This window comes from Heterodontus francisci, unplaced genomic scaffold (genome assembly GCF_036365525.1).
Source record: "Heterodontus francisci isolate sHetFra1 unplaced genomic scaffold, sHetFra1.hap1 HAP1_SCAFFOLD_313, whole genome shotgun sequence".
NCBI lineage: Eukaryota > Metazoa > Chordata > Chondrichthyes > Heterodontiformes > Heterodontidae > Heterodontus > Heterodontus francisci.
In genome coordinates this window covers 13,689-152,057 of record NW_027141364.1, presented here as the reverse complement: position 1 = coordinate 152,057, position 138,369 = coordinate 13,689, and positions in this window count along the sequence as shown.

Here is a 138,369-nt window from a genome sequence, read left to right as displayed (position 1 = left end):
TTGAGCGGCTGCATTAGTTTGAGGGGTAGGCTTAGTTTGAGGGGCTGCCTTTGATTGAGTGGCTGCATTAGTTTGAGAGTCTGCCTTTGATTGAGTGGCTGCATTAGTTTGAGGGGCTGACTCAGTTTGAGGGGCTGCCTTAGATTGAGGGGATGCATTAGTTTGAGGGGCTGCCTTAGTTTGAAGGGCTGCCTTAGATTGAGGGGCTGCATTATTTTGTTGGGCTGCTTTAGTTTGAGCGGCTGCCTTAGTTGAGGGGCTTCCTTAGATTGAGGGGCTGCATTAGTTTGAGCGGCTGCCTTAGTTTGAGGGGCTGCCTTAGTTTGAGGGGCTGCTTTTGATTGAACGGCTGACTTATTGTGAGAGGCTGCCTTAGTTTGAGAGTCTGCCCTTGTTTGAGCGGCTGCCTTAGTTTGAGGGGCTGCCTTAGATTGAGTTCTGCATTTGTTCGAGAGTCTGCCTTAGTTTGAGCGGCTGCCTTAGTTTGATGGTCTGCCTTACTTTTAGAAGCTGCCTTAGTTTGAGGAGATGCATTAGTTCGAGCGGCTGTCTTTGTTTGAGGCGCTGCCTTAGTTTGAGCGGCTGCATTAGTTTGAGAGGCTGCCTTAGTTTGAGGGGCTGCCTGAGTTTGAGGGGCGGCCTTAATTTGAGAGGCTGCCTTAGTTTGAGTGGCTGTCTCAGTTTGAGGGGCTGCCTTAGTTTGAGCGGCTGCCTTAGTTTGAGGGCCTGCCTTAGTTTGAGCGGCTGCCTTATTTTGAGGGGCTGCCTTAGTTTGAGCGGCTGCCTTAGTTTGAGGGGCTGCCTTAGATTGAGGGGCTTGATTAGTTTGAGCGGCTGCATTAGTTTGAGCGGCTGCCTTAGTTTGAGGGGCTTCCTTAGTTTGAGCGGCTGCCTTAGTTTGAGGGTCTGCCTTAGTTTGAGAGGCTGCCTTAATTTGAGATGCTACCTTCGTTTGAGAGGCTGCCTTGGTTTGAGCGGCTGCATTAGTTTGAGGTGCTGCCTTTGGTTGAGTCGCTCCCTTAGTTTGAGGGGTGCCTTAGTTTGAGGGGTTGGCTTAGTTTGAGGGGCTGCCTTTCATTGAGTGGCTACATTAGTTTGAGAGTCTGCCTTAGTTTGAGGGGCTGCCTTAGATTGAGGGGCTGCATCAGTTTGAGGGGCTGCATGAGTTTGAGGGGCTGCATTAGTTTGAGGGGATGCCTTAGTTTGAGGGGCTGCCTTAGATTGAGGGGCTGCATCAGTTTGAGGGGCTGCATGAGTTTGAGGGGCTGCATTAGTTTGAGGGGATGCATTAGATTGAGTTCTGCGTTAGTTTGAGAGGCTGCATTAGTTTGAGGGGCTGCCTTAGTTTGAGAGGCTGCCTATGTTTGAGGGGCTGCCTTAGTTTGAGAGTCTGCCATAGTTTGAGGGGCTGCCTTAATTTGAGTGGCTGCCTTAGTTTGAGGGGCTGCATTAGTTTGAGCGGCAGTCTTATTTTGAGGGGCTGCCTTAGTTTGAGCGGCTGCCTTTGTTTGAGAGGCTGCATTAGTTTGAGTGGCTGCCTTCGACTGAGGTGTTGCATTCGTTTGAGCGGCTGTCTCAATTTGAGGGGCTGCCTTAGTTTGAGCGGCTGACTCAGTTTGAGGGGCTGCCTTAGTTTGAGCGGCTGCCTTAGTTTGAGGGGCTTCCTTAGATTGAGGGGCTGCCTTAGATTGAGGGGCTGCATTAGTTTGAGGGGCTGCATTAGTTTGAGGGGCTGCATTAGTTTGAGCGGCTGCCTTAGTTTGAGGGGCTGCCTTAGATTGAGTTCTGCATTAGTTTGAGGGGCTGCATTAGTTTGAGGGGCTGCATTAGTTTGAGCGGCTGTCTTAGTTTGAGCGGCTGTCTTAGTTTGAGCGGCTGTCTTAGTTTGAGGGGCTGCCTTAGTTTGAGCGGCAGCCTTAGTTTGAGAGGCTGCCATGGTTTGAGAGGCTGCCTTAGTTTGAGAGGCAGCCTTAGTTTGAGGGGCTGCCTTCGACTGAGGTGTTGCATAAGTTTGAGAATCTGTCTCAATTTGAGGGTCTGCCTTAGTTTGAGCGGCTGCCTTAGTTTGAGGGGCTGACATGGTTTGAGAGGCTGCCTTAGTTTGAGAGACAGCATTAGTTTGAGGGGCTGCCTTAGTTTGAGGGGCGGCCTTAATATGAGATGCTGCCTTAGTTTGAGCGGCTGCATTAGTTTGAGCGGCTGCCTTAGTTTGAGAGTCTGCCTTAATTTGACAGGCTGCCATAGTTTGAGAGGCTGCCTGAGTTTGAGAGGCTGCCTCAGTTTGAGGGTCTGCCTTACTTTGAGAGGCTGCCTTAGTTTGACAGGCTGCCTTAGTTTGAGAGGCTGCCTGAGTTTGAGCGGCTGCATTAGTTTGAGGGGCTGCCTTTGGTTGGGGCCCTTCCTTAGTTTGAGGGGCTGCCTTACTTTAAGGGGCAGCATTAGTTTGAGCGGCTTCCTTAGTTTGAGGGGCTGCCTTAGTTTGAGGAGCGGCCTTGGATTCAGGGGCTGCATTAGTTTGAGGTGCTGTCTTCGTTTGAGGGGCTGCCTTAGATTGAGGGGCTGCCTTAGTTTGAGGAGCTGCCTTAGTCTGAGAGGCTGCCTTAGTTTGGGGGCTGTCTTCGTTTGAGCGGCTGCCTTAGTTTGACAGGCTGCCTTAGTTTGAGAGGCTGCCTTAGTTTGAGAGGCTGCCTGGGTTTGAGGGGCTGCCATAATTTGAGCGGCTGCATTCGTTTGAGGTGCTGCCTTAGTTTGAGGGGCAGCCTTAATTTGAGCGGCTGGCTTCGTTTGAGAGTCTGCCATAGTTTGAGGGGCTGCCTTAATTTGAGCGGCTGCCTTAGTTTGAGGTGCTGCATTAGTTTGAGCGGCTGCCTTAGATTGAGAGGCTGCCTTAGTTTGAGCGGCTGCCTTAGATTGAGAGACTGCCTGAGTTTGAGGGGCTGCTTTAGACTGAGGGGCTGCATTAGTTTGAGTGGCTGTCTCAGTTTGAGGGTCTGCCTGAGTTTGAGCGGCTGCCTGAGTTTGAGCGGCTGCCTGAGTTTGAGCGGCTGCCTTAGTTTGAGCGGCTGCCTTAGTTTGAGGGGCTGCCTTAGTTTGAGCGGCTGCCTTGGTTTGAGGTGTTGCATTAGTTTGAGAGTCTGCCTTAGTTTGAGGGGATGCCATAGTTTCAGGGGTTGCCTTTGTTTGAGGGGCTGCCTTAGATTGAGTGGCTGCATTAGTTTGAGAGTCTGCCTTAGTTTGATGGGATGCCTTAGTTTGAGGGGGTGCCTAAGATTGAAGGGCTGCATTAGTTTGAGGGGCTGCCTTAGTTTGAGAGGCTGCCTTAGTTTGAGGGGCTGCCTTAGTTTGAGCGGCTGCCTTAATTTGAGAGGCTGTCTTAGTTTGAGCGGCTGCCTCAGTTTGAGAGTCTGCCTTAGTTTGAGCGGCTGCCTTAGTTTGAGGGGATGCCTTAGTTTGACAGTCTGCCTTATTTTGAGCGGCTGCCTTAGTTTGAGGGTCTGCCTTACTTTTTGAGGCTGCCTTAGTTTGACAGGCTGCCTTAGTTTGATAGGCTGCCTTAGTTTGTGGGGCTGCCTTAATTTGAGCGGCTGCATTAGTTTGAGGGGTAGGCTTAGTTTGAGTGGCTGCATTAGTTTGAGAGTCTGCCTTTGATTGAGTGGCTGCATTAGTTTGAGGGGCTGCCTTAGTTTGAGGGGCTGCATTTGTTTGAGGGGCTGCCTTAGATTGAGGTGCTGCATTAGTTTGAGAGGCTGCCCTAGTTTGACATGCTGCCTTAGTTTGAGAGGCTGCCTTACTTTTAGATGCTGCCTTAGTTTGAGGGACTGCATTAGTTTGAGCGGCTGTCTTAGTTTGAGGGGCTGCCTTAGTTTGAGCGGCTGCCTTAGTTTGAGTGTCTGCCTTAGTTTGAGGGGCTGCCTTAGACTGAGGTGCTGCATTAGTTTGAGCGGCTGTCTCAGTTTGAGGGGCTGCCTTAGTTTGAGCGGCTGCCTGAGTTTGAGGGGCTGCCTTAGTTGAGCGGCTGCCTTAGTTTGAGGGGCTGCATTAGTTTGAGGGGTAGGCTTAGTTTGGGGGGCTGCCTTTGATTGAGTGGCTGCATTAGTTTGAGAGTCTGCCTTTGATTGAGTGGCTGCATTAGTTTGAGGGGCACACTCAGTTTGAGGGGCTGCCTTAGATTGAGGGGATGCATTAGTTTGAGGGACTGCCTTAGTTTGAAGGGCTGCCTTAGATTGAGGGGCTGCATTATTTTGATGGGCTGCTTTAGTTTGAGCGGCTGCTTTAGTTGAGGGGCTTCCTTAGATTGAGGGGCTGCATTAGTTTGAGCGGCTGCCTTAGTTTGAGGGGCTGCCTTCGATTGAGGGGCTGCTTTATTTTGAGCGGCTGCATGAGTTTGAGCGGCTGCCTTAGTTTGAGGGGCTTCCTTAGTTTGAGCGGCTGCCTTAATTTGAGGGGCTGCCTTAGTTTGAGAGGCTGCCCTAGTTTGAGATGCTGCCTTAGTTTGAGAGGCTGCCTTACTTTTAGATGCTGCCTTAGTTTGAGGGGCTGCATTAGTTTGAGCGGCTGTCTTAGTTTGAGGGGCTGCCTTAGTTTGAGCGGCTGCCTTAGTTTGAGAGTCTGCCTTAGTTTGAGGGGCTGCCTTAGACTGAGGTGCTGCATTAGTTTGAGCGGCTGTCTCAGTTTGAGGGGCTGCCTTAGTTTGAGCGGCTGCCTGAGTTTGAGGGGCTGCCTTAGTTTGAGCGGCTGCCTTAGTTTGAGGGGCTGCCTTAGTTTGAGGGGCTGCCTTAGTTTGAGCAGCTGCCTTAGTTTGAGTGGCTGCCTTAGTTTGAGAGGCTGCCTTAGTTTGAGAGGCTGCCTTAGTTTGAGAGGCTGCCTTAGATTGAGGGGCGGCCTTAATTTGAGAGGCTGCCTTCGTTTGAGCGGCTGCCTTAGTTTGAGCGGCTGCCTTAGTTTGAGCGGCTGCCTCAGTTTGAGGGGCTGCCTCAGTTTGAGCGGCTGCATTAGTTTGAGGGGTAGGCTTAGTTTGAGGGGCTGCCTTTGATTGAGTGGCTGCATTAGTTTGAGAGTCTGCCTTTGATTGAGTGGCTGCATTAGTTTCAGGGGCTGACTCAGTTTGAGGGGCTGCCTTAGATTGAGGGGATGCATTAGTTTGAGGGGCTGCCTTAGTTTGAAGGGCTGCCTTAGATTGAGGGGCTGCATTATTTTGATGGGCTGCTTTAGTTTGAGCGGCTGCCTTAGTTGAGGGGCTTCCTTAGATTGAGGGGCTGCATTAGTTTGAGTGGCTGCCTTAGTTTGAGGGGCTGCCTTAGTTTGAGGGGCTGCTTTTGATTGAACGGCTGACTTATTGTGAGAGGCTGCCTTAGTTTGAGAGTCTGCCCTTGTTTGAGCGGCTGCCTTAGTTTGAGGGGCTGCCTTAGATTGAGTTCTGCATTTGTTCGAGAGTCTGCCTTAGTTTGAGCGGCTGCCTTAGTTTGATGGTCTGCCTTACTTTTAGATGCTGCCTTAGTTTGAGGGGCTGCATTAGTTTGAGCGGCTGTCTTAGTTTGAGGGGCTGCCTTAGTTTGAGCGGCTGCCTTAGTTTGAGTGTCTGCCTTAGTTTGAGGGGCTGCCTTAGACTGAGGTGCTGCATTAGTTTGAGCGGCTGTCTCAGTTTGAGGGGCTGCCTTAGTTTGAGCGGCTGCCTGAGTTTGAAGGGCTGCCTTAGTTGAGCGGCTGCATTAGTTTGAGGGGCTGCATTAGTTTGAGGGGTAGGCTTAGTTTGGGGGGCTGCCTTTGATTGAGTGGCTGCATTAGTTTGAGAGTCTGCCTTTGATTGAGTGGCTGCATTAGTTTGAGGGGCACACTCAGTTTGAGGGGCTGCCTTAGATTGAGGGGATGCATTAGTTTGAGGGACTGCCTTAGTTTGAAGGGCTGGCTTAGATTGAGGGGCAGCATTATTTTGATGGGCTGCTTTAGTTTGAGCGGCTGCGTTAGTTGAGGGGCTTCCTTAGATTGAGGGGCTGCATTAGTTTGAGCGGCTGCCTTAGTTTGAGCGGCTGCCTTAGTTTGAGGGGCTGCCTTAGATTGAGGGGCGGCCTTAATTTGAGAGGCTGCCTTCGTTTGAGCGGCTGCCTTAGTTTGAGCGGCTGCCTTAGTTTGAGAGGCTGCCTTAGATTGAGGGGCGGCCTTAATTTGAGAGGCTGCCTTCGTTTGAGCGGCTGCCTTAGTTTGAGCGGCTGCCTTAGTTTGAGCGGCTGCCTCAGTTTGAGGGGCTGCCTCAGTTTGAGCGGCTGCATTAGTTTGAGGGGTAGGCTTAGTTTGAGGGGCTGCCTTTGATTGAGTGGCTGCATTAGTTTGAGAGTCTGCCTTTGATTGAGTGGCTGCATTAGTTTCAGGGGCTGACTCAGTTTGAGGGGCTGCCTTAGATTGAGGGGATGCATTAGTTTGAGGGGCTGCCTTAGTTTGAAGGGCTGCCTTAGATTGAGGGGCTGCATTATTTTGATGGGCTGCTTTAGTTTGAGCGGCTGCCTTAGTTGAGGGGCTTCCTTAGATTGAGGGGCTGCATTAGTTTGAGTGGCTGCCTTAGTTTGAGGGGCTGCCTTAGTTTGAGGGGCTGCTTTTGATTGAACGGCTGACTTATTGTGAGAGGCTGCCTTAGTTTGAGAGTCTGCCCTTGTTTGAGCGGCTGCCTTAGTTTGAGGGGCTGCCTTAGATTGAGTTCTGCATTTGTTCGAGAGTCTGCCTTAGTTTGAGCGGCTGCCTTAGTTTGATGGTCTGCCTTACTTTTAGATGCTGCCTTAGTTTGAGGGGCTGCATTAGTTTGAGCGGCTGTCTTAGTTTGAGGGGCTGCCTTAGTTTGAGCGGCTGCCTTAGTTTGAGTGTCTGCCTTAGTTTGAGGGGCTGCCTTAGACTGAGGTGCTGCATTAGTTTGAGCGGCTGTCTCAGTTTGAGGGGCTGCCTTAGTTTGAGCGGCTGCCTGAGTTTGAAGGGCTGCCTTAGTTGAGCGGCTGCATTAGTTTGAGGGGCTGCATTAGTTTGAGGGGTAGGCTTAGTTTGGGGGGCTGCCTTTGATTGAGTGGCTGCATTAGTTTGAGAGTCTGCCTTTGATTGAGTGGCTGCATTAGTTTGAGGGGCACACTCAGTTTGAGGGGCTGCCTTAGATTGAGGGGATGCATTAGTTTGAGGGACTGCCTTAGTTTGAAGGGCTGGCTTAGATTGAGGGGCAGCATTATTTTGATGGGCTGCTTTAGTTTGAGCGGCTGCGTTAGTTGAGGGGCTTCCTTAGATTGAGGGGCTGCATTAGTTTGAGCGGCTGCCTTAGTTTGAGGAGCTGCCTTCGATTGAGGGGCTGCTTTATTTTGAGCGGCTGCCTTAGTTTGAGGGGCTGCCTTAGTTTGAGAGGCTGCCCTAGTTTGAGATGCTGCCTTAGTTTGAGAGGCTGCCTTACTTTTAGATGCTGCCTTAGTTTGAGGGGCTGCATTAGTTTGAGCGGCTGTCTTAGTTTGAGGGGCTGCCTTAGTTTGAGCGGCTGCCTTAGTTTGAGAGTCTGCCTTAGTTTGAGGGGCTGCCTTAGACTGAGGTGCTGCATTAGTTTGAGCGGCTGTCTCAGTTTGAGGGGCTGCCTTAGTTTGAGCGGCTGCCTGAGTTTGAGGGGCTGCCTTAGTTTGAGCGGCTGCCTGAGTTTGAGGGGCTGCCTTACTTTGAGGGGCTGCCTTAGATTGAGGGGCTGCTTTAGTTTGAGCGGCTGCATTATTTTGAGCGGCTGCCTTAGTTTGAGGGGCTGCCTTAGTTTGAGCAGCTGCCTTAGTTTGAGTGGCTGCCTTAGTTTGAGAGGCTGCCTTAGTTTGAGAGGCTGCCTTAGTTTGAGGGGCGGCCTTAATTTGAGAGGCTGCCTTCGTTTGAGCGGCTGCCTTAGTTTGAGCGGCTGCCTTAGTTTGAGCGGCTGCCTCAGTTTGAGGGGCTGCCTCAGTTTGAGCGGCTGCATTAGTTTGAGGGGTAGGCTTAGTTTGAGGGGCTGCCTTTGATTGAGTGGCTGCATTAGTTTGAGAGTCTGCCTTTGATTGAGTGGCTGCATTAGTTTGAGGGGCTGACTCAGTTTGAGGGGCTGCCTTCGATTGAGGGGATGCATTAGTTTGAGGGGCTGCCTTAGTTTGAAGGGCTGCCTTAGATTGAGGGGCTGCATTATTTTGATGGGCTGCTTTAGTTTGAGCGGCTGCCTTAGTTGAGGGGCTTCCTTAGATTGAGGGGCTGCATTAGTTTGAGCGGCTGCCTTAGTTTGAGGGGCTGCCTTAGTTTGAGGGGCTGCTTTTGATTGAACGGCTGACTTATTGTGAGAGGCTGCCTTAGTTTGAGAGTCTGCCCTTGTTTGAGCGGCTGCCTTAGTTTGAGGGGCTGCCTTAGATTGAGTTCTGCATTTGTTCGAGAGTCTGCCTTAGTTTGAGCGGCTGCCTTAGTTTGATGGTCTGCCTTACTTTTAGAAGCTGCCTTAGTTTGAGGAGCTGCCTTAGTTCGAGCGGCTGTCTTTGTTTGAGGCGCTGCCTTAGTTTGAGCGGCTGCATTAGTTTGAGAGGCTGCCTTAGTTTGAGGGGCTGCCTGAGTTTGAGGGGCGGCCTTAATTTGAGAGGCTGCCTTAGTTTGAGCGGTTGTCTCAGTTTGAGGGGCTGCCTTAGTTTGAGCGGCTGCCTTAGTTTGAGGGCCTGCCTTAGTTTGAGCGGCTGCCTTATTTTGAGGGGCTGCCTTAGTTTGAGCGGCTGCCTTAGTTTGAGGGGCTGCCTTAGATTGAGGGGCTTGATTAGTTTGAGCGGCTGCATTAGTTTGAGCGGCTGCCTTAGTTTGAGGGGCTTCCTTAGTTTGAGCGGCTGCCTTAGTTTGAGGGTCTGCCTTAGTTTGAGAGGCTGCCTTAATTTGAGATGCTACCTTCGTTTGAGAGGCTGCCTTGGTTTGAGCGGCTGCATTAGTTTGAGGTGCTGCCTTTGGTTGAGTCGCTCCCTTAGTTTGAGGGGTGCCTTAGTTTGAGGGGTTGGCTTAGTTTGAGGGGCTGCCTTTCATTGAGTGGCTACATTAGTTTGAGAGTCTGCCTTAGTTTGAGGGGCTGCCTTAGATTGAGGGGCTGCATCAGTTTGAGGGGCTGCATGAGTTTGAGGGGCTGCATTAGTTTGAGGGGATGCCTTAGTTTGAGGGGCTGCATTAGATTGAGTTCTGCATTAGTTTGAGAGGCTGCATTAGTTTGAGGGGCTGCCTTAGTTTGAGAGGCTGCCTATGTTTGAGGGGCTGCCTTAGTTTGAGAGTCTGCCATAGTTTGAGGGGCTGCCTTAATTTGAGTGGCTGCCTTAGTTTGAGGGGCTGCATTAGTTTGAGGAGCTGCCTTCGATTGAGGGGCTGCTTTATTTTGAGCGGCTGCATTAGTTTGAGCGGCTGCCTTACTTTGAGGGGCTTCCTTAGTTTGAGCGGCTGCCTTAGTTTGAGGGGCTGCCTTAGTTTGAGAGGCTGCCCTAGTTTGAGATGCTGCCTTAGTTTGAGAGGCTGCCTTACTTTTAGATGCTGCCTTAGTTTGAGGGGCTGCATTAGTTTGAGCGGCTGTCTTAGTTTGAGGGGCTGCCTTAGTTTGAGCGGCTGCCTTAGTTTGAGAGTCTGCCTTAGTTTGAGGGGCTGCCTTAGACTGAGGTGCTGCATTAGTTTGAGCGGCTGTCTCAGTTTGAGGGGCTGCCTTAGTTTGAGCGGCTGCCTGAGTTTGAGGGGCTGCCTTAGTTTGAGCGGCTGCCTGAGTTTGAGGGGCTGCCTTACTTTGAGGGGCTGCCTTAGATTGAGGGGCTGCTTTAGTTTGAGCGGCTGCATTATTTTGAGCGGCTGCCTTAGTTTGAGGGGCTGCCTTAGTTTGAGCAGCTGCCTTAGTTTGAGTGGCTGCCTTAGTTTGAGAGGCTGCCTTAGTTTGAGAGGCTGCCTTAGTTTGAGGGGCGGCCTTAATTTGAGAGGCTGCCTTCGTTTGAGCGGCTGCCTTAGTTTGAGCGGCTGCCTTAGTTTGAGCGGCTGCCTCAGTTTGAGGGGCTGCCTCAGTTTGAGCGGCTGCATTAGTTTGAGGGGTAGGCTTAGTTTGAGGGGCTGCCTTTGATTGAGTGGCTGCATTAGTTTGAGAGTCTGCCTTTGATTGAGTGGCTGCATTAGTTTGAGGGGCTGACTCAGTTTGAGGGGCTGCCTTAGATTGAGGGGATGCATTAGTTTGAGGGGCTGCCTTAGTTTGAAGGGCTGCCTTAGATTGAGGGGCTGCATTATTTTGATGGGCTGCTTTAGTTTGAGCGGCTGCCTTAGTTGAGGGGCTTCCTTAGATTGAGGGGCTGCATTAGTTTGAGAGACAGCATTAGTTTGAGGGGCTGCCTTAGTTTGAGGGGCGGCCTTAATATGAGATGCTGCCTTAGTTTGAGCGGCTGCATTAGTTTGAGCGGCTGCCTTAGTTTGAGAGTCTGCCTTAATTTGACAGGCTGCCATAGTTTGAGAGGCTGCCTGAGTTTGAGAGGCTGCCTCAGTTTGAGGGTCTGCCTTACTTTGAGAGGCTGCCTTAGTTTGACAGGCTGCCTTAGTTTGAGAGGCTGCCTGAGTTTGAGCGGCTGCATTAGTTTGAGGGGCTGCCTTTGGTTGGGGCCCTTCCTTAGTTTGAGGGGCTGCCTTACTTTAAGGGGCAGCATTAGTTTGAGCGGCTGCCTTAGTTTGAGGAGCGGCCTTGGATTCAGGGGCTGCATTAGTCTGAGGTGCTGTCTTCGTTTGAGGGGCTGCCTTAGATTGAGGGGCTGCATTAGTTTGAGGGGGTGCCTTAGTTTGAGAGGCTGCCTTAGTTTGAGGAGCTGCCTTAGTCTGAGAGGCTGCCTTAGTTTGGGGGCTGTCTTCGTTTGAGCGGCTGCCTTAGTTTGACAGGCTGCCTTAGTTTGAGAGGCTGCCTTAGTTTGAGAGGCTGCCTGGGTTTGAGGGGCTGCCATAATTTGAGAGGCTGCATTCGTTTGAGGGGCTGCCTTAGTTTGAGGGGCAGCCTTAATTTGAGCGGCTGGCTTCGTTTGAGAGTCTGCCATAGTTTGAGGGGCTGCCTTAATTTGAGCGGCTGCCTTAGTTTGAGGTGCTGCATTAGTTTGAGCGGCTGCCTTAGATTGAGAGGCTGCCTTAGTTTGAGCGGCTGCCTTAGATTGAGAGACTGCCTGAGTTTGAGGGGCTGCTTTAGACTGAGGGGCTGCATTAGTTTGAGTGGCTGTCTCAGTTTGAGGGTCTGCCTGAATTTGAGCGGCTGCCTGAGTTTGAGCGGCTGCCTGAGTTTGAGCGGCTGCCTTAGTTTGAGCGGCTGCCTTAGTTTGAGGGGCTGCCTTAGTTTGAGCGGCTGCCTTGGTTTGAGGTGCTGCATTAGTTTGAGAGTCTGCCTTAGTTTGAGGGGATGCCATAGTTTCAGGGGTTGCCTTTGTTTGAGGGGCTGCCTTAGATTGAGTGGCTGCATTAGTTTGAGAGTCTGCCTTAGTTTGATGGGATGCCTTAGTTTGAGGGGGTGCCTAAGATTGAAGGGCTGCATTAGTTTGAGGGGCTGCCTTAGTTTGAGAGGCTGCCTTAGTTTGAGGGGCTGCCTTAGTTTGAGCGGCTGCCTTAATTTGAGAGGCTGTCTTAGTTTGAGCGGCTGCCTCAGTTTGAGAGTCTGCCTTAGTTTGAGTGGCTGCCTTAGTTTGAGGGGATGCCTTAGTTTGACAGTCTGCCTTATTTTGAGCGGCTGCCTTAGTTTGAGGGTCTGCCTTACTTTTTGAGGCTGCCTTAGTTTGACAGGCTGCCTTAGTTTGATAGGCTGCCTTAGTTTGTGGGGCTGCCTTAATTTGAGCGGCTGCATTAGTTTGAGGGGTAGGCTTAGTTTGAGGGGCTGCCTTTGATTGAGTGGCTGCATTAGTTTGAGAGTCTGCCTTTGATTGAGTGGCTGCATTAGTTTGAGGGGCTGCCTTAGTTTGAGGGGCTGCATTTGTTTGAGGGGCTGCCTTAGATTGAGGGGCTGCATTAGTTTGAGGGGCTGCCTCAGTTTGAGGGGCTGCCTTAGATTGAGGGGCTGCCTTAGATTGAGTGGCTGCATTAGTTTGAGGGGCTGACTTAGTTTGAGGCGCTGACTTAGTTTGAGGGGCTGCATTTGTTTGAGGGGCTGCCTTCGATAGAGGGGTTGCATTAGTTTGTGGGGCTGCCTTAGTTTGAGAGGCTTCCTTAGATTGAGGGGCTGCATTAGTTTGAGAGTCTGCCTTAGTTAGAGCGGCTGCCTTAGTTTGAGGTTCTGCATTTGTTTGAGAATCTGCCTTCGTTTGAGCGGCTGCCTTCGTTTGAGGGTCTGCCTTACTTTGAGAGGCTGCCTTAGTTTGACAGGCTGCTTTAGTTTGAGAGGCTGCCTTCGTTTGAGAGGCTGCCTGAGTTTGAGGGGCTGCCTTAGTTTGAGAGGATGCCTGAGTTTGAGGGGCTGCCTTAGTTTTGGCGGCTGCATTAGTTTGAGGGGTAGGCTTAGTTTGAGGGGCTGCCTTTCATTGAGTGGCTGCATTAGTTTGAGAGTCTGCCTTTGATTGAGTGGTTGCATTAGTTTGAGGGGCTGACTTACTTTTTGAGGCTGCCTTGGAATGAGGGACTGCCATCGATTGAGGGGCTGCATTCGTTTGAGGGGGTGCCTTAGATTGAGGGTCTGCATTAGTTTGAGGGTGTGCCTTAGTTTGAGAGTCTGCCTTAGTTTGAGGGGCTGCCTTAGTTTGAGCGGCTGCCTTAGTTTGAGTGTCTGCATTAGTTTGAGTGCCTGCCTTAGTTGGAGGGGCTGCCTTAGTTTGAGCGGCTGCATTAGTTTGATGGGCTGCCTTTGGTTGAGGCGCTCGCTTAGTTTGAGGGGCTGCCTTAGTTTGACAGGCTGCCTTAGTTTGAGGGGCAGCCTCAGTTTGAGAGGCTGCCTGAGTTTGAGAGTCTGCCGTAGTTTGAGGGGCTGCCAGAGTTTGAGTGGCTGCATTAGTTTGAGGGGCTGCATTAGATTGAGGGGCTGCATTAGTTTGATCGGCTCTGTCAGTTTGACGGGCAGTTTAGTTTGAGCGGCTGCCCTACTTTGAGGGGCTGCCTTAGTTTGAGTGGCTGCCTTAGTTTGAGGGGCTGCCTTAGTTTGAGCGGCTGCCTTAGTTTGAGGAGCTGCCTACGATTGAGGGTCTGTCTCAGTTTGAGGGGCTGCCTTAGTTTGAGCGGCTGCCTGAGTTTGAGGGGCTTCCTTAGTTTGAGGAGCTTCCTTAGATTGAGGGGCTGCCTTAGATTGAGGGGCTGCATTAGTTTGAGAGGCTGCATTAGTTTGAGGGGCTGCATTAGTTTGAACGGCTGCCTTAGTTTGAGGGGCTGCCTTAGATTGAGTTCTGCATTAGTTTGAGGGGCTGCATTAGTTTGAGGGGCTGCATTAGTTTGAGCGGGAGTCTTAGTTTGAGCGGCTGTCTTAGTTTGAGCGGCTGTCTTAGTTTGAGGGGCTGCCTTAGTTTGAGCGGCTGCCTTAGTTTGAGAGGCTGCCATGGTTTGAGAGGCTGCCTTAGTTTGAGAGGCAGCCTTAGTTTGAGGGGCTGCCTTCGACTGAGGTGTTGCATTAGTTTGAGAATCTGTCTCAATTTGAGGGTCTGCCTTAGTTTGAGCGGCTGCCTTAGTTTGAGGGGCTGACATGGTTTGAGAGGCTGCCTTAGTTTGAGAGACACAATTAGTTTGAGCGGCTGCATTAGTTTGAGCGGCTGCCTTAGTTTGAGAGTCTGCCTTAATTTGACAGGCTGCCATAGTTTGAGAGGCTGCCTGAGTTTGAGAGGCTGCCTCAGTTTGAGGGTCTGCCTTACTTTGAGAGGCTGCCTTAGTTTGACAGGCTGCCTTAGTTTGAGAGGCTGCCTGAGTTTGAGCGGCTGCATTAGTTTGAGGGGCTGCCTTTGGTTGGGGCCCTTCCTTAGTTTGAGGGGCTGCCTTACTTTAAGGGGCAGCATTAGTTTGAGCGGCTTCCTTAGTTTGAGGGGCTGCCTTAGTTTGAGGAGCGGCCTTGGATTCAGGGGCTGCATTAGTTTGAGGTGCTGTCTTCGTTTGAGGGGCTGCCTTAGATTGAGGGGCTGCATTAGTTTGAGGGGGTGCCTTAGTTTGAGAGGCTGCCTTAGTTTGAGGAGCTGCCTTAGTCTGAGAGGCTGCCTTAGTTTGGGGGCTGTCTTCGTTTGAGCGGCTGCCTTAGTTTGACAGGCTGCCTTAGTTTGAGAGGCTGCCTTAGTTTGAGAGGCTGCCTGGGTTTGAGGGGCTGCCATAATTTGAGCGGCTGCATTCGTTTGAGGGGCTGCCTTAGTTTGAGGGGCTGCCTTAATTTGAGCGGCTGCCTTAGTTTGAGGTGCTGCATTAGTTTGAGCGGCTGCCTTAGATTGAGAGGCTGCCTTAGTTTGAGCGGCTGCCTTAGATTGAGAGACTGCCTGAGTTTGAGGGGCTGCTTTAGACTGAGGGGCTGCATTAGTTTGAGTGGCTGTCTCAGTTTGAGGGTCTGCCTGAGTTTGAGCGGCTGCCTGAGTTTGAGCGGCTGCCTGAGTTTGAGCGGCTGCCTTAGTTTGAGCGGCTGCCTTAGTTTGAGGGGCTGCCTTAGTTTGAGCGGCTGCCTTGGTTTGAGGTGCTGCATTAGTTTGAGAGTCTGCCTTAGTTTGAGGGGATGCCATAGTTTCAGGGGTTTTTTTTGTTTGAGGGGCTGCCTTAGATTTAGTGGCTGCATTAGTTTGAGAGTCTGCCTTAGTTTGATGGGATGCCTTAGTTTGAGGGGGTGCCTAAGATTGAAGTGCTGCATTAGTTTGAGGGGCTGCCTTAGTTTGAGAGGCTGCCTTAGTTTGAGGGGCTGCCTTAGTTTGAGCGGCTGCCTTAATTTGAGAGGCTGTCTTAGTTTGAGCGGCTGCCTCAGTTTGAGAGTCTGCCTTAGTTTGAGGGGATGCCTTAGTTTGAGGGGATGCCTTAGTTTGACAGTCTGCCTTATTTTGAGCGGCTGCCTTAGTTTGAGGGTCTGCCTTACTTTTTGAGGCTGCCTTAGTTTGACAGGCTGCCTTAGTTTGATAGGCTGCCTTAGTTTGAGGGGCTGCCTTTGATTGAGTGGCTGCATTAGTTTGAGAGTCTGCCTTTGATTGAGTGGCTGCATTAGTTTGAGGGGCTGCCTTAGTTTGAGGGGCTGCATTTGTTTGAGGGGCTGCCTTAGATTGAGGGGCTGCATTAGTTTGAGGGGCTGCCTCAGTTTGAGGGGCTGCCTTAGATTGAGGGGCTGCCTTAGATTGAGTGGCTGCATTAGTTTGAGGGGCTGACTTAGTTTGAGGCGCTGACTTAGTTTGAGGGGCTGCATTTGTTTGAGGGGCTGCCTTCGATAGAGGGGTTGCATTAGTTTGTGGGGCTGCCTTAGTTTGAGAGGCTTCCTTAGATTGAGGGGCTGCATTAGTTTGAGAGTCTGCCTTAGTTAGAGCGGCTGCCTTAGTTTGAGGTTCTGCATTTGTTTGAGAATCTGCCTTCGTTTGAGCGGCTGCCTTCGTTTGAGGGTCTGCCTTACTTTGAGAGGCTGCCTTAGTTTGACAGGCTGCTTTAGTTTGAGAGGCTGCCTTCGTTTGAGAGGCTGCCTGAGTTTGAGGGGCTGCCTTAGTTTTGGCGGCTGCATTAGTTTGAGGGGTAGGCTTAGTTTGAGGGGCTGCCTTTCATTGAGTGGCTGCATTAGTTTGAGAGTCTGCCTTTGATTGAGTGGTTGCATTAGTTTGAGGGGCTGACTTACTTTTAGAGGCTGCCTTGGAATGAGGGACTGCCATCGATTGAGGGGCTGCATTCGTTTGAGGGGGTGCCTTAGATTGAGGGTCTGCATTAGTTTGAGGGTGTGCCTTAGTTTGAGAGTCTGCCTTAGTTTGAGGGGCTGCCTTAGTTTGAGCGGCTGCCTAAGTTTGAGTGTCTGCATTAGTTTGAGTGCCTGCCTTAGTTGGAGGGGCTGCCTTAGTTTGAGCGGCTGCATTAGTTTGATGGGCTGCCTTTGGTTGAGGCGCTCGCTTAGTTTGAGGGGCTGCCTTAGTTTGACAGGCTGCCTTAGTTTGAGGGGCTGCCTCAGTTTGAGAGGCTGCCTGAGTTTGAGAGTCTGCCGTAGTTTGAGGGGCTGCCAGAGTTTGAGTGGCTGCATTAGTTTGAGGGCCTGCATTAGATTGAGGGGCTGCATTAGTTTGATCGGCTCTGTCAGTTTGACGGGCAGTTTAGTTTGAGCGGCTGCCTTACTTTGAGGGGCTGCCTTAGTTTGAGCGGCTGCCTTAGTTTGAGGGGCTGCCTTAGTTTGAGCGGCTGCCTTAGTTTGAGGAGCTGCCTACGATTGAGGGTCTGCCTCAGTTTGAGGGGCTGCCTTAGTTTGAGCGGCTGCCTGAGTTTGAGGGGCTTCCTTAGTTTGAGCGGCTGCCTTAGTTTGAGGGGCTGCCTTAGTTTGAGAGGCTGCCCTAGTTTGAGATGCTGCCTTAGATTGAGAGGCTGCCTTACTTTTAGATGCTGCCTTAGTTTGAGGTGCTGCATTAGTTTGAGCGGCTGTCTTAGTTTGAGGGGCTGCCTTAGTTTGAGCGGCTGCCTTAGTTTGAGTGGCTGCCTTAGTTTGAGAGGCTGCCTTAGTTTGAGAGGCTGCCTTAGTTTGAGAGGCTGCCTTAGTTTGAGGGGCGGCCTTAATTTGAGAGGCTGCCTTCGTTTGAGCGGCTGCCTTAGTTTGAGCGGCTGCCTTAGTTTGAGCGGCTGCCTCAGTTTGAGGGGCTGCCTCAGTTTGAGCGGCTGCATTAGTTTGAGGGGTAGGCTTAGTTTGAGGGGCTGCCTTTGATTGAGTGGCTGCATTAGTTTGAGAGTCTGCCTTTGATTGAGTGGCTGCATTAGTTTGAGGGGCTGACTCAGTTTGAGGGGCTGCCTTAGATTGAGGGGATGCATTAGTTTGAGGGGCTGCCTTAGTTTGAAGGGCTGCCTTAGATTGAGGGGCTGCATTATTTTGATGGGCTGCTTTAGTTTGAGCGGCTGCCTTAATTGAGGGGCTTCCTTAGATTGAGGGGCTGCATTAGTTTGAGCGGCTGCCTTAGTTTGAGGGGCTGCCTTAGTTTGAGGGGCTGCTTTTGATTGAACGGCTGACTTATTGTGAGAGGCTGCCTTAGTTTGAGAGTCTGCCCTTGTTTGAGCGGCTGCCTTAGTTTGAGGGGCTGCCTTAGATTGAGTTCTGCATTTGTTCGAGAGTCTGCCTTAGTTTGAGCGGCTGCCTTAGTTTGATGGTCTGCCTTACTTTTAGATGCTGCCTTAGTTTGAGGGGCTGCATTAGTTTGAGCGGCTGCCTTACTTTGAGGGGCTGCCTTAGTTTGAGCTCGCTGCCTTAGTTTGAGGGGCAGCCTTAGTTTGAGCGGCTGCCTTCGTTTGAGGGGCTGCCTTAGAGTGAGGGGCTTGTTTAGTTTAGCGGCTTCGTTAGTTTGAGCGGCTCCCTTCGTTTGAGGCGCTGCCTTAGTTTGAGAGGCTGCCTTAGTTTGAGAGGCTGCCTTAGTTTGAGGGGCTGCCTTAGTTTGAGGGGCGGCCTTAATTTGAGAGGCTGCCTTAGTTTGAGCGGCTGTCTCAGTTTGAGGGGCTGCCTTACTTTGAGTGGCTGAATTAATTTGAGGGGTGGGCTTCGTTTGAGGGGCTGCCTTTGATTGAGTGGCTGCAGTAGTTTGAGAGACTGCCTTTGATTGAGTGACTGCATTAGTTTGAGGGGCTGCCTGAGACTGAGGGGCAGCATTAGTTTGAGGGGCTGCCTTAGTTCGAGGGGCTGCCTTAGATTGAGGGGCTGCATTAGTTTGATGGGCTGCTTTAGTTTGAGCGGCTGCCTTAGTTGAGGGGCTGCCTTAGATTGACGGGCTGCATTAGTTTGAGCGGCTGACTTAGTGTGAGAGGCTGCCTGAGTTTGAGAGTCTGCCTTAGTTTGAGCGGCTGCCTTAGTTTGAGGGTCTGCCTTACTTTGAGAGGCTGCCTTAGTTTGCCAGGCTGCCTCAGTTTGAGAGGCTGCCTGAGTTTGAGCGGCTGCATTAGTTTGAGGGGCTGCCTTTGGTTGAGGCTCTCCCTTAGTTTTAGGGGATGCCTTACTTTAAGGGGCTGCCTTAGTTTGAGAGTCTGCCTTAGTTTGAGCGGCTGTATTAATTTGAGAGTCTGCCTTAGTTTGAGTGACTGCCTTAGACTGAGGGGCTGCATTAGTTTGAGTGGCTGTCTCAGTTTGAGGGGCTGCCTTAGTTTGAGCGGCTGCCTTACTTTGAGGGGCTGCCTTAGTTTGAGCTCGCTGCCTTAGTTTGAGGGGCAGCCTTAGTTTGAGCGGCTGCCTTAGTTTGAGGGGCTGCCTTAGAGTGAGGGGCTGGTTTAGTTTAGCGGCTTCGTTAGTTTGAGCGGCTGCCTTCGTTTGAGGGGCTGCCTTAGTTTGAGAGGCTGCCTAAGTTTGAGATGCTGCCTTAGTTTGAGAGGCTGCCTTAGTTTGAGGGGCTGTCTCAGTTTGAGGGGCTGCCTTAGTTTGAGCGGCTGCCTTAGTTTGAGGGCCTGCCTTAGTTTGAGCGGCTTTCTCAGTTTGAGGGGCTGCCTTAGTTTGAGCGGCTGCCTTAGTTTGAGGGGCTTCCTTAGATTGAGGGGCTTCCTTAGATTGAGGGGCTGCCTTAGATTGAGAGGCTGCATTAGTTTGAGGGGCTGCATTAGTTTGAGGGGCTGCATTAGTTTGAGCGGCTGCCTTAGTTTGAGGGGCTGCCTTAGATTGAGTTCTGCATTAGTTTGAGGGGCTGCATTAGTTTGAGGGGCCGCATTAGTTTGAGCGGCTGTCTTAGTTTGAGCGGCTGTCTTAGTTTGAGCGGCTGTCATAGTTTGAGGGGCTGCCTTAGTTTGAGCGGCTCCCTTAGTTTGAGAGGCTGCCTTAGTTTGAGAGGCAGCCTTAGTTTGAGGGGCTGCCTTCGACTGAGGTGTTGCATTAGTTTGAGCATCTGTCTCAATTTGAGGGTCTGCCTTAGTTTGAGCGGCTGCCTTAGTTTGAGGGGCTGCCATGGTTTGAGAGGCTGCCTTAGTTTGAGAGGCAGCCTTAGTTTGAGGGGCTGCCTTAGTTTGTGGGGAGGCCTTAATTTGAGATGCTGCCTTAGTTTGAGCGGCTGCCTTAGTTTGAGAGTCTGCCTTCGTTCGAGTGGAAGCCTTGGTTTGAGGGGCTGCCTTAGTTTGAGTGTCTGCCTTAATTTGACAGGCTGCCATAGTTTGAGAGGCTGCCTCAGTTTGAGAGGCTGCCTGAGTTTGAGGGGCTGCCTTAGTCTGAGCGGCTGCATTAGTTTGAGGTGCTGCCTTTGGTTGAGGCGCTCCCTTAGTTTGAGGTGCTGCCTTACTTTAAGGGGCTGCATTAGTTTGAGAGTCTGCCTTAGTTTGAGGGGCTGCCTTCGTTTGAGGGGTTGGCATAGTTTGAGGGGCTGCCTTAGATTGAGGAGTTGCCATAGATTGAGGGGCTGCATTAGTTTGAGGGTGTGCCTTATATTGAGGGGCTGCATTTGTTTGAGGGGGTGCCTTAGTTTGAGAGGCTGCCTTAGTTTGAGGGGCTGCCTTAGTTTGAGAGGCTGCCTTAGTTTGAGGGGCTGCCTTAGTTTGAGACGGCTTCCTTAGTTTGAGGGGCTGCCTTAGTTTGAGGGGCTGCTTTAGATTAAGGGTCTGCCTTAGATTGAGGGGCTGCATTAGTTTCTGAGTCTACCTTAGTTTGAGGGGCTGCCTTAATTTGAGGGACTGGCTTAGTTTGAGGGGCTGCCTTAGATTGAGGGGATGCATTAGTTTGATCGCCTGCCTTAGTTTGAGAGGCTGCCTTAGTTTGAGGGGCGGCCTTGGATTCAGGGGATGCATAAGTTTGAGGGGCTGTCTTCATTTGAGGGGCTGCCTTAGATTGAGGGGCTGCATTAGTTTGAGTGGCTGCCTTAGTTTGAGGGGCTGCCTTTGTTTGAGGGGCTGCCTTAGTTTGAGCGGCTGCCTTAGTTTGAGGGGCTGCCTTAGATTGAGGGGCTGCATTAGTTTGAGCGGCTGCCTTAGTTTGAGGGGCTTCCTTAGATTGAGCGTTGCCTTAGTTTGAGGGTCTGCCTTACTTTTAGAGGCTGCCTCGGTTTGACAGGCTGCCTTAGTTTGAGAGGCTGCCTTAGTTTGAGAGGCTGCCTGAGTTTGAGGTGCTACCTTAGTTTGAGGGTCTGCCTTAATTTGAGAGACTGTCTTAGTTTGAGCGGCTGCCTTAGTTTGAGCGGCTGCCTTAGTTTGAGCGGCTGCCTTAGTTTGAGCGGGTGCCTTAGTTTGAGGGTCTGCCTTACTTTTAGAGGCTGCCTCAGTTTGACAGGCTGCCTTAGTTTGAGAGGCTGCCTTAGTTTGAGAGGCTGCCTGAGTTTGAGGGGCTGCCTTAGTTTGAGCGGCTGCATTAGTTTGAGGGATAGGCTTAGTTTGAGGTTCAGCCTTTGATTGAGTGGCTGCATTAGTTTGAGAGTCTGCCTTTGATTGAGTGGCCGCATTATTTTGAGGGGCTGACTTAGTTTGAGGGGCTGCCTTAGATTGAGGGGCTGCATTAGTTTTATGGGCTGCTTTAGTTTGAGCGGCTGCCTTAGATTGAGGGGCGGCATTAGTTTGAGCGGCTGCCTTAGTTTGAGGGGCTGCCTTAGTTTGAGGGGCTGCCTTTGATTGAGCGGCTGACTTAGTGTGAGAGGCTGCCTTAGTTTGAATGTCTGCCTTAGTTTGAGCGGCTGCCTTAGTTTGAGGGGCTGCCTTAGTTTGAGAGACTGCCTTAGTTTGAGAGGCTGCCTTAGTTTGAGGGTCTACCTTACTTTGAGAGGCTGCCTTAGTTTGACAGGCTGCCTTAGTTTGAGAGGCTGCCTGAGTTTGAGGGGCTGCCTTTAGTTGAGGACCTTCCTTAGTTTGAGGGGCTGCCTTACTTTAAGGGGCAGCATTAGTTTGAGCGGCTGCCTTAGTTTGAGGAGCGGCCTTGGATTCAGGGGCTGCATTAATTAGAGGGGCTGTCTTCGTTTGAGGGGCTGCCTTAGATTGAGGGGCTGCATTAGTTTGAGGGGGTGCCTTAGTTTGAGAGGCTGCCATGGTTTGAGAGGCTGCCTTAGTTTGAGAGGCAGCCTTAGTTTGAGGGGCTGCCTTCGACTGAGGTGTTGCATTAGTTTGAGAATCTGTCTCAATTTGAGGGCCTGCCTTAGTTTGAGCGGCTGCCTTAGTTTGAGGGGCTGACATGGTTTGAGAGGCTGCCTTAGTTTGAGAGACAGCATTAGTTTGAGGGGCTGCCTTAGTTTGAGGGGCGGCCTTAATATGAGATGCTGCCTTAGTTTGAGCGGCTGCATTAGTTTGAGCGGCTGCCTTAGTTTGAGAGTCTGCCTTAATTTGACAGGCTGCCATAGTTTGAGAGGCTGCCTGAGTTTGAGAGGCTGCCTCAGTTTGAGGGTCTGCCTTACTTTGAGAGGCTGCCTTAGTTTGACAGGCTGCCTTAGTTTGAGAGGCTGCCTGAGTTTGAGCGGCTGCATTAGTTTGAGGGGCTGCCTTTGGTTGGGGCCCTTCCTTAGTTTGAGGGGCTGCCTTACTTTAAGGGGCAGCATTAGTTTGAGCGGCTGCCTTAGTTTGAGGGGCTGCCTTAGTTTGAGGAGCGGCCTTGGATTCAGGGGCTGCATTAGTTTGAGGTGCTGTCTTCGTTTGAGGGGCTGCCTTAGATTGAGGGGCTGCATTAGTTTGAGGGGGTGCCTTAGTTTGAGAGGCTGCCTTAGTTTGAGGAGCTGCCTTAGTCTGAGAGGCTGCCTTAGTTTGGGGGCTGTCTTCGTTTGAGCGGCTGCCTTAGTTTGACAGGCTGCCTTAGTTTGAGAGGCTGCCTTAGTTTGAGAGGCTGCCTGGGTTTGAGGGGCTGCCATAATTTGAGCGGCTGCATTCGTTTGAGGGGCTGCCTTAGTTTGAGAATCTGCCTTAGTTTGAGCGCCTGCCTTAGTTTGAGCGGCTGCCTTAGTTTGAGGGTCTGCCTTACTTTTAGAGGCTGCCTCAATTTGACAGGCTGCCTTAGTTTGAGAGGCTGCCTTAGTTTGAGAGGCTGCCTCAGTGTAAGGGGCTGCCTTAATTTGAGCGGTTGCATTAGTTTGAGGGGCTGCCTTTTGTTGAGGCGCTCCCTTAATTTGAGGGTCTGCCTTACTTTGAGAGTCTGCCTTAGTTTGACAGGCTGCCTTAGTTTGAGAGGCTGTCTTAGTTTGAGAGGCTGCCTGAGTTTGAGGGGCTGCCTTAGTTTGAGCGGCTGCATTAGTTTGAGGGATAGGCTTAGTTTGAGGTTCAGCCTTTGATTGAGCGGCTGCATTAGTTTGAGAGTCTGCCTTTGATTGAGTGGCCGCATTAGTTTGAGGGGCTGACTTAGTTTGAGGGGCTGCCTTAGATTGAGGGGCTGCATTAGTTTGAGTGGCTGCCTTAGTTTGAGGGGCTGCCTTAGTTTGAGGGGCAGCCTTTGATTGAGCGGCTGCCTTAGTTTGAGGGGCTGCCTTAGTTTGAGGGGCTGGCTTAGTTTGAGGGGCTGCCTTTGATTGAGCGGCTGCCTTAGTTTGAGGGGCTGCCTTAGTTTGAGAGACTGCCTTAGTTTGAGAGGCTGCCTTAGTTTGAGGGTCTGCCTTACTTTGAGAGGCTGCCTTAGTTTGACAGGCTGCCTTAGTTTGAGAGGCTGCCTGAGTTTGAGCGGCCAAATTAGTTTGAGGGGCTGCCTTTGGTTGGGGCCCTTCCTTAGTTTGAGGGGCTGCCTTACTTTAAGGGGCAGCATTAGTTTGAGCGGCTGCCTTAGTTTGAGGGGCTGCCTAATTTTGAGGAGCGGCCTTGGATTCAGGGGCTGCATTAGTCTGAGGTGCTGTCTTCGTTTGAGGGGCTGCCTTAGATTGAGGGGCTGCATTAGTTTGAGGGGGTGCCTTAGTTTGAGAGGCTGCCTTAGTTTGAGGAGCTGCCTTAGTCTGAGAGGCTGCCTTAGTTTGGGGGCTGTCTTCGTTTGAGCGGCTGCCTTAGTTTGAGGGGCTGCCTTAGTTTGAGGAGCTGCCTTAGTTTTGAGCGGCTGCCTTAGTTTGAGGGTCTGCCTTACTTTTAGAGGCTGCCTCAGTTTGACAGGCTGCCTTAGTTTGACAGGCTGCCTTAGCTTGAGAGGCTGCCTTAGATTGAGAGGCTGCCTGGGTTTGAGGGGCTGCCTTAATTTGAGGGGTGGGCTTCGTTTGAGGGGCTGCCTTTGATTGAGTGGCTGCAGTAGTTTGAGAGTCTGCCTTTGATTGAGTGACTGCATTAGTTTGAGGGGCTAACTTAGTTTGAGGGGCTGCCTTAGATTGAGGGGCTGCATTAGTTTGATGGGCTGCTTTAGATTGAGCGGCTGCCTTCGTTGAGGGGCTGTCTTAGATTGACGGGCTGCATTAGTTTGAGCGGCTGCCTTAGTTTGAGGGAGTGCCTTAGTTTGAGAGACTGCCTTAGTTTGACCGGCTGCATTAGTTTGAGGGTCTGCCTTACTTTGAGAGGCTGCCTTAGTTTGCCAGGCTGCCTCAGTTTGAGAGGCTGCCTGAGTTTGAGCGGCTGCATTAGTTTGAGGGGCTGCCTTTGGTTGAGGCCCTCCCTTAGTTTTAGGGGCTGCCTTACTTTAAGGGGCTGCCTTAGTTTGAGAGTCTGCCTTAGTTTGAGCGGCTGCATTAATTTGAGAGGCTGCCTTAGTTTGAGGGACTGCCTTAGACTGAGGGGCTGCATTAGTTTGAGTGGCTGTCTCAGTTTGAGGGGCTGCCTTAGTTTGAGCGGCTGCCTTACTTTGAGGGGCTGCCTTAGTTTGAGCTCGCTGCCTTAGTTTGAGGGGCAGCCTTAGTTTGAGCGGCTGCCTTCGTTTGAGGGGCTGCCTTAGAGTGAGGGGCTTGTTTAGTTTAGCGGCTTCGTTAGTTTGAGCGGCTCCCTTCGTTTGAGGCGCTGCCTTAGTTTGAGAGGCTGCCTTAGTTTGAGAGGCTGCCTTAGTTTGAGGGGCTGCCTTAGTTTGAGGGGCGGCCTTAATTTGAGAGGCTGCCTTAGTTTGAGCGGCTGTCTCAGTTTGAGGGGCTGCCTTACTTTGAGTGGCTGCATTAATTTGAGGGGTGGGCTTCGTTTGAGGGGCTGCCTTTGATTGAGTGGCTGCAGTAGTTTGAGAGACTGCCTTTGATTGAGTGACTGCATTAGTTTGAGGGGCTGCCTGAGACTGAGGGGCAGCATTAGTTTGAGGGGCTGCCTTAGTTCGAGGGGCTGCCTTAGATTGAGGGGCTGCATTAGTTTGATGGGCTGCTTTAGTTTGAGCGGCTGCCTTAGTTGAGGGGCTGCCTTAGATTGACGGGCTGCATTAGTTTGAGCGGCTGACTTAGTGTGAGAGGCTGCCTTAGTTTGAGAGACTGCCTTAGTTTGAGCGGCTGCCTTAGTTTGAGGGTCTGCCTTACTTTGAGAGGCTGCCTTAGTTTGCCAGGCTGCCTCAGTTTGAGAGGCTGCCTGAGTTTGAGCGGCTGCATTAGTTTGAGGGGCTGCCTTTGGTTGAGGCTCTCCCTTAGTTTTAGGGGCTGCCTTACTTTAAGGGGCTGCCTTAGTTTGAGAGTCTGCCTTAGTTTGAGCGGCTGTATTAATTTGAGAGTCTGCCTTAGTTTGAGTGACTGCCTTAGACTGAGGGGCTGCATTAGTTTGAGTGGCTGTCTCAGTTTGAGGGGCTGCCTTAGTTTGAGCGGCTGCCTTACTTTGAGGGGCTGCCTTAGTTTGAGCTCGCTGCCTTAGTTTGAGGGGCAGCCTTAGTTTGAGCGGCTGCCTTAGTTTGAGGGGCTGCCTTAGAGTGAGGGGCTGGTTTAGTTTAGCGGCTTCGTTAGTTTGAGCGGCTGCCTTCGTTTGAGGGGCTGCCTTAGTTTGAGAGGCTGCCTAAGTTTGAGATGCTGCCTTAGTTTGAGAGGCTGCCTTAGTTTGAGGGGCTGTCTCAGTTTGAGGGGCTGCCTTAGTTTGAGCGGCTGCCTTAGTTTGAGGGCCTGCCTTAGTTTGAGCGGCTTTCTCAGTTTGAGGGGCTGCCTTAGTTTGAGCGGCTGCCTTAGTTTGAGGGGCTTCCTTAGATTGAGGGGCTTCCTTAGATTGAGGGGCTGCCTTAGATTGAGAGGCTGCATTAGTTTGAGGGGCTGCATTAGTTTGAGGGGCTGCATTAGTTTGAGCGGCTGCCTTAGTTTGAGGGGCTGCCTTAGATTGAGTTCTGCATTAGTTTGAGGGGCTGCATTAGTTTGAGGGGCCGCATTAGTTTGAGCGGCTGTCTTAGTTTGAGCGGCTGTCTTAGTTTGAGCGGCTGTCATAGTTTGAGGGGCTGCCTTAGTTTGAGCGGCTCCCTTAGTTTGAGAGGCTGCCTTAGTTTGAGAGGCAGCCTTAGTTTGAGGGGCTGCCTTCGACTGAGGTGTTGCATTAGTTTGAGCATCTGTCTCAATTTGAGGGTCTGCCTTAGTTTGAGCGGCTGCCTTAGTTTGAGGGGCTGCCATGGTTTGAGAGGCTGCCTTAGTTTGAGAGGCAGCCTTAGTTTGAGGGGCTGCCTTAGTTTGAGAGGCTGCCTTAGTTTGACAGGCTGCCTTAGTTTGAGAGGCTGCCTGAGTTTGAGCGGCTGACTTAGTGTGAGAGGCTGCCTTAGTTTGAATGTCTGCCTTAGTTTGAGCGGCTGCCTTAGTTTGAGGGGCTGCCTTAGTTTGAGAGACTGCCTTAGTTTGAGAGGCTGCCTTAGTTTGAGGGTCTACCTTACTTTGAGAGGCTGCCTTAGTTTGACAGGCTGCCTTAGTTTGAGAGGCTGCCTGAGTTTGAGCGGCTGCATTAGTTTGAGGGGCTGCCTTTAGTTGAGGACCTTCCTTAGTTTGAGGGGCTGCCTTACTTTAAGGGGCAGCATTAGTTTGAGCGGCTGCCTTAGTTTGAGGAGCGGCCTTGGATTCAGGGGCTGCATTACTTAGAGGGGCTGTCTTCGTTTGAGGGGCTGCCTTAGATTGAGGGGCTGCATTAGTTTGAGGGGGTGCCTTAGTTTGAGAGGCTGCCATGGTTTGAGAGGCTGCCTTAGTTTGAGAGGCAGCCTTAGTTTGAGGGGCTGCCTTCGACTGAGGTGTTGCATTAGTTTGAGAATCTGTCTCAATTTGAGGGTCTGCCTTAGTTTGAGCGGCTGCCTTAGTTTGAGGGGCTGACATGGTTTGAGAGGCTGCCTTAGTTTGAGAGACAGCATTAGTTTGAGGGGCTGCCTTAGTTTGAGGGGCGGCCTTAATATGAGATGCTGCCTTAGTTTGAGCGGCTGCATTAGTTTGAGCGGCTGCCTTAGTTTGAGAGTCTGCCTTAATTTGACAGGCTGCCATAGTTTGAGAGGCTGCCTGAGTTTGAGAGGCTGCCTCAGTTTGAGGGTCTGCCTTACTTTGAGAGGCTGCCTTAGTTTGACAGGCTGCCTTAGTTTGAGAGGCTGCCTGAGTTTGAGCGGCTGCATTAGTTTGAGGGGCTGCCTTTGGTTGGGGCCCTTCCTTAGTTTGAGGGGCTGCCTTACTTTAAGGGGCAGCATTAGTTTGAGCGGCTGCCTTAGTTTGAGGGGCTGCCTTAGTTTGAGGAGCGGCCTTGGATTCAGGGGCTGCATTAGTTTGAGGTGCTGTCTTCGTTTGAGGGGCTGCCTTAGATTGAGGGGCTGCATTAGTTTGAGGGGGTGCCTTAGTTTGAGAGGCTGCCTTAGTTTGAGGAGCTGCCTTAGTCTGAGAGGCTGCCTTAGTTTGGGGGCTGTCTTCGTTTGAGCGGCTGCCTTAGTTTGACAGGCTGCCTTAGTTTGAGAGGCTGCCTTAGTTTGAGAGGCTGCCTGGGTTTGAGGGGCTGCCATAATTTGAGCGGCTGCATTCGTTTGAGGGGCTGCCTTAGTTTGAGAATCTGCCTTAGTTTGAGCGGCTGCCTTAGTTTGAGCGGCTGCCTTAGTTTGAGGGTCTGCCTTACTTTTAGAGGCTGCCTCAATTTGACAGGCTGCCTTAGTTTGAGAGGCTGCCTTAGTTTGAGAGGCTGCCTCAGTGTAAGGGGCTGCCTTAATTTGAGCGGTTGCATTAGTTTGAGGGGCTGCCTTTTGTTGAGGCGCTCCCTTAATTTGAGGGTCTGCCTTACTTTGAGAGGCTGCCTTAGTTTGACAGGCTGCCTTAGTTTGAGAGGCTGTCTTAGTTTGAGAGGCTGCCTGAGTTTGAGGGGCTGCCTTAGTTTGAGCGGCTGCATTAGTTTGAGGGATAGGCTTAGTTTGAGGTTCAGCCTTTGATTGAGCGGCTGCATTAGTTTGAGAGTCTGCCTTTGATTGAGTGGCCGCATTAGTTTGAGGGGCTGACTTAGTTTGAGGGGCTGCCTTAGATTGAGGGGCTGCATTAGTTTGAGTGGCTGCCTTAGTTTGAGGGGCTGCCTTAGTTTGAGGGGCAGCCTTTGATTGAGCGGCTGCCTTAGTTTGAGAGGCTGCCTTAGTTTGAGGGGCTGCCTTAGTTTGAGAGACTGCCTTAGTTTGAGAGGCTGCCTTAGTTTGAGGGTCTGCCTTACTTTGAGAGGCTGCCTTAGTTTGACAGGCTGCCTTAGTTTGAGAGGCTGCCTGAGTTTGAGCGGCCAAATTAGTTTGAGGGGCTGCCTTTGGTTGGGGCCCTTCCTTAGTTTGAGGGGCTGCCTTACTTTAAGGGGCAGCATTAGTTTGAGCGGCTGCCTTAGTTTGAGGGGCTGCCTAATTTTGAGGAGCGGCCTTGGATTCAGGGGCTGCATTAGATTGAGGTGCTGTCTTCGTTTGAGGGGCTGCCTTAGATTGAGGGGCTGCATTAGTTTGAGGAGCTGCCTTAGTCTGAGAGGCTGCCTTAGTTTGGGGGCTGTCTTCGTTTGAGCGGCTGCCTTAGTTTGAGGGGCTGCCTTAGTTTGAGGAGCTGCCTTAGTTTGAGGGTCTGCCTTACTTTTAGAGGCTGCCTCAGTTTGACAGGCTGCCTTAGTTTGACAGGCTGCCTTAGTTTGAGAGGCTGCCTTAGATTGAGAGGCTGCCTGGGTTTGAGGGGCTGCCTTAATTTGAGGGGTGGGCTTCGTTTGAGGGGCTGCCTTTGATTGAGTGGCTGCAGTAGTTTGAGAGTCTGCCTTTGATTGAGTGACTGCATTAGTTTGAGGGGCTGACTTAGTTTGAGGGGCTGCCTTAGATTGAGGGGCTGCATTAGTTTGATGGGCTGCTTTAGATTGAGCGGCTGCCTTCGTTGAGGGGCTGTCTTAGATTGACGGGCTGCATTAGTTTGAGCGGCTGCCTTAGTTTGAGGGAGTGCCTTAGTTTGAGAGACTGCCTTAGTTTGACCGGCTGCATTAGTTTGAGGGTCTGCCTTACTTTGAGAGGCTGCCTTAGTTTGCCAGGCTGCCTCAGTTTGAGAGGCTGCCTGAGTTTGAGCGGCTGCATTAGTTTGAGGGGCTGCCTTTGGTTGAGGCCCTCCCTTAGTTTTAGGGGCTGCCTTACTTTAAGGGGCTGCCTTAGTTTGAGAGTCTGCCTTAGTTTGAGCGGCTGCATTAATTTGAGAGGCTGCCTTAGTTTGAGGGACTGCCTTAGACTGAGGGGCTGCATTAGTTTGAGTGGCTGTCTCAGTTTGAGGGGCTGCCTTAGTTTGAGCGGCTGCCTTACTTTGAGGGGCTGCCTTAGTTTGAGCTCGCTGCCTTAGTTTGAGGGGCAGCCTTAGTTTGAGCGGCTGCCTTCGTTTGAGGGGCTGCCTTAGAGTGAGGGGCTTGTTTAGTTTAGCGGCTTCGTTAGTTTGAGCGGCTCCCTTCGTTTGAGGCGCTGCCTTAGTTTGAGAGGCTGCCTTAGTTTGAGAGGCTGCCTTAGTTTGAGGGGCTGCCTTAGTTTGAGGGGCGGCCTTAATTTGAGAGGCTGCCTTAGTTTGAGCGGCTGTCTCAGTTTGAGGGGCTGCCTTACTTTGAGTGGCTGCATTAATTTGAGGGGTGGGCTTCGTTTGAGGGGCTGCCTTTGATTGAGTGGCTGCAGTAGTTTGAGAGACTGCCTTTGATTGAGTGACTGCATTAGTTTGAGGGGCTGCCTGAGACTGAGGGGCAGCATTAGTTTGAGGGGCTGCCTTAGTTCGAGGGGCTGCCTTAGATTGAGGGGCTGCATTAGTTTGATGGGCTGCTTTAGTTTGAGCGGCTGCCTTAGTTGAGGGGCTGCCTTAGATTGACGGGCTGCATTAGTTTGAGCGGCTGACTTAGTGTGAGAGGCTGCCTTAGTTTGAGAGTCTGCCTTAGTTTGAGCGGCTGCCTTAGTTTGAGGGTCTGCCTTACTTTGAGAGGCTGCCTTAGTTTGCCAGGCTGCCTCAGTTTGAGAGGCTGCCTGAGTTTGAGCGGCTGCATTAGTTTGAGGGGCTGCCTTTGGTTGAGGCTCTCCCTTAGTTTTAGGGGATGCCTTACTTTAAGGGGCTGCCTTAGTTTGAGAGTCTGCCTTAGTTTGAGCGGCTGTATTAATTTGAGAGTCTGCCTTAGTTTGAGTGACTGCCTTAGACTGAGGGGCTGCATTAGTTTGAGTGGCTGTCTCAGTTTGAGGGGCTGCCTTAGTTTGAGCGGCTGCCTTACTTTGAGGGGCTGCCTTAGTTTGAGCTCGCTGCCTTAGTTTGAGGGGCAGCCTTAGTTTGAGCGGCTGCCTTAGTTTGAGGGGCTGCCTTAGAGTGAGGGGCTGGTTTAGTTTAGCGGCTTCGTTAGTTTGAGCGGCTGCCTTCGTTTGAGGGGCTGCCTTAGTTTGAGAGGCTGCCTAAGTTTGAGATGCTGCCTTAGTTTGAGAGGCTGCCTTAGTTTGAGGGGCTGTCTCAGTTTGAGGGGCTGCCTTAGTTTGAGCGGCTGCCTTAGTTTGAGGGCCTGCCTTAGTTTGAGCGGCTTTCTCAGTTTGAGGGGCTGCCTTAGTTTGAGCGGCTGCCTTAGTTTGAGGGGCTTCCTTAGATTGAGGGGCTTCCTTAGATTGAGGGGCTGCCTTAGATTGAGAGGCTGCATTAGTTTGAGGGGCTGCATTAGTTTGAGGGGCTGCATTAGTTTGAGCGGCTGCCTTAGTTTGAGGGGCTGCCTTAGATTGAGTTCTGCATTAGTTTGAGGGGCTGCATTAGTTTGAGGGGCCGCATTAGTTTGAGCGGCTGTCTTAGTTTGAGCGGCTGTCTTAGTTTGAGCGGCTGTCATAGTTTGAGGGGCTGCCTTAGTTTGAGCGGCTCCCTTAGTTTGAGAGGCTGCCTTAGTTTGAGAGGCAGCCTTAGTTTGAGGGGCTGCCTTCGACTGAGGTGTTGCATTAGTTTGAGCATCTGTCTCAATTTGAGGGTCTGCCTTAGTTTGAGCGGCTGCCTTAGTTTGAGGGGCTGCCATGGTTTGAGAGGCTGCCTTAGTTTGAGAGGCAGCCTTAGTTTGAGGGGCTGCCTTAGTTTGTGGGGAGGCCTTAATTTGAGATGCTGCCTTAGTTTGAGCGGCTGCCTTAGTTTGAGAGTCTGCCTTCGTTCGAGTGGAAGCCTTGGTTTGAGGGGCTGCCTTAGTTTGAGTGTCTGCCTTAATTTGACAGGCTGCCATAGTTTGAGAGGCTGCCTCAGTTTGAGAGGCTGCCTGAGTTTGAGGGGCTGCCTTAGTCTGAGCGGCTGCATTAGTTTGAGGTGCTGCCTTTGGTTGAGGCGCTCCCTTAGTTTGAGGTGCTGCCTTACTTTAAGGGGCTGCATTAGTTTGAGAGTCTGCCTTAGTTTGAGGGGCTGCCTTCGTTTGAGGGGTTGGCATAGTTTGAGGGGCTGCCTTAGATTGAGGAGTTGCCATAGATTGAGGGGCTGCATTAGTTTGAGGGTGTGCCTTATATTGAGGGGCTGCATTTGTTTGAGGGGGTGCCTGAGTTTGAGAGGCTGCCTTAGTTTGAGGGGCTGCCTTAGTTTGAGAGGCTGCCTTAGTTTGAGGGGCTGCCTTAGTTTGAGACGGCTTCCTTAGTTTGAGGGGCTGCCTTAGTTTGAGGGGCTGCTTTAGATTAAGGGTCTGCCTTAGATTGAGGGGCTGCATTAGTTTCTGAGTCTACCTTAGTTTGAGGGGCTGCCTTAATTTGAGGGACTGGCTTAGTTTGAGGGGCTGCCTTAGATTGAGGGGATGCATTAGTTTGATCGCCTGCCTTAGTTTGAGAGGCTGCCTTAGTTTGAGGGGCGGCCTTGGATTCAGGGGATGCATAAGTTTGAGGGGCTGTCTTCATTTGAGGGCCTGCCTTAGATTGAGGGGCTGCATTAGTTTGAGTGGCTGCCTTAGTTTGAGGGGCTGCCTTAGTTTGAGGGGCTGCCTTAGTTTGAGCGGCTGCCTTAGTTTGAGGGGCTGCCTTAGATTGAGGGGCTGCATTAGTTTGAGCGGCTGCCTTAGTTTGAGGGGCTTCCTTAGATTGAGCGTTGCCTTAGTTTGAGGGGCTGCCTTAGTTTGAGAGGCTGCCTGAGTTTGAGATGCTGCCTCAGTTTGAGAGGCTGCCTTAGTTTGAGGGGCTGCCTTAGTTTGAGGGGCTGCCTTAGTTTGAGGGGCTTCCTTAGATTGAGCGTTGCCTTAGTTTGAGGGGCTGCCTTAGTTTGAGAGGCTGCCTGAGTTTGAGATGCTGCCTCAGTTTGAGAGGCTGCCTTAGTTTGAGGGGCTGCCTTAGTTTGAGGTGCTACCTTAGTTTGAGGGTCTGCCTTAATTTGAGAGACTGTCTTAGTTTGAGCGGCTGCCTTAGTTTGAGCGGCTGCCTTAGTTTGAGGGTCTGCCTTACTTTTAGAGGCTGCCTCAGTTTGACAGGCTGCCTTAGTTTGAGAGGCTGCCTTAGTTTGAGAGGCTGCCTGAGTTTGAGGGGCTGCCTTAGTTTGAGCGGCTGCATTAGTTTGAGGGATAGGCTTAGTTTGAGGTTCAGCCTTTGATTGAGTGGCCGCATTAGTTTGAGGGGCTGACTTAGTTTGAGGGGCTGCCTTAGATTGAGGGGCTGCATTAGTTTTATGGGCTGCTTTAGTTTGAGCGGCTGCCTTAGATTGAGGGGCGGCATTAGTTTGAGCGGCTGCCTTAGTTTGAGGGGCTGCCTTAGTTTGAGGGGCTGCCTTTGATTGAGCGGCTGACTTAGTGTGAGAGGCTGCCTTAGTTTGAATGTCTGCCTTAGTTTGAGCGGCTGCCTTAGTTTGAGGGGCTGCCTTAGTTTGAGAGACTGCCTTAGTTTGAGAGGCTGCCTTAGTTTGAGGGTCTACCTTACTTTGAGAGGCTGCCTTAGTTTGACAGGCTGCCTTAGTTTGAGAGGCTGCCTGAGTTTGAGCGGCTGCATTAGTTTGAGGGGCTGCCTTTAGTTGAGGACCTTCCTTAGTTTGAGGGGCTGCCTTACTTTAAGGGGCAGCATTAGTTTGAGCGGCTGCCTTAGTTTGAGGAGCGGCCTTGGATTCAGGGGCTGCATTACTTAGAGGGGCTGTCTTCGTTTGAGGGGCTGCCTTAGATTGAGGGGCTGCATTAGTTTGAGGGGGTGCCTTAGTTTGAGAGTCTGCCTTAGTTTGAGAGGCTGCTTGAGTTTGAGGGGCTGCCTTAGTTTGAGCGGCTGCATTAATTTGAGGGGTGGGCTTAGTTTGAGGGGCTGCCTTTGATTGAGGGGCAGCATTAGTTTGAGAGTCTGCCTTTGATTGAGTGGCTGCATTAGTTTGAGGGGCTAACTTAGTTTGAGGGGCTGCCTTAGACTGAGGGGCAGCATTAGTTTGAGGGGCTGCCTTAGTTAGAGGGGCTGCCTTAGATTGAGGGGCTGCATTAGTTTGATGGGCTGCTTTAGTTTGAGCGGCTGCCTTAGTTGAGGGGCTGCCTTAGATTGACGGGCTGCATTAGTTTGAGCGGCTGACTTAGTGTGAAAGGCTGCCTTGGTTTGAGAGTCTGCCTTAGTATGAGCGGCTGCCTTCCTTTGAGGGACTGCCTTAGTTTGAGAGACTGCCTTAGTTTGACCGGCTGCCTTAGTTTGAGGGTCTGCCTTACTTTGAGAGGCTGCCTTAGTTTGACAGGCTGCCTCAGTTTGAGAAACTGCCTGAGTTTGAGCGGCTGCATTAGTTTGAGGGGCTGCCTTTGGTTGAGGCCCTCCCTTAGTTTTAGTGGCTGCCTTAATTTAAGGGGCTGCATGAGTTTGAGAGTCTGCCTTAGTTTGAGCGGCTGCATTAGTTTGAGGGGCTGCCTCAGTTTGAGGGGCTGCCTTTGATTGAGCGGCTGACTTAGTGTGAGAGGCTGCCTTAGTTTGAATGTCTGCCTTAGTTTGAGCGGCTGCCTTAGTTTGAGGGGCTGCCTTAGTTTGAGAGACTGCCTTAGTTTGAGAGGCTGCCTTAGTTTGAGGGTCTACCTTACTTTGAGAGGCTGCCTTAGTTTGACAGGCTGCCTTAGTTTGAGAGGCTGCCTGAGTTTGAGCGGCTGCATTAGTTTGAGGGGCTGCCTTTAGTTGAGGACCTTCCTTAGTTTGAGGGGCTGCCTTACTTTAAGGGGCAGCATTAGTTTGAGCGGCTGCCTTAGTTTGAGGGGCTGCCTTAGTTTGAGGAGCGGCCTTGGATTCAGGGGCTGCATTACTTAGAGGGGCTGTCTTCTTTTGAGGTGCTGCCTTAGATTGAGGGGCTGCATTAGTTTGAGGGGGTGCCTTAGTTTGAGAGTCTGCCTTAGTTTGAGAGGCTGCTTGAGTTTGAGGGGCTGCCTTAGTTTGAGCGGCTGCATTAATTTGAGGGGTGGGCTTAGTTTGAGGGGCTGCCTTTGATTGAGTGGCTGCAGTAGTTTGAGAGTCTGCCTTAGATTGAGTGGCTGCATTAGTTTGAGGGGCTAACTTAGTTTGAGGGGCTGCCTTAGACTGAGGGGCAGCATTAGTTTGAGGGGCAGCATTAGTTTGAGGGGCTGCCTTAGTTAGAGGGGCTGCCTTAGATTGAGGGGCTGCATTAGTTTGATGGGCTGCTTTAGTTTGAGCGGCTGCCTTAGTTGAGGGGCTGCCTTAGATTGACAGGCTGCATTAGTTTGAGCGGCTGACTTAGTGTGAGAGGCTGCCTTGGTTTGAGAGTCTGCCTTAGATTGAGCGGCTGCCTTAGTTTGAGGGACTGCCTTAGTTTGAGAGACTGCCTTAGTTTGACCGGCTGCCTTAGTTTGAGGGTCTGCCTTACTTTGAGAGGCTGCCTTAGTTTGACAGGCTGCCTCAGTTTGAGAGGCTGCCTGAGTTTGAGCGGCTGCATTAGTTTGAGGGGCTGCCTTTGGTTGAGGCTCTCCCTTAGTTTTAGGGGATGCCTTACTTTAAGGGGCTGCCTTAGTTTGAGAGTCTGCCTTAGTTTGAGCGGCTGTATTAATTTGAGAGTCTGCCTTAGTTTGAGTGACTGCCTTAGACTGAGGGGCTGCATTAGTTTGAGTGGCTGTCTCAGTTTGAGGGGCTGCCTTAGTTTGAGCGGCTGCCTTACTTTGAGGGGCTGCCTTAGTTTGAGCTCGCTGCCTTAGTTTGAGGGGCAGCCTTAGTTTGAGCGGCTGCCTTAGTTTGAGGGGCTGCCTTAGAGTGAGGGGCTGGTTTAGTTTAGCGGCTTCGTTAGTTTGAGCGGCTGCCTTCGTTTGAGGGGCTGCCTTAGTTTGAGAGGCTGCCTAAGTTTGAGATGCTGCCTTAGTTTGAGAGGCTGCCTTAGTTTGAGGGGCTGTCTCAGTTTGAGGGGCTGCCTTAGTTTGAGCGGCTGCCTTAGTTTGAGGGCCTGCCTTAGTTTGAGCGGCTTTCTCAGTTTGAGGGGCTGCCTTAGTTTGAGCGGCTGCCTTAGTTTGAGGGGCTTCCTTAGATTGAGGGGCTTCCTTAGATTGAGGGGCTGCCTTAGATTGAGAGGCTGCATTAGTTTGAGGGGCTGCATTAGTTTGAGGGGCTGCATTAGTTTGAGCGGCTGCCTTAGTTTGAGGGGCTGCCTTAGATTGAGTTCTGCATTAGTTTGAGGGGCTGCATTAGTTTGAGGGGCCGCATTAGTTTGAGCGGCTGTCTTAGTTTGAGCGGCTGTCTTAGTTTGAGCGGCTGTCATAGTTTGAGGGGCTGCCTTAGTTTGAGCGGCTCCCTTAGTTTGAGAGGCTGCCTTAGTTTGAGAGGCAGCCTTAGTTTGAGGGGCTGCCTTCGACTGAGGTGTTGCATTAGTTTGAGCATCTGTCTCAATTTGAGGGTCTGCCTTAGTTTGAGCGGCTGCCTTAGTTTGAGGGGCTGCCATGGTTTGAGAGGCTGCCTTAGTTTGAGAGGCAGCCTTAGTTTGAGGGGCTGCCTTAGTTTGTGGGGAGGCCTTAATTTGAGATGCTGCCTTAGTTTGAGCGGCTGCCTTAGTTTGAGAGTCTGCCTTCGTTCGAGTGGAAGCCTTGGTTTGAGGGGCTGCCTTAGTTTGAGTGTCTGCCTTAATTTGACAGGCTGCCATAGTTTGAGAGGCTGCCTCAGTTTGAGAGGCTGCCTGAGTTTGAGGGGCTGCCTTAGTCTGAGCGGCTGCATTAGTTTGAGGTGCTGCCTTTGGTTGAGGCGCTCCCTTAGTTTGAGGTGCTGCCTTACTTTAAGGGGCTGCATTAGTTTGAGAGTCTGCCTTAGTTTGAGGGGCTGCCTTCGTTTGAGGGGTTGGCATAGTTTGAGGGGCTGCCTTAGATTGAGGAGTTGCCATAGATTGAGGGGCTGCATTAGTTTGAGGGTGTGCCTTATATTGAGGGGCTGCATTTGTTTGAGGGGGTGCCTGAGTTTGAGAGGCTGCCTTAGTTTGAGGGGCTGCCTTAGTTTGAGAGGCTGCCTTAGTTTGAGGGGCTGCCTTAGTTTGAGACGGCTTCCTTAGTTTGAGGGGCTGCCTTAGTTTGAGGGGCTGCTTTAGATTAAGGGTCTGCCTTAGATTGAGGGGCTGCATTAGTTTCTGAGTCTACCTTAGTTTGAGGGGCTGCCTTAATTTGAGGGACTGGCTTAGTTTGAGGGGCTGCCTTAGATTGAGGGGATGCATTAGTTTGATCGCCTGCCTTAGTTTGAGAGGCTGCCTTAGTTTGAGGGGCGGCCTTGGATTCAGGGGATGCATAAGTTTGAGGGGCTGTCTTCATTTGAGGGCCTGCCTTAGATTGAGGGGCTGCATTAGTTTGAGTGGCTGCCTTAGTTTGAGGGGCTGCCTTAGTTTGAGGGGCTGCCTTAGTTTGAGCGGCTGCCTTAGTTTGAGGGGCTGCCTTAGATTGAGGGGCTGCATTAGTTTGAGCGGCTGCCTTAGTTTGAGGGGCTTCCTTAGATTGAGCGTTGCCTTAGTTTGAGGGGCTGCCTTAGTTTGAGAGGCTGCCTGAGTTTGAGATGCTGCCTCAGTTTGAGAGGCTGCCTTAGTTTGAGGGGCTGCCTTAGTTTGAGGGGCTGCCTTAGTTTGAGGGGCTTCCTTAGACTGAGCGTTGCCTTAGTTTGAGGGGCTGCCTTAGTTTGAGAGGCTGCCTGAGTTTGAGATGCTGCCTCAGTTTGAGAGGCTGCCTTAGTTTGAGGGGCTGCCTTAGTTTGAGGTGCTACCTTAGTTTGAGGGTCTGCCTTAATTTGAGAGACTGTCTTAGTTTGAGCGGCTGCCTTAGTTTGAGCGGCTGCCTTAGTTTGAGGGTCTGCCTTACTTTTAGAGGCTGCCTCAGTTTGACAGGCTGCCTTAGTTTGAGAGGCTGCCTTAGTTTGAGAGGCTGCCTGAGTTTGAGGGGCTGCCTTAGTTTGAGCGGCTGCATTAGTTTGAGGGATAGGCTTAGTTTGAGGTTCAGCCTTTGATTGAGTGGCCGCATTAGTTTGAGGGGCTGACTTAGTTTGAGGGGCTGCCTTAGATTGAGGGGCTGCATTAGTTTTATGGGCTGCTTTAGTTTGAGCGGCTGCCTTAGATTGAGGGGCGGCATTAGTTTGAGCGGCTGCCTTAGTTTGAGGGGCTGCCTTAGTTTGAGGGGCTGCCTTTGATTGAGCGGCTGACTTAGTGTGAGAGGCTGCCTTAGTTTGAATGTCTGCCTTAGTTTGAGCGGCTGCCTTAGTTTGAGGGGCTGCCTTAGTTTGAGAGACTGCCTTAGTTTGAGAGGCTGCCTTAGTTTGAGGGTCTACCTTACTTTGAGAGGCTGCCTTAGTTTGACAGGCTGCCTTAGTTTGAGAGGCTGCCTGAGTTTGAGCGGCTGCATTAGTTTGAGGGGCTGCCTTTAGTTGAGGACCTTCCTTAGTTTGAGGGGCTGCCTTACTTTAAGGGGCAGCATTAGTTTGAGCGGCTGCCTTAGTTTGAGGAGCGGCCTTGGATTCAGGGGCTGCATTACTTAGAGGGGCTGTCTTCGTTTGAGGGGCTGCCTTAGATTGAGGGGCTGCATTAGTTTGAGGGGGTGCCTTAGTTTGAGAGTCTGCCTTAGTTTGAGAGGCTGCTTGAGTTTGAGGGGCTGCCTTAGTTTGAGCGGCTGCATTAATTTGAGGGGTGGGCTTAGTTTGAGGGGCTGCCTTTGATTGAGGGGCAGCATTAGTTTGAGAGTCTGCCTTTGATTGAGTGGCTGCATTAGTTTGAGGGGCTAACTTAGTTTGAGGGGCTGCCTTAGACTGAGGGGCAGCATTAGTTTGAGGGGCTGCCTTAGTTAGAGGGGCTGCCTTAGATTGAGGGGCTGCATTAGTTTGATGGGCTGCTTTAGTTTGAGCGGCTGCCTTAGTTGAGGGGCTGCCTTAGATTGACGGGCTGCATTAGTTTGAGCGGCTGACTTAGTGTGAAAGGCTGCCTTGGTTTGAGAGTCTGCCTTAGTATGAGCGGCTGCCTTCCTTTGAGGGACTGCCTTAGTTTGAGAGACTGCCTTAGTTTGACCGGCTGCCTTAGTTTGAGGGTCTGCCTTACTTTGAGAGGCTGCCTTAGTTTGACAGGCTGCCTCAGTTTGAGAAACTGCCTGAGTTTGAGCGGCTGCATTAGTTTGAGGGGCTGCCTTTGGTTGAGGCCCTCCCTTAGTTTTAGTGGCTGCCTTAATTTAAGGGGCTGCATGAGTTTGAGAGTCTGCCTTAGTTTGAGCGGCTGCATTAGTTTGAGGGGCTGCCTCAGTTTGAGGGGCTGCCTTTGATTGAGCGGCTGACTTAGTGTGAGAGGCTGCCTTAGTTTGAATGTCTGCCTTAGTTTGAGCGGCTGCCTTAGTTTGAGGGGCTGCCTTAGTTTGAGAGACTGCCTTAGTTTGAGAGGCTGCCTTAGTTTGAGGGTCTACCTTACTTTGAGAGGCTGCCTTAGTTTGACAGGCTGCCTTAGTTTGAGAGGCTGCCTGAGTTTGAGCGGCTGCATTAGTTTGAGGGGCTGCCTTTAGTTGAGGACCTTCCTTAGTTTGAGGGGCTGCCTTACTTTAAGGGGCAGCATTAGTTTGAGCGGCTGCCTTAGTTTGAGGGGCTGCCTTAGTTTGAGGAGCGGCCTTGGATTCAGGGGCTGCATTACTTAGAGGGGCTGTCTTCTTTTGAGGTGCTGCCTTAGATTGAGGGGCTGCATTAGTTTGAGGGGGTGCCTTAGTTTGAGAGTCTGCCTTAGTTTGAGAGGCTGCTTGAGTTTGAGGGGCTGCCTTAGTTTGAGCGGCTGCATTAATTTGAGGGGTGGGCTTAGTTTGAGGGGCTGCCTTTGATTGAGTGGCTGCAGTAGTTTGAGAGTCTGCCTTAGATTGAGTGGCTGCATTAGTTTGAGGGGCTAACTTAGTTTGAGGGGCTGCCTTAGACTGAGGGGCAGCATTAGTTTGAGGGGCAGCATTAGTTTGAGGGGCTGCCTTAGTTAGAGGGGCTGCCTTAGATTGAGGGGCTGCATTAGTTTGATGGGCTGCTTTAGTTTGAGCGGCTGCCTTAGTTGAGGGGCTGCCTTAGATTGACAGGCTGCATTAGTTTGAGCGGCTGACTTAGTGTGAGAGGCTGCCTTGGTTTGAGAGTCTGCCTTAGATTGAGCGGCTGCCTTAGTTTGAGGGACTGCCTTAGTTTGAGAGACTGCCTTAGTTTGACCGGCTGCCTTAGTTTGAGGGTCTGCCTTACTTTGAGAGGCTGCCTTAGTTTGACAGGCTGCCTCAGTTTGAGAGGCTGCCTGAGTTTGAGCGGCTGCATTAGTTTGAGGGGCTGCCTTTGGTTGAGGCCCTCCCTTACTTTTAGGGGCTGCCTTAATTTAAGGGGCTGCATGAGTTTGAGAGTCTGCCTTAGTTTGAGCGGCTGCATTAGTTTGAGAGGCTGCCTTAGTTTGAGGGACTGCCTTAGACTGAGGGGCTGCATTAGTTTGTGTGGCTGTCTCAGTTTGAGGGGCTGCCTTAGTTTGAGCGGCTGCCTTACTTTGATGGGCTGCCTTAGTTTGAGCGGCTGCCTTAGTTTGAGGGGCAGCCTTAGTTTGAGCGGCTGCCATAGTTTGAGGGGCTGCCTTAGAGTGAGGGGCTGCTTTAGTTTAGCGGCTTCGTTAGTTTGAGTGGCTGCCTTCGTTTGAGGGGCTGCCTTAGTTTGAGAGGCTGCCTTAGTTTGAGATGCTGCCTTAGTTTGAGAGGCTGCCTCAGTTTGAGAAACTGCCTGAGTTTGAGCGGCTGCATTAGTTTGAGGGGCTGCCTTAGTTTGAGGGTCTGCCTTACTTTGAGAGGCTGCCTTAGTTTGACAGGCTGCCTCAGTTTGAGAAACTGCCTGAGTTTGAGCGGCTGCATTAGTTTGAGGGGCTGCCTTTGGTTGAGGCCCTCCCTTAGTTTTAGGGGCTGCCTTAATTTAAGGGGCTGCATGAGTTTGAGAGTCTGCCTTAGTTTGAGCGGCTGCATTAGTTTGAGGGGCTGCCTTAGTTTGAGGGGCTGCCTTTGATTGAGCGGCTGACTTAGTGTGAGAGGCTGCCTTAGTTTGAATGTCTGCCTTAGTTTGAGCGGCTGCCTTAGTTTGAGGGGCTGCCTTACTTTGAGAGGCTGCCTTAGTTTGACAGGCTGCCTTAGTTTGAGAGGCTGCCTGAGTTTGAGCGGCTGCATTAGTTTGAGGGGCTGCCTTTAGTTGAGGACCTTCCTTAGTTTGTCGGGCTGCCTTACTTTAAGGGGCAGCATTAGTTTGAGCGGCTGCCTTAGTTTGAGGGGCTGCCTTAGTTTGAGGAGCGGTCTTGGATTCAGGGGCTGCATTACTTTGAGGGGCTGTCTTCGTTTGAGGGGCTGCCTTAGATTGAGGGGCTGCATTAGTTTGAGGGGTTGCCTTAGTTTGAGGAGCGGCCTTGGATTCAGGGGCTGCATTACTTTTAGAAGCTGCCTTGGTTTGAGAGTCTGCCTTAGATTGAGCGGCTGCCTTAGTTTGAGGGACTGCCTTAGTTTGAGAGACTGCCTTAGTTTGACCGGCTGCCTTAGTTTGAGGGTCTGCCTTACTTTGAGAGGCTGCCTTAGTTTGTCAGGCTGCCTCAGTTTGAGAGGCTGCCTGAGTTTGAGCGGCTGCATTAGTTTGAGGGCCTGCCTTTGGTTGAGGCCCTCCCTTAGTTTTAGGGGCTGCCTTAATTTAAGGGGCTGCATGAGTTTGAGAGTCTGCCTTAGTTTGAGCGGCTGCATTAGTTTGAGAGGCTGCCTTAGTTTGAGGGACTGCCTTAGACTGAGGGGCTGCATTAGTTTGAGTGGCTGTCTCAGTTTGAGGGGCTGCCTTAGTTTGAGCGGCTGCCTTACTTTGATGGGCTGCCTTAGTTTGAGCGGCTGCCTTAGTTTGAGGGGCAGCCTTAGTTTGAGGGGCTGCATTAGTTTGAGGGGGTGCCTTAGTTTGAGAGGCTGCCTTAGTTTGGGGGCTGTCTTCGTTTGAGCGGCTGCCTTAGTTTGAGGGGCTGCCTTAGTTTGAGGAGCGGCCTTGGATTCAGGGGCTGCATTACTTTGAGGGGCTGTCTTCGTTTGAGAGGCTGCCTTAGATTGAGGGGCTGCATTAGTTTGAGGGGCTGCCTTAGTTTGAGGAGCGGCCTTGGATTCAGGGGCTGCATTACTTTTAGAAGCTGCCTTGGTTTGAGAGTCTGCCTTAGATTGAGCGGCTGCCTTAGTTTGAGGGACTGCCTTAGTTTGAGAGACTGCCTTAGTTTGACCGGCTGCCTTAGTTTGAGGGTCTGCCTTACTTTGAGAGGCTGCCTTAGTTTGACAGGCTGCCTCAGTTTGAGAGGCTGCCTGAGTTTGAGCGGCTGCATTAGTTTGAGGGCCTGCCTTTGGTTGAGGCCCTCCCTTAGTTTTAGGGGCTGCCTTAATTTAAGGGGCTGCATGAGTTTGAGAGTCTGCCTTTGTTTGAGCGGCTGCATTAGTTTGAGAGGCTGCCTTAGTTTGAGGGTCTGCCTTACTTTGAGAGGCTGCCTTAGTTTGACAGGCTGCCTCAGTTTGAGAGGCTGCCTGAGTTTGAGCGGCTGCATTAGTTTGAGGGCCTGCCTTTGGTTGAGGCCCTCCCTTAGTTTTAGGGGCTGCCTTAATTTAAGGGGCTGCATGAGTTTGAGAGTCTGCCTTAGTTTGAGCGGCTGCATTAGTTTGAGTGGCTGTCTCAGTTTGAGGGTCTGCCTTAGTTTGAGCGGCTGCCTTACTTTGATGGGCTGCCTTAGTTTGAGCTGCTGCCTTAGTTTGAGGGGCAGCCTTAGTTTGAGGGGCTGCATTAGTTTGAGGGGGTGCCTTAGTTTGAGAGGCTGCCTTAGTTTGGGGGCTGTCTTCGTTTGAGCGGCTGCCTTAGTTTGAGGGGCTGCCTTAGTTTGAGGAGCGGCCTTGGATTCAGGGGCTGCATTACTTTGAGGGGCTGTCTTCGTTTGAGAGGCTGCCTTAGATTGAGGGGCTGCATTAGTTTGAGGAGCTGCCTTAGTTTGAGGAGCGGCCTTGGATTCAGGGGCTGCATTACTTTTAGAAGCTGCCTTGGTTTGAGAGTCTGCCTTAGATTGAGCGGCTGCCTTAGTTTGAGGGACTGCCTTAGTTTGAGAGACTGCCTTAGTTTGACCGGCTGCCTTAGTTTGAGAGGCTGCCTGAGTTTGAGCGGCTGCATTAGTTTGAGGGCCTGCCTTTGGTTGAGGCCCTCCCTTAGTTTTAGGGGCTGCCTTAATTTAAGGGGCTGCATGAGTTTGAGAGTCTGCCTCAGTTTGAGCGGCTGCATTAGTTTGAGAGGCTGCCTTAGTTTGAGGGACTGCCTTAGACTGAGGGGCTGCATTAGTTTGAGTGGCTGTCTCAGTTTGAGGGGCTGCCTTAGTTTGAGCGGCTGCCTTACTTTGATGGGCTGCCTTAGTTTGAGCGGCTGCCTTAGTTTGAGGGGCAGCCTTAGTTTGAGCGGCTGCCTTAGTTTGAGATGCTGCCTTAGTTTGAGAGGCTGCCTTAGTTTGAGGGGCCGCCTTAGTTTGAGGGGCGGCCTTAATTTGAGAGGCTGCCTTAGTTTGAGCTGCTGTCTCAGTTTGATTGGCTGCCTTAGTTTGAGCGGCTGCCTTAGTTTGAGGGCCTGCCTTAGTTTGAGCGGCTGCCTTAGTTTGAGGGGCTGCCTTAGTTTGAGCGGCTGCCTTAGTTTGAGGGGATGCCTTAAATTGAGGGGCTGCTTTAGTTTGAGCGGCTGCATTAGTTTCAGCGGCTGCCTTAGCTTCAGAGGCTGCCTTAATTTGAGATACTGCCTTCGTTTGAGAGGCTGCCTTAGTTTGAGGGGCTGCCTTAGTTTGAGGTGCGGCCTCAATTTGAGAGGCTGCCTCAGTTTGAGTGGCTGCCTTAGTTTGAGCGGCTGCCTTAGTTTGAGAGGCTGCATGAGTTTGAGGGGCTGCCTTAGTTTGAGGGGCTGCCTTAGTTTGAGCGGCTGCCTTAGTTTGAGGGTCTGCCTTACTTTTAGATGCTGTCTTAGTTTGAGGGCCTGCCTTAGTTTGAGCGTCTGCCTTTGTTTGAGAGGCTGCCTTAGTTTGAGGGGCTGCCTGAGACTGGGCTGCATTAGTTTGATCGGCTGTCTCAGTTTGAGGGGCAGTTTAGTTTGAGCGGCTGCCTTAGTTTGAGGGGCTGCCTTAGTTTGAGCGGCTGCCTTAGTTTGAGGGGCTGCCTTAGTTTGAGCGGCTGCCTTAGTTTGAGGGGCTGCCTTAGATTGAGGGGCTGCTTTATTTTGAGCGGCTGCATTAGTTTGAGCGGCTGCCTTAGTTTGAGGGGCTTCCTTAGTTTGAGCGGCTGCCTTAGTTTGAGGGGCTGCCTTCGTTTGAGAGGCTGCCCTCGTTTGAGATGCTGCCTTAGTTTGAGAGGCTGCCTTACTTTTAGATGCTGCCTTAGTTTGAGGTGCTGCATTACTTTGAGCGGCTGTCTTAGATTGAGGGGTTGCCTTAGTTTGAGCGGCTGCCTTAGTTTGAGAGTCTGCCTTAGTTTGAGGGGCTGCCTTAGACTGAGGTGCTGCATTAGTTTGAGCGGTTGTCTCAGTTTGAGGGGCTGCCTTAGTTTGAGCGGCTGCCTTAGTTTGAGGGGCTCTCTTAGTGTGAGCGGCTGCCTTAGTTTGAGGGGCTGCCTTAGTTTGAGGGGCTGCCTTAGATTGAGGGGCTGCTTTAGTTTGAGTGGCTGCATTATTTTGAGCGGCTGCCTTAGTTTGAGGGGCTGCCTTAGTTTGAGCGGCTGCCTTAGTTTGAGTGGCTGCCTTAGTTTGAGAGGCTGCCTTAGTTTGAGATGCTGCCTTAGTTTGAGAGGCTGCCTTCGTTTGAGAGGCTGCCTTAGTTTGAGGGGAGGCCTTAATTTGAGAGGCTGCCTTAGTTTGAGCGGCTGCCTTAGTTTGAGCGTCTGCCTGAGTTTGAGGGGCTGCCTTAGTTTGAGCGGCTGCATTAGTTTGAGGGGTAGGCTTCGTTTGAGGGGCTGCCTTTGATTGAGTGGCTGCATTAGTTTGAGAGTCTGCCTTTGATTGAGTGGCTGCATTAGTTTGAGGGGCTGACTTAGTTTGAGGGGCTTCCTTCGATTGAGGGGCTGCATTAGTTTGTGCGGCTGCCTTAGTTTGAGTGGCTGCCTTAGTTTCAGGGGCTGCTTTTGATTGAACGGCTGACTTAGTGTGAGAGGCTGCCTCAGTTTGAGAGTCTGCCTTTGTTTGAGCGGCTGCCTTAGTTTGAGGGGCTGCCTTAGATTGAGTTCTGCATTTGTTTGAGAGTCTGCCTTAGTTTGAGCGGCTGCCTTAGTTTGATGGTCTGCCTTACTTTTAGAAGCTGCCTTAGTTTGAGGGGCTGCATCAGTTAGAGCAGCTGTCTTAGTTTGAGGCGCTCCCTTAGTTTGAGCGGCTGCATTAGTTTGAGAGGCTGCCTTAGTTTGAGGGACTGCCTGAGACTGAGGGGCTGCATTAGTTTGAGCGGCTGTCTCAGTTTGAGGGGCTGCCTTAGTTTGAGAGGCTGCCTTAGTTTGAGGGGCTGCCTTAGTTTGAGCGGCTGCCTTAGTTTGAGGGGCAGCCTTAGTTTGAGCGGCTGCCTTAGTTTGACAAGCGGCCTTCGAGTGAGGGGCTGCTTTAGTTTAGCGGCTTCGTTAGTTTGAGCGGCTGCCTTCGTTTGAGGGTCTGCCCTAGTTTGAGAGGCTGCTTGAGATTGAGATGCTGCCTTAGTTTGAGAGGCTGCCTTAGTTTGAGTGGCTGCCTTAGTTTGAGGGGCGGCCTTAGATTGAGAGGTTGCCTTAGTTTGAGCGGATGTCTCAGTTTGAGGGGCTGCCTTAGTTTGAGCGGCTGCCTTAGTTTGAGGGCCTGCATTAGTTTGAGCGGCTGCCTTAGTTTGAGGAGCTGCCTTAGTTTGAGGGACTGCCTTAGATTCAGGGGCTGCTTTAGTTTGAGCGGCTGCATTATTTTGAGCGGCTGCCTTAGTTTGAGGGACTGCCTTAGTTTGAGCGACTGCCTTAGTTTGAATGGCTGCCTTAGTTTGAGAGGCTGCCTTAGTTTGAGATGCTGCCTTAGTTTGAGAGGCTGCATGAGTTTGAGGGGCTGCCTTAGTTTGAGGGGCTGCCTTAGTTTGAGGGGCTGCATTAGTTTGAGGGGCTGCCTTAGTTTGAGCGGCTGCCTTAGTTTGAGGGTCTGCCTTACTTTTAGATGCTGTCTTAGTTTGAGGGGCTGCCTTAGTATGAGCGGCTGCCTTTGTTTGAGAGGCTGCCTTAGTTTGAGGGGCTGCCTTAGACTGGGCTGCATTAGTTTGATCGGCTGTCTCAGTTTGAGGGGCAGTTTAGTTTGAGCGGCTGCCTTAGTTTGAGGGGCTGCCTTAGTTTGAGCGGCTGCCTTAGTTTGAGCGTCTGCCTGAGTTTGAGGGGCTGCCTTAGTTTGAGCGGCTGCATTAGTTTGAGGGGTAGGCTTCGTTTGAGGGGCTACCTTTGATTGAGTGGCTGCATTAGTTTGAGAGTCTGCCTTTGATTGAGTGGCTGCATTAGTTTGAGGGGCTGACTTAGTTTGAGGGGCTTCCTTCGATTGAGGGGCTGCATTAGTTTGTGCGGCTGCCTTAGTTTGAGTGGCTGCCTTAGTTTCAGGGGCTGCTTTTGATTGAACGGCTGACTTAGTGTGAGAGGCTGCCTCAGTTTGAGAGTCTGCCTTTGTTTGAGCGGCTGCCTTAGTTTGAGGGGCTGCCTTAGATTGAGTTCTGCATTTGTTTGAGAGTCTGCCTTAGTTTGAGCGGCTGCCTTAGTTTGATGGTCTGCCTTACTTTTAGAAGCTGCCTTAGTTTGAGGGGCTGCATCAGTTAGAGCAGCTGTCTTAGTTTGAGGCGCTGCCTTAGTTTGAGCGGCTGCATTAGTTTGAGAGGCTGCCTTAGTTTGAGGGACTGCCTGAGACTGAGGGGCTGCATTAGTTTGAGCGGCTGTCTCAGTTTGAGGGGCTGCCTTAGTTTGAGAGGCTGCCTTAGTTTGAGGGGCTGCCTTAGTTTGAGCGGCTGCCTTAGTTTGAGGGGCAGCCTTAGTTTGAGCGGCTGCCTTAGTTTGACAAGCGGCCTTCGAGTGAGGGGCTGCTTTAGTTTAGCGGCTTCATTAGTTTGAGCGGCTGCCTTCGTTTGAGGGGCTGCCCTAGTTTGAGAGGCTGCTTGAGATTGAGATGCTGCCTTAGTTTGAGAGGCTGCCTTAGTTTGAGTGGCTGCCTTAGTTTGAGGGGCGGCCTTAGATTGAGAGGTTGCCTTAGTTTGAGCGGATGTCTCAGTTTGAGGGGCTGCCTTAGTTTGAGCGGCTGCCTTAGTTTGAGGGCCTGCATTAGTTTGAGCGGCTGCCTTAGTTTGAGGAGCTGCCTTAGTTTGAGGGACTGCCTTAGATTCAGGGGCTGCTTTAGTTTGAGCGGCTGCATTATTTTGAGCGGCTGCCTTAGTTTGAGGGGCTGCCTTAGTTTGAGCGACTGCCTTAGTTTGAATGGCTGCCTTAGTTTGAGAGGCTGCCTTAGTTTGAGATGCTGCCTTAGTTTGAGAGGCTGCATGAGTTTGAGGGGCTGCCTTAGTTTGAGGGGCTGCCTTAGTTTGAGGGGCTGCATTAGTTTGAGGGGCTGCCTTAGTTTGAGCGGCTGCCTTAGTTTGAGGGTCTGCCTTACTTTTAGATGCTGTCTTAGTTTGAGGGGCTGCCTTAGTTTGAGCGGCTGCCTTTGTTTGAGAGGCTGCCTTAGTTTGAGGGGCTGCCTTAGACTGGGCTGCATTAGTTTGATCGGCTGTCTCAGTTTGAGGGGCAGTTTAGTTTGAGCGGCTGCCTTAGTTTGAGGGGCTGCCTTAGTTTGAGCGGCTGCCTTAGTTTGAGGGGCTGCCTTAGTTTGAGCGGCTGCCTTAGTTTGAGGGGCTGCCTTAGATTGAGGGGCTGCTTTATTTTGAGCGGCTGCATTAGTTTGAGCGGCTGCCTTAGTTTGAGGGGCTTCCTTAGTTTGAGCGGCTGCCTTAGTTTGAGGGGCTGCCTTCGTTTGAGAGGCTGCCCTCGTTTGAGATGCTGCCTTAGTTTGAGAGGCTGCCTTACTTTTAGATGCTGCCTTAGTTTGAGGTGCTGCATTACTTTGAGCGGCTGTCTTAGATTGAGGGGCTGCCTTAGTTTGAGCGGCTGCCTGAGTTTGAGAGTCTGCCTTAGTTTGAGGGGCTGCCTTAGACTGAGGTGCTGCATTAGTTTGAGCGGCTGTCTCAGTTTGAGGGGCTGCCTTAGTTTGAGCGGCTGCCTTAGTTTGAGGGGCTCTCTTAGTTTGAGCGGCTGCCTTAGTTTGAGGGGCTGCCTTAGTTTGAGGGGCTGCCTTAGATTGAGGGGCTGCTTTAGTTTGAGCGGCTGCATTATTTTGAGCGGCTGCCTTAGTTTGAGGGGCTGCCTTAGTTTGAGCGGTTGCCTTAGTTTGAGTGGCTGCCTTAGTTTGAGAGGCTGCCTTAGTTTGAGATGCTGCCTCAGTTTGAGAGGCTGCCTTCGTTTGAGAGGCTGCCTTAGTTTGAGGGGAGGCCTTAATTTGAGAGGCTGCCTTAGTTTGAGCGGCTGCCTTAGTTTGAGCGGCTGCCTTAGTTTGAGCGGCTGCCTGAGTTTGAGGGGCTGCCTTAGTTTGAGCGGCTGCATTAGTTTGAGGGGTAGGCTTAGTTTGAGGGGCTGCCTTTGATTGAGTGGCTGCATTAGTTTGAGAGTCTGCCTTTGATTGAGTGGCTGCATTAGTTTGAGGGGCTGACTTAGTTTGAGGGGCTGACTTAGTTTCAGGGGCTGCTTTTGATTGAACGGCTGACTTAGTGTGAGAGGCTGCCTCAGTTTGAGAGTCTACCTTTGTTTGAGCGGCTGCCTTAGTTTGAAGGGCTGCCTTAGATTGAGTTCTGCATTTGTTTGAGAGTCTGCCTTAGTTTGAGCGGCTGCCTTAGTTTGATGATCTGCCTTACTTTTAGAAGCTGCCTTAGTTTGAGGGGCTGCATTAGTTTGAGCGGCTGCATTAGTTTGAGAGGCTGCCTTAGTTTGAGGGACTGCCTGAGACTGAGGGGCTGCATTAGTTTGAGCGGCTGCCTTAGATTGAGTTCTGCATTTGTTTGAGAGTCTGCCTTAGTTTGAGCGGCTGCCTTAGTTTGATGATCTGCCTTACTTTTAGAAGCTGCCTTAGTTTGAGGGGCTGCATTAGTTTGAGCGGCTGCATTAGTTTGAGGGGCAGCCTTAGTTTGAGCTGCTGCCTTAGTTTGAGAAGCTGCCTTAGAGTGAGGGGCTGCTTTAGTTTAGCGGCTTCGTTAGTTTGAGGGGCTGCCTTAGTTTGAGAGGCTGCCTTAGTTTGAGGGGCTGCCTTAGTTTGAGGGGCGGCCTTAGTTTGAGAGGCTGCCTTAGTTTGAGCGGCTGTCTCAGTTTGAGGGGCTGCCTTAGATTGAGGGCCTGCATTAGTTTGAGCGGCTGCCTTATTTTGAGCGGCTGCCTTAGTTTGAGCGGCTGCCTTAGTTTGAGGGCCTGCATTAGTTTGAGCGGCTGCCTTATTTTGAGCGGCTGCCTTAGTTTGAGTGGCTGCCTTAGTTTGAGGGAATGCCTTAGATTGAGGGGCTGCTTTAGTTTGAGCGGCTGCATTAGTTTGAGCGGCTGCCTCAGTTTGAGGGGCTTCCTTAGTTTGAGCGGCTGCCTTAGATTGAGGGGCTGCCTTAGTTTGAGAGGCTTCCTTAGATTGAGGGGCTGCCTTAGTTTGAGAGGCTGCCTTAGTTTGAGGGACTGCCTTAGTTTGAGGGTCTGCCTTACTTTTAGATGCTGTCTTAGTTTGAGCGGCTGCCTCAGTTTGAGCGGCTGCCTTTGTTTGAGAGGCTGCCTTAGTTTGAGGGGCTGCCTTAGACAGGGCTGCATTAGTTTGATCGGCTGTCTCAGTTTGAGGGGCAGTTTAGTTTGAGCGGCTGCCTTAGTTTGAGGGCTGCCTTAGTTTGAGCGGCTGCCTTAGTTTGAGAGTCTGCCTTAGTTTGAGGGGCTGTCTTAGATTGAGGGGCTGCTTTAGTTTGAGTGTCTGCCTTTGATTGAGTGGCTGCATTAGTTTGAGGGGCTGACTTAGTTTGAGGGGCTGCCTTAGATTGAGGGACTGCCTGAGACTGAGGGGCTGCATTAGTTTGAGCGGCTGTCTCAGTTTGAGGGGCTGCCTTAGTTTGAGCGGCTGCCTTACTTTGAGGGGCTGCCTTAGTTTGAGCGGATGCCTTAGTTTGAGCGGCTGTCTCAGTTTGAGGGGCTGCCTTAGTTTGAGCGGCTGCCTTAGTTTGAGGGCCTGCATTAGTTTGAGCGGCTGCCTTATTTTGAGCGGCTGCCTTAGTTTGAGTGGCTGCCTTAGTTTGAGGGGATGCCTTAGATTGAGGGGCTGCTTTAGTTTGAGCGGCTGCATTAGTTTGAGCGGCTGCCTCAGTTTGAGAGGCTTCCTTAGTTTGAGCGGCTGCCTTAGATTGAGGGGCTGCCTTAGTTTGAGAGGCTGCCTTAATTTGAGATGCTGCCTTAGTTTGAGAGGCTGCCTTAGTTTGAGGGTCTGCCTTAGTTTGAGGGTCTGCCTTACTTTTAGATGCTGTCTTAGTTTGAGCGGCTGCCTCAGTTTGAGCGGCTGCCTTTGTTTGAGAGGCTGCCTTAGTTTGAGGGGCTGCCTTAGACAGGGCTGCATTAGTTTGATCGGCTGTCTCAGTTTGAGGGGCATTTTAGTTTGAGCGGCTGCCTTAGTTTGAGGGGCTTCCTTAGTTTGAGCGGCTGCCTTAGTTTGAGAGTCTGCCTTAGTTTGAGGGGCTGTCTTAGATTGAGGGGCTGCCTTAGTTTGAGCGGCTGCCTTAGTTTGAGTGGCTGCCTTAGTTTGAGAGGCTGCCTTAGTTTGAGATGCTGCCTTAGTTTGAGAGGCTGCCTTAGTTTGAGAGGCTGCCTTAGTTTGAGGGGCTGCCTTAATTTGAGAGGCTGTCTTAGTTTGAGCGGCTGTCTTAGTTTGAGCGGCTGACTGAGTTTGAGGGGCTGCCTTAGTTTGAGCGGCTGCATTAGTTTGAGGGGTAGGCTTAGTTTGAGGGGCTGCCTTAGTTTGAGGGGCTGCCTTAGATTGAGGGGCTGCATTATTTTGATGGGCTGCTTTAGTTTTAGCGGCTGCCTTAGTTGAGGGTCTTCCTTAGATTGAGGGGCTGCATTGGTTTGAGCGGCTGCCTTAGTTTGAGGGGCTGCCTTAGTTTGAGGGGCTGCTTTTGATTGAACGGCTGACTTAGTGTGAGAGGCTGCCTTAGTTTGAGAGTCTGCCTTTGTTTGAGCGGCTGCCTTAGTTTGAGGGGATGCCTTAGATTGAGTTCTGCATTTGTTTGAGAGTCTGCCTTAGTTTGAGCGGCTGCCTTAGTTTGATGGTCAGCCTTACTTTTAGAAGCTGCATTAGTTTGAGGGGCTGCATTAGTTACATCGGCTGTCTTAGTTTGAGGCGCTGCCTTAGTTTGAGCGGCTGCATTAGTTTGAGAGGCTGCCTTAGTTTGAGGGACTGCCTGAGACTGAGGGGCTGCATTAGTTTGAGCGGCTGTCTCAGTTTGAAGGGCTGCCTTAGTTTGAGCGGCTGCCTTCGTTTGAGGGGCTGCCTTAGTTTGAGATGCTGCCTTAGTTTGAGAGGCTGCATTAGTTTGAGCGGCTGTCTCAGTTAGAGCGGCTGCCTTAGTTTGAGCGGCTGCCTTAGTTTGAGAGGCTGCCTTAGTTTGAGGGGCTGCCTTAGTTTCAGCGGCTGCCTTAGTTGGAGGGGCTGACTTAGTTTGAGGGGCATCCTTACTTTAAGCGGCTGCCTTAGTTTGAGGGGCTGCTTTAGTTTGAGCGGCTGCATTAGATCGAGTGGCTGACTTAGTTTGAGGGGCATCCTTACTTTAAGCGGCTGCCTTAGTTTGAGGGGCTGCCTTAGTTTGAGAGGCTGCCTTCGTTTGAGATGCTGCCTTAGTTTGAGGCGCTGCCTTAGTTTGAGGGGCTGCCTTAGTTTGAGATGCGGCCTTAATTTGAGAGGCTGCCTCAGTTTGATTGGCTGCCTTAGTTTGAGCGGCTGCCTTAGTTTGAGGGGCGGCCTGAGTTTGAGGGACTGCCTTAGTTTGAGCTGCTGCCTTAGTTTGAGAGGCTGCCTTTGTTTGAGCTGCTGCCTTAGTTTGAGCGGCTGCCTTAGTTTGAGGGGCTGCCTTAGTTTGAGGGGCGGCCTTAATTTGAGAGGCTGCCTCAGTTTGAGTGGCTTTTAAGTTTGAGCGGCTGCCTTAGTTTGAGAGGCTGCCTGAGTTTGAGGGACTGCCTTAGTTTCAGGGGGTGCATTAGTTTGAGAGTCTGCCTTAATTTAAGGGGCTGCCTTCGTTTGAGGGGCTGCATTAGTTTGAGCGGCTGTCTCAGTTTGAGGGGCTGCCTTAGTTTGAGCGGCTGCCTTAGATTGAGGGGCTGCATTAGTTTGTGGGGCTGCCTTAGTTTGAGGGGCTGCCTTAGATTGAGGGGCTGCATTATTTTGATGGGCTGCTTTAGCTTGAGCTGCTGCCTTAGTTGAGGGTCTTCCTTAGTTTGAGGGGCTGCATTAGTTACATCGGCTGTCTTAGTTTGAGGCGCTGCCCCAGTTTGAGCGGCTGCATGAGTTTGAGAGGCTGCCTTAGTTTGAGGGACTGCCTTAGACTGAGGGGCTGCATTAGTTTGAGCGGCTGTTTCAGTTTGAGGGGCTGCCTTTGTTTGAGCGGCTGCCTTAGTTTGAGGGGCAGCCTTAGTTTGAGCGGATGCCTTAGTTTAAGGGGTTGCCTTAGAGTGAGGGGCTGCTTTAGTTTAGCGGATTCGTTAGTTTGAGCGGCTGCCTTCGTTTGAGGGGCTGCCTTCGTTTGAAGGGCTGCCTTAGTTTGAGAGGCTGCCTTCGTTTGAGATGCTGCCTTAGTTTGAGAGGCTGCCTTGGTTTGAGGGGCTGCCTTAGTTTGAGGGGCTGCCTTAGTTTGAGCAGCTGCCTTAGTTTGAGGGGCGGCCTAATTTGAGAGGCTGCCTTAGTTTGAGAGGCTGCTTTTGTTTGAGCGGCTGCCTGAGTTTGAGCGGCTGCCTTAGTTTGAGGGGCTGCCTTACTTTGAGGGGCGGCCTTAATTTGAGAGGCTGCCTCAGTTTGAGCGGCTGCCTTATTTTGAGCGGCTGCCTTAGTTTGAGAGTCTGCCTGAGAGTGAGGGGCTGCTTTAGTTTAGCGGCTTCGTTAGTTTGAGCGGCTGCCTTCGTTTGAGGGGCTGCCTTAGACTGAGGTGCTGCATTAGTTTGAGCGGCTGTCTCAGTTTGAGGGGCTGCCTTAGTTTGAGCGGCTGCCTTAGATTGAGGGGCTGCATTAGTTTGTGGGGCTGCCTTAGTTTGAGGGGCTGCCTTAGATTGAGAGGCTGCATTATTTTGATGGGCTGATTTAGTTTGAGCGGCTGCCTTAGTTGAGGGTCTTCCTTAGATTGAGGGGCTGCATTAGTTTGAGGGGCTGCTTTTGATTGAACGGCTGCATTATTTTGATGGGCTGACTTAGTGTGAGAGGCTGCCTTAGTTTGAGAGTCTGCCTTTGTTTGAGCGACTGCCTTAGTTTGAGGGGCTGCCTTACTTTTAGAAGCTGCCTTAGTTTGAGCGGATGCCTTAGTTTAAGGGGTTGCCTTAGAGTGAGGGGCTGCTTTAGTTTAGCGGCTTCGTTAGTTTGAGCGGCTGCCTTCGTTTGAGGGGCTGCCTTAGTTTGAGAGGCTGCCTTGGTTTGAGGGGCTGCCTTAGTTTGAGAGGCTGCCTCAGTTTGAGTGGCTGCCTTAGTTTGAGAGGCTGCCTTCGTTTGAGATGCTGCCTTAGTTTGAGAGGCTGCCTTGGTTTGAGGGGCTGCCTTAGTTTGAGGGGCTGCCTTAGTTTGAGGGGCGGCCTTAATTTGAGAGGCTGCCTCAGTTTGAGTGGCTGCCTTAGTTTGAGCGGCTGCCTTAGTTTGAGGGGCGGCCTAATTTGAGAGGCTGCCTTAGTTTGAGAGGCTGCTTTTGTTTGAGCGGCTGCCTGAGTTTGAGCGGCTGCCTTAGTTTGAGGGGCTGCCTTATTTTGAGGGGCGGCCTTAATTTGAGAGGCTGCCTCAGTTTGAGCGGCTGCCTTATTTTGAGCGGCTGCCTTAGTTTGAGAGGCTGCCTGAGTTTGAGGGACTGCCTTAGTTTCAGGGGTTGCATTAGTTTGAGAGTCTGCCTTAATTTGAGGGGCTGCCTTAGACTGAGGTGCTGCATTAGTTTGAGCGGCTGTCTCAGTTTGAGGGGCTGCCTTAGTTTGAGCGGCTGCCTTAGTTTGAGAGGCTGCCTGAGTTTGAGGGACTGCCTTAGTTTCAGGGGTTGCATTAGTTTGAGAGTCTGCCTTAATTTGAGCGGCTGCCTTAGACTGAGGTGCTGCATTAGTTTGAGGGGCTGCATTATTTTGAGCGGCTGCCTTAGTTTGAGGGGCTGCCTTAGTTTGAGCGGCTGCCTTAGTTTGAGTGGCTGCCTTGGTTTGAGAGGCTGCCTTAGTTTGAGTTGCTGCCTTATTTTGAGAGGCTGCCTTAGTTTGAGAGGTTGCCTTAGTTTGAGGGGCGGCCTTAATTTGAGCGGCTGCCTTAGTTTGAGGGGCTGCCTTAGTTTGAGCGGCTGCCTTAGTTTGAGTGGCTGCCTTGGTTTGAGAGGCTGCCTTATTTTGAGAGGCTGCCTTAGTTTGAGAGGTTGCCTTAATTTGAGAGGCTGCCTTAGTTTGAGCGGCTGCCTTTTTTTTTTCAAATTAAAATGCCATTCTCGGCGTAGACAATGCACTCCAGTCCCTGCGGTGCCCACCGGTCGCGGAAGGCCTCAAGCGTACCGACGGACACCGCATGCTCCTTTTCCAGGGACACCCGGGCGCGAACGTAACCGCGGAAGAGGGGCCGGCAATCGGGGAGGACGGACCCCCCGACGGCCCGCAACCTGGACCTGTGAATTGCCACCTTGGCCAGGCCCAGGAGCAGACCGACGAGGAGATCCTCCTCCCGGCCCAAGCCCCTCCGCACCGGGTGCCCAAAGATCAGGAGCGTGGGACTGAAGTGCAGCCAGAATTTGAGGAGCAGCCCCTTCAGATACTCAAATAGGGGCTGCAACCTCGCACACTCCGTATAAATGTGGAACACGGACTCGTCCAGGCCGCAGAAAGTACAGCTGGCCTGGGAGTCCGTGAACCTACTTAAAAGCCTATTGCACGGGACTGCTCTGTGCAGCACCCTCCACCCCAGGCCCCCGATGTAAAGGGGGAAGACTCCCGCGTAGAGAGACCTCCATCGGGGTTTCCCTTCGCCGCCAGATGGCAACGCGGACCGCCAGGGCGTGTCGGGCCGGCTGACGAGGGCGAGGAAGTGGAGAGTGTGCAGGAGCAGCCCGTACAGGAAACCCCTCCGCGCCGATTGGAATGGCACGGAGGGCATTTCCGAGAGGCGGCTCGGGTTGTGCGGGACCGGCTCCCGAGGAGGGTTTCGGGGCCTGGGTCCGATGAGCAGTTCCGGCCGAGCGGAGGTCAGCTCGGCCGGGATCGCTCCGCACTCCCGAGCCCCCTCGCCACCCGCAGTGAGGGGCGTCCCGGGGGTTTCGGCTACTCCTCCGCCCGCCGGACCGTCCCCAGAGTCGGCCGCCCGGACAGCCGAGGCGCTCTCCTCCGCCGGCGGGGGAGCGCCCTGACTGAAGGCGACCATGTCCCAGACTCGTAAAAGATCCCGGTAAAAGACAGGCAACTCCCTCAGAGAGGCTCGGCTAACGGACTCCACCGGGAGCTGCGTGTCGTCTTGAAGGCAGTGGCACTGGCAGAAAAAATACGTCGCCAGCGCACACCATCTGGGAGGACGCTCGACGTACAGGTATCTCTGCAGGGTCCGAAGGCGGAGAGTCGCAGCCTGGGTGCGGACGCACACCAGCGACTGACCGCCCTCCTCGATCGGGAGACTCAAGACCGCGGCAGAGACCCAGTGTTTCCTCTTGCCCCAGAAGAAATCGATGAGTTTCTTCTGGATCTTGGTGGCAAATACAGGGGGCGGGGCCAAAGTGACCAACCGGTACCACAGCATGGAGGCCACCAGTTGGTTTATGACCAACGCTCGGCCCCTGTAGGAAAGCACTCGGAGCAGTCCTGTCCAGCGCCCCAGCCGAGCGGTGACTTTCGCCTCCAACTCCTGCCAGTTTGCCGGCCAGGCTTCCTCAGCGGGGCTAAGGTGGACTCCCAGATAGAGGAGGTGCGTGGTGCTCCACGCAAAAGGTGTCATCTCCTCCGGCAGGGAGTCCACCCGCCACTGACCAACCAGGAGTCCGGAACATTTCTCCCAATTGATCCTCGCGGAGGACGCGGCAGAAAAGGTCTGCTGGCAGTCGCGCATCCTCCGCAAGTCAACGGGATCTGTGATTGCGAGGAACACGTCGTCGGCGTAAGCCGAGAGGACGACCTGCATGGCCGGCTCGCGCAGAGCCAATCCCGTCAACCTCCTGCGAAGCAGGCACAGGAAGGGCTCCACGCAGATGGTATACAATTGGCCGGACATGGGGCACCCCTGACGCACTCCTCTCCCAAATCGAAGGGGCGCCGTCAAGGACCAGTTAACTTTGACTAGACACTCTGCGGCGGCGTATAAAAGTCGGACCCGGGCCACGAAATGCGGCCCGAGTCCAAAAGCGCGCAGAGTCCCGAAAAGGTAATCGTGATCCACCCTGTCGAACGCCTTCTCCTGATCGAGGGAGAGAAAGGCGACCGACTGACCAGTCCTCTGGGAAAGATGGATCAGGTCCCGGACCAGGTGGATGTTGTCCTGGATGGACCGGCCCGGGACCATGTAGGACTGGTCGGGGTGGATCATGTGGGCCAGCACGGAGCCCAGGCGGGCTGGCAGTATTGGAGGGAGCAGGGAGCTGGCAGTATTGGAGGGCGCAGGAAGCAGGTAGTGTTGTAGGGAGCAAGGAGCTGGCAGTATTGGATGGAGCAGGGAGCTGGCAGTATTGGAGGGAGATGGGATATGGCAGTATTGGATGGAGCAGGGAGCAGGTAATGTTGTGGGGAGCAGGGAGCTGGCATTATTGGAGGAAGCAGGAAGCTGGCAGTATTGCGGTGTCCAGAAATCTGGCTGTATTGGAGGGAGCAGGGAGCTGGCATTACTGGAGGGAGCAGGGAGCTGGCAGCGTTGAGGATTCCAGAAATCTGCTTGTATTGGAGGGGGAATGGAGTCGTAGTGTTGGAGGGAGCAGGGAGCTGGCATTACTGGAGGGAGCAGGGAGCTGGCAGTATTGGGGAGTACAGAGATCTGGCAGTATAGGAGGGAGCAGGGAGCTGGCAGTATTGGGGAGTACAGAGATCTGACAGTATGGGAGGGAGCAGGGAGCTGGCAGTATTGGGAGTAAAGAGATCTGGCAGTATTGTAGGGAGCAGGGAACTGGCAGTATTGGGGAATACAGAGATGTGGCAATATTGGAGCGAGCAGGGAGCTGGCATTATAGCGGAGTACAGAGATTGGCAATATTGGAGGGAGCAGTGATCCGGCAGTATTGGAGGGAGAAATGAGCTGACAGCATTGGAGGGAGCAGGGAGCTGGCAGTATTGGAGGGAGGAGTGAGCTGACAGTATTGGAGGGAGCAGGGAGCTGGTAGTATTGGAGGGAGCAGGGAGCTTGCAGTATTGGGGAGTACAGAGACCTGGCATGATTGGAGGGAGCACAGAGCTGGCAGTATTTGATGGAGTAGGGAGCTGGCAGTATTGGGCAGTACAGAGACCTGGCAGTGTTGGAGGAAGCAGCGAGCTGACAGTATTGGAGGGAGCAGGGAGCTGGCAGCATTGGAGGGAGCAGGGAGCTGGCAGTATTGGGGAGTACAGAGACCTGGCATTATTGGAGGAACAGGTAGCTGGCAGTATTTGATGGAGCAGGGAGCTGGCAGTATTGTGGAGTACAGAGACCTGGCAGTATTGGAGGGAGCAGGGAGCTGACAGTATCGGGGAGTACATAGATCTGGCAGTATTCGAGGGAACATGGAGCTGGCAGTTTTGGAGGGAGGTGGGAGCTGGCAGTATTTGAGCGAACAGGAAGCTGGCAGTATTGGAGGCTGCGGGGAGTTGGCAGTATTGGGGAGTACAGAGATCTGGCAGTATTGGAGGGAGCAGGGATCTGCAGTATTGGGGAGTAGAGAAATCTGGCAGTATTTGATGGAGCAGGGATCTGGCATTATTGGAGGCAGCAGGGAGATGTCAGTATTGGAGGGAGCAGGGAGCAGGTAGTGCTGTAGGGAGCAGGCAGCTGGCAGTATTGGAGGGAGCAGGGAGCTGGCAGTATTGGAGGGAGCTGGGATTTGGCAGTATTGGAGGGAGCAGGGAGCAGGTAGTGTTGTGGGCAGCAGGGAGCTGGCATTATTGGAGGGAGCAGGGAGCTGGCAGTATTGCAGAGTCCAGAAATCTGGATGTATTGGAGGGAGCAGGAAGCTGGCAGTATTGGATGGAGCATTGGGTCGTAGTGTTGGAGGGAGCAGGGAGCTGGCATTACTGGAGGGAGCAGGGTGCTGGCACTGTTGCGGAGTCCAGAAATCTGGTTGTATTGGAGGGACAATGGAGTCGTAGTGTTGGAGGGAGCAGGGAGCTGGCAGTATTGGGAGAAGAGTGATCTGGCAGTATTGGAGGGAGCATGGAGCTGGCAGTATTGGGGAGTACAGAGATCTGGCAGTATAGGATGGAGAATGGATCTGGCAGTATTGGGGAGCACAGAGATCTGGCAGTATTGGAGGGAGAAGTGAGCTGGCAGTATTGGAGGGAGCAGTGAGCTCCAGTATTGGAACGAGCAGGGAGCTGGCATTATTGGGGAGTACAGAGATGTGGCAATATTGGAGCGAGCAGGGAGCTGGTATTCTCGCGGAGTAAAGAGATTGGCAATATTGGAGGGAGCAGTGATCTGGCAGTACTGGAGGGAGAAGTGAGCTGACAACATTGGAGGGAGCAGGGAGCTGGCAGTATTGGAGGGAGGAGTGAGCTGACAGTATTGGAGGGAACAGGGAGCTGGCAGTATTGGAGGGAGCAGGGAGCTTGCAGTATTGGGGAGTACAGAGACCTGGCATGATTGGAGGGAGCACGGAGCTGGCAGTATTTGATGGAGCAGGGAGCTGGCGGAATTGGGCAGTGCAGAGACCTGGCAGTATTGGAGGGAGCAGCGAGCTGACAGTATTGGAGGGAGCAGGGAGCTGGCAGTATTGGAGGGAGCAGGGAGCTGGCATTATTGGGGAGTACAGAGACCTGGCATTATTGGAGGAACAGGGAGCTGGCAGTATTTGATGGAGCAGGGAGCTGGCAGTATTGTGGAACACAGAGACCTGGCAGTATTGGAGGGAGCAGGGAGCTGACAGTATCGGGGAGTACATAGATCTGGCAGTATTCAAGGGAACATGGAGCTGGCAGTATTGGAGGGAGGTGGGAGCTGGCAGTATTTGAGCGAACAGGAAGCTGGCAGTTTTGGAGGCTGCAGGGAGTTGGCAGTATTGGGGAGTACAGAGATCTGGCAGTATTGGAGGGAGCAGGGAGCTGGCAGTATTGGGGTGTATAGAGATCTGGCAGTATTTGATGGAGCAGGGAGTTGTCAGTATTGGGGAGTACAGAGATCTGGTAGTATTGGAAGGAGCAGGGAGCTGGCAGTATTGGGGAGTACAGAGATCTGGTAGTATTGGAAGGAGCAGGGAGCTGGCAGTATTGGGGAGTACAGAGATCTGGCAGTATTGGAAGGAGCAGAGAGCTGGCACTATTGGGGAGTACAGAGATCTGGCAGTATTGGAGGGAGCAGGGAGTTGGCAGTATTGGGGTGTATAGAGATCTGGCAGTATTTGATGGAGCAGGGAGTTGTCAGTATTGGGGAGTACAGAGATCTGGTAGTATTGGAAGGAGCAGGGAGCTGGCAGTATTGGGGAGTACAGAGATCTGGCAGTATTGGAAGGAGCAGGGAGCTGGCACTATTGGGGAGTACAGAGATCTGGCAGTATTGGAGGGAGCAGGGAGTTGGCAGTATTGGAGGGAGCTGGGAACTGTCAGTATTGGATGGAGCAGGGAGCTGGTCGTGTTGTGGGCAGCAGGGAGCTGGCATTATTGGAGGGAGCAGGGAGCTGGCAGTATTGCGGAGTCCTGAAATCTGGCAGTATTGGAGGGAGCAGGGAGCTGGCAGTATTGGATGGAGCATTGGGTCGTAGTGTTGGAGGGAGCAGGGAGCTGGCATTACTGGAGGGAGCAGGGAGCTGGCAGTGTTGTGGAGTCCAGAAATCTGGTTGTATTGGAGGGAGAATGGAGTCGTCGTGTTGGAGGGAGGAGGGAGCTGGCAGTATTGGAGGGGGCAGGGAGCTGGCAGTATTGGGGAGTACAGAGATCTGGCAGTATTGGAGGGAGCAGGGAGCTGGCATTATTGGGGAGTGCAGAGAACTGGCAGGATTGGAGGGAGCAGGGAGCTGGCAGTATTGGGAGTATAGAGATCTGGCAGTATTGTAGGGAGCAGGGAACAGGCAGTATTGGAGGGTGCAGGGAGCTGGCAGCATTGGGGGGAGCAGGAAGCTGGCAGTATGGGAGGGAGCTGGCATTATTGGAAGGTGCAGGGAACTGGTATTATTGGAGTGTACAGGGAGCTGGCAGTCCTGGTGGGAGCAGAGAACTGGTAGTATTGGAGGGAGCAGGGAGCTGGCAGTAGTGGGAGAACAGAGATCTGGCAGTATTGGATGGAGCAGGGAGCTGGCAGTATTGGGGAGAACAGAGATTGGCAGTATTGGAGGGAGAAGTGAGCTGGCAGTATTGGAGGGAGCAGTGACCTCCAGTATTGGAGTTAGAAGTGAGCTGGCATTATTGGAGGGAGCAGTGAGCTCCAGTATTGGAGCGAGCAGGGAGCTGGTAGTATTGGGGTGCACAGAGATGTGGCAATATTGGAGCCAGCAGGGAGCTGGCATTATAGCGGAGTACAGAGATTGGCAATATTGGAGGGAGCAGTGATCTGGCAGTATTTGAGGGAGAAGTGAGCGGGCAGCATTGGAGTGGGCAGGGAGCTGACATTATTGGAGGGAGGAGTGAGCTAACAGTATTGGAGGGAGCAGGGAGCTGGCAGTATTGGAGGGAGCAGGGAGCTGACAGTATTGGAGGGAGGGGTGAGCTGACAGTATTGGAGGGAGCAGGGAGCTGGCAGTATTTGATGGAGCAGGGAGCTGGCAGTATTGGGCAGTGCAGAGACCTGGCAGTATTGGAGGGAGCAGGGAGCTGGCAGTATTGGAGGGAGCAGGGAGCTGGCAGTATTGGAAGGAGCAGGCAGCTGGCAGTATTGGGGAGTACAGAGACCAGGCATTGTTGGAGGGAGCATGGAGCTGGCAGTATTTGATGGAGCAGGGAGCTGGCAGTTTTGCGGAGTACAGAGACCTGGCAGTATTGGAGGGAGCAGGGAGATGACAGCATTGCGGGGCGCAGGAAGCTGGCAGAATGGGAGGGAGCTGGCAGTATTGGAAGGTGCAGGGAACTGGTGGTATTGGAGGGTGCAGGGAACTGGCAGTACTGGAGGGTGCAGAGAACTGGAATTATTGGAGGGAGCAGGGAGCAGGCAGTATTGGGAGAACAGAGATCTGGCAGTATTGGAGGGAGCATTGAGCTGGCAGTATTGGGGAGTACAGAGATCTGGCAGTATTGCAGGGAGCAGGGAGCTGTCAGTATTGGGGAGTGCAGAGATCTGACAGTATGGGAGAGAGCAGGGAGCTGGCAGTATTGTGAGTAAAGAGATCTGGCAGTATTGTAGGGAGCAGGGAACTGGCAGTATTGGAGGGAGCAGGGAGCTGGCATTACTGGAGGGAGCAGGGAGCTGGCAGTATTGGGGAGTACAGAGACCTGGCAGTATGGGAGGGAGCAGCGAGCTGACAGTCTTGGAGGGCGAAGGGAGCTGGCATTATTGGAGGGAGCAAGGAGCTGGCAGTATTGGGGAGTACAGAGACCTGGCAGTATTGGAGGGAGCAGGGAGCTGGCACCATTGGGGAGTACAGAGACTTGGCAGTATTGGAGGGAGCAGCGAGCTGACAGTATTGGAGGGAGCAGGGATCTGGCAGTATTGGATTGAGCAGTGAGCTGTCAGTATCGGGGAGTGCAGAGACCTGGCAGTATTGGAGAGAGCAGGGAGCTGTCAGTATCGGGGAGTGCAGAGACCTGGCAGTATTCGAGGGAACATGGAGCTGGCAGTCTTGGAGTGTAGTGTGATCTGGCAGTATTGGAGGGTGCAGGGAGTTGGCAGTATTTGAGCGAACAGGAAGCTGGCAGTATTGGAGGGAGGAGGGAGCTGGCAGTATTGGAGGGATGTGGGAGCTGGCAGCATTGGACGGTGCAGGGAGTTGGCATTATTTGAGCGAACAGGGGGCTGGCAGTTTTGGGGAGTACAGAGACCTGGCATTATTGGAGGGGGCAGGGAGCTGGCAGTGTTGGGAGTGCAGAGACCTGGCAGTATTGGAGGGGGCAGGGAGCTGACAGTATTGGGGAGTACAGAGACCTGGCAGTATTTGATGGAGCAGGGAGTTGGCAGTATTGGGGAGTACAGAGACCTGGCAGTATTTGATGGAGCAGGGAGTTGGCAGTATTGGGGAGTACAGAGATCTGGCAGTATTGGAGGGAGCAGGGATCTGGCATTATTGGAGGCGGCAGGGAGCTGTCAGCATTGGGGAGTACAGACTTCTGGAAGTATTGGAAGGAGCAGGGGGCTGGCAGTATTGGAGGGAGCAGGGAGCTGGCAGTATTGGAGGGCGCAGGGAGCATGTAGTGTTGTAGGGAGCAAGGAGCTGGCACTATTGGATGAAGCAGGGAGCTGGCAGTATTGGAGGGAGCTGGGATTTGGCAGTATTGGAGGGAATAGGGAGCTGGCAGTATTGGGGAGTAGAGAGACCTGGAAGTATTGGAGGTAGCTGGAATCTGGCATTATTGGAGGCAGCAGGGAGCTGTCAGTATTGGAGGGAGCAGGGAGCAGTTAGTGTTGTCGGGAGCAGGGAGCTGGCAGTATTGGAGGGAGCAGGGAGCTGGCAGTATTGGAGGGAGCTGGGATTTGGCAGTATTGGATGGAGCAGGGAGCAGGTAGTGGTGTGGGCAGCAGGGAGCTGGCATTATTGGAGGGAGCAGGGAGCTGGCAGTATTGCGGAGTCCAGAAATCGGGCTGCATTGGAGGGAGCAGGGAGCTGGCAGTATTGGATGGAGCATTGGGTCGTAGTGTTGGAGGGAGCAGGGAGCTGGCAGCATTGGGAGAACAGAGATCTGGCAGTATGGGTGGGAGCAGTGAGCTGGCCGTATTGGGAGAACTGAGATATGTCAGTATGGTAGGGAGCAGGGAACTGGCAGTATTGAGGAGTACAGAGATCTTGCATTATTGGAGGGGGCGGGGAGTTGTCACTATTGCAAGGAGGAGGGAGATGGCAGTATTCGGAGAACAGATATCTGACAGTATTGGAGGGAGCATGGAGCTGGCAGTATTGGGGAGTACAGAGATCTGGCAGTATTGGAGGGAGCAGGGAGCTGGCAGTATTGGGGAAAACAGAGATCTGACATTATGGGAGGGAGCAGGGAGCTGGCAGTATTGGGAGTAAAGAGATCTGACAGTATTGGAGGGAGCATGGAGCTGGCAGTATTGGGAGAACAGAGATCTGACAGTATTGGAGGGAGCATGGAGCTGGCAGTATTGGGGAGTACAGAGATCTGGCAGTATTGGAGGGAGCAGGGAGCTGGCAGTATTGGGGAAAACAGAGATCTGACATTATGGGAGGGAGCAGGGAGCTGGCAGTATTGGGAGTAAAGAGATCTGGCAGTATTGTAGGGAGCAGGGAACTGGCAGTATTGGAGGGAGCAGGGAGCTGGCATTAGTGGAGGGAGCAGGGAGCTGGCAGTATTGGGGAGTACAGAGACCTGGCAGTATTGGAGGGAGCAGCGAGCTGACAGTATTGGAGGGAGAAGGGAGCTGGAAGTATTGGAGGGAGCAGGGAGCTGGCCTTATTGGGGAGTACAGAGACCTGGCAGAACGGGAGGGAGCAGGGAGCAGGCAGCATTGGGGAGTACAGAGACTTGGCAGTATTGGAGGGAGCAGCGAGCTGACAGTATCGGAGGGAGCTGGGAGCTTGCAGTATTGGAGGGAGCAGGGAGCTGGCAGTATTGGGTAGTAGAGAGACCTGGCAGTATTGGAGAGAGCAGGGAGCTGGCAGTATTGGAGGAAGCAGGAATCTGGCAGTATTGCAGGGAGCAGGGAGCTGGCAGTATTGGGGAGTCGAGAGACCTGGCAGTATTGGAGAGAGCAGGGAGCTGACAGTATCGGGGAGTGCAGAGATCTGGCAGTATTGGAGTGAGCAGGGAACTGGCAGTATCGGGGAGTACAGAGAACTGGCAATATTCGGGGGAACATGGAGCTGGCAGTATTGGAGGGAGGTGGGAGCTGGCAGTATTGGAGGGTGCAGGGAGTTGGCAGTATTTGAGCGAACAGGAAGCTGGCAGTATTGGAGGGAGCAGGGAGCTGGCAGTATTGGAGGGATGTGGGAGCTGGCAGTATTGGAGGGTGCAGGGAGTTGGCATTATTTGAGCGATCAGGGGGCTGGCAGTATTGGGGAGTACAGAGACCTGGCAGTATTGGAGGGGGCAGTCAGCTGACAGTATTGGGGAGTACAGAGACCCGGCAGTATTTGATGGAGCAGGGAGCTGTCAGTATTGGAGGGAGCAGGGAGCAGTTAGTGTTGTCGGGAGCAGGGAGCTGGCAGTATTGGAGGGAGCAGGGAGCTGGCAGTATTGGAGGGAGCTGGGATTTGGCAGTATTGGATGGAGCAGGGAGCAGGTAGTGTTGTGGGCAGCAGGGAGCTGGCATTATTGGAGGGAGCAGGGAGCTGGCAGTATTGCGGAGTCCAGAAATCGGCCTGTATTGGAGGGAGCAGGGAGCTGGCAGTATTGGATGGAGCATTGGGTCGTCGTATTGGAGGGAGCAGGGAGCTGGCATTACTGGAGGGAGCAGGGAGCTGGCAGTATTGGGAGAACAGAGATCTGGCAGTATGGGAGGGAGCAGTGAGCTGGCCGTATTGGGAGAACTGAGATCTTGCATTATTTGATGGAGCAGGGAGTTGGCAGTATTGGGGAGTCCAGAGATCTGGCAGTGTTTTCGGGAGCAGGGAACTGGCAGTATTGGAGGGTGCAGGGAACGAGTAGTATTGGAAGGCGCAGGGTGAAGGCAGTATTGAACGGTGCAGCGAGAGTGCAGTCTTGGATGGAACATGGAGCTGGCAGCATTGCCAGGCGCAGGAAGCTGGCAGTATCGGGGTGTACAGAGATCTGGCAGTTTTCGAGGTAGCATGAGCTGGCAGTATTGGAGGGAGGTGGGAGTTGGCAGTATTTAAGCGAACAGGAAGGTGGCAGTATTGGAGGCTGCAGTGAGTTGGCAGTATTGGGGAGTACAGAGATGTGGCAGTATTGGAGGGAGCAGGGAGCTGGCAGTATTGGGGAGTAGAGAGATCTGGCAGTATTGTAGGGAGCAAGGAGCTGGCAGTATTGGGGAGTAGAGAGATCTGGCAGTATTTGATGGAGCAGGGACTTGGCAGCATTGGGGAGTACAGAGATCTGGCAGTATTGGAAGGAGCAGGGAGCTGGCAGTATTGGGGAGTACAGAGATCTGGCAGTATTGGAGGTAGCAGGGATCTGGAATTATTGGGAAGTACAGAGATGTGGCGGTAATGGAAGGAGCAGGGAGCTGGCAGTATTGGGGAGTACAGTGATCTAGCAGTATTGGAGGGAGCAGGAATCTGGCATTATTGGAGGCGGCAGGGAGCTGTCAGTATTAGGGAGTACAGAGTTCTGGCAGTATTGGAAGGAGCAGAGGGCTGGCAGTATTGGAGGGAGCTGGGAGTATTGTAGGGCGCAGCGAGCATGTAGTGTTGTAGGGAGCAAGGAGCAGGTAATGTTGTGGGGTGCAGGGAGCTGGCAGTATTGCGGTGTACAGAAATCTGGCTGTATTGGAGGGAGCAGGGAGCTGGCATTACTGGAGGAAGCAGGGTGCTGGCAGTGTTGCGGAGTCCAGAAATCTGGTTGGATTGGAGGGGGAATGGAGTCGTAGTGTTGGAGGGAGCAGGGAGCTGGCATTACTGGAGTGAGCAGGGAGCTGGCAGTGTTGGGGAGTACAGATATCTGGCAGTATTGGAGGAAGCAGGGAGCTGGCTGTATTGGGGTGCACAGAGATCTTGCATTATTGGAGGGGGCAGTGAGTTGTCACTATTGGAAGGAGGAGGGAGATGGCAGTATTGGAGGGTGCTGGAAGCAGGTAGAACTGGAGGGTGCAGGAAGTTGGCAGTATTGGAGGGAGCGGGGAGCTGGCAGTTTTGGAGGGACCTGGGAGCTGGCAGTATTGGAGGGGGCAGGGAGCTGACACTATTGGAGGGAGCAGGGCGATGACAGTATTGGAGGGGTCAGGGAGCTGGCAGTATTGGGGAGTACAGAGATCTGGCAGTATTGGAGGGAGCAGGGAGCTGGCAGTATTGGGGAGTACAGAGATCTGACAGTATGGGAGGGAGCAGGGAGCTGGCAGTATTGGGAGTAAAGAGATCTGGCATTATTGTAGGGAGCAGGGAACTGGCAGTATTGGAGGGTGCAGGGAACGAGTAGTATTGGAGGGTGCAGGGAGAAGGCAGTATTGAACGGTGCAGCGCGTTTGCATTATTGGATGGAACATGGAGATGGCAGTATTGGGGGGAGCATGAAGCTGGCAGAATGGGAGGGAGCTGGCAGTATTGGAAGGTGCAGGGAACTGGTAGTATTGGAGGGAGCAGGGAACTGGCAGTACTGGAGGGTGCAGAGAACTGGTAGTATTGGAGGGAGCAGGGAGCAGGCAGTATTGGGAGAACAGAGATCTGGCAGTATTGGAGGGAGCATGGAGCTGGCAGTATTGGGGAGTACAGAGATGTGGCAGTATTGGAGGGAGCAGCGAGCTGACAGTATTGGAGGGAGCAGGGATCTGGCAGTATTGGAGGGAGCAGGGAGCTGGCAGTATTGCAGGGAGCAGGGAGCTGGCAGTATTGGGGAGTCGAGAGGTCTGGTAGTATTGGAGAGAGCAGGGAGCTGACAGTATCGGGGAGTGCAGAGATCTGTCAGTATTGGAGTGAGCAGGGAACTGGCAGTATCGGGGAGTATAGAGAACTGGCATATTCGAGGGAACATGGAGCTGGCATTATTGGAGGCAGCAGGGAGCTGTCAGTATTGGAGGGAGCAGGGAGCAGTTAGTGTTGTCGGGAGCAGGGAGCTGGCAGTATTGGAGGGAGCAGGGAGCTGGCAGTATTGGAGGGAGCTGGGATTTGGCAGTATTGGATGGAGCAGGGAGCAGGTAGTGTTGTGGGCAGCAGGGAGCTGGCATTATTGGAGGGAGCAGGGAGCTGGCAGTATTGCGGAGTCCAGAAATCGGCCTGTATTGGAGGGAGCAGGGAGCTGGCAGTATTGGATGGAGCATTGGGTCGTCGTATTGGAGGGAGCAGGTAGCTGGCATTACTGGAGGGAGCAGGGTGCTGGCAGTATTGGGAGAACAGAGATCTGGCAGTATGGGAGGGAGCAGTGAGCTGGCCGTATTGGGAGAACTGAGATATGTCAGTATGGTAGGGAGCAGGGAACTGGCAGTATTGAGGAGTACAGAGATCTTGCATTATTGGAGGGGGCGGGGAGTTGTAACGATTGCAAGGAGGAGGGAGATGGCAGTATTGGGAGAACAGAGATCTGGCAGTATTGGAGGGAGCATGGAGCTGGCAGTATTGGGGAGTACAGAGATCTGGCAGTATTGGAGGGAGCAGGGAGCTGGCAGTATTGGGGAGTACAGAGATCTGACATTATGGGAGGGAGCAGCAAGCTGGCAGTATTGGGAGTAAAGTGATCTGGCAGTATTGTAGGGAGCAGGGAACTGGCAGTATTGGAGGGAGCAGGGAGCTGGCATTACTGGAGGGAGCAGGGAGCTGGCAGTATTGGGGAGTACAGAGACCTGGCAGTATTGGAGGGAGCAGCGAGCTGACAGTATTGGAGGGAGAAGGGAGCTGGCAGTATTGGAGGGAGCAGGCAGCTGGCCTTATTGGGGAGTACAGAGGCCTGGCAGTACTGGAGGGAGCAGGGAGCTGGCAGCATTGGGGAGTACAGAGACTTGGCAGTATTGGAGGGAGCAGCGAGCTGACAGTATTGGAGGGAGCAGGGAGCTGGCAGTATTGGAGGGAGCAGGGAGCTGGCAGTATTGGGTAGGAGAGAGACCCGGCAGTATTGGAGAGAGCAGGGAGCTGGCAGTATTGGAGGGAGCAGGGATCTGGCAGTATTGGAGGGAGCAGGGAGCTGGCAGTATTGGGGAGTCGAGAGACCTGGCAGTATTGGAGAGAGCAGGGAGCTGACAGTATCGGGGAGTGCAGAGATCTGGCAGTATTGGAGTGAGCAGGGAACTGGCAGTATCGGGGAGTACAGAGAACTGGCAATATTCGAGGGAACATGGTGCTGGCAGTATTGGAGGGAGGTGGGAGCTGGCAGTATTGGAGGGTGCAGGGAGTTGGCAGTATTTGAGCGAACAGGAAGCTGGCAGTATTGGAGGGAGGAGGGAGCTGGCAGTATTGGAGGGATGTGGGAGCTGGCAGTATTGGAGGGTGCAGGGAGTTGGCATTATTTGAGCGATCAGGGGGCTGGCAGTATTGGGGAGTACAGAGACCTGGCAGTATTGGAGGGGGCAGTCAGCTGACAGTATTGGGGAGTACAGAGACCTGGCAGTATTTGATGGAGCAGGGAGTTGGCAGTATTGGGGAGTCCAGAGATCTGGCAGTATTGTAGGGAGCAGGGAACTGGCAGTATTGGAGGGTGCAGGGAACGAGTAGTATTGGAAGGCGCAGGGTGAAGGCAGTATTGAACGGTGCAGCGAGAGTGCAGTATTGGATGGAACATGGAGCTGGCAGCATTGCCGAAGCGCAGGAAGCTGGCAGTATTGGGGTGTCCAGAGATCTGGCAGTATTCGTGGTAGCATGAGCTGGCAGTATTGGAGGGAGGTGGGAGTTGGCAGTATTTGAGCGAACAGGAAGCTGGCAGTATTGGAGGCTGCAGTGAGTTGGCAGTATTGGGGAGTACAGGGATGTGGAAGTATTGGAGGGAGCAGGGAGCTGGCAGTATTGGGAAGTAGAGAGATCTGGCAGTATTTGATGGAGCAGGGACTTGGCAGCATTGGGGAGTACAGAGATCTGGCAGTATTGGAAGGAGCAGGGAGCTGGCAGTATTGGGGAGTACAGAGATCTGGCAGTATTGGAGGTAGCAGGGATCTGGAAGTATTGGGAAGTACAGAGATGTGGCGGTAATGGAAGGAGCAGGGAGCTGGCAGTAATGGGGAGTACAGTGATCTAGCAGTATTGGAGGGAGCAGGAATCTGGCATTATTGGAGGCGGCAGGGAGCTGTCAGTATTAGGGAGTACAGAGTTCTGGCAGTATTGGAAGGAGCAGAGGGCTGGCAGTATTGGAGGGAGCTGGGAGTATTGTAAGGCGCAGCGAGCATGTAGTGTTGTAGGGAGCAAGGAGCAGGTAATGTTGTGGGGAGCAGGGAGCTGGCAGTATTGCGGTGTCCAGAAATCTGGCTGTATTGGAGGGAGCAGGGAGCTGGCATTACTGGAGGAAGCAGGGTGCTGGCAGTGTTGCGGAGTCCAGAAATCTGGTTGGATTGGAGGGGGAATGGAGTCTTAGTGTTGGAGGGAGCAGGGAGCTGGCATTACTGGAGTGAGCAGGGAGCTGGCAGTGTTGGGGAGTACAGAGATCTGGCAGTATTGGAGGAAGCAGGGAGCTGGCTGTATTGGGGTGCACAGAGATCTTGCATTATTGGAGGGGGCAGTGAGTTGTCACTATTGGAAGGAGGAGGGAGATGGCAGTATTGGAGGGTGCTGGAAGCAGGTAGAACTGGAGGGTGCAGGAAGTTGGCAGTATTGGAGGGAGCGGGGAGCTGGCAGTTTTGGAGGGACCTGGGAGCTGGCAGTATTGGAGGGGGCAGGGAGCTGACACTATTGGAGGGAGCAGGGAGATGACAGTATTGGAGGGGTCAGGGAGCTGGCAGTATTGGGGAGTACAGAGATCTGGCAGTATTGGAGGGAGCAGGGAGCTGGCAGTATTGGGGAGTACAGAGATCTGACAGTATGGGAGGGAGCAGGGAGCTGGCAGTATTAGGAGTAAAGAGATCTGGCATTATTGTAGGGAGCAGGGAACTGGCAGTATTGGAGGGTGCAGGGACAGAGTAGTATTGGAGGGTGCAGGGAGAAGGCAGTATTGAACGGTGCAGCGCGTTTGCATTATTGGATGGAACATGGAGATGGCAGTATTGGGGGGAGCATGAAGCTGGCAGAATGGGAGGGAGCTGGCAGTATTGGAAGGTGCAGGGAACTGGTAGTATTGGAGGGAGCAGGGAACTGGCAGTACTGGAGGGTGCAGAGAACTGGTAGTATGGAGGGAGCAGGGAGCAGGTAGTATTGGGAGAACAGAGATCTGGCAGTATTGGAGGGAGCATGGAGCTGGCAGTATTGGGGAGTACAGAGATGTGGCAGTATTGGAGGGAGCAGCGAACTGACAGTATTGGAGGGAGCAGGGAGCTGGCAGTATTGGAGGGAGCAGGGAGCTGGCAGTATTGGGTAGTAGAGAGACCTGGCAGTATTGGAGAGAGCAGGGAGCTGGCAGTATTGGAGGGAGCAGGGATCTGGCAGTATTGCAGGGAGCAGGGAGCTGGCAGTATTGGGGAGTCGAGAGACCTGGCAGTATTGGAGAGAGCAGGGAGCTGACAGTATCGGGGAGTGCAGAGATCTGTCAGTATTGGAGTGAGCAGGGAACTGGCAGCATCGGGGAGTACAGAGAACTGGCAATATTCGAGGGAACATGGAGCTGGCAGTATTGGAGGGAGGTGGGAACTGGCAGTTTTGGAGGGTGCAGGGAGTTGGCAGCATTTGAGCGAACAGGAAGCTGGCAGTATTGGAGGGAGGAGGGAGCTGTCAGTATTGGAGGGATGTGGGAGCTGGCAGTATTGGAGGGTGCAGGGAGTTGGCATTATTTGAGCGATCAGGGGGCTGGCAGTATTGGGGAGTACAGAGACCTGGCAGTATTGGAGGGGGCAGTCAGCTGACAGTATTGGGGAGCACAGAGACCCGGCAGTATTTGATGGAGCAGGGAGTTGGCAGTATTGGGGAGAACAGAGATCTGGCAGTATTGGAGGTAGCTGGAATCTGGCATTATTGGAGGCAGCAGGGAGCTGTCAGTATTGGAGGGAGCAGGGAGCAGTTAGTGTTGTCGGGAGCAGGGAGCTGGCAGTATTGGAGGGAGCAGGGAGCTGGCAGTATTGGAGGGAGCTGGGATTTGGCAGTATTGGATGGAGCAGGGAGCAGGTAGTGTTGTGGGCAGCAGGGAGCTGGCATTATTGGAGGGAGCAGGGAGCTGGCAGTATTGCGGAGTCCAGAAATCGGCCTGTATTGGAGGGAGCAGGGAGCTGAAAGTATTGGATGGAGCATTGGGTCGTCGTGTTGGAGGGAGCAGGGAGCTGGCATAACTGGAGGGAGCAGGGAGCTGGCAGTATTGGGAGAACAGAGATCTGGCAGTATGGGAGGGAGCAGTGAGCTGGCCGTATTGGGAGAACTGAGATATGTCAGTATGGTAGGGAGCAGGGAACTGGCAGTATTGAGGAGCACAGAGATCTTGCATTATTGGAGGGGGCGGGGAGTTGTCACGATTGCAAGGAGGAGGGAGATGGCAGTATTCGGAGAACAGATATCTGGCAGTATTGGAGGGAGCATGGAGCTGGCAGTATTGGGGAGTACAGAGATCTGGCAGTATTGGAGGGAGCAGGGAGCTGGCATTATTGGGGAGTACAGAGATCTGACATTATGGGAGGGAGCAGGGAGCTGGCAGTATTGGGAGTAAAGTGATCTGGCAGTATTGTAGGGAGCAGGGAACTGGCAGTATTGGAGGGAGCAGGGAGCTGGCATTACTGGAGGGAGCAGGGAGCTGGCAGTATTGGGGTGTACAGAGACCTGGCAGTATTGGAGGGAGCAGCGAGCTGACAGTATTGGAGGGAGAAGGGAGCTGGCAGTATTGGAGGGAGCAGGGAGCTGGCCTTATTGGGGAGTACAGAGACCTGGCAGTACTGGAGGGAGCAGGGAGCTGGCAGCATTGGGGAGTACAGAGACTTGGCAGTATTGGAGGGAGCAGCGAGCTGACAGTATTGGAGGGAGCAGGGAGTGGCAGTATTGGAGGGAGCAGGGAGCTGGCAGGATTGGGTAGTAGAGAGACCCGGCAGTATTGGAGAGAGCAGGGAGCTGTCAGTATTGGAGGGAGCAGGGATCTGGCAGTATTGGAGGGAGCAGGGAGCTGGCAGTATTGGGGAGTCGAGAGACCTGGCAGTATTGGAGAGAGCAGGGAGCTGACAGTATCGGGGAGTGCAGAGATCTGGCAGTATTGGAGTGAGCAGGGAACTGGCAGTATCGGGGAGTACAGAGAACTGGCAATATTCGAGGGAACCTGGAGCTGGCAGTATTGGAGGGAGGTGGGATCTGGCAGTATTGGAGGGTGCAGGGAGTTGGCAGTATTTGAGCGAACAGGAAGCTGGCAGTATTGGAGGGAGCAGGGAGCTGGCAGTATTGGAGGGATGTGGGAGCTGGCAGTATTGGAGGGTGCAGGGAGTTGGCATTATTTGAGCGATCAGGGGGCTGGCAGTATTGGGGAGTACAGAGACCTGGCAGTATTGGAGGGGGCAGTCAGCTGACAGTATTGGGGAGTACAGAGACCTGGCAGTATTTGATGGAGCAGGGAGTTGGCAGTATTGGGGAGTCCAGAGATCTGGCAGTATTGTAGGGAGCAGGGAACTGGCAGTATTGGAGGGTGCAGGGAACGAGTAGTATTGGAAGGCGCAGGGTGAAGGCAGTATTGAACGGTGCAGCGAGAGTGCAGTATTGGATGGAACATGGAGCTGGCAGCATTGCCGGGCGCAGGAAGCTGGCAGTATCGGGGTGTACAGAGATCTGGCAGTATTCGAGGTAGCATGAGCTGGCAGTATTGGAGGGAGGTGGGAGTTGGCAGTATTTGAGCGAACAGGAAGCTGGCAGTATTGGAGGCTGCAGTGAGTTGGCAGTATTGGGGAGTACAGAGATGTGGCAGTATTGGAGGGAGCAGGGAGCTGGCAGGATTGGGGAGTAGAGAGATCTGGCAGTATTTGATGGAGCAGGGACTTGGCAGCATTGGGGAGTACAGAGATCTGGCAGTATTGGAAGGAGCAGGGAGCTGGCAGTATTGGGGAGTACAGAGATCTGGCAGTATTGGAGGGAGCAGGGATCTGGAAGTATTGGGAAGTACAGAGATGTGGCGGTAATGGAAGGAGCAGGGAGCTGGCAGTATTGGGGAGTACAGTGATTTAGCAGTATTGGAGGGAGCAGGAATCTGGCATTATTGGAGGCGGCAGGGAGCTGTCAGTATTAGGGAGTACAGAGTTCTGGCAGTATTGGAAGGAGCAGAGGGCTGGCAGTATTGGAGGGAGCAGGGAGCTGGGAGTATTGTAGGTCGCAGCGAGCATGTAGTGTTGTAGGGAGCAAGGAGCAGGTAATGTTGTATGGAGCAGGGAGCTGGCAGTATTGGAGGGAGCAGGGAGCTGGCAGTATTGCGGTGTCCAGAAATCTGGCTGTATTGGAGGGAGCAGGGAGCTGGCATCACTGGAGGGAGCAGGGTGCTGGCAGTGTTGCGGAGTCCAGAAATCTGGTTGGATTGGAGGGGGAATGGAGTCGTAGTGTTGGAGGGAGCAGGGAGCTGGCATTACTGGAGTGAGCAGGGAGCTGGCAGTGTTGGGGAGTACAGAGATCTGGCAGTATTGGAGGAAGCAGGGAGCTGGCTGTATTGGGGTGCACAGAGATCTTGCATTATTGGAGGGGGCAGTGAGTTGTCACTATTGGAAGGAGGAGGGAGATGGCAGTATTGGAGGGTGCTGGTAGCAGGTAGAACTGGAGGGTGCAGGAAGTTGGCAGTATTGGAGGGAGCGGGGAGCTGGCAGTTTTGGAGGGACCTGGGAGCTGGCAGTATTGGAGGGGGCAGGGAGCTGACACTATTGGAGGGAGCAGGGAGATGACAGTATTGGAGGGGTCAGGGAGCTGGCAGTATTGGGGAGTACAGAGATCTGGCAGTATTGGAGGGAGCAGGGAGCTGGCAGTATTGGGGAGTACAGAGATCTGACAGTATGGGAGGGAGCAGGGAGCTGGCAGTATTGGAGGGTGCAGGGAACGAGTAGTATTGGAGGGTGCAGGGAGAAGGCAGTATTGAACGGTGCAGCGCGTTTGCATTATTGGATGGAACATGGAGATGGCAGTATTGGGGGGAGCAGGAAGCTGGCAGTATGGGAGGGAGATGGCAGTATTGGAAGGTGCAGGGAACTGGTAGTATTGGAGGGAGCAGGGAACTGGCAGTACTGGAGGGTGCAGAGAACTGGTAGTATTGGAGGGAGCAGGGAGCTGGCAGTATTGGGAGAACAGAGATCTGGCAGTATTGGAGGGAGCATGGAGCTGGCAGTATTGGGGAGTACAGAGATGTGGCAGTATTGGATGGAGCATGGAGCTGGCAGTATTGGGGAGTACAGATATCTGGGAGTTTTGGAAGGAGCAGGGAGCTGACAGCATTGCGGGGCGCAGGAATCTGGCAGTATGGGAGGGAGCTGGCAGTATTGGAAGGTGCAGGGAACTGGTGGTATTGGAGGGTGCTGGGAACTGGCAGCACTGGAGGGTGCAGAGAACTGGTAGTATTGGAGGAAGCAGGGAGCTGGCAGTATTGGGAGAACAGAGATCTGGCAGTATTTGAGGGAGCATGGAGCTGGCGGTATTGGGGAGTACAGAGATCTGGCAGTATTGGAGGGAGCAGGGAGCTGGCAATATTGGGGAGTACAGAGATCTGACAGTATTGGAGGGAGCAGGGAGCTGGCATTACTGGAGGGAGCAGGGAGCTGGCAGCATTGGGGAGTACAGAGACCTGGCAGTGTTGGAGGGAGCAGCTAGCTGACAGTATTGGAGGGAGAAGAGAGCTGGAAGTATTGGAGGGAGCAGAGTGCTGGCAGTATTGGGGAGTACAGAGACCTGGCAGTACTGGAGGGAGCAAGGAGCTGGCACCATTGGGGAGTACAGAGACTTGGCAGTATTGGAGGGAGCAGCGAGCTGACAGTATTGGAGGGAGCAGGGAGCTGGCTGTATTGGAGGGAGCAGGGAGCTGGCAGTATTGGGCAGTCGAGAGATCTGGCAGTATTGGAGAGAGCAGGGAGCTGGCAGTATTGGAGGGAGCAGGGATCTGGCAGTATTGGAGGGAGCAGGGAGCTGGCAGTATTGGGGAGTAGAGAGACCTGGCAGTATTGGAGAGAGCAGGGAACTGACAGTATCGGGGAGTGCAGAGATCTGGCAGTATTGGAGTGAGCAGGGAACTGGCAGTATCGGGGAGTACAGAGAACTGGCAATATTCGAGGGAACATGGAGCTGGCATTATTGGAGGGAGGTGGGAGCTGGCAGTATTGGAGGGTGCAGGGAGTTGGCAGCATTTGAGCGTACAGGAATCTGGCAGTATTGGAGGGAGGAGGGAGCTGGCAGTATTGGAGGGATGTGGGAGCTGGCAGTATTGGAGGGTGCAGGGAGTTGGCATTATTTGAGCGATCAGGGGGCTGGCAGCATTGGGGAGTACAGAGAACTGGCAGTATTGGAGGGGGCAGTCAGCTGACAGTATTGGGGAGTACAGAGACCCGGCAGTATTTGATGGAGCAGGGAGTTGGCAGTATTGGGGAGTCCAGAGATCTGGCAGTATTGGAGGGAGCAGAGAGCTGGAAGTATTGGGAAGTACAGAGATGTGGCGGTAATGGAAGGAGCAGGGAGCTGGCAGTATTGGGGAACACAGTGATCTAGCAGTATTGGAGGGAGCAGGGATCTGGCATTATTGGAGGCGGCAGGGAGCTGTCAGTATTAGGTCGTACAGAGTTCTGGCAGTATTGGAAGGAGCAGAGGGCTGGCAGTATTGGAGGGAGCATGGAGCTGGGAGTATTGTAGGGCGCAGCGAGCATGTAGTTTTGCAGGGAGCAAGGAGCAGGTAATGTTGTGGGGAGCAGGGAGCTGGCAGTATTGGAGGGAGCAGGGAGCTGGCAGTATTGCGGTGTCCAGGAATCTGGCTGTATTGGAGGGAGCAGGGAGCTGGCATTACTGGAGGGAGCAGGGTGCTGGCAGTGTTGCGGAGTCCAGAAATCTGGTTGTATTGGAGGGGGAATGGAGTCGTAGTGTTGGAGGGAGCAGGGAGCTGGCATTACTGGAGTGAGCAGGGAGCTGGCAGTGTGGGGGAGTACAGAGATCTGGCAGTATTGGAGGAAGCAGGGAGCTGGCTGTATTGGGGTGCACAGAGATCTTGCATTATTGGAGGGGGCAGTGAGTTGTCACTATTGGAAGGAGGAGGGAGATGGCAGTATTGGAGGGTGCTGAAAACAGGTAGAACTGGAGGGTGCAGGAAGTTGGCAGTATTGGAGGGAGCGGGGAGCTGGCAGTTTTGGAGGGATCTGGGAGCTGGCAGGATTGGAGGGCGCAGGGAGCTGACACTATTGGAGGGAGCAGGGAGATGACAGTATTGGAGGGGGCAGGGAGCTGGCAGTATTGGTGAGTACCGAGATCTGGCAGTATGGGAGGGAGCAGGGAGCTGGCAGTATTGGGAGTAAAGAGATCTGGCAGTATTGTCGGGAGCAGGGAACTGGCAGTATTGGAGGGTGCAGGGAACGAGTAGTATTGGACGGTGCAGGGAGAAGGCAGTATTGAACAGTGCAGCGTGTTTGCATTATTGGATGGAACATGGAGATGGCAGTATTGGGGGGAGCAGGAAGCTGGCAGTATGGGAGGGAGCTGGCAGTATTGGAAGGTGCAGGGAACTGGTAGTATTGGAGGGTGCAGGGAACTGTCAGTACTGGAGGGTGCAGAGAACTGGTAGTATTGGGGAGTACAGATATCTGGCAGTTTTGGAGGGAGCAGGGAGCTGACAGCATTGCGGGGCGCAGGAATCTGGCAGTATGGGAGGGAGCTGGCAGTATTGGAAGGTGCAGGGAACTGGTGATATTGGAGGGTGCAGGGAACTGGCAGCACTGGAGGGTGCAGAGAACTGGTAGTATTGGAGGAAGCAGGGAGCTGGAAGTATTGGGAGAAAAGAGATCTGGCAGTATTGGAGGGAGCATGGAGCTGGCAGTATTGGGGAGTACAGAGATCTGGCAGTGTTGGAGGGAGCAGGGAGCTGGCAGTATTGGGGAGTACAGAGATCTGACAGTATGGGAGGGAGCAGGGAGCTGGCAGTATTGGTAGGAAAGAGATCTGGCAGTATTGTAGGGAGCAGGGAACTGGCAGTATTGGAGGGTGCAGGGAACGAGTAGTATTGGAAGGTGCATTGTGAAGGCAGTATTGAATGGTGCAGCGAGTGTGCAGTATTGGATGGAACATGAAGCTGTCAGCATTGCCGGGCGCAGGAAGCTGGCAGTATCGGGGTGTACAGAGATCTGGCAGTATTGGAGGGAGCAGGGAGCTGGCAGTATTGGGGAGTAGAGAGATCTGGCAGTATTGGAGGGAGCAGGGAGCTGGCAGTATTGGGGAGTAGAGAGATCTGGCAGTATTTGATGGAGCAGGGACTTGGCAGCATTGGGGAGTACAGAGATCTGGCAGTATTGGAAGGAGCAGGGAGCTGGCAGTATTGGGGAGTACAGAGATCTGGCAGTATTGGAGTTAGCAGGGATCTGGAAGTATTGGGAAGTACAGAGATGTGGCGGTAATGGAAGGAGCAGGGAGCTGGCAGTATTGGGGAGCACAGTGATCTAGCAGTATTGGAGGGAGCAGGGATCTGGCATTATTGGAGGCGGCAGGGAGCTGTCAGTATTAGGTCGTACAGAGTTCTGGCAGTATTGGAAGGAGCAGAGGGCTGGCAGTATTGGAGGGAGCATGGAGCTGGGAGTATTGTAGGGCGCAGCGAGCATGTAGTTTTGCAGGGAGCAAGGAGCAGGTAATGTTGTGGGGAGCAGGGAGCTGGCAGTATTGGAGGGAGCAGGGAGCTGGCAGTATTGCGGTGTCCAGGAATCTGGCTGTATTGGAGGGAGCAGGGAGCTGGCATTACTGGAGGGAGCAGGGTGCTGGCAGTGTTGCGGAGTCCAGAAATCTGGTTGTATTGGAGGGGGAATGGAGTCGTAGTGTTGGAGGGAGCAGGGAGCTGGCATTACTGGAGTGAGCAGGGAGCTGGCAGTGTGGGGGAGTACAGAGATCTGGCAGTATTGGAGGAAGCAGGGAGCTGGCTGTATTGGGGTGCACAGAGATCTTGCATTATTGGAGGGGGCAGTGAGTTGTCACTATTGGAAGGAGGAGGGAGATGGCAGTATTGGAGGGTGCTGAAAACAGGTAGAACTGGAGGGTGCAGGAAGTTGGCAGTATTGGAGGGAGCGGGGAGCTGGCAGTTTTGGAGGGATCTGGGAGCTGGCAGGATTGGAGGGCGCAGGGAGCTGACACTATTGTAGGGAGCAGGGAGATGACAGTATTGGAGGGGGCAGGGAGCTGGCAGTATTGGTGAGTACCGAGATCTGGCAGTATGGGAGGGAGCAGGGAGCTGGCAGTATTGGGAGTAAAGAGATCTGGCAGTATTGTCGGGAGCAGGGAACTGGCAGTATTGGAGGGTGCAGGGAACGAGTAGTATTGGACGGTGCAGGGAGAAGGCAGTATTGAACAGTGCAGCGTGTTTGCATTATTGGATGGAACATGGAGATGGCAGTATTGGGGGGAGCAGGAAGCTGGCAGTATGGGAGGGAGCTGGCAGTATTGGAAGGTGCAGGGAACTGGTAGTATTGGAGGGTGCAGGGAACTGTCAGTACTGGAGGGTGCAGAGAACTGGTAGTATTGGGGAGTACAGATATCTGGCAGTTTTGGAGGGAGCAGGGAGCTGACAGCATTGCGGGGCGCAGGAATCTGGCAGTATGGGAGGGAGCTGGCAGTATTGGAAGGTGCAGGGAACTGGTGATATTGGAGGGTGCAGGGAACTGGCAGCACTGGAGGGTGCAGAGAACTGGTAGTATTGGAGGAAGCAGGGAGCTGGAAGTATTGGGAGAAAAGAGATCTGGCAGTATTGGAGGGAGCATGGAGCTGGCAGTATTGGGGAGTACAGAGATCTGGCAGTGTTGGAGGGAGCAGGGAGCTGGCAGTATTGGGGAGTACAGAGATCTGACAGTATGGGAGGGAGCAGGGAGCTGGCAGTATTGGTAGGAAAGAGATCTGGCAGTATTGTAGGGAGCAGGGAACTGGCAGTATTGGAGGGTGCAGGGAACGAGTAGTATTGGAAGGTGCATTGTGAAGGCAGTATTGAATGGTGCAGCGAGTGTGCAGTATTGGATGGAACATGAAGCTGTCAGCATTGCCGGGCGCAGGAAGCTGGCAGTATCGGGGTGTACAGAGATCTGGCAGTATTGGAGGGAGCAGGGAGCTGGCAGTATTGGGGAGTAGAGAGATCTGGCAGTATTGGAGGGAGCAGGGAGCTGGCAGTATTGGGGAGTAGAGAGATCTGGCAGTATTTGATGGAGCAGGGACTTGGCAGCATTGGGGAGTACAGAGATCTGGCAGTATTGGAAGGAGCAGGGAGCTGGCAGTATTGGGGAGTACAGAGATCTGGCAGTATTGGAGTTAGCAGGGACCTGGAAGTATTGGGAAGTACAGAGATGTGGCGGTAATGGAAGGAGCAGGGAGCTGGCAGTATTGGGGAGCACAGTGATCTAGCAGTATTGGAGGGAGCAGGGATCTGGCATTATTGGAGGCGGCAGGGAGCTGTCAGTATTAGGGAGTACAGAGTTCTGGCAGTATTGGAAGGAGCAGAGGGCTGGCAGTATTGGAGGGAGCAGTGAGCTGGGAGTATTGTAGGGCGCAGCGAGCATGTCGTGTTGTAGGGAGCAAGGAGCAGGTAATGTTGTGGGGAGCAGGGAGCTGGCAGTATTGGAGGAAGCAGGGAGCTGGCAGTATTGCGGTGTCCAGAAATCTGGCTGTATTGGAGGGAGCAGGGATCTGGCATTACTGGAGGGAGCAGGGTGCTGGCAGTGTTGCGGAGTCCAGAAATCTGGTTGTATTAGAGTGGGAATGGAGTCGTAGTGTTGGAGGGAGCAGGGAGCTGGCATTACTGGAGTGAGCAGGGAGCTGGCAGTGTTGGGGAGTACAGAGATCTGGCAGTATTTGAGGGGGCAGTGAGTTGTCACTATTGGAAGGAGGAGGGAGATGGCAGTATTGGAGGGTGCTGAAAGCAGGTAGAACTGGAGGGTGCAGGAAGTTGACAGTATTGGAGGGAGCGGGGAGCTGGCAGTTTGGGAGGGATCTGGGAGCTGGCAGTATTGGAGGGGGCAGGGAGCTGACACTATTGGAGGGAGCAGGGAGATGACAGTATTGAAGGGGGCAGGGAGCTGGCAGTATGGGTGAGTACAGAGATCTGGCAGTATGGGAGGGAGCAGGGAGCTGGCAGTATTGGGAGGAAAGAGATCTGGCAGTATTGTCGGGAGCAGGGAACTGGCAGTATTGGAGGGTGCAGGGAACGAGTAGTTTTGGAGGGTGCAGGGAGAAGGCAGTATTGAACGGTGCAGCGCGTTTGCATTATTGGATGGAACATGGAGATGGCAGTATTGGGGGGAGCAGGAAGCTGGCAGTATGGGAGGGAGCTGGCAGTATTGGAAGGTGCAGGGAACTGGTAGCATTGGAGGGTGCAGGGAACTGTCAGTACTGGAGGGTGCAGAGAACTGGTAGTATTGGAGGAAACAGGGAGCTGGCAGTATCGGGGTGTACAGAGATCTGGCAGTATTGGAGGGAGCAGGGAGCTGGCAGTATTGGGGAGTAGAGAGATCTGGCAGTATTGGAGGGAGCAGGGAGCTGGCAGTATTGGGGAGTAGAGAGATCTGGCAGTATTTGATGGAGCAGGAACTTGGCAGCATTGGGGAGTACAGAGATCTGGCAGTATTGGAAGGAGCAGGGAGCTGGCAGTATTGGGGAGTACAGAGATCTGGCAGTATTGGAGTTAGCAGGGATCTGGAAGTATTGGGAAGTACAGAGATGTGGCGGTAATGGAAGGAGCAGGGAGCTGGCTTTATTGGGAAGGACAGTGATCTAGCAGTATTGGAGGGAGCAGGGATCTGGCATTATTGGAGGCGGCAGGGAGCTGTCAGTATTAGGGAGTACAGAGTTCTGGCAGTATTGGAAGGAGCAGCGGGCTGGCAGTATTGGAGGGAGCAGTGAGCTGGGAGTATTGTAGGGCGCAGCGAGCATGTCGTGTTGTAGGGAGCAAGGAGCAGGTAATGTTGTGGGGAGCAGGGAGCTGGCAGTATTGGAGGAAGCAGGGAGCTGGCAGTATTGCGGTGTCCAGAAATCTGGCTGTATTGGAGGGAGCAGGGATCTGGCATTACTGGAGGGAGCAGGGTGCTGGCAGTGTTGCGGAGTCCAGAAATCTGGTTGTATTAGAGTGGGAATGGAGTCGTAGTGTTGGAGGGAGCAGGGAGCTGGCATTACTGGAGTGAGCAGGGAGCTGGCAGTGTTGGGGAGTACAGAGATCTGGCAGTATTGGAGGAAGCAGGGAGCTGGCTGTATTGGGGTGCACAGAGATCTTGCATTATTGGAGGGGGCAGTGAGTTGTCACTATTGGAAGGAGGAGGGAGATGGCAGTATTGGAGGGTGCTGAAAACAGGTAGAACTGGAGGGTGCAGGAAGTTGGCAGTATTGGAGGGAGCGGGGAGCTGGCAGTTTTGGAGGGATCTGGGAGCTGGCAGGATTGGAGGGCGCAGGGAGCTGACACTATTGGAGGGAGCAGGGAGATGACAGTATTGGAGGGGGCAGGGAGCTGGCAGTATTGGTGAGTACCGAGATCTGGCAGTATGGGAGGGAGCAGGGAGCTGGCAGTATTGGGAGTAAAGAGATCTGGCAGTATTGCGGGAGCAGGGAACTGGCAGTATTGGAGGGTGCAGGGAGCGAGTAGTATTGGAGGGTGCAGGGAGAAGGCAGTATTGAACGGTGCAGCGCGTTTGCATTATTGGATGGAACATGGAGATGGCAGTATTGGGGGGAGCAGGAAGCTGGCAGTATGGGAGGGAGCTGGCAGTATTGGAAGGTGCAGGGAACTGGTAGTATTGGAGGGTGCAGGGAACTGTCAGTACTGGAGGGTGCAGAGAAATGGTAGTATTGGAGGGAGCAGGGAGCTGGCAGTATTGGGGAGTACAGAGATGTGGCAGTATTGGAGGGAGCATGGAGCTGGCAGTATTGGGGAGTACAGAGATGTGGCAGTATTGGATGGAGCATGGAGCTGGCAGTATTGGGGAGTACAGATATCTGGCAGTTTTGGAGGGAGCAGGGAGCTGACAGCATTGCGGGGCGCAGGAATCTGGCAGTATGGGAGCGAGCTGGCAGTATTGGAAGGTGCAGGGAACTGGTGATATTGGAGGGTGCAGGGAACTGGCAGCACTGGAGGGTGCAGAGAACTGGTAGTATTGGAGGAAGCAGGGAGCTGGAAGTATTGGGAGAAAAGAGATCTGGCAGTATTGGAGGGAGCATGGAGCTGGCAGTATTGGGGAGTACAGAGATCTGGCAGTGTTGGAGGGAGCAGGGAGCTGGCAGTATTGGGGAGTACAGAGATCTGACAGTATGGGAGGGAGCAGGGAGCTGGCAGTATTGGTAGGAAAGAGATCTGGCAGTATTGTAGGGAGCAGGGAACTGGCAGTATTGGAGGGTGCAGGGAACGAGTAGTATTGGAAGGTGCAGGGTGAAGGCAGTATTGAATGGTGCAGCGAGTGTGCAGTATTGGATGGAACATGAAGCTGTCAGCATTGCCGGGCGCAGGAAGCTGGCAGTATCGGGGTGTACAGAGATCTGGCAGTATTGGAGGGAGCAGGGAGCTGGCAGTATTGGGGAGTAGAGAGATCTGGCAGTATTGGAGGGAGCAGGGAGCTGGCAGTATTGGGGAGTAGAGAGATCTGGCAGTATTTGATGGAGCAGGGACTTGGCAGCATTGGGGAGTACAGAGATCTGGCAGTATTGGAAGGAGCAGGGAGCTGGCAGTATTGGGGAGTACAGAGATCTGGCAGTATTGGAGTTAGCAGGGATCTGGAAGTATTGGGAAGTACAGAGATGTGGCGGTAATGGAAGGAGCAGGGAGCTGGCTTTATTGGGGAGGACAGTGATCTAGCAGTATTGGAGGGAGCAGGGATCTGGCATTATTGGAGGCGGCAGGGAGCTGTCAGTATTAGGGAGTACAGAGTTCTGGCAGTATTGGAAGGAGCAGAGGGCTGGAAGTATTGGAGGGAGCAGGGAGCTGGGAGTATTGTAGGGCGCAGCGAGCATGTAGTGTTGTAGGGAGCAAGGAGCAGGTAATGTTGTGGGGAGCAGGGAGCTGGCAGTATTGGAGGAAGCAGGGAGCTGGCAGTATTGCGGTGTCCAGAAATCTGGCTGCATTGGAGGGAGCAGGGATCTGGCATTACTGGAGGGAGCAGGGTGCTGGCAGTGTTGCGGAGTCCAGAAATCTGGTTGTATTAGAGTGGGAATGGAGTCGTAGTGTTGGAGGGAGCAGGGAGCTGGCATTACTGGAGTGAGCAGGGAGATGGCAGTGTTGGGGAGTACAGAGATCTGGCAGTATTGGAGGAAGCAGGGAGCTGGCTGTATTGGGGTGCACAGAGATCTTGCATTATTTGAGGGGGCAGTGAGTTGTCACTATTGGTAGGAGGAGGGAGATGGCAGTATTGGAGGGTGCTGAAAGCAGGTAGAACTGGAGGGTGCAGGAAGTTGGCAGTATTGGAGGGAGCGGGGAGCTGGCAGTTTGGGAGGGAGCTTGCAGTATTGGAAGGTGCAGGGAACTGGTAGTATTGGAGGGTGCAGGAAACTGGCAGTACTGGAGGGTGCAGAGAACTGGTCGTATTGGAGGGAGCAGGGAGCTGGCAGTATTGGGGAGTACAGACATCTGGCAGTTTTGGAGGGAGCAGGGAGCTGACAGCATTGCGGGGCGCAGGAATCTGGCAGTATGGGAGGGAGCTGGCAGTATTGGAAGGTGCAGGGAACTGGTGGTATTGGAAGGTGCAGGGAACTGGCAGCACTGGAGGGTGCAGAGAACTGGTAGTATTGGAGGAAGCAGGGAGCTGGAAGTATTGGGAGAACAGAGATCTGGCAGTATTGGAGGGAGCATGGAGCTGGCAGTATTGGGGAGTACAGAGATCTGGCAGTATTGGAGGGAGCAGGGAGCTGGCAGTATTGGGGAGTACAGAGATCTGACAGTATTGGAGGGAGCAGGGAGCTGGCAGTATTGGGGAGTACAGAGATCTGACAGTATGGGAGGGAGCAGGGAGCTGGCAGTATTGGTAGGAAAGAGATCTGGCAGTATTGTAGGGAGCAGGGAACGAGTAGTATTGGAAGGTGCAGGGTGAAGGCAGTATTGAACGGTGCAGCGAGTGTGCAGTATTGGATGGAACAAGGAGCTGGCAGCAATGCCGGGCGCAGGAAGCTGGCAGTATCGGGGTGTACAGAGATCTGGCAGTATTCGAGGTAGCATGAGCTGGCAGTATTGGAGGGAGGTGGGAGTTGGCAGTATTTGAGCGATCAGGGGGCTGGCAGTATTGGGGAGTACAGAGAACTGGCAGTATTGGAGGGGGCAGTCAGCTGACAGTATTGGGGAGTACAGAGACCCGGCAGTATTTGATGGAGCAGGGAGATGGCAGTATTGGGGTCCAGAGATCTGGCAGTATTGGAGGGAGCAGAGAGCTGGAAGTATTGGGAAGTACAGAGATGTGGCGGTAATGGAAGGAGCAGGGAGCTGGCAGTATTGGGGAGCACAGTGATCTAGCAGTATTGGAGGGAGCAGGGATCTGGCATTATTGGAGGCGGCAGGGAGCTGTCAGTATTAGGTCGTACAGAGTTCTGGCAGTATTGGAAGGAGCAGAGGGCTGGCAGTTTTGGAGGGAGCATGGAGCTGGGAGTATTGTAGGGCGCAGCGAGCATGTAGTGTTGCAGGGAGCAAGGAGCAGGTAATGTTGTGGGGAGCAGGGAGCTGGCAGTATTGGAGGGAGCAGGGAGCTGGCAGTATTGCGGTGTCCAGGAATCTGGCTGTATTGGAGGGAGCAGGGAGCTGGCATTACTGGAGGGAGCAGGGTGCTGGCAGTGTTGCGGAGTCCAGAAATCTGGTTGTATTGGAGGGGGAATGGAGTCGTAGTGTTGGAGGGAGCAGGGAGCTGGCATTACTGGAGTGAGCAGGGAGCTGGCAGTGTTGGGGAGTACAGAGATCTGGCAGTATTGGAGGAAGCAGGGAGCTGGCTGTATTGGGGTGCACAGAGATCTTGCATTATTGGAGGGGGCAGTGAGTTGTCACTATTGGAAGGAGGAGGGAGATGGCAGTATTGGAGGGTGCTGAAAACAGGTAGAACTGGAGGGTGCAGGAAGTTGGCAGTATTGGAGGGAGCGGGGAGCTGGCATTTTTGAGGGATCTGGGAGCTGGCAGTATTGGAGGGGGCAGGGAGCTGACACTATTGGAGGGAGCAGGGAGATGACAGTATTGGAGGGGGCAGGGAGCTGGCAGTATTGGTGAGTACAGAGATCTGGCAGTATGGGAGGGAGCAGGGAGCTGGCAGTATTGGGAGTAAAGAGATCTGGCAGTATTGTCGGGAGCAGGGAACTGGCAGTATTGGAGGGTGCAGGGAACGAGTAGTTTTGGACGGTGCAGGGAGAAGGCAGTATTGAACGGTGCAGCGCGTTTGCATTATTGGATGGAACATGGAGATGGCAGTATTGGGGGGAGCAGGAAGCTGGCAGTATGGGAGGGAGATGGCAGTATTGGAAGGTGCAGGGGACTGGTAGTATTGGAGGGTGCAGGGAACTGTCAGTACTGGAGGGTGCAGAGAACTGGTAGTATTGGAGGGAGCAGGGAACTGGCAGTATTGGGGAGTACAGAGATGTGGCAGTATTGGATGGAGCATGGAGCTGGCAGTATTGGGGAGTACAGATATCTGGCAGTTTTGGAGGGAGCAGGGAGCTGACAGCATTGCGGGGCGCAGGAATCTGGCAGTATGGGAGCGAGCTGGCAGTATTGGAAGGTGCAGGGAACTGGTGATATTGGAGGGTGCAGGGAACTGGCAGCACAGGAGGGTGCACAGAACTGGCAGTATTGGAGGAAGCAGGGAGCTGGAAGTATTGGGAGAACAGCGATCTGGCAGTATTGGAGGGAGCATGGAGCTGGCAGTATTGGGGAGCACAGAGATCTGGCAGTGTTGGAGGGAGCAGGGAGCTGGCAGTATTGGGGAGTACAGAGATCTGACAGTATGGGAGGGAGCAGGGAGCTGGCAGTATTGGTAGTAAAGAGATCTGGCAGTATTGCAGGGAGCAGGGAACTGGCAGTATTGGAGGGTGCAGGGAACGATTAGTATTGGAAGGTGCAGGGGGAAGGCAGTATTGAACGGTGCAGCGAGTGTGCAGTATTGGATGGAACATGAAGCTGTCAGCATTGCCGGGCGCAGGAAGCTGGCAGTATCGGGGTGTACAGAGAGCTGGCAGTATTGGAGGGAGCAGGGAGCTGGCAGTATTGGGGAGTAGAGAGATCTGGCAGTATTGGAGGGAGCAGGGAGCTGGCAGTATTGGGGAGTAGAGAGATCTGGCAGTATTTGATGGAGCAGGGAGCTGGCAGTATTGGGGAGTACAGAGATCTGGCAGTATTGGAGTTAGCAGGGATCTGGAAGTATTGGGAAGTACAGAGATGTGGCGGTAATGGAAGGAGCAGGGAGCTGGCTTTATTGGGGAGGACAGTGATCTAGCAGTATTGGAGGGAGCAGGGATCTGGCATTATTGGAGGCGGCAGGGAGCTGTCGGTATTAGGGAGTACAGAGTTCTGGCAGTATTGGAAGGAGCAGAGGGCTGGAAGTATTGGAGGGAGCAGGGAGCTGGGAGTATTGTAGGGCGCAGCGAGCATGTAGTGTTGTAGGGAGCAAGGAGCAGGTAATGTTGTGGGGAGCAGGGAGCTGGCAGTATTGGAGGAAGCAGGGAGCTGGCAGTATTGCGGTGTCCAGAAATCTGGCTGTATTGGAGGGAGCAGGGATCTGGCATTACTGGAGGGAGCAGGGTGCTGGCAGTGTTGCGGAATCCAGAAATCTGGTTGTATTAGAGTGGGAATGGAGTCGTAGTGTTGGAGGGAGCAGGGAGCTGGCATTACTGGAGTGAGCAGGGAGCTGGCAGTGTTGGGGAGTACAGAGATCTGGCAGTATTGGAGGAAGCAGGGAGCTGGCTGGATTGGGGTGCACAGAGATCTTGCATTATTTGAGGGGGCAGTGAGTTGTCACTATTGGAAGGAGGAGGGAGATGGCAGTATTGGAGGGTGCTGAAAGCAGGTAGAACTGGAGGGTGCAGGAAGTTGGCAGTATTGGAGGGAGCGGGGAGCTGGCAGTTTGGGAGGGAGCTGGCAGTATTGGAAGGTGCAGGGAACTGGTAGTATTGGAGGGTGCAGGGAACTGGCAGTACTGGAGGGTGCAGAGAACTGGTCGTATTGGAGGGAGCAGGGAGCTGGCAGTATTGGGGAGTACAGACATCTGGCAGTTTTGGAGGGAGCAGGGTGCTGACAGCATTGCGGGGCGCAGGAATCTTGCAGTATGGGAGGGAGCTGGCAGTCTTGGAAGGTGCAGGGAACTGGTGGTATTGGAAGGTGCAGGGAACTGGCAGCACTGGAGGGTGCAGAGAACTGGTAGTATTGGAGGAAGCAGGGAGCTGGAAGTATTGGGAGAACAGAGATCTGGCAGTATTGGAGGGAGCATGGAGCTGGCAGTATTGGGGAGTACAGAGATCTGGCACTATTGGAGGGAGCAGGGAGCTGGCAGTATTGGGGAGTACAGAGATCTGACAGTATGGGAGGGAGCAGGGAGCTGGCAGTATTGGTAGGAAAGAGATCTGGCAGTATTGTAGGGAGCAGGGAACGAGTAGTATTGGAAGGTGCAGGGTGAAGGCAGTATTGAACGGTGCAGCGAGTGTGCAGGATTGGATGGAACATGGAGCTGGCAGCAATGCCGGGCGCAGGAAGCTGGCAGTATCGGGGTGTACAGAGATCTGGCAGTATTCGAGGTAGCATGAGCTGGCAGTATTGGAGGGAGGTGGGAGTTGGCAGTATTTGAGCGAACAGGAACTGGCAGTATTGGAGGTTGCAGTGAGTTGGCAGTATTGGGGAGGACAGAGATCTGGCAGTATTGGAGGGAGCAGGCAGCTGGCAGTATTGGGGAGTAGAGAGATCTGGCAATATTTGATGGAGCAGTGACTTGGCAGCATTGGGGAGTACAGAGATCTGGCAGTATTGGAAGGAGCAGGGAGCTGGCAGTATTGGGGAGTACAGAGATCTGGCAGTATTGGAGGTAGCAGGTATCTGGCATTATTGGAGGCAGTAGGGAGCTGTCAGTATTGGAGGGAGCAGAGAGCAGGTAGTGTTGAAGGGAGCAGGGAGCTGGCAGTGTTGGAGGGAGCAGGGAGCTGACAGTATTGGACGGAGCTGGGATTTGGCAGTATTGGATGGAGCAGGGAGCAGGTAGTGTTGTGGGCAGCAGGGAGCTGGCATTATTGGAGGAAGCAGGGAGCTGGCAGTATTGCGGAGTCCAGAAATCTGGCTGTATTGCAGGGAGCAGGGAGCTGGCAGTATTGGATGGAGCATTGGGTCGTAGTGTTGGAGGGAGCAGGGAGCTGGCATTACTGGAGGGAGCAGCGAGCTGGCAGTGTTGCGGACTCCAGAAATCTGGATGTATTGGAGGGAGAATGGAGTCGTAGTGTTGGAGGGAGCAGGGAGCTGGCAGTATTGGGAGAACAGACATCTGGCAATATGGGTGGGAGCAGTGAGCTGGCCGTATTTGGAGAACTGAGATATGTCAGTATGGTAGGGAGCAGGGAACTGGCAGTATTGAGGAGGACAGAGATCTTGCATTATTGGAGGGAGCAGGGAGTTGTCACTATTGGAAGGAGGAGGGAGATGGCAGTATTGGAGGGTTTTGGGAGCTGGTAGTACTGGAGGGCGCAGGAGGTTGGCAGTGTTGGAGGGAGCGGGCAGCTGGCAGTTTTGGAGGGACCTGGGAGCTGGCAGTATTGGAGGGAGCGGGGAGCTGTATGTTTTGGAGGGACCTGGGAGCTGGCAGTATTGGAGGGGGCAGGGAGCTGACACTATTGGAGGGAGCAGGGAGATGGCAGTATTGGAGGGGGCAGGGAGCTGGCAGTATTCCGGAGTACAGAGATCTGGCAGTATTGGAGGGAGCAGGGAGCTGGCAGTATTGGGGAGTACAGAGATCTGGCAGTATTGGAGGGAGCAGGGAGCTGGCAGTATTGGGAGTAAAGAGATCTGGCAGAATTGTAGGGAGCAGGGAACCGGCAGTATAGGAGGGTGCAGGGAACGAGTAGTATTGGATGGAACATGGAGATGGCAGTATTGGGGGGAGCAGGGAGCTGGCAGCATTGGGGGGAGCAGAAAGCTGGCAGTATGGGAGGGAGCTGGCATTATGGAAGGTGCAGGGAACTGGTAGTATTGGAGTGTACAGAGAGCTGGCAGTCCTCGTGGGAGCAGAGAACTGGTAGTGTTGGGGGAGCAGGGAGCTGGCAGCATTGAGGGGAGCAGGGAGATGGCAGCATTGGGGGGAGCAGGGAACTGGTAGTATTGGAGTGTGCAGGGAACTGGCAGTACTGGAGGGTGCAGAAAAGTGGTACTATTGGAGGGAGCAGGGAGCTGGCAGTATTGGGAGAAAAGAGATCTGGCAGTATTGGATGGAGCAGGGAGCTGGCAGTTTTGGGGAGTACAGAGATTGGCAGTAATAGAGGGAGCAGTGAGCTGGCAGTATTGGAGGTAGAAGTGACCTCCAGTATTGGAGGGAGAAGTGAGCTGGCAGTATTGGAGGGAGCAGTGAGCTCCAGTATTGGAGCAAGCAGGGAGCTGGCAGTATTGGGGAGTACAGAGATTGGCAGTATTGTAGGGAGAAGTGAGCTGGCAGTATTGCAGGGAGCAGTGACCTCCAGTATTGGAGGGAGATGAGCTGGCAGTATTGGAGGGTGCAGTGAGCTCCAGTATTGGAGCGAGCAGGGAGCTGGTAGTATTGGGGAGCACAGAGATGTGGCAATATTGGAGCCAGCAGGGAGCTGGCATTATATCGGAGTACAGAGATTGGCAATATTGGAGGGAGCAGTGATCTGGCAGTATTTGAGGGAGAAGTGAGCTGACAGTATTGGAGGGAGCAGGGAGCTGGCCGTATTGGAGGGAGGAGTGAGCTGACAGTATTGGAGGGAGCAGGGAGCTGGCAGTATTGGAGGGAGCAGGGAGCTGGCAGTATTGGAGGGAGGAGTGAGCTGACAGTATTGGAGGGAGGAGTGCGCTGACAGTATTGGAGGGAGCAGGGAGCTGGCAGTATTTGATGGAGCAGGGAGCTGGCAGTATTGGGCAGTACAGAGACCTGGCAGTATTGGAGCGAGCAGCGAGCTGACAGTAGTGGAGGGAGCAGGGAGCTGGCATTATTGGAGGGAGCAGGGAGCTGGCAGTATTTGATGGAGCAGGGAGCTGGCAGCATTGCGGAGTACAGAGACCTGGCAATATTGGACGAAGCAGGGAGCTGGCAGTATTGGAGGGAGCAGGGAGCTGGCAGCGTTGGGGAGTACAGAGACCTGGCATTATTTGTGGGAGCAGGGAGCTGGCAGTATTTATTGGATCAGAGAGCTGGCAGTATTGCGGAGTACAGAGACCTGGCAATATTGGAGGGAGCAGGGAGCTGGCAGTGTTGGAGGGAGCAGTGAGCTTCAGAATTGGAGGGAGCAGCGAGCTGGCAGTAGTGGAGAATACAGAGATGTGGCATTATTGGTGTGTCCAGGGAGCTGGCATTATTGGGGAGTGCAGAGATCTGGCAGTATTTGAGGGAGCACGGAGCTGGCAGCATTGGGGAGTACAGAGATCTGGAAATATTGGAGCAAGCAGGGAGCAGGCAATATTTGGGAGTAAGGAGATCAGGCAGTATTGGAGGGAGAAGTGAGCTGGCAGTATTGGAGGGAGCAGGGAGCTGGCTGTATTGGGAGAGCAGAGATCTGGCAGTATTGGAGGGAGCAGGGAGCTGGCAGTATTCGGGAGTACAGAAATCTGGCAGTATTGGAGGGAGCAGTGAGCTGGCTGTATTGCAGGGAGCAGAGATTTTGCAATATTTTAGGGTGCACGGAGTTGGCAGCATTGGGGAGTACAGAGATCTGGCAGTATTGGAGGGAGTAGGGAGCTGGTAGTATTAGGGAGTACAGAGATCTGGCAGTATTGGAGGGAGCAGGGATCTGGCAGTATTGGAGGGAGCAGGGATCTGGCAGTATTGGAGGGAGCAGTGAGCTGGTAGTATTGGAGGGAGCAGAGAGCTCCAGTATTGGTGGGAGGAGGGAGCTGGCAGTATTGGAGAGTACAGAGATCTGGCTGTATTGGAGGGAGAAGGGAGCTGGCAGTATTGGAGGGAGCAGGGATCTGGCAGTATTGGAGGGAGTAGTGAGCTGGCAGTATTGGAGGGAGCAGAGAGCTCCAGTATTGGAGGGAGGAGTGAGCTGGCAGTATGGGAGATTCCAGAGATCTGGCTGTATTGGAGGGAGAAGGGATCTGGCAGTATTGGAGGCAGCAGGGATCTGGCAGTATTGGAGGGAGCCATGAGCTGGTAGTATTAGGGAGTACAGAGATCTGGCAGTATTGGAGGGAGCAGGGATCTAGCAGTATTGGAGGGAGCAGGGATCTGGCAGTATTGGAGGGAGCAGTGAGCTGGTAGTATTGGAGGGAGCAGAGAGCTCCAGTATTGGTGGGAGGAGGGAGCTGGCAGTATTGGAGAGTACAGAGATCTGGCTGTATTGGAGGGAGAAGGGAGCTGGCAGTATTGGAGGAGCAGGGATCTGGCAGTATTGGAGGGAGTAGTGAGCTGGCAGTATTGGAGGGAGCAGAGAGCTCCAGTATTGGAGGGAGGAGTGAGCTGGCAGTATTGGAGATTCCAGAGATCTGGCTGTATTGGAGGGAGAAGGGATCTGGCAGTATTGGAGGGAGCAGGGATCTGGCAGCATTGGAGGGAGCAGGGATCTGGCAGTATTGGTGGGAGCAGTGAGCTGGCAGTATTGGAGGGAGCAGAGAGCTCCAGTATTGGAGGGAGGAGGAAGCTGGCAGTATTGGAGAGTACAGAGATCTGGCTGTATTGGAGGGAGAAGGGAGCTGGCAGTATTGGGGGGAGCAGGGATCTGGCAGTATTGGAGGGAGCAGTAATCTGGCAGTATTGGAGGGAACAGTGAGCTGGCAGTATTGGAGGGAGCAGAGAGTTCCAGTATTGCAGTGAGCAGGGAACTGGCAGTTTTGGTGAGTACAGAGATCCGGCAATATTGCAGGGAGCAGGTGGCTGGCAGTGTTGGGGGGAGCATGGAGCTGGCATTATTGGGGAGTACAGAGATCTTGCTGTTTTGGAGGGTGCAGGGAGCTGGCAGTATTGGGGTGTACAGAGATCTGGCAGTATTGGTGGGAGCAGGGAGCTGTCACTTTTGGGGTGTACAGAGATCTGGCAGTAATGCGGGGAGCAGGGAGCTGGCAGTATTGGAGGGAGGCAGGTGCTGGACAATATTGGGGGTACAGAGATCTGGCAGTATTGGAGGGAGCAGGGAGCTGGCAGTAATGGGGAGTACAGAAATCCGGCAGTATTTGAGTGAACAGGGTGCTGGCAGTATTGTGGAGCACAGAGATCTGGCAGTATTGGAGGGAGCAGGGAGCTGGCAGTATTGGTGGGAGCAGGGAGCACGCAGTTGGTATTATTGGAGGGAGCAGGCAGCTGGCAGTATTGGGGAGTACTGAGATCTGGCAGTTTTGGAGGGAGCAGGGAGCTGGCAATATTGGGGAGTACAGAGATCTGGCAGTATTGAAGTGAGCAGGGAGCTGGCAATATTGGGGAGTGCAGAGATCTGGCAGTATTGGAGGGAGCAGGGAGCTGGCAGCCTTGGGGAGTACAGAGATCTGGCAGTATTGTGGGGAGTAGGTAGCTGGCAGTATTGGTGAGGACAGAGTTCTGGCAGTATTGGAGGGAGCACACAGTGGGCATTATTGGATGGAGCAGGGAGCTGGCAGCCTTGGGGAGTACAGAGATCTGGCAATATTGTAGGGAGCAGAGAACTGGCAGAATTGGGGAGTTCAGAGATCTGGCAGTATTGGAGGGAGCACACAGTGGGCATTGTTGGATGGAGCAGGGAGCTCGCAGTATTGGGGAGCACAGAGACCAGGAAGTATTGGAGGGAGCAGGGAGCTGGCAGTTTTGGAGAGTACAGATATCTGGTAGTATTGGAGGGAGCAAGGAGCTGGCAGAATTGGGGAGTACAGAGATCTGGCAGTATTGGAGGGAGCACGCAGTGGGCATTATTGGAGGGTGCAGGGAGCTGGCAGTATTGGGCAGTATAGAGACCAGGAAGTATTGGAGGGAGCAGGGAGCTGGCAGTATTGGAGAGTACAGGTATCTGGTAGTATTGGCGGGAGCAGGGACTTGGCAGAATTGGGGAGTACAGAGATCTGGCAGTTTTGCAGGGAGAAGGGAGCTCCCTGTATTGGGGAGTACAGAGTTCTGGCGGTATTGTAGGGTGCAGGGAGCTCCCTGAATTGGGGAGTACAGAGATCTGGCAGTATTGGGGAGTACCGAGTTCTGGCAGTATTGGAGGGAGCTGGGAGCTGGCAGTATTGGGGAGCACAGAGATCTGGCAGTATTGGAGTGAGCAGGGAGATGGCCTTATTGGAGGGAGCAGGGATATGGCAGTATTGGAGGGAGGAGAGATCCGGCAGTATTGGAGTGAGCAGGGAGCAGGCAGTTTTGAGGGAGCAGGGAGCTGTCAGTATTGGAGGGAGCAGGGAGCTGGCAGTATTGGTGAGTACAGAGATCCGGCAGTATTGGAGTGAGCAAGGTGCTGGCAGTATTGGGGAGCACAGTTATCTGGCAGTATTGGTGGGAGCAGGGAGCTGGCATTATTGGAGGGAGCAGGGATATGGCAGTATTGGAGGGAGGAGGGAGCTGGCGGTATTGGAGGGAGCAGGGAGCTGGCATTATTGGAGGCAGCAGGGAGCTGGCATTATTGGAGGCAGCAGGGATATGGCAGTATTGGAGGGAGAAGGGAGCTGGCAGTATTGGAGGGAGCAGGGAGCTGGCAATATTGGGGAGTACAGAGACCTGGCAGTATTGGAGTGAGCAGGGAGCTTGCAATATTGGGTAGTGCAGAGATTTGGCAGTATTGGAGGGCGCGCAGGGAGCTGGCAGTATTGGAGGGCGCAGGGAGCTGGCGAATATCGGAGAGTACAGAGATCTGGCAGTATTGGATGGAGCAGGGAGCTAACAGTATTGGAGGGAGCAGGGAGCACGCAGTTGGCATTATTAGAGGGGGCAGGCAGCTGACAGTTTTGGGGAGCACAGAGATCTGGCTGTACTGGAGGGAGCAGGGAGCAGGCAGGATAAGAGGGTGTAGCGACCTGACAGTATAGGAGGGAGCAGGGATCTGGCAGCCTTGGGGAGTGCAGAGATCTGGCAATATTGGAGTGTACAGAGCTCTGGCAGTGTTGGAGGTATCAGGGTTCTGGCAGTATTGGAGGAAGCAGGGAGCTGGCACCCTGGGGGAGTTCAGAGATCTGGCAGTTTTGGAGGGAGCAGGGAGCTGTCAGTATTGGAGGGAGCAGGGAGCTGGCAGTATTGGTGAGTACAGAGATCCGGCAGTATTGGAGTGAGCAAGGTGCTGGCAGTATTGCGGAGCAAAGATATCTGGCAGTATTGGAGGGAGCAGGGAGCTGGCATTATTGGAGGGAGCAGGTATATGGCAGTATTGGAGGGAGGAGGGAGCTGGCGGTATTGGAGGGAGCAGGGAGCTGGCATTATTGGAGGCAGCAGGGAGCTGGCATTATTGGAGGCAGCAGGGATATGGCAGTATTGGAGGGAGGAGGGAGCTGTCAGTATTGGAGGGAGCAGGGAGCTGGCAGTATTGGGGAGTATAGAGACCTGGCAGTATTGGAGTGAGCAGGGAGCTTGCAATATTGGGTAGTGCAGAGATTTGGCAGTATTGGAGGGCGCGCAGGGAGCTGGCAGTATTGGAGGGCGCAGGGAGCTGGCGAGTATCGGAGAGTACAGAGATCTGGCAGTATTGGATGTAGCAGGGAGCTAACAGTATTGGAGGAAGCAGGGAGCTGGCACCCTTGGGGAGTTCAGAGATCTGGCAGTATTGGAGGAAGCAGGGAGCTGGCACCCTTGGGGAGTTCAGAGATCTGGCAGTATTGGGGGGAGCAGGTAGCTGGCAGTATTGGGGAGTACAGAGCTCTGGCCGTGTTGGAGAGAGTAGGGTTCTGGCAGTATTGGAGGAAGCAGGCATCTGGCAGCCTTGGGGAGTGCTGAGATATGGCAGTATTGGAGGGTGCAGGGAGCTACCTGCGTTGGGGAGTACAGAGATCTGGCAGTATTGAAGGGAGCAGGGAGCTGGCAGCATTAGGCAGGACAGAGGTCTGGCAGTCCTGGAGGGAGCAGGGAGCAAGCAGTATTGGAGGGAGCAGGGAGATGGCAGCATTCGGGAGGACAGAGATCTGGCAGTCCTGGAGGGAGCAGGGAGCTGGCAGTATTGGAGGGAGCGGAGAGCACGCAGTAGGCATTATTGGAGGGAGCAGGGAGCTGGCAGTATTGGGGAGTACAGAGATCTGTGAGTATCGATGGGAGCAGGGAGCTGGCAATATTGGAGGGGGCACGGAGATGGCATTATTGGAGGGAGCTCGGAGCTGCCAGTATTGGAGGGAGCAGGGATATGGAAGTATTGGTGGGAGCAGGGAGCTGGCAGTATTGGAGGGAGCACGGAAATGGCAGTTTTGGAGGGAGCAGGGAGATGGCAGTATTGGAGGGAGCAGGGTGCTCGCAGTATTGGAGGGAGCAGGGAGCACGCAGTTGGCATTCTTGGAGGGAGCTCGGAGCTGGCAGTATTGGAGGGAGCAGGGATATGGAAATATTGGTGGGAGCAGGGAGCTGGCAGTATTGGGGAGTACAGAGACCTGTCAGTATCGGTGGGAGCAGGGAGCTGGCAGTATTGGAGGGAGCAGGGAGATGGCAGTATTGGAGGGAGCACGGAAATGGCATGTTTGGAGGGAGCAGGGAGATGTCAGTATTGGAGGAAGCACGCAGTTGGTATTGTTGGAAGGAGCAGGGAGCCGGCAGTATTGGGGAGAAAAATGAACAGGCAGTGTTCGAGGGAGCAGGGAGTTGGCAGTATTGGAGGGAGCACGGAGCTGGCAGTTTTTGAGGGAGCAGGGAGCACGCAGTTGTCATTACTGGAGGGAGCAGGGAGCTGGCAGTATTGGGGAGTAAAATGATCAGGCCTTATTAGAGGGAGCAGGGAGTTGGCAGTATTGGAGGGAGCACGGAGCTGGCATTATTTTAGGGAGCAGCGGCCTGGCAGTTTTGGAGGGAGCAGGGAGATGGCAGTATTGGAGGGAGCAGGGAGCTCGCAGTATTGGAGGAAGCAGGGAGCACGCAGTTGGCATTACAGGAGGGAGCAGGGAGCAGGCAGTATTGGGGAGTACAGAGTCCAGGAACTATTGGAGGGAGCAGGGAGCTGGCTGTTTTGGAGAGAACAGATATCTGGTAGTACTGGAGGGAGCAGGGAGCAGGCAGCATTGGCGGGAGCAGGGAGCTGGCAGTATTGGAGGGAGCAGGGAGCATGCAGTGGGCATTATTGGAGGGGGCAGGGAGCAGGCAGTATTGGGGAGTACAGAGACCAGGAACTATTGGAGGGAACAGGGAGCTGGCAGTAATGGAGGGAGCAGGTAGATGGCAGTATTGGAGAGTACAGAGATCAGGCAGTATTGGAGGGAGCAGGCATCTGGCAGCCTTGGGGAGTACAGAGATCTGGCAGCATTAGGGGGAGCAGGGATCTGGCATATTGGGGCGTGCAGAGATCTGGCATTATTGGGGGTAGCAGGTAGAAAATTACAGCGCAGTACAGGCCCTTCGGCCGTCGATGTTGCGCCGACCTGTGAAACCATCTGACCTATACTATTCCATTTTCATCCATATATCTATCCAATGACCATTTAAATGCCCTTAAAGTTGGCGAGTCTACTACTGTTGCAGGCAGGGCGTTCCACGCCCCTACTACTCTCTGAGTAAAGAAACTACCTCTAACATCTGTCCTATATCTATCACCCCTCAACTTAAAGCTATGTCCCCTCGTGTTTGCCATCACCATCCGAGGAAAAAGACGCTCACTATCCACCCTATCTAACCCTCTGATTATCTTATATGTCTCTATTAAGTCACCTCTCCTTCTCCATCTCTCAACGAAAACAACCTCAAGTCCCTCAGCCTTTCCTCGTAAGACCTTCCCTCCATACCAGGCAACATCCTACTAAATCACCTATGCACCCTTTCCAAAGCTTCCACATCCTTCCTATAATGCGGTGACCAGAACTGCACGCAATACTCCAGGTGCGGTCTCACCAGAGTTTTGTACAGCTGCAGCATGACCTCGTGGCACCGAAACTCGATCCCCCAACAAATAAAAGCGAACACACCATATGCCTTTTTCACAGCCCTATTAACCTGGGTAGCAACTTTCAGGGATTTATGCACCTGGACACCAAGATCTCTCTGTTCATCTACACTACCAAGAATCTTCCCATTAGCCCAGTACTCTGCATTCCTGTTACTCCTTCCAAAGTGAATCACCTCACATTTTTCCGCATTAAACTCCATTTGCCATCTCTCAGCCCAGCTCTGCAGCCTATCTATGTCCCTCTGTACCCTACAACATCCTTTGGCACTATCCACAACTCCACCGACCTTCGTGTCATCCGCAAATTTACTAACCCACCCTTCTACACCCTCATCCAGGTCGTTTATAAAAATGACAAACAGCAGTGGCACCATAACAGATCCTTGCGGTACACCACTAGTAACTAAACTCCAGGTGAACATTTGCCATCAACCACCACCCTCTGTCTTCTTTCAGCTCGCCAATTTCTCATCCAAAGCTCTAAATCACCTTCAACCCCATAGTTCCGTGTGTTCTGCAAAAGCCTACCATGGGGAACCTTATCAAACGCCTTACTGAAATCCATATACACCACATCCACTGCTTTACCCTCATCCGCCTGTTTGGTCACCTTCTCGTAAAACTCACTAAGATTTGTGAGGCACGACCTACCCTTCACAAAACCGTGCTGACCATCGCTAATGAACTTATTATTTTCAAGATGATTATAAATCCTATCTCTTATAACCTTTTCCAACATTTTACCCACAACCGAAGTAAGGCTCACAGGTCTATAATTACCAGGGCTGTCTCTACTCTGCTTCTTGAACAAGGGGACAATATTTGCTATCCTCCAGTCTTCCGACACTATTCCTGTCGACAATGACGACATAAAGATCAAGGACAAAGGCTCTGCAATCTCCTCCCTGGCTTCCCAGAGAATCCTGGGGTAAATCCCATCTGGCCCAGGGGACTTATCTATGTTCACACTTTCCAAAATTGATAACACCTCCTCCTTGTGAACCTTAATCCCATCTAGCCTAGTAGCCTGAATCTCAGTATTCTCCTCAACAACATTTTCTTTCTCTACTGTAAATACTGACGCAAAATATTCATTTAACACTTCCCCTATCTCCTCTGATTCCACACACAACTTCCCACTGCTATCCTTGATTGGCCCTAATCTAACTCTAGTCATTCTGTTATTCCTGATATGCTGATAGAAAGCCTTAGGGTTTTTCCTGATCCTATCCGCCAATGACTTCTCGTGTCTTCTTCTTGCTCTTCTTAGCTCTCCCTTTAGATCCTTCCTTGCAAGCTTGCAGCTCTCAAGCGCCCTAACTGAGCCTTCACGTCTCATCCTAACATAAGCCTTCTTCTTCCTCTTGACAAGCGCTTCAACATCCTTAGTAAACCACGGCTCCCTGGCTCGACAACTTCCTCCCTGCCTCACAGGTACATATTTATCTAGGACACGCAGTAGCTGCTCCTTGAATAAGCTCCACATTTCGATTGTTCCCATCCCCTGCAATTTCCTTCCCCATCCTACCCATCCTAAATCTTGCATAATCGCATCATAATTTCCTTTCCCCCAGCTATAATTCTTGCCCTGCGGTGTATACCTGTCCCTGTCCATCGCTAAGGTAAACCTAACCGAATTGTGATCACTATCACCAAAGTGCTCACCTCCATCTAAATGTCACACCTGGCCGGGTTCATTACCCAGTACCAAATCCAATGTGGCATCGCCCCTGGTTGGCCTGTCTACATACTGTGTCAGAAAACCCTCCTGCACACACTGGACAAAAACTGACTCATCGAAAGTACTCGAACTATAGTATTTCCAGTCGATATTTGGAAAGTTAAAGTCCCCCATAACAACTACCCTGTTACTCTCGCCCCTGTCGAGAATCATCTTCGCTATCCTTTCCTCTACATCTCTGGAACTATTTGGAGGTCTATAAAAGACTCCCACAGGGTAACCTCACCTCTCCTGTTTCTAACCTCGGCCCATACTCCCTCAAACGTCCTTTCTGTCGCTGTAATACTTCTCCTTGATTAACAATGCCACACCTCCCCCTCTTTTACCATCTTCTCTGTTCTTACTGAAACATTAAATCCCAGAACCTGCAACATCCATTCCTGCCCCTGCTCTGCCCATGTCGACGAAATGGCAACTACATCGAAATCCCAGGTACCAACCCATGCTGCAAGAACACCCACCTTATTCTGGATGCTCCTGGCGTTGAATTAGACACACTTTAAACCAGGTTCTTGCTTGCCAGTGCCCTCTTGCGTCCTTGTAACCATATCCCTGACCTCACTACTCTCAACATTCTGCACACTGGCACGACAATTTAGGTTCCCATTCCCCTGCTGAATTAGTTTAACCCCCCCCCCCCCCGAAGAGCACTAACAAATCTCCCGCCCAGTATATTGGTACACCTCTGGTTCAGGTGAAGACCATCCTGTTTGTAGAGGTCCCACCTACCCCAGAAAGAGCCCCAATTATCCAGGAAACCAAAACCCTCCCTCCTGCACCTTCCCTGCAGCCACGTGTTCAACTCCTCTCTCTCCCTATTCCTCGCTTCGCTATCACGTGGCACGGGCAACAACCCAGACATAACAACTCTGTTTGTTCTCACTCTTAGCTTCCACCCTAGCTCCGTGAATTTATGTCTTAAATCCCCATCTCTCTTCCAACCTATGTCGTTGGTGCCTATGTGGACCAGGACTTGGGGCTGCTCCCCCTCCCCCTTAAGGATCCCAAAAACACGATCCGAGACATCACGAACCCTGGCACCTGGGAGGCAACATACCAACCGTGAGTCTCTCTCGTTCCCACAGAACCTCCTATCTGTTCCCCTAACTATGAAGTCCCCAATGACTAATGTCCTGCTCCTCTTCCCCCTTCCCTTCTGAGCAACAGGGACAGACTCTGTGCCAGATACCTGTACCCCATTGCTTACCCCTGGTAAGTCGTTCCCCGCAACAGTATCCAAAACGGTATACCTGTTGTTGAGGGAAACGGCCACAGGGGATCCCTGCACTGCCTGCTGGTTCCCTCTCCTTCCCCTGACGGTAACCCATCTACCTACTTCTTTTACCTGAGGTGATACTACCTCCCCATAACTCCTCTCAATAACCTCCTCCACCTCCCGAATGATCTGAAGTTCATCCAGCTCCAGCTCCAGTTCCCTAACGCGGTTCTCGAGGAGCTGGAGTTGGGTGCACTTCCCGAAGATGAAGTCAGCAGGGACACTCTTGGCGACCCCTGCCTCCCACATTCTGCAGGAGGTACATACAACTGCCTTAACTTCCATTCCCACTATTCCAAATTCCCAACAAATCTACTGAAAAACCAAAAACAAAAAGTCAAAACTTGTTAGGTTAGCCATCCAACGGACAGAACTTCTTAAATAAAAAGCTTACCTTATCAACACACCAGAGTCATTCATTTTGGTTAGAGGAGGAGGGTGGCTGGGAGACACTACACATGTAGTGTCTCGGGTACAGCCACAACCCAAATATATAGTTCTTACTTACCCAGCAGTCCCCTGGTCCTCCTAAAACAAAAGGGAATTCACTTTTAAACTTCCACTCAAATTGACTTCGCAGCTGTAAGCCCGCTCCCGCACCTCCGTTACTATCAAAGCTGCAGCCACCGAAACTAAAAGAAAGAGATTTTAAACAACCCAAATATATAGTTTTTACTTACCCAGCAGTCCCCTGGTCCTCCGAAAACAAAAGAGAATTCACTTTTAAACAGACACTGAAATTGACTTCGCAGCGGTCATCCCGCTCCCGCACCTCCGTTACTATCAAATCTGCAGTCACCGAAACCCTAATAGATGGTCAGTATTGAGGGAGTGCGATACTGTCGGAGGGTCAGTACTTAGGGAGTGACATACTGTCGGATGGTCAGTACTGGTGGAGTGCCAGACTGATAGAGGGTCAGTACCGAGGGAGTGCCCTATTGTTGGAGAGTCAGTACTGAGCGAGCGCTGCCCTGTCGGAGGATCAGTACTGAGGGATGCTGCACTGACAGGATGTTGGTGCTGATGGAGTGCTGCACTGTCTGAAGATCAGTACTGAGGGAATGCAGCACTCTGCGACGGTCAGTACTGAGGGAGTGATGCACTGTTGTTGAGTCAGTAATGAGGGAGCGCTGCACTCTCAGAGTGTCACTACTGTGGGAGTGCTGCACTGTCAGAAGGTCAGTACTGAGGGAGTGCTGCACCCTCAGAGTGTCAGTACAAAGAACAAAGAACAAAAATAATTACAGCACAGGAACAGGCCCTTCGGCCCTCCAAGCCTGCGCCGATCCAGATCCTCTCTCCAAACATGTCGCCTATTTTCTAAGGTTCTGTATCTCTTTTCTTCCTGCCCATTCATGTATCTGTCTAGATACATCTTAAAAGACTCCATCGTGCCTGCATCTACCACCTCCGCTGGCAATGCGATCCAGGTGCCCACCACCCTCTGAGTAAAGAACTTTCCACGCATATCCCCCCTAAACTTTTCCCCTTTCACTTTGAACTCGTGTCCTCTAGTAATTGAAACCCCACTCTGGGAAAAAGCCTCTTGCTATCCACCCTGTCTTTACCTCTCATGATTTTGTACACCTCAATCAGGTCCCCCCTCAACCTCCGTCTTTCTAAAGAAAATAATCCTAATCTGCTCAACCTCTCTTCATAGCTAGCGCCCTCCATACCAGGCAACATCCTGGTGAACCTCCTCTGCGCCCTCTCCAAAGCATCCACATCCTTTTGATAATGTGGCGACCAGAACTGTACGCAGTATTCCAAATGTGGCCGAACCAAAGTCCTACACAACTGTAACATGACCTGCCAACTCTTATACTCAATGCCCCGTCCGATGAAGGAAAGCATGCCGTATGCCTTCTTGACCACTCTATTTGCCTGCGTTGCCACCTTCAGGGAACAGTGGACCTGAACACCCAAATCTCTCTGGACATCAATTTTCCCCAGGACTTTTCCATTTACTGTATAGTTCACTCTTGAATTGGATCTTCCAAAATGCATCACCTCGCATTTGCCATGATTGAACTCCATCTGCCATTTCTCTGCCCAACTCTCCAATCTATCTATATTCTGCTGTATTCTCTGACAGTCCCCTTCACTATCTGCTACTCCACCAATCTTAGTGTCGTCTGCAAATTTGCTAATCAGTCCACCGATACTTTCCTCCAAATCATTAATGTATATCACAAACAACAGTGGTCCCAGCACGGATCCCTGTGGAACACCACTGGTCACACGTCTCCATTTTGAGAAACTCCCTTCTACTGCTACTCTCTGTCTCCTGTTGCCCAGCCAGTTCTTTATCCATCTAGCGAGTACACCTTGGACCCCAAGCGCCTTCACTTTCTCCATCAGCCTGCCATGGGGAACCTTATCAAACGCCTTACTGAAGTCCATGTGTATGACATCGACAGCCCTTCCCTCATCAATCAACTTTGTCACTTCCTCAAAGAATTCTATTAAGTTGGTAAGACATGACCTTCCCTGCACAAAACCATGTTGCCTATCACTGATGAGCCCATTTTCTTCCAAATGGGAAGAGATCTTATCCCTCAGTATCTTCTCCAGGGGCTTCCCTACCACTGACGTCAGGCTCACCGGTCTATAATTACCTGGATTATCCCTGCTACCCTTCTTAAACAAGGGGACAACATTAGCAATTCTCCAGTCCTCCGGGACCTCACCCGTGTTTAAGGATGCTGCAAAGATATCTGTTAAGGCCCCAGCTATTTCCTCTCTCGCTTCCCTCAGTAACCTGGGATAGATCCCATCCGGACCTGGGGACTTGTCCACCTTAATGCCCTTTAGAATACCCAACACTTCCTCCCTCCTTATGCCGACTTGACCTAGAGTAATCAAACATCTGTTCCTAACCTCAACATCCGTCATGTCCCTCTCCTCGGTGAATACCGATGCAAAGTACTCGTTTAGAATCTCACCCATTTTCTCTGAGTCCAAGCATAACATTCCTCCTTTGTCCTTTAGTGGGCCAATCCTTTCTCTAGTTACCCTCTTTCTCCTTATATATGAATAAAAGGCTTTGGGATTTTCCTTAACCCTGTTTGCTAAAGATATTTCATGACCCCTTTTAGCCCTCTTAATTCCTCGTTTCAGATTGGTCCTACATTCCCGATATTCTTTCAAAGCTTCGTCTTTCATCAGCCGCCTAGACCTTATGTATGCTTCCTTTTTCCTCTTAGCTAGTCTCACAATTTCACCTGTCATCCATGGTTCCCTAATCTTGCCATTTCTATCCCTCATTTTCACAGGAACATGTCTCTCCTGCACGCTAATCAACCTCTCTTTAAAAGCCTCCCACATATCACATGTGGATTTACCTTCAAACAGCTGCTCCCAATCTACATTTCCCAGCTCCTGCCGAATTTTGGTATAGTTGGCCTTCCCCCAATTTAGCACTCTTCCTTTAGGACCACTCTCGTCTTTGTCCATGAGTATTTTAAAGCTTACAGAATTGTGATCACTATTCCCAAAGTAGTCCCCTACTGAAACTTCAACAACCTGGCCGGGCTCATTCCCCAACACCAGGTCCAGTATGGCCCCTTCCCGAGTTGGACTATTTACATACTGCTCTAGAAAACCCTCCTGGATGCTCCTTACAAATTCTGCTCCATCTGGACCTCTAACACTAAGCGAATCCCAGTCAATGTTGGGAAAATTAAAATCTCCTATCACCACCACCCTGTTTCTCCTACATCTTTCCATAATCTGTTTACATATTTGTACCTCTATCTCACGCTCGCTGTTGGGAGGCCTGTAGTACAGCCCCAACATTGTTACCGCACCCTTCCTATTTCTGAGTTCTGTCCATATTGCGTCACTGCTCGAGTCCTCCATAGTGCCCGCCTTCAGCACAGCTGTGATATCCTCTTTGACCAGTAATGCAACTCCTCCACCTCTTTTACCTCCCTCTCTATCCCGCCTGAAGCATCGATATCCTGGGATATTTAGTTGCCAATCATGCCCTTCCCTCAACCAAGTCTCAGTAATAGCAATAACATCATACTCCCAGGTACTAATCCAAGCCCTAAATTCATCTGCCTTACCTACTACACTTCTTGCATTAAAACAAATGCTCCTCAGACCACCAGTCCCTTTATATTCATATTCTGCTCCCTGCCTGCTCTTCCCCTTAGTCACACTGACTTCATTATCTAGTTCCTTACAGGCTTTTGTTACTACCTCCTTACTGTCAACTGACCTCAATTGGTTCCCATCACCCTGCCACATTAGTTTAAACCCTCCCCAACAGCGTTAGCAAAAGCACCTCCAAGGACATTGGTTCCAGTCCGGCCCAGGTGTAGACCGTCCAATTTGTAATAGTCCCACCTCCCCCAGAACCGGTCCCAATGTCCCAAAAATCTGAACCCCTCCTTCCTGCACCATCTCTCAAGCCACGCATTCATCCTGACTATTCTTTCATTTTTACTCTGACTATCACGTGGCACTGGTAGTAATCCTGAGATTACTACCTCTGAGGTCCTACTTTTTAACTTGGCTCCTAACTCCCTAAACTCTGCTTGTAGGACCTCATCCGGTTTTTTTACCCATATCATTAGTGCCTATGTGCACAATGACAACTGGCTGTTCACCCTCCCCCTTTAGAATGTTCTGCAGCCGATCTGAGACGTCCCTGACCCGTGCACCTGGGAGGCAACATACCATTCGGGAGCCTCGTTTTCGACCACAGAACCGCCTATCTACTCCCCTTACAATCGAATCCCCTACGACTCTCGCCCTTCCACTCTTTTTCCCGCCCTTCTGAACAGCAGAGCCAGCCATGGTGCCATGGACCTGGCTACTGCTGCCTTCCCCTGGTGAGCCATCTCCCTCAACAGTATCCAAAACGGTATACTTGTTTTGGAGGGAGATGACCGCAGGGGACTCCAGCGCTGCCTTCCTGCTCTTTCTCTGCCTTTTGGTCACCCATTCCCTTTCTCCCTCAGCAATCCTAATCTGCGGTGTGACCAATTCACTAAACGTGCTATCCACGACCTCCTCAGCATCGCGCATGCTCCAAAGTGAGTCCATCCGCAGCTCGAGAGCCGTCATGCGGTCTAACAAGAGCTGCAGCTGGACACACTTCCTGCACGTGAAGGAGTCAGGGTCATCAGCCATGTCCCTGAGCTCCCACATTGAGCAAGAAGAACATGATACGGGTCTGAGATCTCCTGCCATTTTTAATCTTAAGTTTAAACTTAGTTAAATGAAAAAGGAACGAAAGGTTTTTACCAATCACAATAAAACCAGAGAAATCGAAAAAGCCTTACCTTATAAACACCCCACCGAGTCCTTTTTTTTGGTTAGAGGAGGAGGGCAGGTGGGAGACACTACAAGTGTGGTGTCTCGGGTTCAGAAACCGCCCAAATATATAGTGTTTTACTTACCCAGCAGCCCCCTGGCCTCCGCCGAAAAACAAAAGGAAATTAAATTTACTTTCAAACTGACCTTCCCAGCTGCTCACTCGCTCACACTCTGCTCCCGAAAAAGCTGCTGCAATGAAAGGAAAGTTATTTTAAACCGCCCAAATATATAGTGTTTTACTTACCCAGCAGCCCCCTGGCCTCCGCCGAAAAACAAAAGGAAATTAAGTTTACTTTCAAACTGACCTTCCCAGCTGCTCACTCGCTCACACTCTGCTCCCGAAAAAGCTGCTGAACTGAAAGCTGAGGGACTGTTGCATTGTTGTTGATTCAGTACTGAGGGAGTGCTGCACTGTCAGAGGGTCAGTACAAAGTGTGTGCTGCATTGTTCTTGAGTCAGTACGGGAGGAATGCTGAACTCTCAGAGTGTCAGTTCTGAGGGAAAGTTGCATTCTCAGACTGTCAGTACTGTGGGAAAGCTGCATTGTTGCAGAGTCATTTCTGAGGGAGCTCTGCACTCTCAGTGTCAGTACAGAGGCATTGCTGCACTGTTGGATGGTAAGTTCTGAAGGAGAGCTGCATTGTTGTTGAGTCAGTACTGAGGGAATGCTGCACTCTCAGAGTGTCAGCAGTGAGAGAGTGCTGCATGGTTTTTGAGTCAGTAATGAGCAGGCGCTGCACTCTTGGAGTGTAACTGTTGATGATTGCTGCACTGTCAGATTGACAGTACTGAGAGAGTACCATACTGTTGGAGAGTCAGTACTGAGGGAGTGCTGCACTATTGGAGGGTCAGTACTTAGGGAGTGTTGGATGGTCAATACTGAGGGAGAGCGATACTGTTGGAGGATCAGTACTGATGGAAAGCCATACTGCTGGAGGGTTAGAAATGAGGGCGTGCCGTACTGTTGGAGGGTCAGTACTGAGGGAGTGCTGCACTGTCGGATGATCAGTACTGAGGGACTGCTGCACTATTAGAGAGTCAGTGCTGACGGAGTGTTGCACTGTCAGAAAGTCGTTACTAAGTGAAAGCTGCACTGCCAGAGGGTCTGTATTGAGGGAGTGCTGCACTGTCAGAAACTTGGTGATGCGGGATTGCCTTCCGTTAGAGGATCAGTGCTGAGGGAGCGCTGCATTGTTGATGAGTCAGTACTGAGGGAGCACTGCACTCAGTATTGACGGATGCTGCACCATCAGATGGTCAGCACCGAGGGAGTGCCATACTGTTGGAGGGTCAGTACTGAGGGAGTACCTTACTGTTGGAGGGTCAGTACTATTGGTTGGCCATACAGGTGGAGGGTCAGCACTGAGGGACTGCTGGACAGTGGGAGGAACAGTACTGAGGGTGTGCCGCACTGTCGGAGGGTCAGGTCTGAGGGACTGACATTTTGTCAGACGGTCAGTATTGTGGGAGTGCCATACCGTCGGATGGTCAGGACTGTGGTGGTGCCGTATTGTCGGAGGGTCAGTTCTGAGGGAGTGCGATAGTTGGAGGGTCAGTACTGAGGGAGTGCTGTGCTGTTGGAGGGTCAGCACTGAGGGTGTGCGGCACTGTCGGAGGATCCGTACTGAGGGAGTGCTGCTCTGCTAGAGGGTCAGTGCTGTGGCAGTGCTGCACTGTCAGAAATTCGGTACTGAGGCAGTGCTGCACTGTCGGAAGATACGTATTCTGGGAGTGCTGCATATTTGGAGAGTCAGTAGTGAGGGAGTGCGACCCTGTTCGAGTGTCAGTATGAGGGTGTGTCGCACTGTCGGATGGTCAGTACTGAGGGACAGATATTCTGTCGGAGGGTCAGTACTGAGGGAGTGCCATACTGTCGGATGGTCGGTACTGAGGTGGTGCTGTATTGTCGGAGGGTCAGTTCTGAGGCAGTGCGATACTTGGGTGGTCAGTACTGAGGGAGAGCTGCATTGTTGAAGGGTCAGTACTGAGGGTGTTCCATACTGTTGGAGGGTCAGTACTGAGGGAGTGCCATATTTGTGGAGGGTCAGTACTGAGAGTGTGCTGCACTGTCAGAAGATCCGTACTGAGGGAGTGCTGCACTTTCTGAGGATCAGTAGTGAGGGAGAGCTGCATTGTTGAAGGGTCAGTACTGAGGGTGTTCCATACTGTTGGAGGGTCAGTACTGAGGGAGTGCCATATTTGTGGAGGGTCAGTACTGAGAGTGTGCTGCACTGTCAGAAGATCCGTACTGAGGGAGTGCTGCACTTTCTGAGGATCAGTAGTGAGGGAGAGCTGCACTGTCAGAAAGTTGGTGATGAGGGAATGCTGCACTCTCAGAGTGCCAGTACTGTGTGAATGCTGCGGTGTCAGATGGTCAGTACTGAAGAAATGCTGCACTTCAGCTGGTCAGTACTGAGGGAATGCTGCACTCTCAGAGTGTCAGTACTGATGGAGTGCTGCATTGTTGTTGAGTTATTACTGAGGGAATGCTGCACTCTCAGAGTGTCAGTACTGATGGAGTGCTGCATTGTTGTTGAGTTATTACTGAGGGAACGCTGCACTTTCTGAGGATCAGTAGTGAGGGAGAGCTGCACTGTCAGAAAGTTGGTGATGAGGGAATGCTGCACTCTCAGAGTGCCAGTACTGTGTGAATGCTGCGGTGTCAGATGGTCAGTACTGAGGAAATGCTGCACTTCAGCTGGTCAGTACTGAGGCAATGCTGCACTCTCAGAGTGTCAGTTCTGTGGGAGCGCTGCACTGTCAGAGGGTCAGTGATGAGGGAGTGCTGCACAGTAAGATGGTAAGTACTGAGGGAATGGCTCATTGTTGTTGAGTCAGTACTGAGGGAAAGCTGCATTCACAGACTGTCTGTACTGAGAGGGTGCTGCATTGTTGTTGAGTCTGTACTGTGGGAGCGCTGCAATCTCAGAGGGTCAGTACTGAGTGAGTGCTGCACTGTCGGATGGTAAGATCTGAAGGGTCGCTGCATTGTTGTGGAGTCAGTACTACGGGAGTGCTACACTGTTGGAGGACCAGTACTGATGGAGTTCTGCACTGTCATCAATTTGGTGATGAAGACTTGCCTACTGTTGGTGTCTCAGTGCTGAGGGAGAGCTGCGTTGTTGTTGAGTCAGTTCTGAGGGAGTGCTGCACTCTCACAGTTTCAGTACAGAGAGGTTGCTGCCCTAATAGATGGTTAGTATTGAGGGAGTGCGATACTGTCGGAGGTCAGTACTGAGGGAGTGACATACTGTCGGATGGTCAGTACTGGTGGCGTGCCAGACTGATGCAGATTCATTACTGAGGGAGTGCCCTATTGTTGGAGAGTGAGTACTGAGCGAGCGCTGCCCTGTCGGAGGATCAGTACTGAGGGATGCTGCACTGACAGGATGTTGGTGCTGATGGAGTGCTGCACTGTCTGAAGATCAGTACTGAGGGAATGCAGCACTCTGCGATGGTCAGTACTGAGGGAGTGATGCACTGTTGTTGAGTCAGTAATGAGGGAGCGCTGCACTCTCAGAGTGTCACTACTGTGGGAGTGCTGCATTGTCAGAAGGTCAGTACTGAGGGAGTGCTGCACCCTCAGAGTGTCAGTACTGAGGGACTGTTGCATTGTTGTTGATTCAGTACTGAGGGAGTGCTGCACTGTCAGAGGGTCAGTACAAAGTGTGTGCTGCATTGTTCTTGAGTCAGTACGGGAGGAATGCTGAACTCTCAGAGTGTCAGTTCTGAGGGAAAGCTGCATTCTCAGACTGTCAGTACTGTGGGAAAGCTGCATTGTTGCAGAGTCAGTTCTGAGGGAGCTCTGCACTCTCAGTGTCAGTACTGAGGCATTGCTGCACTGTTGGATGGTAAGTTCTGAAGGAGAGCTGCATTGTTGTTGAGTCAGTACTGAGGGAATGCTGCACTCTCAGAGTGTCAGTAGTGAGAGAGTGCTGCATGGTTTTTGAATCAGTAATGAGCAGGCGCTGCACTCTTGGAGTGTAACTGTTGATGATTGCTGCACTGTCAGATTGACAGTACTGAGGGAGTACCAGACTGTTGGAGAGTCAGTACTGAGGGAGTGCTGCACTACTGGAGGGTCAGTACTTAGGGAGTGTTGGATGGTCAATGCTGAGGGAGAGCGATACTGTTGGAGGATCAGTACTGATGGAAAGCCATACTGCTGGAGGGTCAGAAATGAGGGCGTGCCGTACTGTTGGAGGGTCAGTACTGAGGGAGTGCTGCACTGTCGGATGATCAGTACTGAGGGACTGCTGCACTATTAGAGAGTCAGTGCTGACGGAGTGTTGCACTGTCAGAAAGTCGTTACTAAGTGAAAGCTGCACTGCCAGAGGGTCTGTATTGAGGGAGTGCTGCACTGTCAGAAACTTGGTGATGCGGGATTGCCTTCCGTTAGAGGATCAGTACTGAGGGAGCGCTGCATTGTTGATGAGTCAATACTGAGGGAGCACTGCACTCAGTATTGACGGATGCTGCACCATCAGATGGTCAGCACCGAGGGAGTGCCATACTGTTGGAGGGTCAGTACTGAGGGAGTGCCTTACTGTTGGAGGGTCAGTACTATTGGTTGGCCATACAGGTGGAGGGTCAGCACTGAGGGACTGCTGGACAGTGGGAGGAACAGTACTGAGGGTGTGCCGCACTGTCGGAGGGTCAGGTCTGAGGGACTGACATTTTGTCGGACGGTCAGTATTGTGGGAGTGCCATACCGTCGGATGGTCAGGACTGTGGTGGTGCCGTATTGTCGGAGGGTCAGTTCTGAGGGAGTGCGATAGTTGGAGGGTCAGTACTGAGGGAGTGCTGTGCTGTTGGAGGGTCAGCACTGAGGGTGTGCGGCACTGTTGGAGGATCCGTACTGAGGGAGTGCTGCTCTGCTAGAGGGTCAGTGCTGTGGCAGTGCTGCACTGTCAGAAATTCGGTACTGAGGCAGTGCTGCACTGTCGGAAGATACGTATTCTGGGAGTGCTGCATATTTGGAGAGTCAGTAGTGAGGGAGTGCGACCCTGTTCGAGTGTCGGTATGAGGGTGTGTCGCACTGTCGGATGGTCAGTACTGAGGGACAGACATTCTGTCGGAGGGTCAGTACTGAGGGAGTGCCATACTGTCGGATGGTCGGTACTGAGGTGGTGCTGTATTGTCGGAGGGTCAGTTCTGAGGCAGTGCGATACTTGGGTGGTCAGTACTGAGGGAGAGCTGCATTGTTGAAGGGTCAGTACTGAGGGTGTTCCATACTGTTGGAGGGTCAGTACTGAGGGAGTGCCATATTTGTGGAGGGTCAGTACTGAGAGTGTGCTGCACTGTCAGAGGATCCGTACTGAGGGAGTGCTGCACTTTCTGAGGATCAGTAGTGAGGGAGAGCTGCACTGTCAGAAAGTTGGTGATGAGGGAATGCTGCACTCTCAGAGTGCCAGTTCTGTGTGAATGCTGCGGTGTCAGATGGTCAGTACTGAGGAAATGCTACACTTCAGCTGGTCAGTACTGAGGGAATGCTGCACTCTCAGAGTGTCAGTTCTGTGGGAGCGCTGCACTGTCAGAGGGTCAGTGATGAGGGAGTGCTGCACAGTAAGATGGTAAGTACTGAGGGAATGGCTCATTGTTGTTGAGTACTGAGGGAAAGCTGCATTCACAGACTGTCTGTACTGAGAGGGTGCTGCATTGTTGTTGAGTCTGTACTGTGGGAGCGCTGCAATCTCAGAGGGTCAGTGCTGAGTGAGTGCTGCACTGTCGGATGGTCAGATCTGAAGGGTCGCTGCATTGTTGTTGAGTCAGTACTACGGGAGTGCTGCACTCTCACAGTTTCAGTACTGAGAGGTTGCTGCCCCAATAGATGGTTAGTATTGAGGTTGTGCGATACTGTCGGAGGGTCAGTACTGAGGGAGTGACATACTGTTGGAAGGTCAGTACTGAGGGAAAGCGATGCTGTTGGAGTGTCAGTACGGATGGTTTTCCATACCGGTGGAGGGCCAGTACTGAAGGAGTGCTGCACAGTCAGAGGATCAGTACTGGGGGAGTGCTGCACTGTTAGAGGGTCAGTATAGAGTGAGCGCTGCACTGTTGGAGGGTCAGTACTGAGGGAATGCTACACACTCAGAGTGTCAGTACTGAGTGAGTGCTGCAGTGCCAGATCGTCAGTACTGAGGGAATGCTGCATTGTTGTTGAGTCAGCACTGAGGGAACGCTGCACCCTCGGAGTGTAAGTCCTGAAGGAGTGTTGCATTGTTTTTGATTCAGTACTGAGGGAGTGCTGCACTGTCAGATGGTCAGTACTGAGTGAGTCCTGCACTGTTAGAGGGTCAATACTAAGTGAGTGCTGCACTGTCAGAAAGCTGGAGATGAGGGGGTGCCATACTGTCGGAGGTTCATTGCTGAGGGAGTGCCATACTGCTGGATGGTCAGTAATGAGGGAGTGCCATACTGCTGAGGGTCAGTACTGAGGGATTGCTGCACTGTCAGAGGATCAGTACAGAGGGGGTGCTATTCTTTCGAAGGGTCAGTACTGAGGGAGTGCCATACTGTCAGAAGATCAGTAATGAGGGAGTGCTATACTGTAGGAGTGTCAGTATTGAGGGAGTGCCAGACTGATGGTGGGTCAGTAATGAGGGAGTGCCAGACCGTTGGAGCATCAGTACTGAGGGAGTGTAATACTGTTGGAGTGTCAGTATTGAGGGAGTATCATACTATTGGAGGGTCAGTGCTGAGGGAGTGCCATACTGGTGGAGGGTCAGTACTGAGGGAGTGCTATACTGTAGGAGTGTCAGTATTGAGGGAGTGCCAGACTGATGGTGGGTCAGTAATGAGGGAGTGCCAGACCGTTGGAGCATCAGTACTGAGGGAGTGTAATACTGTTGGAGAGTCAGTATTGAGGGAGTATCATACTATTGGAGGGTCAGTGCTGAGGGAGTGCCATACTGGTGGAGGGTCAGTACTGAGGGAGTGCTGCACTGTCAGAGAATCAGTAATGAGGGAGCACTGCACTGTTAGAGAGTGAGTGCTGAGGGAGTGTTGCACTGTCAGAAAGTCGGTACTTAGGGAGCGCTGCACTGCCAGAGGGTCAGTATTGATGGAGTGCTGCACTGTCGAAGGATCAGTACTGAGGCAATGTTGCACTCTCAGAAAGTTGGTGATGAGTGAGTGATGCACTGTTGGAGGATCAGTACTGAGGGAATGCTGCACTGTCAGATGCTCAGTACTGAGGAAATGCTGCTCTCTCAGATTGTCAGAACTGAGGGAGCGTTGCATTGCTGTTGAGTCAGTACTGAGAGAGTGCTGTATTCTCAGAGCGTTTGTATTGAGGGATGCTGACTGCCAGCGGATCAGTACTGAGGGAATATTGTATTGTTGTTGTGTCAGTACTGAGGGAGCGCTGATCTCTCAGAGTGTCAGTATTGAAGGAGTGCTGCACTGTCGGAGGAAAAAGTACTGAGGGAGTGCCATACTGATGGATGGTCAGTGCTGAGGGAGTGCCAGACTGGTGGAGGGTCAGTACTGAGGGAGTGCTGCACTGTTATAGAGTGAGTGCTGAGGGACTGTTGCACTGTTGGAGGGACAGTAATGAGGGAGTGCCTTACTGGTGGAGGGTCAGCACTGATGGAGTGCCATATTGGTAGAGGGTCAGTAATGATGGAGTGCTGCACTGTCAGAGTGTCAGTACTGTGCAAGCACGGCATTGTTGTTGAGTCTGTACTGAGGGAGCGCTGCATTCTCAGAGCGTTAGTATTGAGGGATGCTGACTGCCAGCGGGTCAGTACTGAGGGAGTGTTGCATTTTTGTTAAGTGAGTACTAAGGGAGCGCTGCACTCTCAGAGTGTCAGTACTGAGGGAGTACTGCAGTGTCGGAGGTTCAGTACTGAGGGAGTGCCACACTGTCGGAGCATCAGTACTGAGGCAGTGCCATACTGTCGGAGGATCAGTACTGATGGAGTGTCATACTGCTGGATGGTCAGTAATGAGGGAGTGCCATACTGTTGGAGGGACAGTACTGAGGGTTTATCATAATATTGGAGGGTCAGGACTGAAGGAGAGACATACTAGTGGAGGTTCAGTACTGAGGGAGTGCTGTACTGTCGGAGGATCAGTGCTGAGGGAGTGTTGCACTGCCAGAGGTTCGAGATTGAGGAAGTGCTGCACTGTCGGAGGATCAGTACTGAGGGAATGCTGCTCTTTCAGAGTGTCAGTACAGAGGCCATGCTGCACTGTCAGAAGGTCAGTACAAAGGGAGGGCTGCACTGCCAGATTGTCAGTACTGAGGGAGTGCTGCACTGTCGGATGATCAGTATTGAGGGAGTACTGCACTGTTAGGGAGTCAGTACTGAGGGAGTGCTGCACTGTTAGAGAGTCGGTACAGAGGGAGTGCCGCACTGTCGGAGAATCAGTATTGAGGGAGTGCTGCACTTTTGGCGTGTCAGTACTGAGGAAGTGCTGCACTGTTGGATCGTCAGCACTGAGGGAGTGCCAAACTGTCGGAGGATCAGTACTGTGGGAGTGCCATACAGTCAGAGGATCAGTTCTGATGGTGGGCCATTCTTTTGGAGGGCCAGTACTGTGGGAGCTCTGCCCTGTCAGATGGTCAGCACTGAGGGAGTGCCATCCTGTCGGAGGGACAGTATTGAGTGAGTGCTGCACGGTCGGAGGATCAGTACTGCGGGAGTGTCGTACTGTTGTCGGGTCAGTACTGAGCGAGTGCCGTTCTGGTGGAGAGTCAGCATTGAGGGAATGATGCACTCTTGGATGGTTAGTACTAAGGGAGTGCCTCACTGTTAGAGGGTCAGGGTCACTACTGAGGGAACGCTGCATTCTCAGAGTGTTGAGGGATGCTGACTGCTAGCGGGTCAGTACTGAGGGAGTTTTGCATTGTTGTTGAGTCAGTACTGAGGGAATGCTGCACTCTCAGAGTGTCAGTACTGAGGGAGTGCTGCACTGTCAGATGGTCTGTACGGAAGGACTGTCACACTGCCGGAGTGTCAGTTCTGAGCGAGTGTCATACTTTCGGAGGTTCAGTACTCAGGGAATGCTGCACTGTTGGACGGTCAGTACTGATGGAGTGCCATACTGGTGGAGGGTCAGTACTGAGGGAATGCTGCACTGTCGGAGGATAAGAACTGAGGGAGTGCTGCACTGTTAGAGGGTCAGTACTGAGGGAGTGTTGCACTGTCAGAAAGACGGTACTGAAGGAGTGCTGCACTGTCGGAGAGTCAGCACTAAGAGAATGCTGAACTGTCGGAGGGTCAGTACTTAGAAAGCGCCATACTGTCGGAGGTTCAGTACTGAGGGATTGCCATATTTTTGGCTGCTCTGCACCGAGGGAGTGCCGGCCATTGGCGGATCAGTACTGAGGGAGTGCAGTACTGGTGGAGGTTCAGTACTGATGGAGTGCTGCACTGTTACAGGGTCAGAACTGATGGAGCGTTGCACAGTCAGAGAGTCGATACTGAGGTAGAGATGCACTGTCGCAGGGTTAGTACTGAGGGAGTGCCATACTGTCGGAGCATCAGTACTGAGGGAATGTCAAACTGATGGAGGGTCAATATTGAGGGAATGCCATAGTGTTGGATAGACAGTATTGAGGGAGTGCTGCAGTTTTGGAGGGTCAGTACTGAGGGAGTGCCATACTGGTGAAGGGTCAGTAATGATGGAGTGCTGCACTGTCGGAGGGTCAATACAGAGGAAATGCTGCACCTTCGGAGGGTCAGTACTGAGGGAGTGCCATACTGTCGGAGGATCTGTACTGCGGGGTGCCATAGTGTTGGAGTGGTCAGTACGGATGGAGTGCCATACTGGTGGAGGGTGAGTACGGATGGAGTGCGGCACTGCCAGTGGGTCAGTACTGAAGGAGTGCCATACAGTCGGAGGGTCAAAACTGAGGGATTTCCATACAGTTGGAGGCTCAGTACTGAGGGAGTGCCATACTGCTGGAGGATCAATTAGGACGGAGTGCCATACTGTTGGAGGGACAGTTCCGATGGTGTGCCATTCGTTTGGTGGGCCGGTACTGAGGGAGCACCGCACTGTTGGAGGATCAGTATTGAGGGAGCGCTGCACTTTTGGCGCGTCAGTACTGAGGAAGTGCTGCACTGTTGGAGCGTCAGCACTGAGGGGGTGCCGGACTGTCGGAGGGTCAGTACTGGTGGTGCCGTACTGTCAGAGGGTTAGTTGTGATGGTGTGTCATTCTTTTGGAGGACCAGTACTGAGGGAGTTGTGCCCTGTCAGTTGGTCAGCACTGAGGGAGTGCCATACTGTCGGAGGGTCAGTACTGAGGCAGAGCCATACTGCCAGATGATCAGTACTGAGGGAGTGCCACACTGTCGGAGGGTCAGTACTGAGGGAGTGCCATACTGATGTAGGGTCAGTAGTGAGGGAGCGCTGCATTGTTGTTGAGTCAGTACTGAGGAAGCGCTACACTCTCAGATTGCTGGTCTTGAGACATACTGACTGCCAGCGTGTCAGTACTGAGGGAGTGCCGTACTGGTGGAGGCTCAGTACTGATGGAGTGCTGCACTGTTACAGGGTCAGTACTGAGAGAGCGTTGCACTGTCAGAGAGTCGATACTGAGGGAGAGCTGCACTGTCGGAGGGTCAGTACTGAGGGAGAGCCATACTCTCGGAGCTTCAGTACTGTGGGAATATCAAACTGATGGAGGGTCAGTATTGAGGGAATGCCACAGTGTTGGATAGTCAGTCTTGAGGGAGTGGAGCACTTTTGAAGGGTCAGTACTGAGGGAGTGCCATGCTGGTGAAGGGTCAGTAATGATGGAGTGCTGCACTTTTGGAGGGTCAGCACTGAAGGAATGCTGCACTGTCGGAGGGTCAGCACTGAAGGAGTTCCATACTGTCGGAGGGTCAGAACTGAGGGAGTGCAATACTATCGGAGGCTCTGTACTGCGGGAGTGCAATACTGTTGGAGGGTCAGTACTGATGGAGTTCTGCAATGTTATAGGGTCAGCACTGAGGGACTGTTGCACTGTCAGAAAGTCGGTACTGAGGGAGTGCTGCACTGTCGGAGGGTCAGTACTGAGGTAGTGGTGCACTTTTGGAGCATCAGTCCTGAGGGAGTTCTGCAGCGTCAGATGGTCAGAACTGATGGAGTGCTGAATTGTTGTTGAGTCAGTGCTGAGGGGGCGCTGCATTCCCAGTACTGAGGGACTGCTGCACTGTCAGAATGTCAGAACTGAGGGAGTATCATACAATTGGAGGGTTAGTACTGAGGGTCAGCCATACAGTCAGAGGGTCAGTTCTGATGGTGGGCCATTCTTTTGGAGGGCCAGTACTGAGGGATTTCTGCCCTGTCAGATGGTCAACACTGAGGGAGTGCCATACTGTCAGAGTGTAAGTACTGAGGGAGTGTTATGCAGTTGGATGGTCAGTATTGAGGGAGTCTCATACTATTGGAGGGTCAGTACTGAGGGAGAGCCATACTGGTGGAGGGTCAGCACTGAGGGAGTGCTACACTGTCGGAGGATCAGTACTGAGGGAGTGCGGCACTGCCAGTGGGTCAGTAGTGAAGGAGTGCCATACAGTCGGAGGGTCATAACTGAGGGATTTCCATACTGTTGGAGGCTCAGTACTGAGGGAGTGCCATACTGCTGGAGGATCAGTTAGGACGGAGTGCCATACTGTTGGAGGGACAGTTCCGATGGTGTGCCATTCGTTCGGAGGGCCGGTACTGAGGGAGCACCGCACTGTTGGAGGATCAGTATTGAGGGAGCGCTGCAGTTTTGGCGCGTCAGTACTGAGGAAGTGCTGCACTGTTGGAGCGTCAGCACTGAGGGGGTGCCGGACTGTCGGAGGGTCAGTACTGGTGGTGCCGTCCAGTCAGAGGGTTAGTTCTGATGGTGTGTCATTCTTTTGGAGGACCAGTACTGAGGGAGTTGTGCCCTGTCAGTTGGTCAGTACTGCGGGGTGCCATACTGTCGGAGGGTCAGTACTGAGGCAGAGCCATACTGCCAGATGATCAGTACTGAGGGAGTGCCATACTGTCGGAGGGTCAGTACTGAGGGAGTGCCATACTGATGTAGGGTCAGTAGTGAGGGAGCGCTGCATTGTTGTTGAGTCAGTACTGAGGGAGCGCTATACTCTCAGATTGTTAGTATTGAGGGATGCTGACTGCCAGCGTGTCAGTACTGAGGGAGTGCCGTACTGGTGGAGGTTCAATACTGATGGAGTGCTGCACTGTTACAGGGTCAGTACTGAGAGAGCGTTGCACAGTCAGAGAGTCGATACTGAGGGAGAGCTGCACTTTCGGAGGGTCAGTACTGAGGGAGTGCCATACTCTCGGAGCATCAGTACTGTGGGAATATCAAACTGATGGAGGGTCAGTATTGAGGGAATGCCATAGTGTTGGATAGTCAGTATTGAGGGAGTGCTGCACTTTTGAAGGGTCAGTACTGAGGGAGTGCCATGCTGGTGAAGGGTCAGTAATGATGGAGTGCTGCACTTTTGGAGGGTCAGCACTGAAGGAATGCTGCACTGTCCGAAGGTCAGTACTGAAGGAGTGCCATACTGTCGGATGGTCAGAACTGAGGGAGTGCAATACTGTCGGAGGCTCTGTACTGCGGGAGTGCAATACTGTTGGAGGGTCAGTACTGAGGGAGTGCGGACTGGTGGAGGGTCAGTATTGTTGGAGTTCTGCAATGTTATAGGGTCAGCACTGAGGGAGTGTTGCACTGTCAGAAAGTCGGTACTGAGGGAGCGCTGCACTGTCGGAGGGTTAGTACTGAGGTAGTGGTGCACTTTTGGAGCATCAGTCCTGAGGGAGTTCTGCAGCGTCAGATGGTCAGAACTGATGGAGTGCTGAATTGTTGTTGAGTCAGTACTGAGGGGGCGCTGCATTCTCAGTACTGAGGGACTGCTGCACTGTCAGAATGTCAGTACTGAGGGAGTATCATACAATTGGAGGGTTAGTACTGAGGGTCAGCCATACTGTCGGAGGGTCAGTACTGAGGGAGAGCCAGACTTTTAGAGGGTCAGTACTGAGGGAGAGCCATCCTGTCAGAAGATCAGTACTGAGGGAGTGCCACACTGATGGATGGTCAGTCCTGAGGAAGTGCCAGACATTTAGAGGGTCAGTACTGAGGGACAGCCATCCTGTCAGAAGATCAATAATGAGGGAGTGCCATACTGTGGGTGGGTCAGTACTGAGGGACTGCCATACTGATGGAGCTTCAGTACTGAGGGTGTGCCAGACTATTGGAGGGTCAGTACTGAGGGAGTTCTCTGCTTATGGTGGGTTAGTATTGAGGGAGTATCATACTATTTGGGGGCCGGAATGAGGGACAGCCACACTGATGGAGGGTCAGCACTGAGGGAATGCTACAATGTCAGAGGATCAGTCCTGAGGGTGTGCTGCACTGTTAGAGAGTAAGTGCTGAGGGAGTCTTTCACTGCCAGAGGGTCAGAATAGAGGGTGTGCGGCACTGTCAGAAGATCAGTACTGAGGGAATGCTGCACTCTCAGAAAGTCTGTGATGGGGGAGTGCTGCACTGTCGGAGGATCAGTACTGAGGAAATGCTGCTCTCTCAGAGTGTCAGTACTGAGGGAGTGCTGCACTGTCAGATGCTTAGAACTGAGGGAGCGCTGCACTGCCAGATGGTCAGCACTGTGGGAGCGCTGCATTGTTGTTGAGTCTGCACTGAGGGAATGCTGCACGCTCAGAGTGTCAGGACTGAGGGAGCGCTGCATTATTGTTGAGTCGGTACTGAGGGGGCCCTGCACTCTCAGAGTGTCAGTACTGAGGAAGTGCTGCACTGTTGGAGAGTCAGCACTGAAGGAGTGCCAGACTGTCGGAGGGCCAGTACTGTGGGCCTGCCGTACTGTCAGAGAGTCAGTTCTGATGGTGTGCCCTTCTTTTGGAGGGCCAGTACTGAGGGATTTCTGCCCTGTCAGATGGTCAACACTGAGGGAGTGCCATACTGTCAGAGTGTAAGTACTGAGGGAGTGTTATACAGTTGGATGGTCAGTATTGAGGGAGTCTCATACTATTGGAGGGTCAGTACTGAGGGAGAGCCATACTGGTAGAGGGTCAGCACTGAGGGAGTGCTACACTGTCGGAGGATCAGTACTGAGGGAGTGCTGCACTGTTAGAGATTCAGTACTGAGGGAGTGCTGCACTGTTAGAGAGTCGGTACTGAGGGAGCGCCGCACTGTCGGAGGATCAGTATTGAGGGAGTGCTGTACTTTTGGTGTGTCAGTACTGAGGAACTGCTGCACTGTTGGAGCGTCAGCAGTGAGGGAGTGCCAAACTGTCGGAGGATCAGTACTGTGGGAGTGCCGTACTGTCAGAGGGTCAGTTCAGATGGTGGGCCATTCTTTTGGAGGGCCAGTACTGAGGGAGCTCTGCCCTGTCAGATGGTCAGCACTGAGGGAGTGACATCCTGTCGAGGGGTCAGTATTGAGTGAGTGCTGCACTGTCGGAGGATCAGTACTGCGGGAGTGTCGTGCTGTTGTCGGGTCAGTACTGAGCGAGTGCCATTCTGGTGGAGAGTCAGCATTGAGGGAATGATGCACCGTTGGAGGGTCAGTAGTGAGGGAGCGCTGCATTCTCAGAGTGTTAGTATTGAGGGATGCTGACTGCCAGCGGGTCAGTACTGAGGGTGTGTTGCATTGTTGTTGAATCAGTACTGAGGGAATGCTGCACTCACGGAGTGTCAATACTGAGGGAATGCTGCACTGTCAGATGGTCAGTACGGAGGAACTGTAACACTGCTGGAGTGTCAGTTCTGTGGGAGTGTCATACTTTCGGAGGTTCAGTACTCAGGGAATGCTGCAGTGTTGGACGGTCAGTACTGAGGGAGTGCCATACTGCCGGCTGCTCTGCACCGAGGAAGTGCCTGCCGTTGGCGGATCAGTACTGAGGGAGTGCAGTCCTGGTGGAGGTTCAGTACTGATGGAGTGCTGCACTGTTAGAGGGTCAGTACTGAGGGAGTGCCATACTGTCGGAGCATCAGTACTGAGGGAGTATCAAACTGATGGAGGGTCAGTATTGAGGGAATGCCATAGTGTTGGATAGTCAGTATTGAGGGAGTGCTGCAGTTTTGGAGGGTCTGTACTGAGGGAGTGCCATACTGGTGAAGGATCAGTAATGATGGAGTGCTGCACTGTCAGAGGGTCAGTCCAGAGGAAATGCTGCACTTTCTGGGGGTCAGTACTGAGGGAGTGCCATACTGTCGGAGGGTCAGAACTGAGGGAGTGCAAGACTGTGAGAGGATCTGTACTGCGGGGTGCCATACTGTTGGAGGGTCAGTCATGAGGGAGTGCCATACTGATGTAGGGTCAGTACTGAGGGAGTGCCATACTGTCGGAGGGTCAGTCATGAGGGAGTGCCATACTGATGTAGGGTCAGTAGTGAGGGAGCGCTGCATTGTTGTAAAGTCAGTACTGAGGGAGCGCTATACTCTCAGATTGTTAGTATTGAGGGATGCTGACTGCCAGCGTGTCAGTACTGAGGGAGTGCCATACTGTTGGAGGGTCAGTACTGAGGGAGTGCCATACTGATGTAGGGTCAGTAGTGAGGGAGCGCTGCATTGTTGTTGAGTCAGTACTGAGGGAGCGCTATACTCTCAGATTGTTAGTATTGAGGGATGCTAACTGCCAGTGTGTCAGTACTGAGGGAGTGCCGTACTGGTGGAGGTTCAGTACTGATGGAGTGCTGCACTGTTACAGGGTCAGTACTGAGAGAGCGTTGCACAGTCAGAGAGTCGATACTGAGGGAGAGCTGCACTTTCGGAGGGTCATTACTGAGGGAGTGCCATACTCTCGGAGCATCAGTACTGTGGGAATATCAAACTGATGGAGGGTCAGTATTGAGGGAATGCCATAGTGTTGGATAGTCAGTATTGAGGGAGTGCTGCACTTTTGAAGGGTCAGTACTGAGGGAGTGCCAAACTGGTGAAGGGTCAGTAATGATGGAGTGCTGCACTTTTGGAGGGTCAGCACTGAAGGAATGCTGCACTGTCGGAGGGTCAGTACTGAAGGAGTGCCATACTGTCGGAGGGTCTGAACTGAGGGAGTGCAATACTGTCGGAGGGTCTGAACTGAGGGAGTGCAATACTGTCGGAGGCTATGTACTGCGGGAGTGCAATACTGTTGGAGGGTCAGTACTGAGGACACAGAGGTGGGAAAGAGGTTTTGGGCACAGCGGGGGAGAGGGAGATGGACATCGAGGGGGAGAGATGGATGGACACAGAAGGGGAGAGATGGATGGACACAGACGGGGAGAGAGGGATGGACAAAGAAGGGGAAGAGAGGGATGGACACAGAAGGGGAGAGAGGGATGGACAAAGAAGGGGAGAGAGGGATGGACAAAGAAGGGGAAGAGAGGGATGGACACAGACCGGGAGAGAGGGATGGACACAGACCGGGAGAGAGGGATGGACAAAGAAGGGGAAGAGAGGGATGGACACAGACCGGGAGAGAGGGATGGACACAGACGGGGAGAGAGGGATGGACAAAGAAGGGGAAGAGAGGGATGGACACAGAGGGGGAGAGAGGGATGGACACAGAGGGGGAGAGATGGATGGACACAGACGGGGAGAGATGGATGGACACAGACGGGGAGAGAGGGATGGACAAAGAGGGGGAGAGATGGATGGACACAGAAGGGGAGAGAGGGATGGACACAGAGGGGGAGAGAGGGATGGACACAGAGGGGGAGAGATGGATGGACACAGACGGGGAGAGAGGGATGGACAAAGAGGGGGAGAGATGGATGGACACAGAAGGGGAGAGAGGGATGGACAAAGAAGGGGAAGAGAGGGATGGACACAGAGGGGGAGAGATGGATGGACACAGACGGGGAGAGAGGGATGGACAAAGAGGGGGAGAGATGGATGGACACAGAAGGGGAGAGAGGGATGGACAAAGAAGGGGAAGAGAGGGATGGACACAGAGGGGGAGAGATGGATGGACACAGACGGGGAGAGGTGGATGGACAAAGAGGGGGAGAGATGGATGGACACAGAAGGGGAGAGAGGGATGGACAAAGAAGGGGAAGAGAGGGATGGACACAGACCGGGAGAGAGGGATGGACAAAGAGGGGGAGAGATGGATGGACACAGACGGGGAGAGAGGGATGGACAAAGAAGGGGAAGAGAGGGATGGACAAAGAAGGGGAGAGAGGGATGGACAAAGAAGGGGAAGAGAGGGATGGACACAGAGGGGGAGAGATGGATGGACACAGACGGGGAGAGGTGGATGGACAAAGAGGGGGAGAGATGGATGGACACAGAAGGGGAGAGAGGGATGGACAAAGAAGGGGAAGAGAGGGATGGACACAGACCGGGAGAGAGGGATGGACAAAGAGGGGGAGAGATGGATGGACACAGACGGGGAGAGAGGGATGGACAAAGAAGGGGAAGAGAGGGATGGACAAAGAAGGGGAAGAGAGGGATGGACACAGAGGGGGAGAGAGGGATGGACACAGAGGGGGAGAGAGGGATGGACACAGAGGGGGAGAGATGGATGGACACAGACGGGGAGAGAGGGATGGACAAAGAAGGGGAAGAGAGGGATGGACAAAGAAGGGGAAGAGAGGGATGGACACAGAGGGGGAGAGGTGGATGGACAAAGAGGGGAGAGTAGGGGATGGACTCAGAGGGGGAAAGTGAGGGGGATGGTGACAAGGAGAGAGAGAGGGGATGGACACAGAGGGACAGGAGAGAGGTGATAGACACATCGGAAGGGGGAGGGGGTTGGACATTGGGGGATAGAGGAGGGAGATAAGGGGAAGGACGGGGTGGACGCAGACTCCAGAGAGGGGGATAGGAGAGGGTGATGGACGCAGAGGGGGAGAGATGGATGGACACAGACCGGGAGAGAGGGATGGACACAGAGGGGGAGAGAGGGATGGACACAGAGGGGGAGAGATGGATGGACACAGACGGGGAGAGAGGGATGGACAAAGAAGGGGAAGAGAGGGATGGACAAAGAAGGGGAAGAGAGGGATGGACACAGAGGGGGAGAGATGGATGGACACAGACGGGGAGAGAGGGATGGACAAAGAAGGGGAAGAGAGGGATGGACACAGAGGGGGAGAGGTGGATGGACAAAGAGGGGAGAGTAGGGGATGGACTCAGAGGGGGAAAGTGAGGGGGATGGTGACAAGGAGAGAGAGAGGGGATGGACACAGAGGGACAGGAGAGAGGTGATAGACACATCGGAAGGGGGAGGGGGTTGGACATTGGGGGATAGAGGAGGGAGATAAGGGGAAGGACGGGGTGGACGCAGACTCCAGAGAGGGGGATAGGAGAGGGTGATGGACGCAGAGGGGGAGAGATGGATGGACACAGACGGGGAGAGAGGGATGGACACAGAGGGGGAGAGATGGATGGACACAGACGGGGAGAGAGGGATGGACAAAGAAGGGGGAGAGAGGGATGGACAAAGAAGGGGAAGAGAGGGATGGACAAAGAAGGGGAAAGTGAGGGGGATGGTGACAAGGAGGGAGAGAGGGGATGGACACAGAGGGACAGGAGAGAGGTGATAGACACATCGGAAGGGGGAGGGGGTTGGACATTGGGGGATAGAGGAGGGAGATAAGGGGAAGGACGGGGTGGACGCAGACTCCAGAGAGGGGGATAGGAGAGGGTGATGGACGCAGAGGGACGGGAGAAGGGTGATGGACTCTGAGGGGGGACGGGGATGTAAATTGGGGGAGAGGGGAGGGACACAGGGGGAGGGAGGGGGTGGACGTTGACTGGGGAGAGGGGGATAAGAGAGGGGATGGACCTCCTGCGACTCCAGGCAGAAGTTCCTCCACTATCCCTGAATGGCCCGACCCTCACTCTGGCCATCCTCTTGTTCCTGACATAAGTGTAGAACGCCTTGGGATTTTCCTTAATCCTACCCACCAAGACTTTTTCATGTCCCCTTCTAGCTCTCCTAAGTCCATTCTTCAGTTCCTTCCTGGTTGCCTTGTAACCCTCTAAAGCCCTGTATGATTATTGCTTCCTCAAACTTAAATAAGCTTTAGTTTTAGTTTTAAAGATACAGCACTGAAACAGACCCTTCGGCAGACCGAGTCTGTGCCAACCATCAGCTATTTGTCCCCATTTATACTCATCCTACATTCCTGCCACATCCACACCTGTCCGTATATTTCCCTACCACCTACCTATGCTAGGGGCAATTTATAATGGCCAATTTACCTACCAACCTGCAAGTCTTTTGGCAGGAAACGGAGCACCCGGAGAAAACCCACGCAGACACTGGGAGAACTTGCAAACTCCACACAGGCAGTACCCGGAATTGAACCCAGGTCGCTGGAGCTGTGAGACTGCAGTGCTGACCACTGCGCCACTGTGCCACCCTTTCTTCTTCCTCTTGACTAGCTGTTCTTGTCATCCAAGTTTCCTTTACCCTACCACCCCTTCCTTGCCTATCGGGACAAACCTATCCAGCAGTCGCAGCAACTGCTCCCTAAACAACCTCCACATTTCTGTCGTGCATTTCCCTGAGAACATCTGTTCCCAATTTAAGCACCTCAGTTCCTGCCGAATAGCATTGTTGTTCCCCCTCCCCCAATTAAATATTTTCACATCCCATCTGCTCATATCCCTCTCCATGACTATAGTACAGGTCAGGGAGTTGTGTTCACTAGCAGCGAAATGCTCTCCCACCGAGAGATCTGCCACCTGGCCTGGTTCGTTGCCAAGCACCAAATCCAAAATAGTCGCCCCTCTGGTCGGCCTATCTACATATTGAGTCAGGAAACCTTCCCAGGCACATTAACAAAATCTGCTCCATTCACATTATATGCACTAAGGAGGTTCCAATCAATATTAGGTAAGTTGAAGTCACCCAAGGCAACAACGAGGAGGGTTTGTCTACTGAGTCAGTATGGGTGGAAGTCAGAAACGGGAAAGGAGCAGTCACATTATTGGGCGTTTTCTATAGACCCCCCAATAGCAACAGAGACACGGAGGAACAAATTGGAGGCAGATTTTGGAAAGGTGTAGATTTTACAGGGTTGTTGTCATGGGTGACTTCAACTTCCCGAATATTGATTGGAACCTCCTTAGTGCAAATAGTTTGGATCGAGCAGTTTTTGTCAGGTGTGTCCAGGAAGGTTTCCTGACACAATATGCAGATAGGCCGACTAGCGGGGAGGCTATGTTGGATTTGGTGCTTGGCAACGAACCAGGCCAGGTGGCAGATCTCTCGGTGGGAGAGCATTTCGGTGATAGTGATCCGAACTCCCTGACCTTGACGATAGTCGTGGAGAAGGATAGGAGCAGACGGGATGGGAAAATATTTAATTGGAGTAGGGGAAATTTCAATGTGATTAGGCAGGAACTGGGCAGGTTAAATTGTGACAGATTTTCTCAAGGAAATGCACGACAGAAATGTGGAGGTTGTTCAGGGAGCTCTTGCTGCGACTTGTGGATAGGTTTGTCCTGATGAGGCAAGGAAGGGATGGTAGGGTGAAGGAACCTTGGATGACAAGAGATGTGGACCAGCGAGTCAAGAGGAAGAAGGAAACTTACTAAAGGTTGAGGAAGCAAGGATCAGACAGGGCTCTAAAGGGTTACAAGGTAGCCAGGAACATACAGAAGAATGGACTTAGGAGAGCTAGAAGGGGACATGAAAAAGTCTTGGTGGGTAAGATTAAGGAAAGTCCCAAGGCGTTCTACACATATGTGAGGAACAACAGGAAGACCAAAGGGAGGGTAGAGCCGATCAGGGATAGTGGAGGGAACTTGTGCCTGGAGTCTGTGGAGGTAGGGGACGTCCTAAATGATTACTTTGGTTCAATATTCACTGGCGAGAGGGACCTGGTCGTTGGTGAGGACAGCGTGAAACAGGCTGATATGCTCGAACAGGTTGATGTTAAGAGGGAGGATGTGCTGCCAATTTTGAAAGACATGAGGATAGATACATCCCCTGGGCCAGATGGGATATACCCAAGGTTTTTACGGGAAGCGAGGGAAGAGATTGCCGCGCCTTTGGCGACGATCGTTGCGTCCTCACTGTCCACTGGAGTAGTACTGGATGATTGGAGGGTGGCAAATGTTATTCCCTTGTTCAAGAAAGGGAATAGGGATAACCCTGGGAATTATAGACCAGTCAGTCTTACGTCGGTAGTGGGCAAATTATTGGAGAGGATTCTGAGAGACAAGATGCATGATTATTTGGAAAGGCATAGTTTGATGAGGGACAGTCAGCATGGCTTTGTGAGGGGCAGGTCATGCCTCACAAGCCTTATTGAAATCTTTGAAGATGTGACAAAACACATTGATAAAGGAAGAGTGGTGGATGTGGCGGAGACGGATTTTAGCAAGGCCTTTGATAAGGTTCCCCATGGTAGGCTCATTCAGAAAGTAAGGAGGCATGGGATACAGTGAAATTTGGCTGTCTGGATGCAGAACTGGCTGGCCTATAGAAGGTGGTAGTAGATGGAAAGTATTCAGCCTGGAGCTCGGTGACCAGTGGTGTTCCGCAGGAATCTGTTCTGGGACCTCGGCTCTTTGTGATCTTTATAAATGACATGGATAAGGAAGTGGAAGGCTGGGTTAGCAAGTTTACCGATGACACGAATGTTGCTGGAGTTGTGGATAGTGTGGAAGGCTGTTGTAGGTTGCAACGGGACATTGACAGGATGCAGAGCTGGGCTGAGAAGTGGCAGATGGAGTTCAACCTGGAAAAGTGTGAAGTGATTCCTTTTGGAAGGGCGAATTTGAATGCAGAATACAGGCTTAAAGACAGGATTCTTGGTAGTGTGGAGGAACAGAGGGATCTTGGGGTCCATGGCCATAAATTGCTCAAAGTTGCCACCCAAGTTGATACTGTTGTTAAGAAGGCCTATGGTGTGTTGACTTTCGTTAACAGGGGGATTGAGTTTAAGAGCCGCGGGGTTATGCTGCAGCTCTATAAAGCCCTGGTTAGACCACACTTGTAATATTGTGTTCAGTTCTGGTCGCCTCATTATCGGAAGGATGTGGAAGCTTTAGAGAGGGTGCAGAGGAGTTTTACCAGGGTGCTGCCTGGACTGGAGGGCATGTTTTGCAAAGAAATGTTGAGGGTGCTAGGTCTTATCTCATTGGAGAGAAGAAGGATGAGAGGTGACTTGATAGAGGGGGACAAGATGATGAGAGGCATAGATAGAGTGGATAGCCAGAGACTTTTTCCCAGGGCGGAAAGGGATATCTCCAGGTGGCATAGTTTTAATGTGATTAGAGGAAGGTTTTGGGGAGATGTCAGCGGTATGTTCTTTACACAGAGAGTGGTGGGTGCATGGAATGCACTGCCAGGGGTGGTAGTAGAAGCAGATACATTAGGGACATTTAAGCGACTCTTGGATAGGTACATGGATGATCGTAGAATGAAGGGTATGTAGGTCGTTTGATCTTAGAGTTGGTTAAAGGTTCGGCACAACATCGTGGGCCGAAGGGCTTGTACTGTGCTGTACTGTTCTATGTTCTATGTTCTATGTTAACCCTGTTACTTCTGCACCCTTCCAAAATCTGCCTCCCAATCTGTTCCTCCGTGTCTCTGTTCTTATTGGGGGGGTCTATAGAAAACTCCCAAAAAATTGACTGCTCCTTTCCTGTTTCTGACTTCCACCCATACTGACTCAGTCGAATAACTCTCCTCGACGACCTCCCTTTCTGCAGCTATGATACTGTCCCTGATTAACAATGCCACTCCCGCACCTCTTTTACCTCCCTCCCTATTCCTTTTGAACCATCTAAACCCCGGAACATCCAACATCCATTCCTGCCCCTGCGACATCCAAGTCTCCGTAATGGCCACTGCATCGTAGCCCCAAGTACTGATCCATGCTCCAAGTTCATCACCCTTATTCCTGACACTTCTTGCGTTAAAATAGACACACTTCAAACCATCATACTGGCTGAAACTTTGCCCTGTTAACTGTCTAACCTTCCTCCAGACTCTCTGCTCTCTGTATCTGCCTGTCCAACAGCTACCCCATCCACTGATCCGTAGCTCCGGTTCCCATCCCCCTGCCAAACTAGTTTAAACCCTCCCGAAGATCTCGAGCAAACCTCCCGCAGAGGATATTGGTGCCCCTCCAGTTCAGATGCAACCCGTCCTTCTTGTACATGTCCCACCTTTCCTAAAAGGTAATCCAATGATCCACATACCTGAAGCCCTCCCTCCTGCACCAGCTCTGTAGCCACGTGTTCAGCTGCATTCGCTCTCTGTTTCTAGCCTCACAAGCACGTGGCACCTGTATCAATCCTGAGATTACTACTCTGCTCGTCCTGCCTTTTAGCTTCCAACCTAACTCCTATATTCGCTTTTCAGGTCCTCAACCATTTTTCTAGCTATGTCATTGGAACCGATGTGTACCACGACTGCTGGCTGCTCCCCCTCCCCCTTAAGAATCCCGTAGACTCGATCCGAGACATCCCTGACTCTGGCACCCGGGAAGCAACATACCATCCGGGAGTCTCGTTCGCGACCACAGAATCTCCTGTCTTTTCCTCTAACCATTGAATCTCCTTTCATTATCGTTCTCCTATTCTCCCCCCTTCCCTTCTGAGCCACAGAGCCAGGCTCAGTGCCACAGACCTGGCCGCAGTGGCTGTCTCCTGGTAGGTCGTCGCCCCCAACAGTATCCAAAACGGCATACGTATTATTGAGGGGAACGGCCACAGGGGATCCCTGCACTGTGCGCCTATTCCCTTTCCCTACCCTGACGGTCACACAGCTACCTTTATCCTGTAACTTAGGTTTCACTACTTCCCTATAACTGCTCTCTATCACCCCCTCAGCCTTCTGAATGATCCGAAGTTCATCCAGCTCCAGCTCCAGTTCCCTAACTCTGTCTGTTCGGAGCTGGAGTTGGGTGCTCTTCTCGCAGGTGAGGTCAGCAGGGACACAGGTGGTGACCCTTACCTCCCACATCCTGCAAGAGGAGCTTGCAACTGCCCAACCTTCCATCCCCTCAGCTCTTAATTGACAACAGAGAATAGAAAAAGGGACAGAGGACACGGCAGCGGGGATTTAATTGCCTGTGCGCTGTTAACTGCAACCAGCGTTTACCAAAATGACTGAAGCGGGGTTCCTTATCCTCCTGGTCCAGGAGTCAGCAAAATGTCTGCGCACAGACACCAGTTTCAGTCGTAATAAATGTTGAGTTCCGTGGTTTCCAGCCGGCCGCCAGTACTCTGTGACTGACAGCAGGCTGCACGGGGTTCGGCTTTGATTGACAGCTCTCCTATTGCACGGATCTCCCATTTAAGTAAAAGCAAAATACTGCAGATGTTGGAAATCTGAAATAAAAACAGGAAATGCTGGGAATACTCAGCAGGTCTGGCAGTATCTGTGGAGAGAGAAGCAGAATTAATGTTTCAGGTCGGTGACATTTCAACAGAACTGGCAAATGTGGTTGACGGAGTCCCGCAACTGTGTCCAGCCCATTTCCCGCACCTCTACCCTTACCCCTTCCCCCCTCTCCCAGAACAGTGACAGGGTTCCCTCTTGTCCTCACTTTCCACCTCACGAGCTTCCACATCCAAAGGATCATCCTCCGCCATTTCCGACACGTCCAGCGTGATGCCACTGCCGAAAGCATCCTCCCCTCCCTTCCCTGGTCAGCATTCCGAAGGGATCATTCCGTTCACGAAACCATGGTCCACTGCTCCATTACCCACACCGCCTCGTCCTCTTCCCACGGCACCTTCCCCTGCAATCGCAGGAGGTGTAATACCTGCCCATTTACTTCCTCTCTCCTCAGTAACCCAGGCCCCAAACTCTCCCTTCAGGTGAAGCAGTGATTTACATGTACTTTTTTCAATGGAGTATACTGTATTCACTCCTCAAAATGTTGTCTCCTTGAGTGTTGTTGGAGCTGCATCCATCCAGCGATGGGTCAATACTGATGGAGCACTGCACTTTCGGAGGGTCAGAAATGGGGGAGCGGCGTACTGTCAGAGGGTCAATACTGAGGGAGCACTGCAGTGTTGGAGGTCAGTGCTCAGGGTGCACTGCAGTGTCGGAGGGTCAGTACTGAGGGAGCACTACACTATCAGAGGGTCAGAACTGAGGGAGTGCAGCAATGTCGGAAGGTCAGTACTGAGGGAGAAATGCCCTGTCGGAGGTTCAGTACCGAGGAAGCACTGCACTCTCGGTGGGTCAGTACTGAGGGAGCACTGCAGTTTCATTGGGTCAGTACTGAGGGAGTGCTGCACTGTCAGAGGGTCAGTACTGAGGGAGTGCTGCACTGTCAGAGAGTCACTACTGAGGGAGTGCTGCACTGTCGATGGGTCAGTACTGATGGAGCACTGCACTGTCAGAGCGTCAGTACTGAGGGGCACAGCAGTGTCGTAGGATCAGGACAGAGGGAGCGCTGCACTGTCAGAGGGTCATTACTGAAGGAGCACTGCAGTGTCAGATGGTCAGTACAGAGAGAGTGCTGCACTGTCGTAGGGTTACCACTGACGGAGTGCCATCCTGTCAGAGTGTCAATTCTGAGGGAACACAGTGGTGTCACAATGTCAGAACTGAAGGAGCACTGCACTGTGATAGGGCCAGTACTGAGGGAAGACCGCACTTTCGTAGGGTCAGTACTGAAGGGGCACAGCAGTGTCGTCGGGTCAGGACTGAGGGAGCACTGCACTGTCGGAGGGTATGTACTGGGGATTGCTGCACTGTCAGAGGGTCAGTATTGAGGGAGCACTGTAGTGTTTTATGGTCGGTACTGGCAACACTATACTGTCAGAGGGTCAGTACAGTGGGAGAGCTGCACTGTCGCAGGTTCAGTACTGACGGAGTGCCATACTGTCGGAGGGTCAGGACAGTGGGAGCGCAGCGGTGCCATAGGGTCAGCACAGAAGGAGCAATGCACTGTCATAGGATCAATACCGAGGGAGTGCCTCAACGTCGTAGGGTCAGGAATGAGGGAAAACTGCTCTGTCGGAGGGTCAGTACTGAGGGGGCACTGCAATGTCATAGCGTCAGTACTGAGGGAGTGCTGCACTGTCAGATGGTAGGTACTGAGGGAGCACGGCAGTGTCATCTGGTCAGTACTGATGGAGTGCTGCACAGTCAGAGGGTCAGTACTGAATGAACATTGCAGTGTCATAAGGTCAGTACTGATGGAGCACTGCACTCTCAGAGGGACAGTACAGAGGGCATGCTGCACTGTCTTAGGGTCAGTGCTGAGGGAGTGCTGCACTGTCATAAGATCAGTACTGACGCAATGCCATACTGTCGGATGGTAAGTACTGAGCGAGCACAGCGGTGTCATAGGTTCAGTACAGAAGGAGCACTGCACTGTCGAAGGCTCAGCACTGAGGGCATGCGGCACTTTCGGAGGGTCAGTAATGAGGGAGTGCTGCAGTGTAAATGTGTCCGTACTGAGGGAGTGCTGCACTGTCAAAGGGTCAATACTGAGGAAGCACTGCACTGTCAGACGGTCAGTACTGAGGGAGTGCTGCATTGTCAGAGTGTCAATACTGAGGGAGTACTGCAGTGTCAGAGGGTCAGTACAGAGGGAGTGCTGCACAGTCGTAAGGTCACTACTGACAGAATGCCGTACTGTCCGAGGGTCAGTACTGAGGGAGCACAGTCGTGTCATCGGGTCAGTGCTGAAGGAGCACTGCAGTGTCATAGGGTCAGTACTGAGATGGTGCTCCACTGTCAGAGGGTCAGTATTGAGCGAGTGCTTCACTGTCGGAGGGACAGTACTGACTGAGCACTGCACTGTCAGATGGTCAGTACTGAGGGAGCACTGCAGTGTCATTGGGTCAGTACTGAAGAAGTGCTGCGCTGTCAGAAGGTCAGTACAGAAGGAGCACTGCAATGTCGGAGGGTGAGTACTGAGGGAGTGCCGCACTTTCGGATCGTCAGGACTGAGGGGCCACTGCACTGTCTAAGGGTCAGTACTGAGGGAAAACTGTTCTGTCGGAATGTCAGTACTGAGTGGGCACTGCAATGTCATAGGGTCATTATTGAAGGAGTGCTGCACTGTGAGATGGTCACTGACGGAGTGCCGGACTGTCGGAGGGTCAGTACTGATGGAGCACAGCGGTGTGATATGGTAAGTACAGAAGGAGCACTGCACTGTCAGAGGCTCAGCACTGAGGTAGTGCCGCACTGTCGGTGGGTCAGTACTGTGGGAGTGCCACAATGTCAGATGGCCAGTACTGGGGGAGCACTGCACTGTCGTAAGGTCAGTGCTGAGGGAGCACTGCAGTGTCAGAGGGTCAGTACAGAGGTAGTGCTGCACTGTCGGAGGGTCAGTACTGTGGGAGTGCCACAATGTCAGATGGCCAGTACTGGGGGAGCACTGCACTGTCGTAAGGTCAGTACTGAGGTAGCACTGCACTGCCAGAGTGTCAGTAATGAGGGAGCACTGCACTGTCAGAGGGTCAGTACTGAGGGAGCACTGCGATGTCACAGGATCAGTACAGAATGAGTACTGCACTGTCGGGGACTCAGCACTGAGTGAGTGCCGCACTGTCGGACGGTCAGTACTGAGGGAGCACTGCACCCTCGGAGGGTCAGTACTGAGGGAGTGCCGCAATGTCAGAAGGACATTACTGAGGGAGCACTGCACTGTCGGAGGTTCAGTACTGAGGGTGCACTGCACTGCCAGATGGTCAGTACTGAGGGAGTGCTGCACTGTCGGAGGGTCAGTACTGATGGAATGTCGTACTGTTGGAGGTTCAGTACTGAGGGAGTACTGCGATGGCACAGGGTCAGTACTGAATGAGCACTGCACTGTCGGAGGCTCAGTACTGAGGGAGTGCCGCACTGTCGGACGTTCAGTACTGAGGGAGCACTGCACCCTCGGAGGGTCAGTACTGAGGGAGTGCCGCAATTTCGGAAGGACATTACTGAGGGAGCACTGCACTGTTGGAGGTTCAGGACTGAGAGTGCACTGCTCTGTCGGTGGTTCAATACTCAAGGAGCACTGCACCGTCAGAGGGTCAGTACTGAGGGAGTGCTGCAATGTGAGAGGGTCAGTACTGAGGGAGCACTGCAGTGGCAGAGGGTCAGTACTGCGGGAGAGCTGCACTGTCAGTTCTGAGGGAGCTTTGCATTGTCATAGGGTCAGTACTGACGGAGCACTGCACAGTCAGATGGACAGTACAGAGGGCGTGCTGCACTGTCTTATGCTGACTACTGTCGGAGTGCCGTACTGTCGGAGGGTCAGTACTGAGTGAGCACAGCGGTGTTATCGGGTAAGTACAGAAGGAGCATTGCACCCTCAGATGCTCTGCATTGAGGAAGTGCCGCACTGTCGGAGGGTCAGTACTGAGGGATTGCTGCACTTTCGTAGGGTCACTCCTGACGGAGTGCCGTACTGTCGGAGGTTCAGTACTGAGGGTTTACACCGGTGTCATAAGGTCAGTACAGAAGGAGCACTGAACTGTCGGAGGCTCAGCACTGAGGGAGTGCCGCGCTGTCGGAGGATTATTACTGAGGGAGCACTGCGGAGTCATTGGGTCAGTACAGAAGGAGCACTACACTGCCGGAGGCTCAGCACTGAGGGAGTGACGCACTGTCAGAGGGTAAGTACTGAGGGAGTGCTGCTCTGTCATAGGGTCAGCACTGAGGGAGCGCTGCACTGTCAGGAAGTCAGTACTGAGGGAGAACTGCACTGCCAGAGGGTCAGTACTGAGGGAGTGCTGCACTGTCAGGAAGTCAGTACTGAGGGAGCACTGCACTGTCAGAGGGTCAGTACTGAGTGAGCACTGCTGTGTTATAGGGTCAGTACTGTGGGACTGCTGCACTGTCAGGGGGTTCGATACTGAGGGAGCACTGCAGTGTCAGATGGTCAGTACTGAGGGAATGCTGCACTGTCGGAGGGTCAGTATTGCGGGTGCGCTGCACTGTCAGAGTTTTGTTCAGCCTTGACGAAATCTATGCTGGCTATTCTTAACTAACTGAAACTTCTCTGAATGTCAGTTGATATTTTCCCGGATTATTATTTCTAAAACCTTACCGACCACGGATGTTTATACTAACTGACTTTTACTTTCTAGGACTGTCATCACACACTTTCTTGAATGAAGGTCTTACATTTAGCAGTTTACAATCTTCCAGCATCACACTCGCATCCAGCAAAGACTGGAAGATTACAGCAACCTCGTCTGCTATTTCCGCCCCCATCATTTTTAATAACTGGGGATGCAAGCCATCCAGTCGAAGTGCCTTATGTACTATAAGCCATCCTTTTTAGCACCTTTCCAGACCATTTTTTGTATCCGCCTCCACTATGTCTACTCATTCCACTTCCACTGATATTTTGTCAGCCTCCATTCCTCTGGTGAATACTGATAAAACGTAGTCATTAAGTGTATTAGCATTATCCTGCACCTCTAAGTATGTATTACCCTATGTGTCCCTAATAGGCCACATTCCTCCTTGCACAACTCATTTAATAGGCTGTCATTGCATTCTCATATTCTCTCTTTACTGGTCTTATTTTCCTCCCCACCTCTCCTCTCAACTTACTGCCACTGGCCTGGCTCTCACTTGAGTTCACCTGACATGCATCACGTGCCTTGTTTTTTGATTGTTTCATCATCATCTATATCTCCTTCATCAACCAAGGTGACATGTTCTTCATTCCGCTACCTTTCACCCTTGGTGGGATATTCCTAATATGGAACTGAAGCACCTCTTCCTTAAATATAACCTATCGTGCTGATGCAGATCTTCCTGCGAATCTTTGGTTCCATTCTTCCCAACTGGATCCCTTCTCATTTTTTGAAATTAGTCCCCTTCCAATCAAGACACTTTCCATTATTTTGTTCTTGCTTTTCCGCATTACTAGTCGAAAACCTATGATACGATGATCACTCTTACCCAAGTATTTCTGCATAGACGCCGGGTCCACTTGGGTTAGCTCATTTCCCAACACCAGAGTTCGCAATTCCTCCTTTCTCGTTGGCTGAGAGCATGCCGATCAAGAAATTTCTCCTGACACATTTTACAAATTCCTCCCAGTCCTTAATCTTTAATCCAAAATCATATCAATCAACCTTTTGGTCATTAAAGTTCCCAAATATCACCAAACTTTAGTTGTTGCACATCTCTGTGATTTCCCTGAGATTTGCTCCTCTACCTCTTTTGTACTATTTGGAGGCCTAGAGAATACCCCGAGGACAGCAATCATGCATATTCTGCTCCTCATCTTGGAATAATGGATTCTGTACTTGCCATGTCGAAGCACGTCCCTTTCCAGCAATGAAAAGTCTTCCTTAATTAGTACTGCCACCCCTTTATATCTTTGTATCCTTATATATTAAGGGCCCGGACCTCGTTTCCATTATTTCCACTACTTCGCATTCCCATATTTAAACATTCGCTCACCGACCTTAAACACCACACTTTGTGTGTTCACACATGTATTGTACTCCCGTCTTTGAATTCCTCGTAGTCCTTCTCAGTCCACTGCCATCTAATGCAGACTCACTTTCCTCACTTCAAATATCTATTTTTTTATATTATGCATACATGGCTTGTGAAGCGTCATTGGCTTTTTCCAGCATTTATTTTCCATTCCTAATTGCCCTGGAGAAGGTGGTGGTGAGCTGCCTTCTTGAATCGCTGTAGTCCATGTGGGGTAGGTACATCCAAAGTGCTGTTAGGAAGAGATTTCCAGAATTTTGACCGCGCAGCATTGAAGGAACGGCTATATAGTTCTACGTCAGAATGGTTTGTGACTTGGAGAGGAAGTTCCCATGCATGTGCTGACCTCGGCCTTCTAGTTGGTCGAGATTGCCTGTCTGTCAGGTACTGTCAAAGGAGCCTTGGTGCATTGTTGCGGTGCATCTTGTAGATGGTACACACTGCTCTCACTGTGTGTCAATGGTGGAGGAATTGAATGTCTGTGGCTGGAATACCAATCAAGCAGGCTGCTTTCTCCTGGATGGTGGCGAGCTTCTTGAGTGTTGTTGGAGCTGCACCCATCAAAGCAAGTGGAGATTACTTCATCAAACTCTTGACGTGTGCCTTGTAGATGTTGGAAAGGATTTGGGGAGTCTGCAGGTGAGTTACTCGCCACATGATTCCTCGCCTCTACCTGCTCTTGCAGCTATTGTATTTATATGGCTACTCTATTTTACTTTATTGTCAATGGCAAACCCCAGGATGTTGACAGTGGGGGATTAAGCGATCGTAATGCCATTGAATGTCAAGGGGAGATGGTTAGATTCTCTCTTGTTAGAGATGGTCATTGCCTGGCAATTGTGTGGCGTTTATGTTACTAGCCACCGATAACCACAAGGCTGTATATTTCCCAGGTCTTCCTGCGTTTCTACACGGGTTGCTTCAGTATCTGAGGAGTTAGAAATGGTGCTGAACATTGTGCAATCATCAGCGAACATCCCCACTTCTGACCTTAGGATTGAAGGAAGGTCATTGATGAAGCAGCTGAACGTGGTTGGGCCGAGGCCACTACCCTGAGGAACTCCTGGAGCTGAGATGATTGACCTCCAACAACCACAACCATTTTTCTTTGCGCTCGTTGTTACTACAACCAGCGGAGAGTTTTCCCCCGATTCACATTGACTTCACTTTTGCTAGGGCTCCTTGCTGCCATACTCGGTCAAATGCTGCCTTGATGTCAAGGGTAGTCACATTTACCTCACCTCTTGAGTTCAACACTTTTGTCCATGTTAGGACCAAGTGTGTAATGAGGTTAGGAGCTGAGTGGCCCTGGCGGAACCCAAACTGAGCGTCACTGCCGCTTGATAGCTTTGCTGATGACACCTTCCATCACTTTACTGATGATTGAGAACAGACTTATGGGGCAGTAATTGGCTGTTTGAACATGTCCTGATTTTTGTGTATAGGATGTACCTGGGCAATTTTCTACTTTTATAGGTAGAGGACAATTTGCAGCAGTACTGGAACAGCTTGGCTAGGGGTGTGGCAAGTTATGGAGGACAGGTCTTCAGTTCTATTGCCGGAATATTGTCAGGGCCTATAGCCTTTGCAGTATCCATAGCCTTCTGTCGTTTCTCCATATCATGCAGAATGAATAAAATTGGCTCAAGTCTGGCATCTGTGATGCTGGGGACGTCATTAGAAGGCCGACATGGATTATCAACTCGGCACTTCTCGCTGGAGATTGTTGCAAATGCTTCAGCCTTATCTTTGCACTGATGTGCTGGGTTCGCCCATCATTACGAATGCTGATATTTGTGGAGCCACCACCTCGGGCTTTTTGTTTATTTGTCCACCATCATTCACAGCTGGATGTGGCAGGACTGCATCTGATCCATTGGTCATGGGATCGCTTAGCTCTGTCTATCGCATGCTGCTTACACAGTTTCGCACACAAGTCGTCCTTTGTTGTAGCTTCACCAGATTGACACCCCATTTTGAGATATGCCTGGTACTGCTCCTGGCACGCCCTCCTGCACTCTTCATTGAACCAGGGTTGGTCTGCTGGCTTGATGGTAATTGTCGATTGGGAATAAGCCAGCCATGTGGTTACAGATTGTGGTAGAGTACAATTCTGCTGCTACTGATGGCCCAAAGCGCATCATGGATGCCCAGTTTTGCACTGCTAGATCTGTTTGAAATCTATCCCATTTCGGACGGTGTTTGTGCCACACAACACGATGGGCGTTATCCTCAATGTAAAGGCATGCTTTTGTCTCCACAACGACTGTGCGATGGTCAGTCCTACCAATAGTGTCATGGACAGATACATCTGCAGCAGGCAGATTGGTGAGGAAAGGTCAAGTATGTTTTTCTTCAAGTTATCCTCATAACTGAAATTCCTCATCACTGGAATCATTCTCATGAATCTTTTCTTTACTCGCTCCAATGCTCTCATGTCTTTCCTAATATGCGGCTTCCAGAACTGGACGCAATACTCGAGCTGAGGCTGAACGAGTGTCTTATCCACGTTCAGCATAACTTCCTTCCTCTTGTGCCCTATGCCCGTATTCATGCCCAGGATACTGTATGCTTTATTAACTGCTCTCTCAACCTGCCCTGCCACCTGCAATGACTTATGCACGTATACACCGAGGTCGTTCTGCCCCTGCACACTCTTTAGAATTGTACATTTTATTTTATATTGTCTCCCCATGTTCTACCTACCAGCATGAATCACATCCCATTTCTGTGCATTTCACTTCATCTGCCACCTGTCTTCTCATTCCACCAATGTATCTATCTCCTTTCGGAGTTCTACACAACCCTCCTCAGTTATGTTATGTGTGAACAGTTACTTTAAGACTGTATAAGGTATTTAGTGGGGATCCCCAGTGGTCAGTGTTGGGATGCCTGCTTTTCATGACCTGCATTAATGAGCTAGACTTTGTTGTGCAGGGCACAATTTTTCAAAAAAAGTTGAGCATGAAAAAGGACTTGCTAGTATCGTGAACCATGAGGAGGATAGTGATAATCTTCAGCAGGATACAAACAGGCTGATGGTATAGGCTGACAAGACAATAACGAGGAGATTTGATATCATGAGGGGTCTGGACAGAATATACACGGGATACGGAGAAATTCAACGATTGGCTCAAGGATCCAGGACTAGAGGATCGAGAACGAAAGAAAGGCGCCTTAATGTGAAGTGCAAAAGATGAAGCAGTGACATGCGGAAAACTTTGTTTTATGGAACAAGTGCTTAGGATCTGGAATTCAGTGACTGGCAGTGCGGTAGAGACAAGTTCAATTGGGGCCTTCAGAAGTGTACTGACTAATTATCTGAAGATTAATAAAAACAATGAAGGGCTACAGAAAAAAAACAGGGGAGTGGGACTAGGTGAGTTGCTCTTTAAGAAAACGGTCACTGACACGGCTTGCCAAATGCCTCCTTCTATGCTGTAACCATTGTATTATTCTTTGACTGTACCTTAGTCTGTCCCCGTTGACTGTATCAAACATCTCGGAGAGATCTACAAAAGAAGAGTACATGCCTATGTTGTATTCTCCACTTTTCTCCTGGACCTGTCTCA